This window comes from Nuphar pumila, chromosome 3 (genome assembly GCF_984573655.1).
Source record: "Nuphar pumila chromosome 3, dmNupPumi1.hap1.1, whole genome shotgun sequence".
NCBI classification, from domain to species: Eukaryota; Viridiplantae; Streptophyta; class Magnoliopsida; order Nymphaeales; family Nymphaeaceae; genus Nuphar; species Nuphar pumila.
Window position 1 is genome coordinate 14,456,299 of NC_143251.1, and position 144,179 is coordinate 14,600,477.

General features: G+C 37.5%; 3 protein-coding genes across 3 annotated transcripts; all 3 read right to left on the bottom strand.

The window, feature by feature from the left end:
* Window positions 1-23,471: 23,471 nt before the first annotated feature.
* Window positions 23,472-25,804, bottom strand: LOC149842072 (uncharacterized). The gene is made up of 2 exons (XM_089998867.1): window positions 24,885-25,804; window positions 23,472-24,469 (listed from the first exon to the last, which is right to left on the bottom strand). The coding sequence occupies exons 1-2, from the start codon at window positions 25,514-25,516 to the stop codon at window positions 23,749-23,751; spliced, it is 1,353 nt and encodes a 450-aa protein (XP_089854993.1). The 5' UTR covers window positions 25,517-25,804; the 3' UTR covers window positions 23,472-23,748.
* An 8,552-nt stretch (window positions 25,805-34,356) lies between these two features.
* On the bottom strand, window positions 34,357-98,265 carry LOC149842073 (aspartate--tRNA ligase, chloroplastic/mitochondrial-like). The gene is made up of 15 exons (XM_089998880.1): window positions 97,849-98,265; window positions 97,612-97,755; window positions 75,378-75,487; window positions 73,040-73,151; window positions 72,779-72,850; window positions 70,365-70,456; window positions 69,979-70,099; window positions 69,727-69,849; window positions 68,383-68,578; window positions 68,069-68,256; window positions 61,486-61,557; window positions 39,819-39,917; window positions 39,615-39,695; window positions 38,419-38,476; window positions 34,357-34,858 (listed from the first exon to the last, which is right to left on the bottom strand). Exons 1-15 carry the CDS (start codon window positions 98,233-98,235, stop codon window positions 34,686-34,688), a joined length of 2,028 nt encoding a protein of 675 aa, XP_089855006.1. The 5' UTR covers window positions 98,236-98,265; the 3' UTR covers window positions 34,357-34,685.
* A 24,059-nt stretch (window positions 98,266-122,324) lies between these two features.
* LOC149842074 (uncharacterized) lies at window positions 122,325-124,388 on the bottom strand. The gene is made up of 2 exons (XM_090001273.1): window positions 123,668-124,388; window positions 122,325-123,041 (listed from the first exon to the last, which is right to left on the bottom strand). The coding sequence occupies exons 1-2, from the start codon at window positions 124,363-124,365 to the stop codon at window positions 122,573-122,575; spliced, it is 1,167 nt and encodes a 388-aa protein (XP_089857399.1). The 5' UTR covers window positions 124,366-124,388; the 3' UTR covers window positions 122,325-122,572.
* Between the last annotated feature and the right edge of the window lie 19,791 nt (window positions 124,389-144,179).

Genomic DNA, 144,179 nt, shown 5'->3' on the forward strand with positions numbered 1-144,179 from the left:
TGTAGAATTAGAGTTTTGATTTATTTTTTAATTCATGAATTAGTATAATTTATTAGTAATTGTTTTATTTTTTATTTTTTACTTTGCATTTGTGCCCTCCATAGGTAACTCAAAAGTGCAAGCTAATTTTCAGTAGTTTCTTTCATCAATTACCAAGGAACCATGCATAATAATAAATAGAGAGCCGCCCAATACATACGTGTTTAAGTTAGGCTTTTGTGGTGGACTTCACACAAGATTGCGAGGCTAAGGATCCTAAAACCGCATACTTGGGATCCTTGGTTTTTTGGGTTTAACAAGCAGTGTTGGATTGTAAATAGTTGTAAAGGTTTACCATCCTCTTATGTTCGATGATTTGAGATTTCTAATGTTCAAAACGTCCACAAACTCCTCTTTAGTAGGGGTATCAACGGGTCTGGTTTTGTTTGGACCCAAGTGGAACCAGATTTGGACCTGGTTTTCGGGTATGGTATTGGGTTCAGACCTGGGTTTAATTGGGTCTATTATAAGAAAATTCATACCCGAACCCAATAAAAACTACATGAACCAGACCCGGTAAAACCATTTTTTTTTCATTTTTATATTGAAAATTTGTGGGTCTTAATCAAAACTTGGGTTGGGTTCGGGTTTGGCATAAAATTTCACAAACTATACCTGGGTCCATGTATTAATCAGATCTTCGTGTTCAAACCTGGGTCTTATTATTGATCACCATACCCAGACTCTATAGAGTTTGGTTGAGGTCAAGTCCGGGTAAACCCAACTCCTTAACACCCTTACTGTTTAGATTGCTCTTTTTTTTCTTCTTCTTGATCAAAGAACATGTTGAGTTGGAGAGCAGATCAGGTCATACTGTATACAACCTAGTGTTTGGTTATATTCAATCCCCACCGCACATCTCACTCAATAGAGATGTGCGCAGTGAAAAATTTAGTCTAACAGTTAGATAGGAATTCTAGCCCATTATCTACAGTCAAGCTTATGTTACCGTGAAAACTCTTTGAATTACATTTTCTTTTATGAGTGATAAGATTTCTTTTTTCAGTTTTTATGCCGTATTGGCCTAGTGGGATGAGTCCTAGGCCGCTAGGCAAGTGTTTTAGGTTCGAATCTCATGGGCATCACCCTTTGAGCAAGTCGAAGTGTGGCGACTCCCTGAGAGTCAAGGGATAAGCCCGTAGAGTTTTACGCTGTCAGGATAGCGACGGTAAGTGCGGCAGGCTAAGCTAGCGCGGCTAGATCTGTGATATTGGGGGTGGTTTCTCCTGTGTAAATATCAGGAAAATGGATAAGAGGTACATCGTGTGTTGGATCTTGGTTTAAGGTTCAGTTTGGATCTAGGCAACATGGATCCAAGTGTGGCCAAAAAGGGATTTAATTGGTGGAAACTGCATGAACGTTATCGAGCTCCTACTAATTCCATATGAACTGTTACAACTCACTGAATGCCACATGAGCTGTTTTAATTGGTTAATCAGTTTTCTGACAGTTTCATAAGCGAATGGGCTTAAAAATTGTACTTTATCCCTGTCATCCAAAGGTGGTAAAGTGCAGGTCAGGAAATCAACAAATAGAGGAAAATCTCTATGATTGAAATGTTGGAACTATGGTTCTTAAATTCCTGTATCGATGAGGTTACTGAATTGAACGGTTAAAAGGAGGACTCAAACCTCCATACGTAGATATCTACATGAATAAACATACTTTATCTATTTAAGTTATTCTAACTCATCTCTAAGTGGGAGATCCTTCACAATCCTCCAAAAAAGCTCATAGATTGTTATTTTTAAAATCTGCCATGATCATGGTCTTATACAGGCAATGATTGGATTAATTTCAGATAATTAAAGAGAAAAAAAAAATGAAAAGAGAAAGAATACAATGCAAGATATACGTGGTTCGGATTTGATAATCATACATCCACGGCTAAGAGAAACACACTTTCTTAATTGTTATAGAGAAAAACATACAAATAAATGTACATGAAAAGCAGTGACGCAAAACCAAAAATGTGAAATCAAATATGGGATAGCTTTCCCTTGATTTTAGGGATATGATATTGTGAATACTGAAAAATTCGATCTTCCATCTCTTTTGGATTCTCATGCTGAGCTATATGATAAGGTCAATCAGTTTTCAATGGATCCGACCTTATCACAATCTTGGAGTTACCAATCTTTGCCATAACTGTCTCCTTCATTTTTACGTGACTTTTCTTGATCTCCTTTCATTTTGTGTTCTTTGGTCACAAATATAGTTTTATCCCTTGTATTATCTCTATCTAACGTTTTGTTAGATACGTTATTATCCAAAATGCTTTCAGTCTCCCTCATACTAAGCCGACTGTATATGCTAAGTTTGCCCCTCAAAACTTCAATTTGAGATTTTTCCTATGCCTTAGTAAAAATGTCTCCAAGTTGTCTGTCCGATTTCACAAACTTTATGATGATAGAGCTACTATCTCTCTTATATAGTGGAAGTCTATCTGAATGTGCTTTGATCGATTATGAAAAACATGTTTGATTGACATGTGAAGAGCACTGATGTTGTCACAATAAAGAGCAAACAACTTCATAACAGGAATTTCAATGTCACGCAATAATGAGAGCAACCAAGTGAGTTCAACATCTGTTGATGTCATAGCTCCATATTCAGCTTCACAACTGGACCTAGTGACAATATTCTATTTCTTTGTACTCCATCATATGCAACTGCTCTCGAGAAAAGTGCAAAATCTGATAGTAGATCTTCCAGTGATTAGACAACCAGCCCAATCCATGTTGCAGAACACATATAACTCAAGGGTGCTTTAAAAAAGAATTTTCATTTTGAAATCATTGGTTCTTTTGACATACCAAGGAATTCGCTTGACTTCTTGAAAATTTCGAATTTTTGTATGTGCATGAACTGACTAACATAGTTTACTCTAGAAGAGAGTTCCGGTCTTGTGATGGTGAGGTATTACAAAGAACCTACAATACTTTTATATAACGTAGGGTCTTCAAAGTCTTGATCAATCTCCCTATTTACCTGACACTTGAAAATCATGGGAGTGTTCATCAACTTGCATTCAAGCATTTTTGCCCATTCTATTTTTTTTAGCATATTTAATTTGACATAGAAACATTCTATCTTTGGTATAGACGACTTCAATGCCTAGGAAGTAATGAAGTTTCTTTAAGTCTTTGACGAAAAATTCTTTTTGCAATTCGCCAAAAAAATCATCTATAAGGGTATTGTTGTTTTCAGTCTAAATCATATTATCTACATAGACCAACAAAATCATGATATTTTATTTGAAATGAAAAGAAAACATGGAAGGGTCTGACACACAACTGGAAAAATCGTAGGAGAATAAGTAATTTCTCAATCATTCAAACTAGGCATGAGAAGCTTGAAGCAATCCATATAAAGCCTTCTTAAGTTCGCAAACATGCTTAGGATATTTTTCATCTTCAAAACTTGGGGGTTGTTTAATGTAAACAACTTCATTAAGGGACCCATGAAGAAAAGCATTCTTCACGTCTAACTGTTTGATAACCCAGTTCTTAATAGTGGCCACCGTGAGAACAACTCTAATACTAGCAGGGTTTATGATTGGAGAAAAGGTTTCTTGAAAATCAGTCCTTTAGATTTGATTGAAACTGTGCACAACTAAATGCACTTTAAGTCTATCTAATCTTCCATCAACTTTTAGTTTAATTTTGAAAACCCATTTTGAACCCACTATGTTTATGGACAGTTTTCATTGAACTAAGTCCCAAGTGTGGCTAGCAACTAAAGCTGCGATTTCTTCATCCATGTCAAGTTTTCATCCTGGATGAGTCAAGGTCTCTTTGATGGATTTCGGTTATCTTGGAATTGAATCATATGAAATGTGAAGATTAAGATATTTGGGATTTGGTTTGAAGATACCTGTCATACTTCTAATCACCATAGAGTAAGAGGTTTGTGTCTATTCTTGAGTAGCCTCATCATATTTCATTAGAAGAACCTGACGTTCTTCAAGATCCTCCTCACAAGGATGGTCAGACTCTATGTTAACACCCATTTCAACTTATATTGGCTGTTTAACAACATTCAGAATGGTTGTTCTCTGATTGAAACGTTCATTGGTATTGATCAGAGGTTGCTCGATGCTATTCTTCTGACTTCTTTGTTAGGATCTTGACTATTGCTAGTTTGATAATCATAAAAGACCTGCGCATTCTCAATAAGTTGTTAGTTATCATAATAAGTAACATTTCGATTGTCTGTGACACTGAAGTTTTCAGTACTTGCAAGGGATTTTAAATGACTGTCAGTCTCACAATTTTTAAAAAACCCTTCATGGTTCCAATCTTCACTAACCAAAAAATCTTCTAAAATATTTCCAGCTTTATATAATGAAAGCGGGTCTTGGTAAGACATATTATACTCATCAAAACCATGTCTTGATATGTATATACGCCCAGTAGTGGGGTGAAGGCACTTGTATCTCCTATATTAAACACTATATCCTAAAAAAAGCATAAAGGAGTGATTTAGGATCAAATTTACTTTTCTCATATTTTCTCAAATAGGGAAAGCATCCATGTCAAGTTTTCTCATATGAGTCATACTATGAAACTTTGGGAGAGGGTGATTGAGTCTAGGTTGAGGAAGGTTGTCATGATATCGGAGAATCAATTTGGTTTTATGCCTGGAAGATCAACTATGGAAGCTATACATCTTCTTAGACAACTTATTGAAAGATATAGAGAGAGGAACAAAGATTTGCATATGGTTTTTATTGATTTAGAGAAGGCATACGATAGAGTACCTAGGGACGTTCTCTGGTGGACAATGATGAAGAAAGGTGTTTCTCTCAAGTACATTAGTATAATTAAAGATATGTATGAAGGAGTAGTAACCAATGTCCGCACTTGTGGAGGGGTGACAACCAATTTTCCGATAACGGTTGGGTTACATCAAGGATCTGCTTTAAGCCCTTTCCTATTTGCGATAGTGATGGATGAGATTACGAGATCAATTCAAGAAAATGTACCGTGGTGTATGTTGTTTGCTGATGATATTGTTTTGATTGATGAGTCTAGAGCTGGGGTTAATGCTAAGTTAGAATTATGGAGACTGACATTGGAAGCTAGAGGTTTTAAGTTGAGTAAGAGTAAGACTGAATATATGGAATGTCGGTTTAGTAAGCAACGAAGTAGTGATGGGAGTGTAGTGAAGCTTGGTGAGCAAGATATACCGGTGAATGATTATTTCAAATATTTGGGATCCATCATTCAAAAGTATGGAGAAATTGATGGAGATGTAAATCATAGGATAAAGGTTGGGTGGATGAAATGGAAAAGTGCTACTGGAGTGTTGTGCGATCGTAGAATGCCATTGCGGTTGAAGGGAAAGTTTTATAGGACGACTATTAGACCCGCTTTACTATATGGTACGGAATGTTGGGCTGCCAAGAGACATCATATTCAAAAAATGAGTGTAGCTGAGATGCGGATGCTTAGATGGATGTGTGGAAATACAATAAAAGATAAGATTCGGAACGAAGAGATACGTAAGAAGGTAGGTGTTGCACCCATTGAAAATAAGATGCGAGAGAATCGTTTACGGTGGTTTGGACATATTCGGCGAAGGCCTAATGATGCTCCAGTTAGAAGGTTGGAGAAATGGGAAAATATATTAGTTAAAAGAGGTCGGGGTAGGCCTAGGAAGACTTGGATGGAGATGATAGGAAAGGATATGAATGCTTTGAACCTCACCGAGGACATGGCGTTGGATAGAAATGATTGGAGGAAAAGGATTCATGTGGAAGACCCAAAATGAATTTCTTTTTTGGTTCATATCGCTGACCCCAATTGTTTTGGGATGAAGGCGTAGTTGTTGTTGTTGTTGTTGTTGTTGTAGGGAAAGCATCAAGAACCAAAAACCCGTACGCTCAAATAATTCAGTTGTGTGCCAAACAGTCTGAAATATGGAGAATTTGTGTTTAAACCAAAAGAGGGGAGACGATTTATGAAAAAAATAGTAGTTAAGAACGCTTCCCAATACCTTTTTGGAACGACACTATGACAAATCATGGTAAGACCCATCTTAGTTATATTTCGATGTTTTCTTTCCACAACACTATTTTGTTGTGGTATCATGGGACACAATTAAAATTTGGTGTGAGTTCTATGAAAATGATTTTTAAAATAATATTTTTAATGAAAATCAAGTGAAAGTCAAACACCAAAAATATAAAAATCGGCTCAAACGAGTGGTGGAGTCCAGGTCGATCTCAGGGAACGAGAAATACTTTCTATTTATACACACAATCTAAACTATGCTTTATTATCTTGAAAAATAAAAGATTAATTAACTAAATAAACAAGAGACTGCTGCCCCTGCAAAGGGCTTAAACAAATAATTAAAGTGTTTTATTACAAACCAAATGGATAAATAAATGAAAGAAATAAAATTTTAATCTAAAAATAAAGGAAAAAGGTCTTCAGTGCTTGAGGCTTTTGTAGTCCCCTTGTGTCTCTTCTTTTGCAGTTGAACACCTATGCATTTTTAGTTTAAAGGACTCTTTGAGGGCCTTTTTGAGGGCTTAAAGGGCATTTTAAGGGAACCTTTTAAGGACCTTAAAGGGCTCTTCAGGGGTACAAAAAGGGTTCTATCTCACGTTTTAACGCTTCCCTGCAAAATAAAAATCATAAAACACCAAGCATAAAAAGAAATCTTTGAGAAAATCAAAGGTAAATATGAAAAAAAATCACAAAAACCATGAATTAAGTTAACATGAAACAGACTATTAACATGTAACTAATCATGAACTAACTTATAATAAACTAACACTAAATGACAAAATAGCAAAACAACCTAACTAACAAATCAAGAAACTAAAAGAAATTAGTTGATTATTCTATTTAAAAAATCAAGAAACGGCTAAACTAGATTAAAACGAAATCTATTTTTTTTTCAGATACAAGAAACTAATATAGACTAATCAAATATGTAGATGATGTGAAGATCAACTAAAACTACATGCAATGATATGCTTTATGCGATGTAAAACTAGATCTATGGTGAAACAGGGAAGAAAAAGAAAACTGTCGCGGATCGCCTCTGACATATTGGATTAGAAGAGAAGGTGGCTAATCCTAGCTGCAAGCAAGTACCTCCCCAACAAAAAGACTGTATTGCCGACGACGAGAAGGGCTAAAAGCAAGAAGAATAAAAGGAGGAAGAAGAAGAGAAAGAAGAAGAAGAAGAGGTAGAGAAATCGACAAGAAGAGAAAGGAAGGGAGTAAGAAGAAGAGAAGAGAAGGGGCAAGAGAGAGAAGGGCTTAAGGCTGCTGGAAAAAACATTTTCTCCAGCTGAAAGCATACTATTTATAATCCTTAATTGGGTTAGAATTCAAAATTTTAAAAAGAGTTTGATAATTTTTCTCAATTTTCAAAACAGGTGATCTCTTCTTAAAATGTGTTTTTCAAAGAAATATTTTTCTAAAACTAATTCAAAATAATTAAGTAAGTTCTAATCTAACTAAACTATAATTAAGAAAATTCTAAAACTAATAAAAATACCAAAAAATGCATGGCCAAACCAGAAAATGCTATTTTCCCCCAAAATTTAATCTCGAAGCGAATTCTCTAAAACAACGATAAAGATGGGGTTTTAATACGATTTTATCATGGATCATTCATAAATAAAGATGAATAAAATGCGAATATTATGCATGATCAAAGATATTTGGCGTCTTATGACAATATCATCAAGATATTTAATATATTTTTGACTTATGAACTCACCACCGCCATTTGATTGAAACACTTTAATCTTTTTATCAAACTGACGTTCAACATATTTATGAAAGTGAGCAAAGCTTTTAAAAAAATTGACTTTTGCTTCAAAGAGTATATCCACGTGAACCTTGTGATGTCATTGATAAAACCACATAATAGCGATAGTTATCGCGAGACAGGGTAGGAGCTGGTCCCTAAATATTGAAATGCACATTTTTCAAAAAGTTCTTGAGCTATATTATCATAATCTAAAAATGGTAGGTGACAAGCCTTGCGAGGCTAACAACTAGCACATATGGTGCTCTTATTTCTGGGAATAACATCAATAATTTTTTTTTATTTAAACATCTTACGGTACTCATTTATGGATGTCCAATCCGCTCATGCCATTTTTCTTCTGAAACCTTTTAGAATCGTGTAGAGAAGAACACTTCTGGACCTCCACCAAATGCATAAAGACCTCCCTTTTTATTCGTCTTGGCCACTATTCTTCTCCTTTTTCTATTCTTTATAATACATTCAGATGAAAAAAATTCAAAAATATATGACAAGTTTCTTGTTAGCTGGCTAATAGACATATGATTTTTTTTGAGAGAAGGAATATACAAAACATCTTGTAAAGGGATAGAAACTGAATTTGCCTTAATACTAGCACTTCTAGTGTGAGTAATAGGCATTTTTTTGCCATTCCCCACCATCACAAGGTCATTGCCAGTATAAGGTTTCATGTTATGCAATTTACATGGGTTCCCTGACATGTGTGCCACGGCTCTTGTATCGACAAACCATTCAACATCTTAACTCTCTGACATCATCATTGTGGCCAAAGCTTGAGGCACATTCTCAAGTTGAAAAGTGTGGTTGAAATGATTGAAACACTTCAATGCAGAGTGATTTTTCTTGTTGCAAATCTGACAAACAACACCCACTTCATTTTCTTTCTTTTTTCATTTTGCAGTTGAGATTCACCATTTTTTTTTAGTCATTATAACTTTTATTTTAAAAAAAATGTCCCTTTGAGTTAAACTTGTAATTATTATTTTCATTCCCTCTTCCTTTACTCGATGCATGTTGCCTGTAAAAAGTCATTTGTGGTTGGTTGGACTCATGCATCTTATTTATTTTTTCATGACTTTGTAAGAGAGGAATAATTTTCTTATACGAAGGAACATGAGGCTTCAACATGGTCATTACAAAGGACTCATATTCAAGACCAAATCCTTGTAACAACCAAAATACCTTATCGTCTTCAATAAGTTTGCTAATGGAGGCAAGATCATCGCAAATAAATTTAAATTTTTATATATAGGTGTCGATGAAATCTGTAGCTTTCTTGATAATAGTCATCATGTGCATAAGGTAAAATTCTCTTTCTTGAGACTCTTGAGTAAAGGTGTCTTCCAGAGTCATCCATATCTCCAATCCAACAACAATTAAGTCCGAGAACACTTTTGGACAAGGTTCCAGTGATCCAACCTTTCAAAAGATGATTTAATTTTTTTCTAGGTTGAGTACTTTGAATTGATAACCTCCTTCAATTCTGAATTAACATCAGTGTTAATATGAATCATGATTGGTGGCATATGTATCTCATCGTTAAGAAACCATTGCATATCTTGGCTTTCGATTAAAGCCATGATTTGGGTTCTCCACAAGAGAAAGTTGGAGTGAGACAACTTCAAGAAGACAAAATTTGACATATGTAGTGTCGTGGGATATGGATAGATCAAAGACTGAAATGCAGGTGAAGCCATGGAAATGTGATGAGAAAAATCACCTCGATAGCTTTGATACTGTAAAGAGAAAAGAAATGAAAAGAGAAAGAATAAGACGCAAGATATATGTGGTTTGGATTTGATAATCCTACGTCCATGGCTAAGAGAAATACACTTTCTTAATTATTAAAGGGGAAAACGTACAAATAAATACACATGGAAGGCATTAACACCATGCAAAAAATGTGAAATCAAATATGAGATAACTTTCCCTTGATTTTAGGGATATGATGTCATGAATCCTGAAAATTTCGATCTTCCTTCTCTTTTGGATTCTCACGCTGTGCAATATGATAAAGTCGATCAATTTCCAACTAATCCGACCTTATCACAATCTTGGAGTTATCGACCTTTGCCATAATTGTCTCCTTTATTTTACGTAACTTTTCTTGATCTCCTTCCATTTTGTGTTATTTGATCACAAATGTAGTTTTATCCCCTGAATTATTTTTAACATTTTGTTAGATACGTTCTTATCTAAAATGCTTTCAATAATGTCCCATTAAACCCAATAAATCCTTTCATAACCAATAGGTAGGTTTATGGGTGCCAACGGGTCCGGTTTGATTCGGACACAGGTGAGAACAGACTTGGGCTCAATTTTCAAGTAAGGTATTAGGTTCAGACTGAGGTCTAATCGAGCCCACCATAAGAGAAACCATACCTAGACCCGATAAGAACTACATGAACCAAACCCGAGCCATACCCGGTAAAATAATATTTTTATCATTTTTACATTGAAAAAATGTGGGTCTTAATCGAAACTCGGGTCGAGCCCGGGTCTGGTATAAAATTTTACAAAATATATCCGATCCATGTATTAATCGAACTTTCAAGTCCGGACCTGGATCTTCTTATTTATCACCATACCCGGACCCTATAGGTTTTGGTACGGGTCGGGTCTGAGTAAACCCAACCTGTTGACACCCCTAAGTAGGTTATACATGCAGCCATTAAACTAGGATTAATATTTACATTAACCTCACTTAATAGGTGTCATTACAATGCACGTACTTGTCATATAGCATGTGGGTCATGTCACCAGCGATACACATGCAGTCAAAATGGCGTGTCCCTGTGACATAAATTAATTGTAGGTAGATTTTCACCATACTAGGGCAAATATTTCTCACGGTTACAGGTTGTGAGGTTTCAACTGATGGTCTATGGACCACATTATCATACTTTAGATTTGGTAAGGAAAACATCGCGCACTAAACTATATATAAAGTAATTAAATAAGGCTCAAGTCACTAATGGTATGGACCAAAACCAACCTTCATATAAGTATCAAAAAACGCCCAAGAATCTTTTTTGTGGTGAATTCGTATAGCTTTTAGAGTCAACCTATTCGGAACATTTATTAAAACGATGTTAATTTTACTAATTCAAAACAACTTTCTACATAAATTTTTGATTTGGTTAACTTCTTGATCTTACTTGGGTTGGTAAAAATTGGATCGATCTAGCCTGATTATGATAACAATGGCATATGCAATCTTCTAGGGCGTGTTTGGATAGCACCAAAAATGTGGTCGAAGGCTAGGTTTCGGTGTTTTTTGCAGTAAAGTACCCTCATTTTGTCAAGGGGTCATGATAGAGACATGAACAATCGAGAGAGAGAGAGAGAGAGAGAGAGAGAGAGAGAGAGAGAGAGAGAGAGAGAGAGAGAGAGAGAGGAGTTTGTAATAAAAAATACTCTTTCAATAACAAAAAGTTATTATATATGTAACAAAGATAGTGCGAGGTAGAGGGTTGAAACTCATTCAATGAACATGGTATTAATGGTAATTCTTTTTATAGCTCATGTTTCTTATGTATCCGTTCTTACAATTTCATATAATTTTTTTTAAGGTAATCGCTTTTATAAATTATTTATTTATTTTTATATATCTATTGTTTATTCATTGTTGCTTTAAATGCTATTATATTCTTAGGTTTAGACAAATATTCAAATGATTATCTTTTATAAAATGTGAAAATTTGATTTGCTGCATTATATTTCGAACTGCTAATTAAGGAAAAACCAAAGTAGGTGAATGCTGAAAGGAGAGAACTGGGGTGGTTCATGGAGTTTAGGAGCAACTCCAAGGAGGTGCAGCTGGATGTCTGGTTAATTATGTTTACTGGATCTCCTAGGCCCATAGTGGGATGAGACCTAGGTCGCTGGGCAGGCTGTCTAGGTTCAAATCCCATGAGCGTCACCCCTTGTGCGATTCCACGAGGATAAGGAGTAAGCCCATAAAGTTTCTTCATGCATGTAAATACACAAAAGAAAGAAGTGGATACTACCTTTTGGAAGTGAGACAAATCAAGTCATTTCTCAATTGCTTCTTTTGACTGTGCACTGGGACCCTTTTCCTAAGCATGCCACATGGAGCTTTAGTCCTTCTCCCAGGTAGGGATGCAAATGGAGTGGATCTAGAATAGCTAAATATGTGAGGAGTCGGACTCAGATCGGATCTGAAACAGCAAAAAATTAGATCCGACCCATTTGCATGCTTTGCATGGCTTCTGTCAATCACCAAATATAAATGCACAACACAATTTGAAAAAAACAGAGTTCAACTGGTGAGCATTCGCTACACGTGTAGCTGTAGAAGAATGTAGAAGAACTAACAATGGATTTGAGATGTCGAATAGTGATGGGCCAAGCCGTCACCAATAAGATGTATTTGTGTCGGCTGATGCCGTCAGTAATACTCTTGTAGAGATCACATATGTATACTTGTAGTGACGGTCACGTAAGGAACTAGTGACTGCATAAGCCGTAATTATAAGTAATAGTGACGGAACTTATAGTGTCGGGTCACTAAGCCATCGCTGTTAGTTATAGTGATGACTCCAACCTTTTAAGTGACAGCATGGAGCCGTCCCTAAAGATTTATATATTGGTGTAGTGGTTGGGCTTTTCAAAGGTTGTTCAAACAGGCCTAACCGGACCTCTCATTGTCTATGCTGACATCCTCCTACATTAGATCGTCATTGTTGGGAACAATGCAGTTGCAGTATTAAAAAATAAAAAATGGCAGCAGTTATGGAGATGGTGCATGGCTACCTAGCTAGAAAGGATAAGAGATTGTTCAATGGAAAAACATCCACATTATCTTGTACACGTCTCTGCTTAGCATGTTTAGGTATAGAAAGATTTGGTGATTAATACTTTTGGTGATTTTTTGTTAACTTTTTTTTCCCTTTTCTGATTTTTAATATATATATTTTTATTACAGGAAAATACAGAGAAAGAAAACCATTAAGGCTAGTCCTTCTTGGAGAGGTTACATCTCTAGTGTGTGCATGCTTGCGTATAATATAATAAAAAATACGTTTGGTTTTTAAAAAAAAATCCCAAGCAAAGAAGCAAAAGATAAAAGGCTAAAGCATCATGCTGTTCTAAAATGATAATCATCAAATTAAAGGAAAACTCAGTAATATGGTCATTTCATATTCTATTTTACTTCTATTTTATATAATATGAAAACCTTTATACATTTTATGTCATTATAGAAATTGTCTAAGTTGACTGGACATTATGAGTTCAAAGCCCACGAGGGTGTATCCTTTGTCACAAGGTCAAAGTTTGGTGTTCTCCTTGACAAGAAAGAGGGAATTGGGATTTTACACATAGGCTTTGTTTTTTTTATGACTAAGGAACCCTCACCCAAAACACGGTCACTAATGGGCCCGCCTCCCTGCAACCACCCAGCCTTACATGCCCCAACCCTGTAAAAGCAACAGCAGCCCCATGTGACAGCGGGGTTTGATCCTGGGCCTTCAGCTTGACACAGGACCCGCTTACCACATGGGATACCACCTCGTTGGTACACAAAGGCTTTGTTTGGGAGCCTTGAATCAGAGGTTGTGTTGTGGTTTCCCCATGCTCTCATACTCTCTTCGTGTTTGAGAGCAGTGCTGTTGCTGAAACAACGCATTGGGAATGGTTTTTGCAGCCCCAACACCACATTTCAACGTCATTCACGAGAGGATATTTTTCGCAACTTCATCTTTGAACATCACATTCACAACAAGACAATATTTTGGCAACATATTGAAACCGTGGTTCCATCACAATGCAAGGCGCCCAAACATGGCACAATAAACTCAATGAGTGAAGACGGCTTTCTTCTAGTGATCAAAAAATTAAAAGGTTAACATCTAGTGTTGCCTATTGTCATATTGTTTTTAAACATCAACAAATTTTTATGATTTATTGGAAAGCTTTAATATCCCAAGCAATCATCTTACATATATATTCTGATATTGGGGTTCATGCACTCACACACACACACATTTCTTTTACAAAACTTTTCCTGCTTGAGATCTCATTATAGCAAGTTGTTATGATCAAATCTGAGCCCGAAGATATATATATATATATATATATATATATATATATATATATATATATATAAACTAAAATATGTAAACTAGTCAAATATGTAAACTTGCATGAACAAAGATTTTCATAGGTTTCTTTATTTTTTTTCTAAAATTTCACCATATAGATGTGATCTAGATGCATGGTTTTATAGAAACAGACTCTTAGATAATCTGAATTTCTTGATCTTTTAAAAATATTTTGAAGCTTGAAAATCAACAACTCAGAATTTTCGTAAATATAACATCATAAAAAATCACAACTCTTGATCCGATTATGATGATCCAATAGTTGATTCCAAGCAAATGAATCACGCTGAATTCCTCTGCAGGGTTATATTTGCAAAAAACTATCAAAATCTTGGTTCATACCAGTTTACATATTTCTCTCTCTCTCTCTCTCTCTATATATATATATATATATATATAGAGAGAGAGAGAGAGAGAGAGAGAGAAAGGTGGGAGGAAGGGTCAGAACATTCCGGTTAGGGTGGGCACTAGGGGTGTCAGTGGGTCGGGTTTAGTTCAGACCCAAGTAGAACCAAATCCAGACCTAATATGAGATGTTGGTACTAGGTCCAAATCTGGGTCCACTCAAACCCACCATAAGAGAAACCATACCCGGATCCTGTAAGGATTACATGAACCAGACCCGAACCATACTTGATAAATTTATATTTTTTATCCTTTTTACATTGAAAAATTGAGGATCTTAATCAGAACTTGGTTTGGGCCCGGGTTGGATATAAAAGTTCATAAACCATACCCGGCTCCATATATTAATCGGACCCTTTGGGTATGACCCAAATTCTATTTAAACCTTCTTATTTATCACCAAACCCTGACCCTGTAGAGTTTTGTATGGGACGGGTCTGGGTCAAACCCGACCCATTGACACCCCTAATGGGCACTACCCACCCTGACCCCTCATATCGGGGATTTTCAGGTCAGGGTGGGCAGCACTTGCCCACCCTGGCAAGTATGTAGCTCCGCCATTATCTACATGGTCTGTTTAGAGATTATCAGTATTTGGATTGTTAGGATTTGACGTGTATGCATGAGTTTATTAATTTAAAAATTAAAAGCTATAAAAAACACTAAAATTTTATGATTAGCAAAACCATGTTTTTGGTCAAGAAACGCAATCCATGGGTCCTATCAAATTGACCATATTGAATCTATGGAGTCAGATTTTTTTTTTTATAGGCAAGCTGGTGTTAGGCAGACCCATAGTGACAAATATCAGATCCATTGAGTCAGATTTTTTATTTATTTTATAGGCAAGCTGGTCCTATCAAATTGGCACTCTTGCATGGAAAACTACCTGAAAATCAAATGGACCCCTGACCTAGGTTCTGCCATTTCCTGCTGGGGTAAACTTTTAACCACAGGAAGATACCTGTAAACAAATGAATGCTGTAATGTACATCAATTATTCACCTGTCAAATACATAATTGACACAGCAGGCAGGCAAGATTTCAACGGGCATACGTCGAAGTGATGGTTGAAGTCCCTATGTTCATTTGTCACGGTATGGTAGTGATCCTGTTTGACAAGGAAATGTCACGAATCATATCTAGATGTAGGTCCAGTTTTGCGATCTTGTTCTTGATCCGGTAGCCTGGCCCAACTGTACAGGCCCCATTTTTTTCTGTGCCGGACAAGCTCACATGCAGCACACAAGTTGTGGACAGGGAGGGAAGTCCTGAACAAGTTACCCCAAAGCCATGCCCTGCTCAGTAATCGCTCAGGATTTCCTTCTTTTTGTTTTCTTCTTATTCTCTTGCAAAATAAATGGTTCAGCTTTGTTGACCCAACTTTATTTTTGAAACAAGCTGACCGTCATAATTGAGTCAAGCTGGTTCCATCCACTTCTATCTGTATGGGTACAATTGAGCTGGTTGCAGCACCAAGGGCCCTAATACTAGGCTGGACCAGCCAGTTTGGACATTGGTCTAGATTTTTTTTTTCTTCTTTTCCTTCTCTCCTCAATGAAGACACAATGTTTTTTGTTTTTTCTTTTGAAAGGCAAGCTGGGGTCAGGCGGACCCCTACCAGAACAACAGCCGCCGCATGTGGTAGAGGGATTCGATCCTCGGCCTTCAGCATGACACAGGACCCCGCTTATCACATGTGGTAGACATGAGATTTTTGCACCAATGAGCACACCATTTAGGCCGAGTGTCCCGAGCAGTCATGCTGACATGGGCACTCACACACACATAATTATTTTAATATTTGTAAATACTATTTTATTATTTTTTAATTTATTTCAATAAAACACTATTTTTAATGTTAAAAATTAAAACAATAGTTTTTATTGATTAAAAAAGTTAATTTTTTTTAAAAATCCGTGTCCTCGTATCCCATGTTGAAAAAAAAAATCGAACTTTAGAGTGGAATCAAAATCCCTTGTCTTAGAGAACATGAATCATAGTGCATAGGACTAAGGCAATTTTTCTTAGTTACACACCATTCAGCTTGCTTTTTCCTATCATAATGTAATTTTGTTTTGAATAAAGAAGCACACTCCTGTTAGTATATGTAACGTCCCACAAATTTTAACCTTAATTATAGTTCAAATATTGAAATTTTGAGATTAGTTTTTTATTATAAGTAAATTAGATCTTATAATGCGATAACGATTTTTAAAAATGATTAAGACTTTGGGCGCAGTTACACTAAAGATGACAATCAAATCAAAATATACGAGATATACACATTTCAAACCACGTACAATATAAGACTGAAATATGAAGAGTTTTAATTTAATTTCAAATCAGAGTATGAAAACAATACTTCAGTCTCTACATGATCAAGTACTTAAAACAAAAAGATCATGATTATCAAGATCGAAATGTAAGAGTGGACCCTCGATGATGCAGCTCGACCAGCCTTTTGCTCCAACTACTCATCATATTTTACCTGCATTACCTGTCTCCCATAAAACAGGGTCAGACTCGCTAAAGTCTGATAAAGCAACACAAACTCGAACTTAAAGAAAACATATCAAGCATTTAAATGTAAAGATATATTATTCATCTATCGTCAAGTGATAGACAAGGGAACACGTCCTATGAGTCATTCATTTCAAGCATTCAAACATAAAATATTTAAAAACATTTCATCACTTAATATTCTATTCAACCTTAACTCACGTAATAAAGCATAATCTATATGCATTCAAGTCATACAAGTCATCACATAATATATATATATATATATATATATATATATATATATATATATATATATATATATATATATATGCATCTAAGACATTCAGATCATTGCATCATTTTCATGTGCATTCATAAGTCTTATAAACGACAAGTCAAATCACATTTGACCATTCTAACGTGAAACACATGCACATACTTTATAAGTAATTTAGTTAGATATTTATGATACACATCAATCTTAATACATAGCTATATTATATTTACTCAGACAATCATAATGCAATGAAACTATGTAGGTGTGTTGTATCATTCACCTAATAAGTCAAAACTAGTCATTTGTAGGCGTGATGTATCATTCACCTATACGCTAATATAAGTGTCACAATCATAACCTCATATCAAGATCTAAAATCAATATGGATCTGATTATCATCTCTGAGTTCAATATATAATCATGCTATAATAGAAAAGCCAAATCTATAGATTCATAACTGGCTATCTCAATCAACTCAAAAGATCATCATAATTCATCATAACATTTCATTTATTCATAATAAAGATTTATAAAATCCACGCCGGATCACCTGGTCTGAGAAATGTACAACCTCAAAAGGAGTTACCGCCCTAGACGGAGGGCTACTCGCTCTTGGACAATGCACTCCTTCACAAAGACTTACTGCTCTAGCCGGATTACCTGATCTGGCCATGCATACCCTCACAGAGAATCCTTTGAGAACAATTTCTCAACGGGTACCATATCGAGTGAAAATTATTATGATACATGCATCAATACAATTGACCACTCTCAAGGTCAATAGCCATCAATACGGACATAAGCATATATACAATCAAAGCGTCACATCATACATCACTTCATATGACATTAAAATTATAAAATCACATATTTAACCAATAAGGCTTCATGAATCAAAGTTCGCTATTGAACTTAAACATTTATCGCATGCATTCATAATTTCATTTCAAGTGGCATTTAAATCACATCATACATAAACATATTATCGTACGCATCATATCATTGCCACAACGAACATTGCACTTCATAAATTGAACCTCAAAGCATGCGTAAACAAAACATGAGTTCTATGCATGCATACGTGAACATGCATATTTCATAATACGAAGCAACTAAACCTCAACATACATAACTCCTACGTAGTTCGAGATTTGCACACACGATAAAAGTTATATGCATTTTTCACCACATGAATCGATATAGCACCTTAGATATAATTATGTAAGGGTTGGTCAAAATCTCATTGACCATCCTACCGTACATTATACGTATATATTTCTCAAGCAAACAAGACATACAAGTTCAAAACAATTTATAACATGCGCATACATTCTTCTATACAAGAATAAATGAGTCTATCATATGGCAATACAATATATATAACATCCACAATATACATCAAAAACGACTTATACATATCCATAGTAGTTATATGTGCACCATGTATCAAATTCATACAAACACACAAAGCAACATTATATGCGCAAACCAAAGTATGATGACACAAATTGTGTACATATTATTCATTCATAAGTACACAGACATTCAAACTCACACACTGGTGTACCTATAACAAACACACTCCATATTATGCTAACTATAATCATGATAAGCATGATCTCCGAATTATAATCACAAGAGTCCTAGATATCCACAACTAAGTGAAGTGTGTGAGCATAACTTGTATTTGTAATTCATTTAGATATTCAGTGCAACATCATGCTTACACAATTAGTGCCTAAACATGCTCTCTATAAGTTCAGTTAAGGTATCTAATTACCTTAATAATATAAAGAACAATGAATCGAAACTCAAAAGATCAAGGAGTTTCGAAGTCCGCAAAGACCACTACCCAAGCAATACAACGAACCCTTCGTGTGCGATCGCAAATGCCAAAAACTAAAAAAATGCCAATTATAAAAAGATTAACCAAAAATAGCAAATTATCGTATAAATCATTACCAAGAGCCAAATAACATACAAATACACTCCAATAATTTACAAACTCTTTCAAAAATATATTTAAATATAATATATAATATATATTATATAATATATAATATATATATATATATAATGATTTATAGCCTAAAATAATTTTCTAAATGCAAATTATACCCTGATTGACTTGAATGAACAAATGAATATGTAATAAATAAATAAATGAAATTCAAAAGCTAGAAACACATTTTTAATTTGAAGATAAAAAAAATAAGTTCAATATTTATTAATAATCCTTAAACTTTAGGGATTTTACTCCAACTAATGCCACCACACCAAGCACACAATCACCCCTTGCTATATATAATCAAGCCACATGTATGACTGAATCTCAACCCTGTCATTGGACGGCACTAAATTCACGTGATACTGCTGCAATCTCAAAATTGAGAAAGTGGAAAGTATTAAAAAGAATGCAAGCTCTCTAATCTAAACCAGATCTTGCTAACTAGTTTAATGAGGAAACACATGAGGCGTCAGCAAAACCTTGCTGTAATGACAGCAAAATATTTCTCAAAAGCCAGGTTTAGAGAAAACCGCACGCTGGCATAATCTTCAAGTTTCAGAAAGTACAGCCTTGCAAGAAAACCCTCTCTATGGTGCTAACTGATATAGGTCTTGACTGAAATAGCTATATAAAGCAGACATATTTTCAACGAGAACAGTAAGAGGTACAATTGGGCACCTCTGAACATGAACATATAATATGGAGTTCTGGGTACGGCAGCTTAGACAGTAGAAAATAAGGCATGTTACACCCATATGGTTATTGCCATCCCATGCATGATTGGTTTAAACTTTAAAGTTTCAAACCGTCTTTTCAGGGGAGGAATGATCAAATAAATGCAGAAAGAACAAAGGGGAAGTCCCACTTGGTTTTCTTGGGGAGTATAAATTAGTTAGCACCACAAGCAATGATATTTGAATCCCTGCAAGTTGGGCATATTTTATGGCTGTTTTCTTTTGTGTAAAGATAAACATGTATTGGCAACTTGAACCTTGATATATTCAAGGAGAATGGAGGGGTAGAGAGACCCACTGTGCTTAAAAATTGGCAGAACATCAAAAGTTGCACATAAATTGGGGTTCAAGTATGTCTACTTGACAAGTAGGCACTCCCACTCTCTTCTGTTTTATTCTTTCTTTTCTTTTTCATTTTTTCAAATTAAATTTGTTCCTTACTCTTAAGTGAAATAAAAAAAAGAACAGGAAACAGTACCACATTCACAAACATCACCAAAAAGACTTAAAAAAGAAGAAGAAGAATGATTTAATGTGCAGGTCCCTCATTTAGCTGGAATAATGCCCAATCATTTTGATCATCGGTTTGAAAACTGGCTGTTGAAACGTGTACTGTGGTACAAAGTTTAAAACAAACACAACTAACAGTCCAATTCTAGAGAGAGATTGAATCCGGGTTGATAAAGGGTTGAGCCTAATTAAGTTAGACCCATGTAGATTCTGATCTGGATCATAGTAGGATGATGGATTTAATTACCTACTCCACTCATCCACTATGTCATCCCTATCTTCATAACCCATCTTTGGATCTCACCGATGCAAGTTGTTTTGATCAAATCTGACCTCATAGATGTGATCTACATGGTTCATTTAGTGAATATCAATATTTGAACCCCACATATGAGTAAGATTTTATGACTATTCAGAAACCAATGATTATAAACATTCCAAAAAATAATAATTTAAAAAATCAGATTTTTTGTCTAAAAAATGCAATCCATTGGTTGATTCCTATCGATATGATCGAATATCTGGTCCAAATCCAACATGTCATTTCCAGATCTGGATCCTTTAAAATAGGCTTGTGCGTTCAGAGGTGTTAAATCAGGCTACTTTTTAACCGGATTTGGATTGGTACTTTTAAGAAAGATCTAATCCAAACTCGGGTCAAAATCCGACCCCATTTTATTTTCATGTAAATAGATTGTTTTATTATATTTTTCCTGGATGCAGTATTACCACATGTATTTAGGGTTCAGATTCCTTACCTCATAGAATCTGATTAAGATCCAGATTTGGATTCCGATCTACGAGTTGCATTCTGGATATAGACTCAGATATGGCAAGGTTGAGCCCAAACCCGATCCCGTTATACCAGTACTGCAGTCTGCATTGAAGGTCCACCTGGGCCACCTCCATTTTTTGAAGGGTGTGTCCTTCATGCAAAAAGCAATTCCCTTCCCACCCACTGAAACAAACTGGACCTTAGGCATGGATCCCTCCCTCTAGGCTAGGGTGAAAGGTTTTGTTCACTCAAAACAGACCGGATACATCATACAATTTAAATTATGGTTGGTCTGGACCTGGATCCAACTTTTCAGCAGTAGATTTACGAAGATATAGATCCAATATACATCTCATGAAGTGGACTTGCATCTGGATCCAAATTTTGATATGGTAATATCAGCTCTTCTTCTTCTTCTTTTTCCCCCGTTACTGTTCGAAACAGGGGTTTACGTGCAAGGAGTGGAATTGGATCAGATGCGAACACGAGAAGTAAATAACATTGATTGAAATTCATACCAGGTCTGATCAAACAAATCTAAATCCAGTCCCATTTCTCATAGCCTTGCAGAAAAAACAAAGCATCGCCAGCAAACATGAGAGAGGTCACAGAATCCCGACATTGGCATTCCATCACCACAAGGAAAAGGTAAGGAGAAAGAGGGTCTCCTTGCTGGAGTGCACGAGAGCTGGAAAAAATCTCTCTCGGGAACCATTAAGGACCCAAAAATTTGCAGTGGAAACACACACCATGAGGCAGCGGAGAGGGATTTAGGAATGAGAACAATATGGGTGGCAATAAGTTTACTAAGAATACGTCCTTTCACCAAGAAATTTTGGATGGCTTTTGGCAAATTCCTCTCTCACAGTATCCCAAAACGAATGGTAGAAGCAAGTAGGGAGGCAGAACAAACTCGCTAGTCCCTGGTTGCTTGATTGAGAGAGAAATTCTCAGATATTTCAGGATTAGCGCCAAGGCCGCAAGAAAGCTGACGAACCGAAGTTGTGTTCACCGTGTGAGCTGACCTCTTTGGGCAACTGACTAGGAATAGAAAGGTGAATATAAAAGGTTGATGGTCTAATTTGGAACGTCTCTTCTGAGAAGGACGTTGCAACTCCTTGCTGAATCGTGATTTCATGCTTCATCTATAGCTCACATGGTCGATTGCCATCATCTTCAAAGTCTGGTGGGCAATCGACCATGTGATCAGGCAAGCAAATCCAAATGGGGGCACGATTTTGAGGTTCAAGTTTCAGAGGCATGCCCGACATCCAGCGATTAGCCGTGAGACTGCACAACACACCTCAAAGCAGAACCGTCTTTAAATCATTCTCATTAGCAACTCCATTTCCAAGTTCTGCAAAATGCAAGTCTGACAACAATGCTTCTACCAACTCAAACATGGCATGCTCCCAATCTCATTCAAGCGGAGTTTGGATCCATTGGACACCTGACCAAACCAACATCGATGGGGAGTTTCAAAAATGGGGGGCAGTTGCAGGCCCAAAGACTGAACCATCTTAAGGAAGACACCAATGCAACTAGCCAACTGGTGAGTTTTAATAGAAATGGGGACAGTTGCAGGCCCAAAGACCGAAGCATCTTAAGGAAGACATCAATGCAAGTAGCCAACTAACACACCACCACAAAAGGTACGATTTCCAAATCGAAGAAAAAAACGAGACAGCAAAAAATGGAAAGTAACGAATTGGTTAAACCACTTGTGCAGCACTAGAGCGAAAGAAAAAAATAAAAAGAGGTCTCGTGAAGAGCGAGAGGTGTCTGTTCACGTTTACGCGCGGATAATGCGCCCTGGTGCCTACAAGGGGGGAGCGTTGGTGCACGTTCTTTCTCTCCCCCACAGACCACGGAAACCCAACTCCGTTTAAGACCCCATTTATGAGTGTTGGTTCAATAGTTCATGCTTATGCTTATGGTGGTACTAGTTACTACTACTTTTCGTCCCTCATAGAGTAGGAAGCACGAATCCCACTCCCACATGGAGTCGGGCGTAGGCTGCCTGCTGCTCACTACCATCGCTGCAACTAATAGTACAATAGACATGAAGTACTCCACTGAACCCAAACGCACTTTACCAACATGCATCATCCTTGTTCATCTTTCACAGAGCACTGCTTTTAATGTACATGCCCCGTTCTACACAACACCAACTTCACACGCTTTGCCATCGAAAGCTAAAACCAATTCCATTCCCGCCTGTGCAATACAGAAATAATAGCAGAAATACATAAAACTAATAAACTACAAACAGTAAGGAAGAAGAAGAGAAGCTCACTGCTCAACAAACACATCTTTAAGAACGAATGAAAGAAAATTCTGTTCTCTTATTACACGATAAGAAAAAGAAAACAAGAACAAAAAAAGACGGTCGTGAATGAAATATACAGAAAAAAGGAACAAATAAAGCCGCTAATAGCTATCCTCGGTCATAATGTACAGTTTTACAACCCAAGTCTCTCATTCTGATTGCCAGTAAGAAAAATCACTCTCAATCAAAAATGAAAAATAATAATACCAAGAAAAACCCAGTTAAGAGAAAAGAAAAAATCTCTCTAGGAAGAAGAATTGTCGTGGAAAACACAGAGTTCCTTCCTGAGCTTTTGAGAGAAAAGCCGGCAGGCGTCCATGCTGAGGTCGACGGCCGCGGAGAGCGCGACGAAGACCGCGGCATCCTCCATGCAGGCGACGTGCTGGACGCCGATCTGGACGATGGGCTTGCTGCACTTGCCTTCGCCCTCGACGCTCGAGCCCATCACGAACCCGCGGAAGGCGCAGAAGGGCCAGAGAGCGTTGCCGAAGTCACCGCTGCTGCGCGGGCTGCAGGCCGGGGAGCACGAGCTGGCCGGGGTCGAGCGCCCGTTGCCGCTCATGTCGATGGCGAACCTCCCGCCCCTCGACATGCTCAGCGTCGACTCCGTCAGCAGGATGCCGCTCCCCATCCCGCCACCCACCGCGTCGGTGATGAGCTCGAACCGGTAGCCCAGAGAATCGCTGCTCCCGCGCTCCCGCCACGCCTCCAGTCGGCCCCAAGGCTTCCAGGTTCCCTCCGCAGGACGGAGGATCAACCAGGCACCAGGATTCGACCTGCTCACTCGGTCGGAGCCGGGGGAGGCCACGAACGGCGTCACCATCGACGCTGCCGCAACCGGCGAGCCGGAGAGGTCGTGGATCGTGATCGACCACCCCTTTCTCTCCTTGGAGGGGCGTCCCTTCTCGCTCCTCATCGATCCCAGCCAGCTTCTAGATGAACTGCAAGGATCCGACTGCAAGGATCTGGAAAATCCAACATTGAAAAAAAATGCGGTTTAGTTTCTGCCACAGAACAAACGAAGAGAGATGACACAGAAAATGGAGAACTAAACCCAAGTTTAGAGAACGCTGAAAACCTAAAAAAAATCCCGAAGTTGAAAAGCCAAAAGAACACAAGTAATTAATTGAACAAGGAAGAAACGAACACCAGATCTGAAATTATTTCAAAATGAATAAAGGACGGTTTACATTTCCACAAATTTAAAACTTGGCTTTGTTTCACTTCAGAAGAAAAAAGAGGAAAACCATTCAAAATCTTCGGTTGATTCTCTAATAATATTCACTAAAACGTGGAGAAATTTACGCGACCATAAGAAATTCGTGATAAAAGCAGCGAAATAATTTGCCATTTCCAAACAGAAAAAGGAGAAAGACCAACCTGGATCTGATATTCCGTTCTCCACCGGGCTTGCAGTTGAACTTGCAGGTAAAAACGGGCTGCCTAATGTTTCCCTGAATCTGTAGCACCTGAGGGCTGCATTCCGGCTCCCCGTCGAACTGGAATACGAATCTCGGGTCAGGCTCCGCCCTCACGCTCAGGTGCAGCTGCGCGGAGGGCTTCGTCGAGCACCCCGCGGCGCCCTTGCCGACGCCGACCCACCCGTTCTGGAAGACGCAAGGCCTCGACTCCGCGCCCTCGAGGTCAAGAGGCACCGAGACCCTCCCGAGCAGCTTCCCGGAGCTCACCCCGCAGGTCGTGCCCCTCAGCCCGGTGTAGATCGCGAGCGTCAGCCTCGTCTTCCCGGCGAAAAGCAACGACTTCCCCGCGAGCCTCTGGAGGTCGTCCCGGCCGAGGTGGAAGCTCGCCGCCAGTCCCTGACCCTCCGGGACCGGCGTTTCGGACGGGACGAGCGGAACCATCACCGTCTGCACGGGGAAGTTCTTGAGCCGGATCTCGCAAAAACACGGCGAGCTCGACGGGTGCACACCGGACCGCGCCGGCTTCGACGCTGCCGCGATCTTCAGCGCCAGGTTCCCCACCAGCACCCTTACGAAAGGGCACGGATCCATCACCCCTCCTCTTCTTCCAGGTCCGTCCTTTCCTCTTCCTCCCCCCTTTTTCGAGTCTAAAAAGGGCAAGAAATATAGTCGTTCCTTATGGTGTGTGTGCGTAGGTGGTGGTGGTGGTGGTGGTGGTGGTTGTAAACGGAACTGACTATGGTTGGCGTCTGGGTATTAAAAAGAAAAAGAAATAGACCCCCTTACAGCCTGGAATGGGATCGCCAGGCAAGGAATCCCATCGTTGAGCGTGCGGGAGATGAGCTGTTCGCACGTACGGCCACTCCACACTCTCTTTCCCACTTTGTTACTCTTTTTATCTTTTTATATTCACGTCTATCCATCCAACTCCCAGTAAATAAACTAGATAGGGGAAAAATAAATAATAATAATAATAATAATAATAATAATAATAATAATAATAATAATAATAATAATGATAAGGGGGCTTTGGGTCGCTACTCTCACTCCACAAAAGCTTTCGAAATTTAATTTTTTTCTATTTTTGTTTTGTTGATCAATGTAGATATCATCTATTAGCATTATTTATTAAGAAACAAGTTTCGGATCATGCGATTATAACATAAAAAATGCATGTTTTTTAAACTTCAAAAATCAAAGGCTTGCAATTTATCAAAATTTTATAATTTAAAAAATCTTATTTTTATGTCAAAACATGATTTAAAGCACGATTCTTATCAAAATAAAATATGTTCAGCAGATACCACCTACAACCATGATTTCTTGTAGTAGGAGTAGTTTTATATATACAGGTAAATATTGATTACTAAAAACAGGTTCAAAACTAATAAAACTGAAAATTATAGGTATCGACTCAATCTAATAGGTTTGTTTGCTTGGGATTAATCCTTGAATATTGCTTTTTTGATATAGAAATATGATCTTTTTTGAATTATAAAATTTTAAGATATTGTGGGCCATTGGTTTTTTTTATTCTTTTAAAAACCTAATTACTTATCATAATTTCGTATTAAACAAACCATGTAGATCACCCGTAACATATGATCTATAAATAAATTAAAAATAAATAAATTTCATTATCCCTACCTTCATTAATGACCAATAGAGAAGGCAACACACGAATATCCCAGCTGTACGGGTAGGTGGATCGAACGGGTGCTGCCATCAATCTGGGCCTCTCTCTCTCTCTTCACACATGCAATCTGCTTGGCTGTTGACAGGCTGTCAGGGAGACCAGCTGTCGCTGACGTTGACACGGCAGGGATGATAACTTGACAGGCTAGCTGGGCTTGGCCTGATGTGATTGTAAGTTGACGTGGACTTTTTAATTTTTTTGTTTTTTTAAATACTTTTATAATTTATTATTATTATTGGGTGGGGTGACTGGTGAGAGCCCCGGTCTGACACGAGTGCGTGCGTGTCAGTAAATCCACGTAAAGCGATGGATGGAATCTTCTCTGGATTCGACGGTGGAGATTGAAGGAGCCATTTTGGCAACAGCGTTGGGGGCCCTCGGATTGTAGGGTGTGGTGGATAACGGAAAACGGTAAAACTTTTGATGAAGGTAATAAATGTAAGTGGTAGTTGGTAACTTTGTACCGGTAAAAAAAAAAAAAAAGCGAGCTTGTTCGCTCGTTATGCTTTTGAGTGGCGTTTATTTTTTTAACCGTACTCTTTGACTCTTTAACGGAATTTTAACTAATCCATCATTACTTCATGGGTAAAAAAATTGAGAAAATAGCGGAATAAGAACTCGTCAACTGATTAACCCCTTATTCTTTTTTATAAGTTTTCATAAATTGGTTCTGCAATTTTTATTTCATGCATTTTTATTGAAAATTCTTGTGAAAAATAAGGAAATTATAAGTATACCCAAGTGGAAAAGGAAAGACAAATAATAATATTTAATTTCAAGTTTTATTATCTCAAGAAATTACTAATAAAATTGACATCCCTTGCTAAAATCATGATACGTTCAACCATAACAACACTGCTGAAATATATGGTGATTTTTATTGTCCGTTTATTGTCCCTTTATAGTCAACCAAAATATTGCATTTTTAGTTGCTAATTTGTTGCTAGTACGGTGCCAATGGATTGGGTTTGGTTTAGACTCAGGTGAAACCAGACTTGGACCAGATTTTCGGGTATGGTATCGGGTCTAATCTGGTCTATTATAAGAGAAACCATACCCGCAGGGGCGTAGCTAGGGGGGGGCAGGACTGGGCTGTAGCCCAGTCCTACCTCCCGAAACAGTTTAATTTTTTTTTTTTTTAAAGCCCAGCCCTAATTCCATATGAAATAGATTTTTATCCATTTTTGTAGCCCATCCCACTCCTAGCCCAGCCCTGACTGCAGCAAATAGTTTGATTTGTCCATATGAAATAGAATTTTATTAATAATTGTAGCCATTTTTTATTTTATCTAAAAAAAAAATTTTTTGGGGGCGCTGCCCCCGAACCCCCGACTATCGCACAAATAAATTTTTTTTCTACACCCCTGTTTGCCCCCCCCCCCTCACATGAATCCTAGCTACGCCCCTGCATACCCGGACTCGATGAGAACTAGATGAACCAGATCGGGATCATACCCTGTAAAATAATATATATTTTTTATCATTTTTACATTGAAAATTTGCAGGTCTTAATTGGAACTCATTTCGGTCTCGGGTCTGGTATAAAATTTCACAAACTATACCCGAACCCAATAAGAACTACATGAACCAGACCCGGATCATACCCTATAAAATATGATTTTTTATCATGTTTATATTGAAAAATTACAGGTTTTTTACATTGAAAAATTGCAGGTCTTAATCGAAACTCAAGTTGGCCCCGGGTCTAGTATAAAATTTCACAAACTATATTTTGCTCCATGTATTAATTGGACTTTCGGGCCTGGACTCGGGTCTTAATCAAGTCTTCTTATTTATCACCATACCCGGACCCTATAGGGTTTGGTCTAAGTCGGGTTTGGGTAAACCGGACCTATTGACACCCTTACTTTCCACGCAGAGCCAGCGTAGCTAGGTCTCTGATCTTGGGGATAGTTTTTTTAGTGTAAGTAAAAAAAAAAACATCACTACTTTCAATAAAAGGATTAGGTTTTGTTTGAAAACTAGTCGCTTGGAAGGAAGTTTATGCGTTTGATTTAAACATGGTCAAACTACCTCAGTGGCAGATGTTTGGGAACTGCCCGGAGGGATGGGAGCTTACACATTTCGAAAAGGAAGTGAGGCAATCTCCTTTTTGCATTTGCACCAAATTCTAGATTTGGTAATTATCACCTGGGATTTGGCAACTACCACTTTTTTCAAATGCATAATCTCCCTCCTGTTACCAGTTTTCAAACAGGGCCTTGAGGTAATTACTTGTTGAGTGAGAATTATTTTCCTGTTTTTTCTAATTTGGTGGATTGATGTTTACAACTTTATTAATAACTTATGACGAGTTGGGCATTTATCATTTTTCTCAACTTGTCTTAGGTGACTACGATTTCCTGAAAATATAGGTCCCACGTGATGGTTGACGAATATCCAATTTACATCTGACTTGTTTCCCCTCAATTATTTGCATGTTATAGGTCATTGTTTGTTTGTTACGAACATGGAAATGATATATTTTGTATTTTACCTTATATCATAAAAGGACACACAACCTATGTTTTTACTTTGGGCTTTTTTGTTTTTCTTGAAAAATAACTTCCATGTAGGTTTTATATGCAAATAAATTAAAAAACAAAAATTTTAATTTTAAAAGTGCATTTTCAGCATCAATAGAACATCCAATTCTAAATTTTTGCGAATCCAACTTAGCGGTATGTTTGCCGGAGGTTGCAGCGGGGTGGGCCCAAGGCGAAAGTGAATATCCAATTTACATCATCATAAGTTGGTTTGGGGGCGTTTCACCCCCTAGGTGAATTTTTTTGAAAGGTAGTTTTGTAATTTTATCTTAGACTCCTTGTTGTATCCAACAATACTAAGTAGATTTCATGCATGTAAAAGCATCCTTGGGGCTAAATTTCAAGGCCCAAATTTGAGACTTCTATGCAACAATCACAATCAATAAAAAAGAAAACTCAGTACAGTCGTCCATGTAGGCAATTCTTGTCGAATTACATAAAAATCTTGTTTTCGTGTGTGAATGTTTTTCTTCTTTTGTTTTATTCGTGCTTGTTTCTTCGATCTATCGGTAGGTCGAAGGGTCGTTCCTTAACAACCTATTTAGAAAGTTTAAGAAAAATGGAAAAGGCTTGTGCTTTTGCATCTCAAGCCTCCTGGGTTTTTTAAAATACTTCCAGTCACTACTGCTTTGATCTACTTGTGTTGATTTTTTTGTGATGCTTCTCAAATATACTTTTTTTGGGAAAAAGGTAATTGGGTCATTTTATGTGAGTTGTCTCAAGGACTACCCATGTTAACTTTGTAGGGGTAATAGCGGTTCTGTTTTTGTCCATTACCAAAAAGAACAGGACTGTTTTGAGATTGGCAGAAAGGTGGTCTCATTCAGTAAAAGATGGACTTTTCCCTACATAGGAATACGACGAGTAAGCCTACACATTCAAAATTTGAAGTTGTGTGCTCATTTCAGTTCAAGAGTATGTCACGTTATGCTTTCAAGTTCTACAGAAAAAGCAATGTGGTGCATCATCCATGACTTCAAGTTAGGGCTACAAACTGTCTCACCTTACCTTTTACAGGACCAAATCACCAAAAAAAGAAAAGAAAAAAGGGGGTGGTCCATGCGTTTGAATGGCGGACTTGCGTGGGCAGGATGCACTGTCCTGCCCTGTCCATGTGCCCAGAAAAAAAAGCTTTTCTTTTTTTGTTTTGTCCGAGAGTGTCCTTCCATCAATATTGCATCCTTATGTTTCGCGTTTGTTGGTGAGGTTCACAAATTGCCCCTACTGGATAAGGGGAGCTCCCCTGGGTGTATTAGTTCTTTGAGAGAAAGGTATAATTAATAACAAATATATGCTAATTCATTTACTTCGTAGTAGTTACACAGCCAAGGACAGTAAGTTCCTTGTTACCATGGTACTAGACCAGAGTGGTTAGTTTGACCACATGACATACAACAACAACAACTACGCCTTCATCCCAAAACAATTGGGGTCGGCGATATGAACCAACAAAGAAAATCATTCTGGGCCTTCCACATGAATCATTTTCCTCCATTCATTTCTATCCAATGTCACGTCCTCGGTGAGGTTCAAAGCATTTATATCCTTTCCTATCACCTCCATCCATGTCTTCCTAGGCCTACCCCGACCTCTTTTAACTTAATATATTTTTCCATTGGAGCATCATTAGGCTTTCGTCGAATATGTCCAAACCACCGTAAACGATTCTCTCTCATCTTATTTTCAATGAGTGCAACGCCTACGTTCTTTATTTTGATGGGTGACCACATGACATAATGTAAAAAAAAAAACAAATAAAAATAATACTGCAACAGTCCTAATCTAGCACAAATAGCATTTCTATTTAATAAGCTAAAGAAAAAATAAGATTGGATAAAAAAGTGTTGACATCAGACAAGCTAAAATGAAAAGAAAAAGTAAGAAATAGACCTTGGATTACCCCGTAGCATTTTTCTAGTGGGAAATTATGTAGTAGTAAGATAAGGGTCGGTAGGGATCCTATGCTTTAACTTTAGCAGAGTCAAATGGTTATCTTCATCAAATTGTATAAAAGAAAATCATTGTCATATATATATATATATATATTCAAACTAAAAAGATAGATATCTAGCTGCACGTGTGTAGGTCACTAAAGATATGTCAAGCATCTTGTACACAAGCCAAGTTGTTAGGTGTTCATAAAAACAAGAGAGGATGCCGTTCATCTTAAAAATGGACACCCATCAAAACAAAGAACAAGCTGAGCCGTTTGTTTTAAACCATTCTGAAGCGTCCATCGGAAATACAAATGGCATCGGAAAAAAGAGTGGCTCCCATCTGGGCATCCCATTCATACAGGTTTTGGATATCAGATCAACGCTATGAGGGAATACCGTAAGACCACACTCTGACCTGATCCCATATCTAAAAACAAGCCCATGTGAAGGGATGGTAGGGGTAGGGTCGATGACAAGCATCTAGGTCACTCATTTGGACTGGTTTTATTCATGTGACATCATGATTTTAGATGCACCTACCTTGCCTCTACTTGCAGCCTTGCTTTGCCCAACCAAAATGAATGTCCTTTCATACTAAGCATGCGTTTGTCCATATTTGTGTTATGATCATTCTGGTCATGGCGATCCCTATAGGAAGATGATTGGACATGGGTAGCATCTTTGAGGGCTTTTCCCTACCTGTTTTGTTTTTATCTCTCCATGTGATTGCACAATGGCATATCATTTCCTGGGTCCATGAGTTTTGGACTCATTCTATGCTCATTTTACCATTTGCTTGCCTTTTTCTATTTGATGTCCAACCAATACCACAGGGCAATTCTGCTCATAGTAATGGCTGGTATGTGTGTGTTGGTTCACATGTGTTTGGTTATGCATGGTATGTATAAATATAGAGTGTTTGATCTCTACTTTGGATCAGTGGCTTCATAGCAGATGGTCTTGGAGGCACCGTAATTTGATATGGATGATAATAGCAAAATTCTCCAGTTATAGAGGCACATGGGGCTTGAGATTGGGAATGAGATGGTCCAGAAAACCAACTGATGGTTCATTTTATCCAATTTTAGAGCCATGAAGACAGAAACTGTGGATGGGTGGTCCAAAACTTGCAGTATTTATTGTGGTAGGCCCAAAATCCTCAAAAGTGTTGGCATCGCCCCTAGCACTGTCACTGCCACTCTTACTCAATTGCAAACACTGTGTTTCAGATTGTACACTTACAGGTCTACACTAGGATGAGATTGTACACTTTGGCTCCTCCTACTGGTATATCAAGCCATGATCATGCACATTACTCTGAGTTTGTCCAGAATTAGTTGGGACCAAATTAAGGCCACAAACCCTACCAATAACGTTTACGTGATAGAAATTTCTTGGAACCTTTTAAAACTGTTCCTATCGTTTGCTCATATTGTATACATTTTACTAAGAAAAATCTTGCATCTCTCATCAACTATCTACAGGTAGCCTAGAAAACATTTTGTGGTTTTAGGAAAACAGCCTCTCAACGAATAACAATGTGTTTTTTTTTTCCTCAAAATAATGCATGGATTTTTTTATCAAGCAATAGCTCACCATGATTATGTGGGAAATTAATCCTCCTTGATGAGCATGAGATTCCACTATTTTTATGGATAATGTTGCTAAGCGGCTCCAGTTGTTGTCAATGTTCAACTAGCCTTTGCAGGGCTACCTTGCAAGTTGCCAAAAAATTCCAAATATTCTTACAGTAAGAGAATCACAATCAATAAATTCAGATTTGGGGTACATTTTGATATCACACATTTCCAGACCTTTTTCTTTTGAAGGGCCCACACATTTCTAGACTTGCTAACACTAGTAATGGGAAAACTTCAGAGTACCTGTAATTCTTTTGTGGCGTGAAAGGTTTACGTTTCTAGTGTACATTGATGACAGGAAAATAGCCCATATGTCTCAATGATACAACAATATGGATTCTCAAATCATTCTAGGGAGATTGAAATCAAAATTCTCGGCATATTAGTCTATCCCAACAAAAATCTGTGGCTGCTGTTAGAACCACGGGAAGTTGGAAACCGCCTTCAAATAACGCAGCCCGTTTTCATTGATTAAGGGAAACACTCAGTCAGTAGATCATCAAGAAACCATCAGTGAATCAGCAGTTTCGTTCGTTATCAGCATCTGTCTTGATGCCTATCCAGAAAAAAAAGATATGCGTCGAACATAGTGATCAAACCTCCATTTAAAACACATCTTTTTCAATAGAACTTTGAAAACAGGAAAAAGTCATCCTTTTCAAAAAATCGGCAAAAAAACTCCTTTCCTTGCGGGAAATGTATATGTATATGGACAGAAAATTTCTCGTGCAAAGAACTCTTCCCAAAAAATTCAAATCATAGATCCAATTTTAATGGACTTTAGTTTCAGATCACATTAATTCTTGAATTTGAACCCTGTAGTTCCTATACACAAGTATTTTCAAGGAAAAATTTCATGGTCTTTTTGTAACACGTTTTATAGAATTAAAACTGAACTAATCCCAGCTATTTTGTTTTTTTATATATTTTTTGTCACCTATTTTCCATGCCATTTTATTCATCCATCTTTCGAATGCAAAACCTTTTATATCAGCATTTGGTGAATTTTTGCCGTTCCATGTACTAATGATTATTTTGGGGGTTTATCTCTTGAGAATTTTATTCTTTGGATTGACTTCCTTTAGGAAGATCTCTATAATTTATCATTTTGATTAAAGAATGGGTAGGGGGTCTGCCTAACCCTAGCTTGCCTATCACAAAAGAGAAAACTATGGCCTTGAGCTGCCAGCAGTTAATCAAGCCTGGGCACCCAACCAGAGGCTAAATGTGGGAAACCATCTTCCAACCACCCAATGAAGGCAACACTCTTGGCAACTCAACCTTGTCTAGGTCTGAAATCATCGAGCTTGAGCATACAAGCAAGCCAACCACTGACTACCAACTAAGGCCTTACGGTTCTAAGTTCGAGTTCCCAACAGAATATGAACATGGTTCAACTTAAGGCTTTAATCAATCGACACAGTAGCATTTTGTAGACCAACATTTGTCTTACTAATGCCGAGTGTTTTCTGCCGTTAACTGTAGCAAGTCGGCAAACCAAATCCATCACCATAACTATCCACCCACTATATACAAATTTTAACAAGATACAAGAAACAAATAAAACAAATAAGCTCAATTATTGCATCTTCATACACAATCAGAGTCATAAAAGTGAAAGCACCTTCCGTTGGAACCATTATCAGATTCAACTGGTGCTGAATCAGTTTATAAAATTAGAACCAATAAACAATATCAAATAATTTCTTGCGTCATTACAAAATTTTCTAATCCATTCAGCATATACTACTACAAGCAACTATAACAAATTTTGGTGTGGAATTACACTTACTGGTGTGACAAAAGCACAGCAATTCAAACAATATGCCCAGATTCAGCATCGCACTGGGAGGGCATTAATTTCTAAAATGAATGTGAGGGATGGACTGATCCAGGGCAAGCATCTGCCAGAGTGACAATATGGCCTCTCTTTGTCCTTCACTAGGATGAGATAGAAAGAGAAAGGTCCCTCAGTTGTTGGGGATCAACGCTTGATGGTGACCTTGTCAAGGAACATTGACCAGTTGTAGTCTTTGGGAAAGCAATGACCTCTCTTATAGAACTAGCCCCAGCCAACAACATGACCAGGCGGTCCAATCCGTATGCAATTCCCCCTACACAAACAATATACATAGCTTAGTGAATGTCTTGATCATGATAGAACTTAGACCACTGGACAAAAAAACTAAATTTCATATGCTTAACTACACAGCCAGCCACGTTAAATATCTGGTTGCGTATCTAGAAATGGACAGAAGAAAATGAATGGCAAGATTTAAACATCATGAGCCAAGTCAGAAGCCAATTGAGCAGTGACTTGGTACCATACTGTGAAGATTGAGTCACATGCTAAATAGACTGTAACTTGGAAACCTTTGGGTTGAGCGGGAGTGAAACAAGATAAAATATAAGGTCCATGATAGGAAAAATAAAAATGAAGAAACCGAATTCTATTTATCATCATAAACAACCAGAGCAGAAAAAGAACTGGGTAATAAAAGAACACGGGCTTTCTCAAGCACTCATCGGAATGAAATTTATCAGGATAGAAGAATCACATTATTAATACTTTACAAATATTGCTAACATGCAAGTTGGTTGGAACATAAGCAAGCGGCTTTTAACTAACCATCAGACCCTTGCTGCACATAATACTGCAGCTAAACAATTAAAATAATGAAGACCAGATTTTTTATACTCTACCAAATTAAAAACATGCCATCATTAAAAGAGTAGCTCATCAAAGAAACAAGCATCCAACTGAACCACAGTCGACAGCGAAATGAATCATTCCCTCACTGAATTGAAGCATAAAAACCGAGTTGGAAACAGGGAAAATAGTGAAATCTGAAGAACCTAAGGATGGTTTACTCATCAAGAATAGCAGCTTCAGGTGCGTTTTTTTTAACCTCTTCCCATTTTCTTCTCTACACCGGGCAGCTAATTTAATATAAGTCTGATTCTAAAACCATATTACCAGTAGTAGATCTGACTTTAAGGAGACCTTTAACGTGTCCACAGGATTGCTAACAGGACCTTCCAAAGATAGCAAGAGCACCTCTTAAAATATGCATGCTGTATGAATTTTCAACATTTCATATGCACATCTGTAACATATAATAGATTTGTAAAGAGAAAAATGCCTTAATTTTCTCATAAAACCTACAAATTTCCCTTATCAAGTTAAAGTGTTGGCTTTGGTGATTCACGTTTCATCAAAGCCCCCTTCAAATAAACAACCAGGATCCAACTGCAGGAAGTTCATCTTTGTCAAATGAAAAATTTAAGAAAATGGGTTAATGTGAACCTTTCGGAGATTAACATAGAGAACAAATAAATAGGTTACCCTCTAGAAGGGGCAGGAAAAACACCTACAATGCAGCAAAAAATAGGTTAGTCAATATAATGTATTAAGTTTCCATAACAGTATCTTACATTGAAAACAACAAGACATAGGTCTCACATGCTTCGCTAGTTTGTTTGTACTCATGTAATCTCATGAACCCTGTTGACCGGTTTTAATGATGAAACCTGATAAAATAAATGTTTCCCTAAAGCAACAAATTAGTGTGTGTATGTGTGTGGGTAATGAACTTTGAAGGGGATGTGACGCATTCCGTGCTTCTCAATGCCTTAAGCAATTGATGCTTTCGTCATAAATGCCATTGACTATTTCACTGTCACCTGGGTATGGGTGCGGGTAAAGATACGGATAGAGAGGGTACGACGCAGCAATTCCAAAAAATGTGGGTATGCGGACACGGCTATATATATTAAATATCACATAAATACAAAATAAATTCAAAATAAACTGAATATAATCTAAATATATATGTTATATCTAAAATATATATTATATAGTGAAAAAATAAAGTTATAAACTGAAAATATAATTATAAATAATAAATTAAATACAAACTTGTATGTAAGGAGGATAAAATGCTGTGTCCGTGTGTGTGTCAACACAGGTACGGATGGAAAAATAGTGTCTGGGTAGCATAGCTATTTCAACAAAAATAAATTCATTTATATATCCTTTTCAACTTCCTTAAAATCCCATGCCATTATCACAGTACATGCTAAAATAAATCAGCATTACCAACAGTTTGGACCTTGGACAGCTTTTCAGTTCAACACAAAATTTCTCTATGACAGCAAAAATCATGACCTGAGCTTAAATGGATTTGAAATTAACATATTCTTCAACTGATGGATCAATTCCAGGATACAATTCTTTAGATACTCGATTTGACCTGAGCCCAACCAGCATCATGCACATACAATCTTACTACCAGGAGTCTATCCTCCGTAATCCATAGCAAATATCACAGTTCAAAACTCAATTAGCACACTAAAGCCTATTACGGATTCTTTGTCATATCAGACAGCTGTCAACCTTCTTTAGGATTATATAAAGTTCATATGTGCTAACATAATAAACACTAAATAGTCCATTATTTAACAAAAGCAGAAACAAATCACATAATTGGATAAATGGCACTAGAATGCACGTCTCAGTGAAACATGTAACCAAGAACTTGTCCCTCTGGATTGTGTGTGCAAGTGTGAGAAGCGTTAGCATAAGTAGCTTTTAGCAGCTTTGGATTAAAATTAAATTAACAGAAAACTTGATTACTATTGTAAAGTTCAGTGCAATACGCCATTTTTTCTGATCTCTAAAAACTCATCCGAACATGAAAAATACCTATTTAATACACGTTTTCACTAAAAAACTACAAAGAGTAACTTTGGCACTTTTTTTCACGAATCCAACAAGCAGATGTGTTTGGCATGGTTCATTTAGTAGGAAACAACACCTGGATTGTATTTTTCTGACAAAAAAAAGTTTCTTTGAGGCTTGAATATTTATGAAATTTTCAAATCTATAAAAACCCACTGACATCGTAATCAGACAATCCAAGAGCCAATTCCTATCAAGTCAAGCATGTAGAACATATTCGTGTGGTCGGATTAAAAAAAAGACCTCCAAAAACCCGGTTCATACAGGAGTTCATAAGACTTCATTAGGGAAGATTGCATTATATATATATATATATATATATATATATGCGCAGAACTATCGAGTATAAATCACCGTGTTTTAACACTCTTAAAATTCATTTTGTAGATCAGACCTTATGGATGTGATCCACAAGGTTTGTTCAGTAGAAAATCAGTTTTGAATTATGTGCTTGTAACATGTAAGCAGATCTTTTAAAGACTTAAAAAATCAATGGCTCACAATGCACTAAAATATCATGATTCGAAAAATCACATGTTTAGATTGAAGTAACACCATCCAAGGTTTGATCCTCTTAGCAAACAAACCATGCTGAACACATCTATGTGGTCAGATTGAGTCGATAAAGCTTGAACCTGTGATTTCTAGCTCAATAGCACAAATATATATATATATATATATATATATATATATATATATATATATATATATATATATATATATATATATATATATAGAGAGAGAGAGAGAGAGAGAGAGAGAGAGAGGGCGGGGGAGGTCGTTTGACATTCTTTTTGCAAAATTATGTTTTCCTTGAGATGCAGAATTAAGTTGAAAAGGCTGAGGAAATTAAGATACATGCACATCCTTTTTCATAGCAAATTAGCTTGAAGTCAAATCAAATAAAAAGGGGCTTAGGAAGAAAAAACACACCATGTGGAGGAGCACCCATATCAAGTGCCTCCAGAAGATAACCAAATTTTTCTTCAGCCTGCAAAACAAAGCAATGCCCTTAAAAGATCAAAACAAGAAGTTATGTAGCATTCCATTTCCATCACTTTTGTCAAAATGTGGACAAAGAAACAAAATACAACAATAGCTACTCTCTTAAACTACTGTTTCCGGAAAAGAATAGCCATCAGTAATCTTTTCAACTAGGAAATAGATATTAATCACCGGAAGATTAAAATAAATCAGAACAAGATACCAGTCCCAAGCACAAATACATTTACTAGATATGTTACTCCTTGATGAAGGAAAACCCATAGCATCTGCTTAAATTGACTGCCCATTTTGGCTTGCAGGCATGACTCGTTTGTAATCTCTCCTTGTGGCACAAGAACAGAACACCTCCTTAAGCAACCATCCATATTAAAAGATGAATGATTTTGTGCAAAGGAAAGATCAACTAACAAGCCACTTGGTAAGATATGTGCATCGTTGTGATGGATATCAGATTAGAGCTGCACATCACAGACACAGGTTGAAAGTTGCAGGTTGCAAGAAGCCAATGGGAGAGATGGTGTAGGGAATATGTTCTTACTATAAAGAACCAAGTATGTGCGTGCATGCTGGGATCCATGATCTGTAGAGACCCCAGTACAATAATGTGACGTGGTTCACGGGTCAGACTAAAATAGTCAAAATGAACCAGACCAGCTTTAATACAACTTGAATGTTCTGGTGCAACAAGGAAAGCTGTGATTTTCAAGTTTAACCCTTCGAAAAGGACGGAATGATCATCTTAGTTGACAGTTCATACTGACATCTACGAACACTTCCCAACAAATAGGATTAAAAAAAAGGAACAAAAGGCAAGATGAAAAAGATAAACCGATATCTAATTCTATTATTACATATCCAATATAATGTTTCAGAAATAAACCTTAAAAGTATAAAAGATGCCCAAGATAAAAGGATTCTTGCAATATAACAAGACCAAAGGAATTGATGATAAAATATTCTAGAGATGAAATCATAACATCTATTTTGAAACCATTTCTTTTAGCAAAACACTTTTTAAATGTGAGGTGTATCCTACTTTAGTCACAATTTCTTTACTTATCGATCACCAGTTCAGATAACTGAGACCTTGAACCTATTGAAAAAGCAGAAAACAAGGGATGTACCTGTTTGGGAGTGATACCAATGATTTGCAAAACTTTTTCTTGAATCTCCCGCTTGTAAATTCTTAGACTTCCTCCACCAATCTAGTTTCCAATCGGACATCATAGCAGAAGATCATCATAAAAATTTGTAATCAAACTGATTATAACTGATAGTAGAACAGAGAAGGGCAAAACATCAAAAAGATAATTAAAACATAGGCATACCTCAACTCCATTGTACACCATGTCATATGCCAGAGCTTTGGCTGCAGGAAGGTTGTCCATATCCTTTGGGTTTGGAGCAGTAAAAGGGTGGTGGAGTGCCTGCAAAGTATTGTTAAGATATGTACATATATATAATATTATATATATATATTATACTAAAGTCAACTATTAGTTGACTTGAGGGGCTAGATAACCCCTATTCCCTTCTTTAATCTCTCTCTTCTCCCTCTTGTTCTCAATATAAAAGGTGGGTGTGTGCCTTTGTAAGTGTGAGAATGATGCATAGTTTTAGTATTGTGTGTGATTTGAGTGTATTATAGTGCGGATTCTTTGTAATTTTTTTTCTTTTGTATTATTTGAATTTCATCATTAATGAAATTGTTTATTTTCAAGTCTTGTGTTCTATGGGCATTTCTATTGTGAATGTGTGTTTAACAACATTGTATTCTTGGTTCATAGGACGTATTTTGGAGTGCATTGGGATCCAGTGCATTTCATGTCATGGTATCAGAGCGAGGCATCGGGGTCTTGAAAAAGATTCGTATTAATGAATGAAATGGATTCAAGGATTACATATTCCGGTATGTATCTTTGGCTTTTTGTTTTTCATATGTACAGTAAGTTTTAAAAATAATTATGTTAAAAATAAATATTTTTTGAAGTCTGTAGAAATTGTTGTGTTTTGATATATATATATATATATATATATATATATATATATATATATATATATATATATATATATATTGGAGAAAACGTGGTAGTTGCGCAACCCTTAGCTGCGGAACTACTAGCGCAAACAGCTGGGCCGTCCATCGCGGACTTGATGCCGTTTTTCAGCATTTTTTGCTTTAGCGGCAGTTTTCGCTGAGACCTTAAGCGATGGTAAAAAATCTGTCATTAAAGACCCTAATTTCCGCTGGAGCCTTTAATGACAGACTCCTGAATGCCACCAATTGTAAAAAAGTGGAAAAACGGATGTTTTGCACGTTTTCTGCTTTTTTTTGTGGTCTGTCATCATGCTTGTGATGGACAGCCAAATGAGTTTCACTCATGGCTGTGCACCTAAGGGTTGAGCAGCTACACATCACTCGTATTGGATTATGGATATGTATAGTGAAAATATATATTTTGCAAAGATATATATGTTTTTGCACACTCACTTCATTTCAATAAAAATATATTTTTATATTGTGCCTTATTGTGTGATTTGTGTTCTTTTAGAACACCTCTTCTTAGTCCCTTTTGTGGGTATTGTGAGTGTGTTCCTTAGAGAACACCTTTATAGTTATTCACTCAAGTTGAATATGTGGCTTCTTAAAATATTATGTGTTTTGCAAAGTAATAAAAATTCACATTTCTTAACGTATGTATGGACTATCTTTGGAATATTATGATGTGATCAAGCATGAACTTTTATCGTGATTGATTTCTAATGAGGCGTTTTTTAATATGTTATTTTATATATATTTGAGCAATATTTGCTCTATTAAGTAAGATTATTTTCAAATGACACGCGTTGCATTAAATTTTCGTTTTGGCATATGCCTTAAGAAGTCCTTATTGAATGGCATAAGCATGACTTGTTATTGTATAATAAATGTGTTTTATCTTTTGTGATGTATAATAAATGTGTTTTATCTTTTGTGATTTCTTTCTTACGTATTGATATTCTACATCATGCTTATTGAAGAATATTACATTGTGAGAAAAAATCTCTTGTTTGATATGATCATATATGTGTGGATCTTTATGGCTCCTTAGAGAGTATTTTATAAAAACATCTATATTGTTTTTATGAAGATTGTATGTAACCCTTAGTTGTTGTTTTTTTTGTATCTCGCCCACTAGTGGCTTTGTATCTGTGTGGTTGTACACTAATGCACTTAAGTTTTTTATAACCCTTTGGGAATCTTCATATGATTGTCTTCAATTGCCTTGTAGTAGACTTATGATTTAGCTCTAACCTCTTATCATATGTGTTCTTATCTCTTTAACGAGACTTATTGACCTTTTGTAGAATTTTATATAATGCATCATTTGTTTGGTCTTATCGAGGTGAGTTGTATGCACCTCGATGTTGTGGAGCGAAGGTTAGCCGTTGAGGTGAGTTATGTGTGCATCTCACGTTATCTTATCAATCTAGATTCTCAAGGGTTATGAATGATGTGTTGTCATTTGCCTTGGGTATGATTGATGGTTGATTGGTCTCTGAACTCATTGTTGTTGGAAATTCGAGTTAGTCATATCAGATTTGATTTCGTATGTATCTGGTTCAGCTTCCACAGGAAACAAGGAGAGAGAGAGAGAGAGATGCACAATGACTGGGGCGGCACTCAATAGCTCGACCTCCAAAACCCTAAACTTTATAAAGTAAAACAGATATACAATAATATTACAAGAATGCCATTAATGAGGTTATATTGAGCATGTGTTTCATTTAACATGCGTATGGATCTGGATCCAGATCCATACGCAAACTGTATTTTAACACCCTCCCTCAAGTTGTACGTGATTTTGGAGCATGTACAACTTGCTCTTCAATAGCCAAAATTGACGTCCTGTTAATCCCTTGGTAAACAGGTCTGCCACTTGATCTTCTGTTCGAACATGACGTAGTTCTATCTCCTTCATCTCGACTTTCTGTCGTATAAAATGTTGATCAATCTCAATGTGCTTCGTTCTGCTATGCTGGATAGGATTACATGCAATGTTTATTGCGCTTTGATTGTCACATAAAAGAAATGATCGAATAATTGTCTCCCCAAGATCACTCAATAAGTGTCTAATCCATGTGGCTTCTGCCGTGCCTGCAGCCATCGATCTGTATTCAGCCTGTGTACTCTATCGTGACACTGACTTTTGTTTTCTGCTGCCCCAGGATACTAAATTGTGCCCAATATATACACAATATCTAGAGACAGATCGTCTCTCATCTGGATCCCCTGCCCAATCTGCGTCTGTATAAGTGATGAGTTCATGTCCACTATGCAGATTATCGTTCTTGCGATAGACAAGTCCGTCTCCTATAGTTCCTTTTAAATAGCGTAGAATGCGCTTCACAGCTTCCATATGACCCTCTGTTGGAGCATGCATAAACTGGGATACCTGGTTGACAGCATAAACTATATCAGGTCCGGTAAAGGTCAAGTACTGTAACATCCCCACGAGACTTCTATACGTTGTAGGGTTGACACAAAGATGACCATCTTCAGAGCTCAACCTTTGATGTAATACACTAGGAGTGCTGACTGGTTTGCAATTCGTCATCCCGGCTCTTTCCAGAAGGTCATGTTGCATGAGTGTCAATGTGTCTTGTTGTCTGTCAACTTCCACACCAAGAAAGTACCGCAACTCCCCTAAATCTTTCATCTTGAAAACTTTCATTAAAAACTGTTTCACGTCTTGCACATGATTATCTGAGCTCCCAGTGATCACAATGTCATCAACATATATAAGAAGAAGTATAACAATGTCTGCCTTTTGGTAAATAAAGAGTGAGTGATCCAGAGAGCATCTTCTAAAACCATAACTCTGAATTTGCATAGAGAAACTTTCAAACCAAGAACGGGACGCCTGTTTCAACCCATACAGAGATTTCCTTAGTTTGCACACCCAGGCAGTAGGATCCTTCTCGGCATAACCAGGTGGTTGCTCCATATACACTTCTTCCTTTAAAGTTTCATGTAAAAATGCATTTTTAACATCCATCTGGCTAAGGCTCCAACCTCGATCGACTGCTAGGGATATGATGATACAAATAGTACCCATTTTGACTACCGGACTAAAAGTTTCATCATAGTCTTCACCATATTGTTGTGTGAATCCTCGAGCAACAAGTCGTGCCTTATATCTGTCAATACTTCCTTCAGGCTTATACTTTATTTTATAAACCCATTTTGAGCCAACTACATTCTTTCCTTCTGGCCGAGGGACTATTTACCAAGTCTGGCATTCATGAAGAGCTTCCATTTCTTCATTCATAGCTTCAGTCCAATGATGGGATTAAAGAGCTTGATTAAAACAAGTGGGTTAATCCTGTTTTGTGAGCTGAGACATAAACAACTGGAAATCAAGGGAGAAGGTCTCATAACTCACCCATCGTTGAATAGGATGCTTAATGCGTGACGGCCTTTGAGCCGAATCATTGGTGATGCTTTCCACATTCCTCGGCTATGTATTTTTGTCCCGTCTAGTGTATATCTGTTCAGAGAAGCGTTCTACTGGGGGTGGCTCAACTGGAGATAATTCAACATGCATCTGTGAGTCATTCAACTCCCTACTCAAGCCGAAGGAAGGACAATTTGTTTGACATGTTTCTCCTGTATTAGCAAAAAGATATGTGCTCATCCATGGATCATATACTTCTAATTCTCGAGGTGGCAACGCTGCAGAGTCATTGACCTGAAAATTTCGTTCGTCAAAAACAACATTTCTGGAGGTCCTAATACGTTTTGTAGTAGGGTCATAGCATCGATAACCTTTGTATTCATCTGCATACCCAACAAATCTGCACTTGACAGCCTTGTCCTGAAACTTATTTCGCAAAGATGAATCAATATGTACATAACATACACAACCAAAAACACGCAGCTCATCGTAAGAGGGATGTTGCCCAAATAAAGTATAATAGGAAGATTTTCGATCCAAAAGTGTCATAGGAAGACGATTTATGATATGAAAAGATGTGTGAAAAACTTCTGTCCAGAGACTAATGGGCACATTGCTATCATGTAACATGCTCATCGCGCTCTCGACAATATGCATGTGTTTCCTCTCCGCAACCCCATTTTGTTGAGGAGTATGAGGGCAAGAAACCTATCGACTTATTCCTTTATCCCGAAGAAAGGCAATAAACTTGTTCGATGAATACTCTCCTCCACCATCACATTGTAAATGCACAATATCACAAGCAAACTTTGTTTTGACCATCGAATGAAATTCCCGAAATATTTGAAAAACTTCATGCTTGTGTTTTAAGAAATATATCCAAGTATAACGGGAATAGGAATCAATAAAGACAACATAGTAACGACTGCCAGAAAGAGAAGGAATAGGTGCGGGTCCCCAAACATCGGAACAAATAATCTCAAATGGCTTTGAAGCTCTTTTATTTATAATATGAAAATGAAGAACATGGCTTTTATAGAGTTCGCATGAAGAACATTTATTATTATTATCAAAAAATGAACATAAACTAGACTCTGGAAGGAGACCATCAGATACAAGATTTTCAACGAAACCCCGACTACAATGTCCCAAACGACTATGCCAAATATCTGGCTTATTACAATGAGATGAATTAAAAACTTTCAATGAAGGAAAAAACAAAGACTCTGAAGGCGAAGACACTGAAGAATGCTTGGACGACTTCAACTGGAGGACTGGAACTGAGGGCAAAGACACTGAAGGAATATCCTTGAAGACGTACATGTTTCCTTGTCGCTCCCCCTTAGCGAACGTCTCCTTCGTTCGTAGATCCTTAACATAAATAGAAGAGGGAGTAAATTCGACGAAAGAATTCATATTGTCAACAAGTTTAGCTACAGAAACAATGTTTTTTTAATATTAGGAGCAAGAAAGACATTGGACAAGTGAAGTGAGGACTTTGACATAGGGATATGTGCATTGCCAGTATGACTAATGGAGTGATAAGTTCCATCTCCCGTAACTATACTACCTTTTTCAAAATAAGGCAATAAGCGAGATAACTTACCTGCATTACCCGTAACATGTGTGGCGGCACCTGAATCAACATATCATCCGCCTTGTTCATTTTGCTTGATCGTCATCTGTGACAATGCTGATAACAAAAGTTGTTGCACATCTGTGGATGACACTTTTGTGTCCACAACAGTAGCTGATTTATTCTCAATTTTGTTTATTTTTCCTCTATTCTGTAGATTGAACCAACAATCAGCTTTCACATGTCCTCTTTTGTTACATAAGAAACAATTGGGCACTCTCCTCTGATTCCCTGTATTAAAAACCCCTGAAATATTAGGTGTAGGCAAGATACCACGTCCTCCCTGCCCAAAACGTTTGCGGCCTCTGCCTCCTTGATGCCCTTCATTCCCTCGTTCAAAACCTACAGAAGTGTCCATGGCCAAAACTGAATGAGGACGAGTTGATTCATTTCCTTCTGCCCTTTGTTTCATAATCATCTCATGCTGGAGAAGTTTCGCTTGGAGGTCATCAAAAGTGGGCAAGTGAGGGAGGCATGATAAAGCTGTGGTAAACATGTCAAAATCAGGACCCAATCCATTGAGAAGTTGTTGAACTTTATCTTTATCTGCAATAGCACTTCCAACAACAGCCAATTGATCAGTAATACTCTTCAAGCGGCCTATGTATTCCATGACTGTCATAGAGCCTTTCTTCAAACTTTGAAATTCATTTTTTAAATACATAACTCAGGCTTCTGATATCTGAGAGTATGTCTGAGACAGCTTACTCCACAGATCCGCCGCAGTGCAATCATCTGAAAAAGTAACCAACACTTCTTGAGAGAGTGTTGACGTAATATAAGCAACCAAAGACTGATCTCGCTTCCTCCAAGTTGTATACTCTGGATTCTTAATAGAAATGGTAATTGTGTCACCCTTCTCATCCTTGGTTTCATGCAAAATAAGCCGTGGTGGTATAGGAACTAAACCATCCAAATGTTCATCGAGATCCTGACTCCGTATAAAAGGAAGGATTTGCCTCTTCCAGGTCAAAAAATTAGAATGAGTAAGTTTTTCTGTAACGAGCTGACTCAAGAAATTTGCAGAGGGACCGGATGACGAAGAGTAATCCATATAAGTGGAACAATGAATAAGCAAACAAGATGAATGAAAAGAAATAAACAGATTTGAGATCACTTAATCAATCAGTAAAACTTTAATAAGGCATATACCTGTACTACCAAAAGCGTTGCACAAAGAACACTAAAACATCAAATAAAGGAAAGGAAAAACTTGTGGAATCAAAAAGCTGGTTTGAAATAGAAAGGGGACTGCAGTCGGTTTGTTTGCAATTCAAGGATGCAGTCGTTGATGTTGAGGAAAAGATGGAACCAACACAGACGATGGAATTAAGAAGATAAACAGATACCAATGAACGAGAATAATAAAAAAAATGAGTAACAGAAGATAGACAGATGATAAAAAATATGTCTGCAATTCAAGGATGCAGCCGTTGAAGTTGAGGAAAAGATGGAACCAACACAGACGATGGAATGAAGAAGATAAACAAATACCAATGAACGAGAATAACAAAAAAAAATAAGTAACAGAAGATGGACAGATGATGGGGTTGCTAATTGCTTCAATCAGGAAAAGAACGAGTAGTAGAGAAGATTAGGAGAGGAGAATAAAAGAGGGGAAGGATGAATCCAAAACCTTTTTCTTCAGATCTCGCTGAACACACCTTTGATACGATTCTGCGACCATTAGCTTTGATACTATATCAGATTTGATTTCGTATGTATCTGGTTCAGCTTCCATAGGAAACAAGGAGAGAGAGAGAGATGCACAATGGCTGGGGCGGCACTCAATAGCTCTACCTCCAAAACCCTAATCTTTATAAAGTAAAACAGATATACAATAATATTACAAGAATGCCATTAATGAGGTTATATTGAGCATGTGTTTCATTTAACATGCGTATGGATCTAGATCTAAATCCATACGCAAACTTTATTTTAACAAGTCATTGGGGTGAGTTGTGTGTGCACCTTATGTCATCTTATCAGTATAGGCAGGTGATTGACTTCGGTTTCTATGAGTGTTTTAACACTGATTTGTTTATATGGTCATTGGATGCTTGATATCTTGTGATATTAGTTATGTTTTTGAAACCATGAAGTTTCGAAAGATTGTTAAAATCATTATTGATGGCGTTTGTTTGTTTGTCATTACAAGTTCTTTTACCACTTGTGTTCTCTCGTATCTAAGTGTCATTATATATAGATAAAAGATGTTTATTTACACTTTTTGTGTGTGTGCTTCGCCCATAAGTGGCATTGAGATAATAATTTTGTTCTAGTAGCTGATACACTCATTTTAAATGTCATTATATATAGATAAGAGATGTTTATTCACTTTTGTGTGTGTCTAACCTAAAAGTGGCATTGAGATAATACTTTTGTTTTAGTAGCTGATACACTCATTTTAAGTGTCATTATATGTATATAAGATATGTTTATTCACACTTTTTTGTGTGTGTTTGGCCCATAAGTGACATTGAGATAATACATTTGTTCTAGTAACTGATACACTTGTCTTGAGTATCATTATATGTAGACCAAAGATGTTTATTCACACTTTTGTGTATTTGTTTAGCTCATAAGTGGTATTGAGATTATACTCTTGTTCTAATCATTGATACACTTGGTTTTTAAGGATTGGAGGTCTAATAAGGTGATTGCCTGTGGTGGTCAAACTAGTATTAAGATTTGCAAAATTCATTCATTGTGTATAAGATTTTTAAAATCTCTTTGTAATTTTTCTGAACTCATCTGCTCTTGTATGAGAAATGGTTATTAAAATAGTTTGAAATAGTTTCATGCATTTTGCATTGTATATGCTTTAGTTGCATGATTTATTCCATAATTGGTTGTCTTTGCATTAATGCTTTTTTAAGCATATGTTAATGAAATATTTCTCATTTTTGCTTGTGACTCTTTGAGAGTTGTTGATATGCATCTCAATTAGGGAGATTCTTTGATCTAAGCATTTCTTGACATTTGTGGGATTTTAAATTTCTTCATATTTCTTAAAAAAAATCATTATTATCTATTAATATTTGTCCATAAGTAATTTTTCATTGGTTCTAAATCGTGCATGGTTCATTCATATATGCATTAGCTATGTTTTTAAATATTGCTACTAATTGATCCATACTTATTTACATCTTCCGCTGTGTAAAAATGATTTGTTATTTATACTCATTTGTGAGTTATTTCTTCATAGTATTGATAATGTTGAAAATCCATGTATGCTATGTATTAATGTGCCTTTTGTGATAGATATATGTCTGCATGTTTTTCATGAATGATTAAAATGATAAATAACTCAAGTTTTAAATTAATGATTTTTCAAAATTAATTTGCTTTAAATGATTTTGAAAAATGTTAAATTGACTTATTAAATATTTTGTATATATTGTAGGCTTGAGTGCTTGACCATCCTCTCACCATAAATATATATATATATAGTTATAGTTATTTCTTGTTAGATTGCTCTTGTTTTTCTCTCTTTACATGTTCTCAAATTATTAGAAGCATTGATAATTCTAAAGACATTTCGAACATATCTAAGAAGATCTAGAAGCCTCTTCAAGGATTTGTATCATCAAGAATAAATATATCTTGTGTAATGAGACTTCTTTTGTAATTGCAAACTTACGGTGAGTCACCGTAAGTTTGAGGGGGGTGTTAATATATGTACATGTATATATAATATTTTATATGTATATACGCATACAAAAGAAATGGTCACTTATACAAGATATACTTATTCTTAATGATAGTCCAATGGCTAGATTGATTCTCCTTTTCCCATCTTTAATCTCTCTCTTCTCCTATTAGGATTATGTGTGATTTGAGTGTATCGTAGTGAAGATTCTTTGTAATTTTTATTTTTTGTATTATTAGAATTTCATCTTTCATGAAATTGTTTATTTTTAAGTTATGTATTCTATGGACATTTCCATTGTGAACGTGTGTTTAACTACATTGTATTCTTGGTCCATGAGATGCATTCTGGTGTGCATTGAGATCTGCACCATTTCGTGACAAATACTAGACAACTCAAGGTGGTCGTAGTTCTTCGCTAATGTGAATTGAACATGATGAAGTTTCACTTATAAGACAAGTAGTGATCCCAAACTTTCATACACATCAATTTTTTTTGTATATGAAACCACTGTCATGGCAATCTGCAAACTGTTTATTGCTAAACAAGGTAGCACAAGATAATTTAATTCCTTCAACAGTAAAAAACTTTGAACTGCCGAAACTAATGAAAAGAACCACTGCTTTTTCCCTTATCTTTCTGCTATTTGAACAATTTCCTAGTTTAAAACATTATCAACCTTCAAACAGTGCCTTCCAAGTTTCAAGTCAATGGGGATGTATAACAAAATAATCCAAGTAGCTTAGTAAAAAGAAAATTTATGGTTTCTTAAATCCAAGCAGCTTAGTTAAAAATAGATTTATTTTGAGAAAGAAGCACCTTAATGTTGCTATAGGGGTGGAACAAGCCAAGCTACTTTTTGCAAGCAGCACAGGCTCAGTTCATGCAAGGGTTTGTTCAAAATCGATTAATGAGTGACGATGCAAAAATCTCATGCTCATTTAGGAAATCAGTGGAGCATTTACACGCACCGACTCAGATCTTATTGGCTTTGTTAGGCTCATTCGAAAAAAGCATGTAATGATCCAAACTCAAGCATAATCTCTAGCGCATTTGACGAATGAGGCAAGCTTGAACATACAAGAACTCACATGTCAGATTGACTAGGCAGTAGGCACATTATAAGAAAAATATGTATAAATGTGTTTTATGCCAGCTTTTTGGAGGCCACAAGCTTGACGCTTGTTTTTCCTTCCCTTCACCTTAAATAATACTGGCTTTTAGAAATGGAAAATCAACCTATCTCTTGTTGGCTCAAAAGTAGCTGAGAAGACCTAGAGATTACCTCAAGATCAACCAAGCTAAAGTTAGTGTTTTCTGTCTAAGCTTGGCTCCATTTCAACCCTGACACAAAAGTACAAGGTGTAGCAAGATGATATTCAATGGCCAATCTCGGGCTCTCATAGGTATGCTCATTTACCCTACTTGGCAATGCCACTCAGTTATTAAAATTCCAGCTACGTTCTCTCAAAACTTTCAAATAACATAGTAGAGATATCAAGAGCGTCCAGTAACAGCTGTTTATTTCTTATTTTAGTAAAGTTCAAGTTCATCATTCTGCCGCAGTGGAAGGCTATTCTCTACCACAAAATGATACAGATCCTAATGCACTCCGGAATACGTCTCATGGACCAAGAATACACATGAGACCAAGAATACAATGTAGTTAAACACACATTCACAATAGAAATGCTCATAAAACACAAGATTTAAAAATTAACAATTTCATTAAGGATGAAATTCAAATAATACAAAAAAACTAAAAATTACAAAGAATCTTTACTACAATACACTCAAATCACACACATAATCCTAAAACTACCCATCACTCTCTCAAGTCTCACTTATGCACACACCCACTTATTTAAAGAGGTTAGAGGAGAGAAAGAAGAAGAAGAAGGAACCCCTTCTAGCCGTTGGAGGGACTCCAACAGTTAGAAATCTAGTCGCCATTGGACTAGCTTCCAACGGCTAGAAATAGTCAACCTAGGTTGACTAAGATATATATATATATAATATAAATATTAATATTACATATAAATATATTGATATAATATATATCTCCATATATAATATATTAATATATATATATATATACATGTATATATAAAAGAATACATTTATCTTAACACCCCTACAAAAGAAGAAACACATTACATAAAAAATCTTCATAGACCTCATCAAATTCTGCCATTTGGTGTTTCTTTAAAGGGTGTGTAATCATATGCTCCATTACACCGAAGATCTTCAATATCATCAATTCTTGATATGCTTGAAATGTCTTTTAAACATCAATACCGTCAATATTTAGAGAACTTGTAAAGAGAGCAAAACAATAGCAATCTAACAAGAAATAAATATACTTATAGATTAATTTCAAACATGATAGTCATTGATCACTTTAATCATTCACGAAAATTATGTACACATATATCTATCACAAAAAGGCATATTAATGCATAACGAGCATGAATTTTCAACATTATCAATATCATGAAGAAATAACTCACAAAGATAAATAAATAGCAAATCAATTTTACCCAGCGAAAGATGAGAAATGATTTCAATTACTCGATAAAAGATTTAAGAAAATTCAAATACACAGATCAATTTCATCTTAGAAGCAATGTTAGCCATACAACTAAAATGGTCACTTATGGACAAATTTTAAGAGATAATAATGAAAAATCTTTCAAGAATACATGCTTAGAAAACTAACTAATGAAACCAACAATATCTCAAAGAAATGCCACAAAGGCTACAATAAAATATCAATACGATGGTGGTCACTTATGGACCAATTAAAAACACAAGCAACTTACAACGTAACAATAATATATCCTTCGTTAATAAATGCTTAGAAAGCATTAATTAAACTTATGCAAAACATGCAAGATAATCAATCATGGAACAAATCATGCAACTAAAGCATATTAAATGCAAAAATGCATGAAAATATTTCAATAATCATTTCTCAAAAAAGAGCAAATGAGTTTAAAAAAATTACGAAGAGATTTAAAAATCTTACAATGAATGTTATTAGCAACATCTTAACACTAGTTTGACCACTACAAGCAATCACCTCACTAAACCTCCAATCCTCAAAAATCAAGTGTATCAGCGACTAGAACAAGAGCATAATCTCAATGTCACTTATGGGCTAAACAAACACACAAAAGTGTGAATAAACATCTCTGATCTACATATAATGACACTTAAAACAAGTGTATCAACTAGAACAACAATATAATTACAATGCCACTAATGGGCTAAAAACACACACAAAAGTGTGAATAAATATCTCTTGTCTACATATAATGACACCGAAAATGAGTGTATCAACTACTAGAACAAAAGTATTATCTCAATGCCACTTATGAGCCAACCACATAAAAAAAGTGTGAATAAACATCTCTTGTCCACATATAATGATTTATCAACTACTAGAACAAGAGTATTATCTCAATGTCACTTATAGGCTAAATACACACAAAAAATTGTGAATAAACATCTCTTATCTAAATATAGTGACATTCAAAATGAGTGTATCAACTACTAGAACAAGAGTATTATCAAAATTCCACTTATGGACGAAGTACACACAAAAAGTGTGAATAAACATCTCGGCTAGATATAATGACACTTAGAAACGACGCATAACAGGAGAGAACACAAAAGGTAAAAGAGCTTGTAATGAGATACAAACTAAGATCATCAATAATGATTTTAACATTCTTTTGAAACTACATGGTTTCAAAAACATAACTACCATCACAAGATATCAAGCATCCAATGACCATATAATCAAATGAGTGTTAAAACATACTCATAGAAACCGAGGTCAATCACCTACCTATACTGACAAGATGACATGAGGTGCACACACAACTCCCCCAACGACTAACTCGAATTTTCAACAACAATGAGTTCAAAGGCCAATCAACCATCAATCAAACCCAAGGCAAATGACAACACGTTACTCATAACCCCTGAGAATCTAGACCGATAAGATGACATAAGGTGCATACATAACTCACTTTAATGGCTAACCTTGACTCCACAACATCGAGATGCACAAGAAACAAATGAGTGATACAACACACTCATAGAACCAGAGGTCAATCAACCATCAGTCAAAGACAAATCATTTGGCAATCTATACTGACAAGAAGATAGAGGTGCACACATAACTCACCTCAACAATTAACTCTGGTCCCACAACATAGGAGTGTGTGCAACTCACCTCGATAAGGCCGAACAAATGATGCATTATATAAAATTCAATGTTCAAATGTCATAAAAAAGCAATATATACTCTCATACATCAATTTCCAAATCGATGAATTCATATCAAATATCCGATTTGAGAAAAACAAGTTTCAAATCAAATCCAATAAAGTTAGGTAAAAACCTTAGCATAAAATTAGTGCAATCTGTTAAATTATGTAATCAAACTTGTAATTTCGTATATATATTTTATATATATAAGGTAATACATATACATATATATAATATATGTATATGTATTTACCAATTATATATATAAAATATATATAGTCATAATAAGGGTAGTTTAGGAATTTTACACATATTCTTTTTTCAAGAATATGTTTTTTTTGTATTTTCTTTTTTCTTTTTCTTTTTGTATTTTTGTTTTTTTGCATTTAATGCATTGTACATGCATTGGGAGGGGCCCAACCCACTAGTCGTTGGACCCCTCTAACGGTCACAAATGTGACCGTTGGAGGGGCTCCAACGACTATGTGGAGCCCCTCCCAAGGCCTCCTCCAAGCCCTATTTACATGGGCAGCTCCTCTTGTATTTTCTTAAGGGATTTGGGATTATAGCCCAACCTCTTTAGTGTTTATGAAACTTATAGGTGCAAGTGCACATTTGTGATTCGGTGTGTTGTGTTTGTTGTGCACAAGTGTTCTTGGGTGTGTATGTTCACACATTTATTCTTAAGGTTGTTGTGTTATCGACTAAAGTATCTTGTTGAAGATACTTTTACATGGTATCAGAGCCTCGTTGAAGAAGAATAAATTGCGACTCGCCTTCTTTTGCATTCCTCGGGAAGCGTGCCTTCAAGTTTTTTGAAATCAAAGAGGATCATCTTCTTCGAGCAATATTTTAGGAGCTCCTTTTGTCAAGAAAGACGCAAAAAGTAATTAAGGTACATACTATCTCTTGCATTCTTTCCTCTCTAATGGGCGAAAAAGACTCCCATTTCTCTCTTGGGTTTAAGCTTAATGACTCAAACTATCATGTTTGGGCCGGTAATATGGAAGCCCATATTAAAGGAAAGGGGCTTTGGGGTTACGTTTATGGATCCATACCGGAACCGGAACCCAAAATTACCATTGTTGAAGGAGGTGATATTAAGATTCTTGAAGGGGATGAAAGACAAAAGGCCCTTAAAGAGTATTCTAAGAAACATGATGATTGGGAAATGAAGAACTTCAAGATATTATCTTGGATTTTCTCATCCGTTGAGACCAAGATAAATGCCAACATCATCAAATTTAAAAGGGCTTCCGAAGCTTGGGTATATCTTGAGAAAATGTACACCTCAAGAGATCTATCCCACAAGTACTTTCTTCAAAAGAGGGCTTTGACTCTCCAACAAAATGACATGACCATTCGGGAGTACTTTGCCGAATTATCCTCTATTTGGGACGAACTCGCAATTCTTGAACCTAAATGGAGTGGTGAGGCTATCGAATTAAGGCACAAACAACTTGAAGAAGACCGGTTCTTCAATTTTTTAAATGGCCTTAGACCCGAATTTGAACAAGTTCGGTCCTCTCTTCTCTCCGCCTTCACATCCCCCTCACTCGAAGATGTTATCACCAAGCTAAGTGGTGAAGAAACCCGTATGGGGATTGGCAAAAATAACCCTAGCATTCTTGTTACTTCTTCTACTCAAGAAGATGGTGAAATGGCTAATGCCGTGTCAAGACCGGGAAATAACATGAGGACCTATAGACCTCCTCATTTCAAGAATCAAGGTCAAGGAGGAAATGATCGGTATGGCAAAAGAGACTATAGCAAAGTAACTTGCTATCATTGTAAAGAACCCGGACATATCAAACCCTTGTGTCCTAAATGGAAGAAATTGATTGCAACGGCTATGGCATCTCAAGTTGAAGAACGACCCCCTTTATCAAGTGAGTCTCTTTCTCTTCAACAAATCGTGGAAGCCCTACAACCTCTTCTCAAGGGAGGTACTTCCGAAGCCGCTATGTCATCCTCTTCCCCCGGTAAGACATCTTGGCTTTTAGATTCCGGGACATCCTTTCACATGACCCCTAGTTATTGCACTCTTTCAAATTTTTCTAAAAGTGCTTTTCCATCCTTTGTATCAACCGCGGACGGTACATCTCTTGAGATTAAAGGAATAGGTAATTTTGAAAAACAAGACTTCTTTGTTCCAAAAATTCGTTTTATCCCAAACCTTAACCTAAATCTTCTTTCCGTTTCCCAACTCTCGGACCATGGTTGCGATATAAAATTTTCTTCTAATAAATGTTGGATACAGGATCGCCAGTCCGGGAGATTGATTGGGGAAGGCTCTAGAAGATGAGACCTCTACTACGTAGATTTTCTTCAAGTTCCCAAGAGTCAATTTTGCAACGTCGTCCAAAACAAAGACATTCATGTATGGCATAAGAGATTGGGTCATCCCAATATTGTTAAAATCTCGTACTTGCCTTTTGTTAAACATCTTTGTAAAAGTGACTTTTTGTGTAATGAATGCATTCTTGGGAAAATGAAATGTTTGCCCTTTCCTCAAAGATCCATGTTTACGACAAAACCATTTGAAATTGTCCATTCCGATGTATGGGGACCGGCTCCGGTAATGTCTAAAGGAGGTTTTTCATATTATGTAATCTTTGTGGATGACTATACTAGGTTTTGTTGGATCTATTTCCTTAAACATAAACATGAAGTTTTTTCAACCTTTAAAAATTTTCACATGATGATTTCAAATCAATTCAATGGATCTTTAAAAATTTTTAGGTCTGACTCTGGAGGAGAATACCTCTCAAATGAATTTAAGGGTTATCTTAAAAATTTTGGAATTCTTCACCAAAAATCATGTCCAAAAACCCCTCAACAAAATGGGTTAGCCGAACGAAAACACAGGCACATCATTGAAACAACTAGGACTTTGCTCATTTCTCAAAACATTCCAAAAAATCTTTGGGCTGAGGCAGCTCTTACCTCTGTCTATCTCATAAACCGACTTCCATCGAAAAATTTAAACAAAATTTCTCCCTTTGAAAAACTGTATGATAAGGAACCTGATTATAGCAGGTTAAGGGTCTTTGGGTGTAAGTGTTTTGTTCTTACTGATAAGAATGACAAACTTTCTCCAAAGGCCATTCCTTGTGCCTTTCTTGGCTATTCTGAAACCCAAAAGGGGTTTCGTTGTTATGATATCAAAAGTGATAAGTTGTATGTTTTCAGGAACGTGAGTTTTTTGGAAAATGTTAGTGGATTTGAAAGTTGTGACCCCCATAATGAAAATATGGATTACTCCTTTTTATTTGATTTACTGAATAAGGATGATGATACTAGTGATAATGAGTCAGATCAAGGTAACCCAAATGAACTGGAAACCGAGGAAAACATCTCCTTGTCTCCTTCGTCACATCAACCTATTGAATTACCTAGAGACCCTATCACCTACTCTCATAGAGATCAAAACAACTTTAGGAGTGCTCTTGACAGATATAATGATGCCAGTTCCAGTGCCTCTCAGAATGAAGTGATCCCTCGTAGAACTGAGAGAAGTAGAAGGCCTCCTTCTAGGTTCATTTCCTATGACTCTTTCTCACCAAGATATAGAGCCTGCCTTAGTGTCATCCACTCTTATATAGAACCTAGAAATTTTGAAGAAGCACGTAAATGCCCTGAATGGATTAATGCCATGGACAATGAACTTGAGGCTCTGAGAAGAGCCAAAACCTGGGAATTCCAAAATCTTCCTAAAGGCAAGAAAACAATAGGGTGCAGATGGGTTTTCAAAGTAAAAACTAAAAGTGATGGATCCCTTGAAAGGTATAAAGCTCGCTTGGTTGCAAAAGGATATAGTCAAGAATATGGTATTGACTATGAAGAAACTTTTGCTCCTGTAGCTCGTATGGTCACTGTTCGATGTCTTATAACTGTTGCCTCTATCAACAAATGGAACATCTATCAAATGGATGTGAAAAATGCCTTTTTAAATGGCGATTTAAGCGAAGAAGTCTACATGGATGCTCCTCCTGGAATGGAGACTCCTAAGGGAAAGGTGCTTCGTCTTCAGAAAGCACTCTATGGCCTAAAACAAGCTCCCAAGGCTTGGTATGATAGATTTAACTCTGTTATGATTGAGAATGGTTTTTCCTCTTGTTTTACTGACACTGCTCTATTTGTTAGAAAATCCAATGCAGGGATTGTTATTTTACTTCTGTATGTTGATGACATGCTCATCACTGGGAGTGATTCTAACGGGGTTAAAAGTATAAAATCTATCTTAAAAGATAAATTTGAAATGTCTGACTTGGGTTTTTTAACTTATTTTTTGGGAATTGAAGTGGCATACTCTCTTCGAGGATATTTCTTATCTCAAACTAAGCTTGCTTCTGAGATCATTGACAGGTCAGGTATTACAGATGAGAAGCTGTGTGAAACTCCTGCGGTAGTAGGAGCAAAGATGAAAATTGATGATGGAGTTCCCCTATTGGATCCTACACCTTACAGACAGCTTGTAGGGTCCCTGATGTATCTGAGTATTACCAGACCAGATATATCCCACGCAGTCCATACTGCAAGTCAATTTCAGCATGCGCCTACATCCGTTCACATGAGTGCCATCTTACGGGTCGTAAGATACATAAAGGGTACTCTAAATAAGGGAGTTTTTCTGTCCTCTTCCTCTGATTTAAAATTGATTGCTTATACTGACTCAGATTGGGGAGGTGACCCAAATAACTGTCACTCCACCACTGGTTTTTGTGTGTTCTTAGGAGACTCACTAATTTCGTGGAGATGCAAGAAGCAACAAAAGGTGTCGCTCTCCTCAACTGAAGCTGAATATCGTGCCATGGCCACTACTACCATGGAGATTGTTTGGATTCACCAACTGCTAGAAGACATGGGGATCAAAATTGAAGGACCCACCAAGCTATGTTGCGACAACAAAAGTGCAATCTACATTGCAAAGAACCACACCTTTCATAAGCGGACAAAACACATCGAAATGGACTGTCACTATGTTCGTGAAGCATATCTCCGAGGAGTTATCGACCTTCCTTATGTCACGTCCGAATATCAGTTGGCCGATTTCTTTACTAAAGCCCTGTGCGCTCCGCGGTTCAACTTCCTTCTTGGCAAACTATCGGTCATCTTGCCCTAAGTTTGAGGGGGGGTGTTAAATTATGTAATCAAACTTGTAATTTCGTATATATATTTTATATATATAAGGTAATACATATACATATATATAATATATGTATATGTATTTACCAATTATATATATAAAATATATATAGTCATAGTAAGGGTATTTTAGGAATTTTACACATATTCTTTTTTCAAGAATATGTTTTTTTTGTATTTTCTTTTTTCTTTTTCTTTTTGTATTTTTGTTTTTTTGCATTTAATGCATTGTACATGCATTGGGAGGGGCCCAACCCACTAGTCGTTGGACCCCTCCAACGGTCACAAATGTGACCGTTGGAGGGGCTCCAACGACTATGTGGAGCCCCTCCCAAGGCCTCCTCCAAGCCCTATTTATATGGGCAGCTCCTCTTGTATTTTCTTAAGGGATTTGGGATTATAGCCCAACCTCTTTAGTGTTTATGAAACTTATGGGTGCAAGTGCACATTTGTGATTCGGTGTGTTGTGTTTGTTGTGCACAAGTGTTCTTGGGTGTGTATGTTCACACATTTATTCTTAAGGTTGTTGTGTTATCGACTAAAGTATCTTGTTGAAGATACTTTTACCATATGCACAACATAATGTCAATTGATGCAATAATATGCAATACATGATGTTTGAGAATCCTTCAAAAGATCATAAATCCACAAACGAGGAGAAACAAGTGCACTAAGCACATCACATACATACAAAAACTAAACTAAGGGCTACATACAATCTTCATAAAAACAATATAGATGTTTTTGATAAAATACTCCCAAAGAGCCATAAAGATCCACACATATATTATCACATAAAACAAGAGATTTTTTTTCTCATATAGCATTCTTCAATAAGCATGATATAAAATATCAATGCACTCCAAAATGAGTTAATACGAATCTTTTCGAAGACCCCGATGCCTTGCTCTGATACCATGTCACAAAATGACACATATCCCAATGCACTCTAAAATGTGTCTCATAGACTAAGAATACAATGTAGTTAAACACACATTCACAATAAAAGTGCCTATAGAAAACAAGACTTAAAAATACACAATTTCATTAAGGATGAAATTCAAATAATACAAAAGAAATAAAAATTACAAAGAATCTCCACTATACTACACTCAAATCACACAAATAATCCTAAAACTACCCATCACTCTCTCAAGTCTCACTTATGCACACACCCACCTATTTATAGAGGGAAGAGGAGAGAAAAGGGAGAAGGAAGGATCCCCTTCTAGCTGTTGGAGGGAGTCCAACGGCTAAAAATCTAGCCGCTAGCTGTTGGACTAGCCTCCAATGGCTAGAAATAGTCAACCTAGGTTGACTAAGATATAATATATATATATATATATGGATATATAAAAGAATACATCCATCTTAACAATTCTCATCATCCAACTCTTTGTTTTCTTTGTGAGCACAAGCATGCATGCAGAATCAGATTTGTCCATCTGTGATTGCATCAACCAAAGGTAGAAACCCATTTTTATCAAACATATTGCAGACACAACTTGGTTGTAACTCATGTTTGCATCCCATACATTACGAAAAAAAAAATGAGGGCCTGCCTTGCTTCTCCTTCTAGTCAGGACCTAATGAATGAGGAAACAGCTGAATGGTTGGAACTGAAGAAGTGTATCCATGGTGTTTTCCATAACAAAGAGGAAGATAGCATGTTTTTTTTTAAAAGAAAAAGGAAGAGGAAGATAGAATATCTCTTCCCTCTCAGAAAAAAAAACATGCTATCATCCTCTCTTTTTTTTTTGAGAGGGAAGAGGAAGATAACATGTTGTGGACTTATATGGAAATAAGTATTTTTCCAACAGACTCCAATCATGTACTTTAGCTGGATCATTCAATGCAACCTTTTCCAAATAGTGAAATTTGGCACGCATGTCTGAATCCTAGGGAAGCATTTTGGTATGGATTAGGTCGATGAATGCATTCCTACAGCTCAACTTTTTATAGAGGGGTTTCAATCTTCTGGCCTGATGTTAAGGCTGAGATTTCTCTTAATTTGGCTTTGTCCTCACTTTGACACCAAGTCTGGCCTAGAGAGCTTCTTCAGAGATTTCATGTGTCTTAATTTTTAAACATGTGGGTTAGAAGTAAAGGGGAAAGATGGTGGTGGAATATATATATATATATATATATATATATATATATATATATATATATATATATATATATATATATATATATATATATATTAATTGGATTCCAAGTGATGCCCTTGGCTTACATGGGAGCATTCAAAATGTTGAGAGAAGAGTTAAGATGATCTTAAAATTTTGATTAAACCAAATGCTACAAACCAATGGCCTATTTTTTAGCAAGACTAGGTTAGTTATAGGAATGGTTGATTTTGTGCTAATACTGTTTGTCTTGCATCATACATGGTTCAGTTTTCTACCAGGGTTGACCTCTTACAAGTTACAATCCATATTCCCTGTCATGAGTATTTGATGATATTTTCTTCACTCTCAAAAAGAAAATTCTTCTAAAATGTATCATCCAGAAAACACAGTTATTAATATGTTCAAAAATTCTAGAGATAGAATAATCAGAAGAGCCATGGGTACAAGACCAGGTATTTTGTGCACATAAGCAGGCAAACTGAAAATGAAATTGTTTGTATGTGGCTCATTGGCCGGTAAGTAGGAGCATTTCTTTATCGAAGAAAAACACAAACATGACTAAGTTACAACCTATATCATCATCTATTATCCCACACAATAAGCAATGTAATATCTTTCTAATCTACCAGCAAAGAGAGTAACTAACAAGTATAAACATTTGTGGCATAAAATGACCAGAAAAAATCTGAGCATAAAATAAATGTAACCCACCTCAAATCTTTGCTCACAACTGTTCCACTCAAACATTGGAAAGTCCGTCACCCACAGAATGGAATGCACTGACTGATAACAGAAAAGAATGATTATGCCTAAACATATGCTATAGTATAAGAGTATAAACAGAATTCAAATTCCGATTGTTCAAAACAAACCTAAATATCTGTATATTTCTGGTTTTTGAGCATTAAGAACCCACAATTTCTATTGTGATAGCACAAAACCCAAACCACATATCCTAAAATCTGAACTGCAAAAAAATTAATGGATATTCACATTATTTCACAAATTTAATCTTCCAAATTCAACATGGATCCATAAATTGGCTTACTCCAGCGTTTCTAATATTGCATTTTTCAACAGCATATTAGATAGCATAATTATATGATTGTATCCTGTTAAGTTGTGAGCCAGTTTTGAAGAACACAAAAAATAAAAGTTTAGTCAGTAAAGCAAAAGCCATTTAAATAAAGAATGCAAGGGAGAAAAGAAACACCTATGCAGCATACTGCTCACAGGTGAAAATGTTACAAAGAACCACAAACTATTGTTCTGAAAGGGCGAAGCAAAATACATGTTCATGAACATCAGGTTCTCATGACTTCCCTTAACTATTTCCTTTTAATTTTCGGAATGGAGCGTTCATATGTCAGCTTTTCTGTTTAGCTAGAGCACATTAAAAATGCCATCCATAAAAACCAGCATAGTTGTCATATTGCAAGGTACAACTGATATCACGTAGTTTGGCGCAAAAAGCGTGCCTCGCCTCGAGGCGAGGGCCTTTTTGCCTTGAGGCGCACTCAAAAAGCACAAAACCATAAAAGTGTACACCTCATGCGCCTTGAGGTGTACGGCTTGAGGCGAGGCGCACATTAAAAAATCAGATGGCCTAGACCCGAGTTCGATCCGGACCCGGGCCCACATTCTCGAAGGATCGAGAACCTGTGTCTTTAAAAAAGACACAGGCGCCTCGGGCGAGGGGCAAAAGCCCTCGCCCCTTCTCTCTCCACTTTGTCCCCTCTCATCCCCCGCGACCGCTGTCGCCGGTCATCACCTCTTCCACCTTCTTCTTTCCTCTGCTGAGAAGGCGTCGACGACCCGCCGGCCACCACCGTCTTCTTTTCTCTGTTGCGAGGGCGCCAACAACTCACCGCCACTGCCGTCCGTTCCGACGACCTCGACCGACATCCCCGATGCCGCCTTTCCTCTGAGTTTTCCAGTGACAGGTAAACCCTCTTCTTTGCTTCTTCTTCTCTCTGAGGGGTCAACCGACAGGGGGGCAGAGCCCCCTGTCGTCGCCTCTCGTCGGCAGGGGTTCCCCCCCCCCCACCTCTGCTTTTCTCTCTTGGTCGACCGACAGGGGGGCGGAGCCCCTGTCGTCGCCATTCGTGGGCAGGGGGTTCCCCCCCTCTGCTTTTCTCTCTTGGTCGATCGGGGGGCAGAGCCCCTGTCGTCGCCTTTCGTGGGCAAGGGGTTCCCCCCCTCTGCTTTTCTCTCTTGGTCGATCGACAGGGGGGCGAAGCCCCCTGTCTCTTTCTTTTTCGGTAGGAGGCTCCGCCCCCTGTCGTCGCCTCTCGTCGACAGGGGGTTACCCCCTGCCTTTCTTTTGGGGTCGACCGACAGGGGGGCGGTGCCCCCTGTCGTCACCTTTTGTGGGCAGGGGGTTCCCCCCCTCTGCTTTTCTCTCTTGGTCGATCGACAGGGGGGCGAAGCCCCCTGTCTCCTTCTTTTTCGGTAGGGGGGCGCTGCCCCCTGTCGCTCACCTTGTCGTCAGGCAGGGGGCTCTGCACCCCCTGCCCTTCTTGCTTTGCTGGCAGGGGGCTCCAACCCCCTGCCAATTTTCCTTGTCGACAGGGGGGTTGGAGCTGGTTCTGCTTTAGTTCTGTTGATTGTGCTTTGTGCGTTGACGATTTTTGTAATTTACTTGATTATGGTGCTGGTTCATTAACCGTTTTGTTCTGTTTCTCCTTTTTTATCTTTTTCGTATGTAATATCTTTCTCTACTTTACGTTGCTTTGTTCTGTGAAAAAATTCATGCAAATGTTTGAATCAATTAGGATTGTAATACATTTCTGCGGATTGCTGAACTTGTATCTTTACTTTTAGCTGCTAATTTGTGTTTGCATCACTACTAATAGTTCTCTACATCAGGTGTCTTATTGTTTTGCTTGCATTTGCCATCATTTTCTTGTTACATTTTCTTGTTAAGTTTATTTTCAATCTCAGAAATTTTATTTTCTGTATTTAGATTAGAATTTAGTTGTTAATTTATTAATTATCGTTTTTAGATACATTAATACTAGTGAGACTAGTTAAAAAAACTGCAGTACATTAATACTTATGTTGAAGTTTTAGTGTAATACAGTATGTTGATAATCTGACTAAACATGATAAGTTTTGAATGTGGTATGTATTTTCAACTAAAAGAACTAAAGAGATCACAATCATGGGTTTGGTTTACAAAACCTGCAACGGACCAAGCCTGGTTAAGATGGACAAATTACTTAAAGGACCTTTTAACTCACATTATATTTTGATAGATTTGCAACTTCCTAACTACTATGCCTTCAGTTAGCATCTTGTATATTAGTCTGTTACATTACAGAAGAGTTATGTATGCCGTCATTGTTTTGTTTCTATTACATTGGCACACATGAGCAGTGTAGCTCTTGTTGCTCAATTATGTTTTTTTCTAGGATTCCTATATAGCTTATACACCAGGATTGTAATGGAGCAACCATAATTAAATAAAATGATTGTGTCAAATCATGGACAGGCTTATTTGGTCTTTTTAGTTGTGGTTCCCTTTTGCATTTGTTTTCATGTAATGTGGTCAGCAGAATGCATGTTGTTAATATATATTTTGTTATATGTATTTTTGCAGTTGAACAATGGCAAAAGATGTAGGATGGGATCATGGAGTTAAAGTTCTAAATCCTACTAAAGATCTCAAACTCGTAGAACATGTAATTTGCAATTACTATCATAAAGAGACTACAAGAGGCATCTATAGGCTAAAACATCACTTAGCTGGTACAAAACATGGTGTAAGCATGTGCGAAGCGGTTCCACCTGATATGAAAAGATTTTTTCAGAATCATCTAAAGGATCAGAAGCAAAAGAAAGAAAAGTTAGAACAAAAGTTGGATATCGGGAGAAGTGTTTATTTTGGATCATCAATAGGCAATAATGTGAATAAAGAAACTAGTGGATCATGTAGTGATGCAAAAACAAGTACATGTAAGCATGTGCGAAGCGGTTCCACTTGATGTGAAAAGATTTTTTCAGAATCATCTAAAGGATCAGAAGCAAAAGAAAGAAGAGTTAGAACAAAACAAGTTGGATATCGGGAGAAGTATTTATTTTAGATCATCAATAGACAATAATGTGAATAAAGAAACTAGTGGATCATGTAGTGATGCAAAAACAAGTACAGGTGGTCCTATGGACCTTTTTGTGAACAAAGAAGCATGACAAACCACAATAAACACTGCTTTCAAAAGGGATGAAAGAAAAAATGTATGTCGTGCCATTGGTAGATTTTTTATGTCAATGCCTTATCATTTAATCTTTGCAACAGTCTATATTTTGGTGCAATGGTAGAAGCTATTGCAAATTATGGGCGAGGGTTCAAACCGCATTCTTATCACGAGATCAGAACGTGGATTTTGAAGGACGAGGTAGATTGTACTCATGAAATTTTAAAAGAGTTCAAAAAAGAATGGCCAAAGGTTGGTTGCAGCATTATGGCAGATGGTTGGACAGATGGAAAAAGAAGAAACTTAATTTTCTTGTGAACAACTCATCTGGGATAGTATTTTTTAAGTCTGTTGATATCAGCGACATGGAAAAAACTGGTGCAAATATGTGTAAGTTGTTTGAAGAAGTTGTTAAAGAAGTTAGTGAAAGTAATGTGGTGCAATTCATTGCAGATAATGCACCAAATTATGTGGCAGCTGAGAATATATTAACAGCAGGAAAAACATGTTTTTGGACACCATGTGCAGCGCACTGCTTGGATCTTATGTTAGAAAATATTGTACAGATATCAATTTTTAAAGATACAGTGGGAAAGGCAAAAAAAATTACAAGATACATTTATAGTCATGCATGGGTATTAAATTTAATGAGAAAATTCACAAAGAAGAAAGAACTTATGCGTTCATCCATCACTCGTTTTGCCACAACATATCTTATACTTTATAGTATTGGATGTTATAAGAAAGAGTTAAAGTCGATGTTCTTATCTTCAAATTTTAGATCATCTAATTACTATAAGAAATCTGATGCTAAGAACATTTCTTATATTGTTCTTAATGATCATAAGTTTTGGGCTACCATATCATATGCAATTGAAGCTACACTACCTCTCGTGAAAGTGTTGCGACTCGTTGATACAGACGAACCTGCTATGAGATTTTTGTATGAGGCAATGGATAGAGCAAAGGAGGAAATTGCTTTAAACCTTAACAATGTCGAAAGAAAATATAAACCTATTTGGGATATCATTGATAGACGATGGGACTTGCAACTTCATAAGTCTTTGCATGCAGCTGCCTATTATTTAAATCCACATTTTCATTATGTTGACAACTTCAACCCTGATGGAGAAGTTATGAGTGGCTTTTATGATTGTGTTGAAAAATTAGTTTTTGATGCAAATATTCGATTGAAAATTACAACACAAATTGATGCATTTAAAAAGGCAAATGGGTTGTTTGGCAGAGACATAGTTGTTACAACAAGAAAATTAAAAAGTCCTGGTAAGTTTGCAATTATGTTGTTATCTGAATGCAAACTGATTGGTGGAGTTCATTTGGGCACGAAAATCCTGAGTTGATGAATTTTGTAATTCGAATTCTAAGTTTGACATGCAGTGCATCGGGCTATGAGAAAAATTGAAGTACTTTCTTATTGGTTTGTGACTTTGTGTTTTATTTTTGAAATACATTTTTATAAGTTTAATTATCTTATATTTGATTATCAATGATTTGAAATTATAGGTGCATACAAAACAAATGAATAGACTTGAACAAGAGAAGATGAATGCATTGGTTTTTGTAATGTACAATATGAAATTAAGAGAGAGAAATACGAAGAGGAGGGCTACCAAAGACCCTATATGTCTAGATCATATAAACTCAGACGATGAGTGGATTGTGGAGAATGAAGATCCAGTGTTGCCAAGTGATCCCAATTGGTTGGAGGATTCATGGTTGGATCTGAACTTCAACATAAATGTCATTGAGCATGTGTCTATTGAAAAAGTCACTTCACCTCATGTTTCACAAAGTGGTTATAGGCAAGACATGTCTTTAAGAGATCGAAGTAAAGTTATATTCCTTTTACCTAGCTATGAATATAAATGTATTTTTTTAATTATATAACATAAATATTTAATACATGATTTTTTATTGAAGGAAAAAGAAAAACAAAAGAAGTAATTGAGGACGTGGATGAAGAAAGTGTAGATGATGAAGAGTCAGAGAATGAAGATGAAGAAGAATCTATTTATATGGATTCTTCAGATGATGATATTGAAGACTTAAATATTGATGATGACGAGACACAACAAGAGCCTAGGCCCTAATTCATATCATAGAGCTATTGGCCATTTATATGTTTTTGGGGTCTTTCAGTTGTAATTGTGAATGTTAACACTCATTTTGAAGAGTCCTGGACAAATACATTAACATTTGGTTGTTAATGTTAATATACATTTTCTAATTATGACATGATGTTGTTAGTGCTAATATGCATTTTGTTGTTAATGTTAGTTTTTTATTGAATGAATGCTCATATTTTATTTCTTAGATACTTACATAGATCAAGTTGTTGCATTAATGTTACTTTTACATGTTAATCTCATATTTTTTCAGTATTTATTTGAGATTTTTTATTTCGTGTTGGTTGGTGCTTCATCAATAAAGCATTTCTTATTTATTTATAATTTTAGATAATTTTTATAGTTTTTTTTAAGTTAAAAAAAAATAGTTGAGGCTTACGCTTTGCGCCTCGAGGCTTACGCCTCGCCTCAACACTTTTCACAACACTAAGTGGAACTATTTGATAGAATATAGTGGCTTTAAGAATAACTTTATAATTTAAATAGTTTCAAGTTAGATAATGAAAAAATGATTAGGAGCATAGAACTATTTTCAAGATGCAAGGGGTACCTATCTCATTCTACTGTTTTCAAAGGGTACAAGTGGCTTTCCTTTATTTTCTAAGAATGGTCTTTCATGAATCAGAGTTGCACTTTTTCAAAATGCAAGTGAAACCAAACATGCCAACCATATCAAAACAAAGTGTTTCCTTACTGCAGAAAAAAACCAAGACAGTGACGACAAAGAATACTCTCGACTTATCCAGAGTAAACAGAACCGAAGGCATCTGCTTGTAAAAGCTTTGAGGTAAGTCAAGAATTGAAATAAATGAACTCACACGAAGAATTGATATCAAGACATAAGGAGTTTCCTATCCTTTCCAAAACTTTCAGCGGCACAAATTAATGCAAGCATGCACATCGTACAAGAACTAATACAAAGGGGGAAGGAACATAGCCCTAATAACTTACATGGTCCACCATCCCTAATTGATGGGCAGTAAATACCCGAAGTCGATCAAGAGTTTTATTGACAGATGCATGATCGCCGAGTGCAAACAAAATAAGATCTCCAGGTGTTGCTGAGCACAATTTTATCAACTTCTCCTTATTTATAGATTCTAGACTTGAAACCAGAGCTGGAATCCCTTCAAGATTTCCTGGTTCAATTAGCAAATACAGATTCTAACATAAGTTAATGCACATTTTCTGGAAATTCAAAAGTAGAAAAGAAAAAGAGAAAGAGAAAAGAAACCATGGGATGAGGAAGAGCACTCTTCCCTTACCATCATCCAATATCTTGAGAAAAGGCAAGCCTTTGGACCCAGATTTAATTGCTTCGCTATAAACATCACCTCTTTTAAGGCTTGTATTTGAATATTTATTTGCACCTGAAGGAACACATAGTGCTTTGATGACACCACCATTAGCCAAAGTATCTGAAAAGACTTTGAAAGATGAGCCCTCAAAAACTTCAGAGACCTGCATATTGGAAGAGAAAAAGTTAATATTGCTTTTATATACTGGTAAAAAATTTAAAGAAAATGAATATTTACCATGACATCTGGAAATAAATGACAATAGTTTTTAATTGTCCAAAAATTTCAGGAACATCTATACTGAATATGAGTGTTTGTCTTACAGATGACCAAGGGAGCTGTTGCTTTTTATTTCATAATATTACAAGTATTATATTCATGATGAATGAATCAACTCTCTCTCTCTCTCTCTCTCTCTCTCTCTCTCTCTCTCTCTATATATATATATATATATATATATATATACATATATATGAAACAGACCATGGCAGGGTATCAAAGCAGCCACATTAGCAATTATCCTGCAGTTACACAATACACACTGTTAATTGTTGGAACACTGGATAGAACATGCAAACAAATGGTCAATCAATGCTTGAGCAACAATGAGGTGAAAACTACGGATGGTGGAGGGTCATTGTCCATTGCCAGGTGAACATAGATTCAAGGAACAATTAGGAAGGGCTTGCTCAGGAGGGCGGTTAATAATTGTCCTCCTGTACATCAAGGAAGTCAAGTGCTACTGGTTTTACAGCTCATCGTGCTTGTCTAGGAGGGACAGTCTCCAGAAGGTCCCTTATCGTTATGCAGAGGATGCTAGTCCATTCGGCAAATATCACATATTGAGATTCTTGGATTTCATTACTGGACTAAACTTCCATATTAATCAGAGAAATGCACTGGAACGTCCAAGAATGGGTAAATGGCCAAGAAAGGACCTAGTGAAATACGGCATTACCTCCGCAGGTGTGGAACTTATTGCTAGTTCATGTTTCTTCTTCACATGATTTGTGTGAGGGTAGTTCCTTACTGCTCACATTTAACCTAGCAGTAGTCTAAATTTTAACTAGCCATCTCGAACTCATTGTGCAAGAACTAAACTTGTTTTACTATTGCATTGCAGTAATCAGACAGAATACAGCTTAAGTTTGATTTGGAACATGCATTAGACACTGTAAGTTTCAAAGACAAAATATTCCAAAAACATAACATACAATAACTGAACAATCTTGAATGCAATAGTATATTGCAAAACCTATTGAGGTGTGAGCCCTTATAGGTAATATGAGTCATTTTGCAAGGATAACTTACATCTTTAAGCTCCATAGGAAATCGAAGGTCTGGTCGGTCTGAGCCATATCGGCTCATGGCTTCTGCATAGGTAATCCTAGGAAACGGATTTGGAAGTTCAATCCCTTTTATTACTGAAAATACCTGAAATCACCATATTTGCAATTTCATCATCACAAGAAAGAAAACGTGAGGTGCATCAGCTGAGCTGTTCTCTAGGATACATCAAATCTCCAAAAAAAAATAAGTGAAACATAATTAAGTATAACAAACATGTCTCATTAAATCTTCATTAAGTCTGAGCATTTCTTCCAAAGGACAGAAAGCTAATTCCATATCCAGTTGTGTGAACTCAGGCTGTCTGTCTGCTCTCAGGTCCTCATCACGGAAACACCTTAAAATAAAAAATGGTCTAAGTATCCAATAGATCGTGGCAAATTAACAAGATACCAGTTGACAATAAATGTTAGAGACCCATATAAATATTTCCATAATGGTTTAATGTTTTAAATTTATAATAACTAAACCAGGCTGGCACAAACAGTTAATTCCCATCAAAAGATGCAAGAATGTCTAATTTAGAAAAAGAGAACAATATTGAGCCACAAGATTGGAGAAAGTATTATATAGTAAAAACAACCACCAAAAGAAACACTGACCTTGCGATTTGATAGTACTTGTCAAACCCAGCTACCATCAGCATTTGCTTGAACAACTGTGGACTTTGAGGTAAAGCATAAAAAGTTCCTGGCTTCAACAACCGTAATCACATATGATCAGAGATTTGATAAACCCATAAATGTTGCCAAAAGAAAAAAAGAAAAAAAAACACTTCCTCATCGGGGAAAGGAGGGATGAGAAAAGCACACAAGCTATGTCACATAGGTGCGGGTGCGGCGCTTTAAAAAAACTTGGGTGCGGGGAGGATATATATATATATATATATATATATATATATATATATATATATATATATATATATATATATATATATATAATTTTAACAGATTTAAGTTAACAATATGTGTATGTGTGTGCATTTATGTATTTATATATATAATATAGATAAAAATGGACTTGATTAGGGTTAACTGAATCTATTTTTGGATAGAAATGGACCTCAGTGTGGTGGACTTCACCTAACACAAAGGAAGCTGTGTTCAAGTGTCACACCCGCCTGGGTGCGGGTGCAACGCGGGTGTGGTGCCCTGTTAGAAGAGTCCGTGTGACATAGCACATAAGCATTTGATGTCATTCCACTGACATTCTGCAAAAAAATCTTAGGCACAGACAAAATTTAAAAAAAAAAGTTGTAGTTACACAATAATAGACCAGCTATGACATAACAACTAAGTCGCACGGACTCGGCTAAAAGGTCGACGCACCCGCGTCGCCCGTACCCGACACGGGTGGGGACACGGGTGCGGCTTCGGACACGGGGTGAACACGGTCAACGCACCGGGCCGAGTCCGTCCACATTTTGGACTCGGTCAACTTTGACCGAGTTTACTTTTGTCCATTTATTTTGGTAAGTTTGTGTTGTTACTTCAATAGAATTACTTTTTTATTTTTGCTTTAAAATTTACAATCTTATATATATATATATATAGCCGTGTCCCCGTGTCCAAAATTTTTTAAATTGCTCCGCACCCGTACCCGTACCCGTACCCACACCCATGTGACATAGCATAACAGTCAAGCCACCAATGGATAGCCAGGTATACAAAGATGCCATTGACAGCAATAATAAACAAAACAACTACCCAAGAAAAGCTCGACAACACGATATTTATCATTCCCATCAGCATAGCATTGAGTGGATTGATTTAAAGATGTGCATGGTAATCACCAAACCATTTTCTGTATTTTATGGCAAGGTGAATAAAGGATGCGGATGAATATAGGAAATCTTGAGTCCACCAAAATGACGAAAAAAACTTTGAACAAAAGATCTTGCAGTATATGATGCATATAGTTTCTAAAAGACCCTGCTAATGTACCAGTAGTTTGCTCATCAGAATTCTTGAAAAGAAGCACAAGCACGAACCAGAGAAGAATATCATTGAAGCTAAAACCAGAAATGGCACTCTGTCAACAACCAATATGGTAGAACAAATCAATAACTAATAACCCAATAAAAGTCGTCTTTGTAACTCATTGCTAAAAAACTCATTGTCATAGTGCCTAAAACTGCTGCCACCATGATTCCCACTTTTTCTTTCTTTTTTTTGTATGATATAGCATATAAAAAACACCTTTTGCTTTCAATGCTGTGATTATAAGAAAAACAGCTTGCAGCCTACTTGCACTTCAATCCTACAAAGATTTCTACACTCCAAGTGAGTTCTGAATTTTTTTTCAAATTATAAAGAGTTCAAAGGGAAAAGGACCCAACATAATGTGTAGAATTGTACATCTAATTCAGTAAAAGTTCTATCTTGTATATGACTAACAAAGATCTGCTGCTATGTATACAAACATAAAATATGCACATGAAGAGAATCTCTTCCACTTAAAAACGAAGATCCAAATACCAATTAACAAGGTCCAACCTATGGTGTGACAGAATGTACGAGAACAGAAGTAATCATCATACCTATCAGGCTATCATATATTTAACCATTCATCCATTATATAAATTTACTAAATCAAGAAGAACCACAATTATCTGCCTTAAATGGCTCGCACAGAATGCACATGCAACAATTAACCAACAGATACCTCACTGGTTTTCAGCCCTACCTAAACCTCCTCTAACTATTCATTTACTAATCAGTTGGGAGGGGGTGACATGGACCTTTGAAAGGCACATCATTCATGTTTCTTTGGAGGTTAGCAAACATTGCATTGGCAAAGATCTGTATGTTTTGGTATCTTGAAAAGAATTTCTATCATTGCAGTTTCACGAGCAGTGTACAGACCTAACAAAAAGATAGTCTCACTCAGATCGGGTAAATAATAACATAACAACACTAAAAAGGCTTAGTAGCATCCATGGATGGGAAGAACAGCTAACTTTTATGTACAGTCAAGTAAAGTGAACAATACACGCAGGCGAAAGCGATAACAATACCTGAACTCGTGCTGGTACAAGGTAATCCCTAGCACCTTCAGGTGTAGATCGGCACAATATTGGGGTCTCTACCTACCATATAGATGGTGAATATGAGGAAGAAGAAAATGCTGCAGATATTAGACTGGAATTGCTAAATAATAATCACCTAAATGTTGAACAAAAGAAGCAGAAGACCAAGCTTGAATGATGCAAAACTTGGATCCTTCTGTTTGATGCTTAGTAACAGATTTGCTGCTCAAATTTCCAACAGATGTCTACCTTCACAAAATTATGTACATCCTCCAGGTATCGACTGATGACCTTGACCACATTGTGACGCAGTATGAGGTTCGAGTACATCTGTTGTCGACGTAGATCAAGACAACGGTATCTAGCATTTTCATTATTACAAAATGCATAATTAATTAGTAAAAATACCATTGCTTTGATTGAAGCAATATTGCAACTTTCCAAAAGAATGGTAAAAACCATGATGAAAATGGAAATTGATGGAGTCCGAGCACTTTAACATAGTTGAAACGTATATGCTATTGCATATGCCCCACACTACATACTTCAAGAATAATAGATGATACAATTGAACTAATATGGATGAAATTTAATATATTATACTAGAGCTTACCCACATATTTTGTAAAAATAAATAATTCCATCCATCTTCAAAAACAGAGACCAATTATAGTCATATAGTATGATGTTTATGATCCATTTAATATTTAAATATGCCCCAGATCAAGAAATTTAAAGTCCATGATAGCTTTGTGTAGCATTAACATAAAACAAAGCACATCATTTCCAGCAATTTCTCGGGAGTTTTTTTCAAACAGTTGTTTTACTCTGAAAAATCTCGGGAAAATATTGGAAGTTTTCAAATTTTTAAATATAATGAATAATTAAAAATAAATGAAATAATAGGTTTTATAGTATTTTTCTTGCAAAAATATAAAGAAACAATTAAAAAAGATTTTAAAATATAAAAGAAAAAAAGATATTTAAAACATATAAAAAAGATGTTTTTGAAAATCATTGTGATATTTTGAGAATCTCGGAAAAAATATTGGCTGACCTTGAAATACGGATATTATTGTGATACTTTCAAAATATTGGTGATATCAATTACTATGGTTAGAACCAAATAGACAATACCATCCATCAGAAGAACCCAATCTAATCTTAGTGAGAAACAATACCAGGACATGAGAATGGAATTACAAACATCATGCTAAAAAGACAAGTGCAAACCAATAGTCTCCTAAACATTTATGTCACATGGACACATTTTTTAAATATTAAAAATTACAGACTATCTTACCTGAACGCTTCTGGAGGGCCAACATGTCGGTGTCTAACACTTGGATACTTGGGACAATGACACCAACCTATGTAGTCAAAAGCGCTAGGTGGTGCCTAGTCGGTAGACCCCTAAAAAGACTAGTCGAGAACTAGGTGGGACTAGGAGGACTAGTCGGTACCCCAATTAGAATATAAAAAAGTATAAAAAAATATACAAAAAAATATGTTTAATTCTTTTACTAATAAGATGTTTTCATCACACAAGTACAAAATTACACCAGCTTTCACAAAATATAATAATATACATAACCAGAATATACATATATATAATTGTACACACAGGCACACACACATATATATAGTCAATAGAATATGAGAACTAAAGTGTGAACCGCGATTTCCATGGATTTTTTGTTATTTTTTCTTGAATCTAACCATACAGATGTGACTAAGTAACAGGGATTCGGCCAACCAGGTGCCCGTAATGAGATATGCGGAAATACAAGGAGTGCTATAAGCACTTACAATGTCCACTAATGGACACACAAAAGAGATAATATCCAAGTCCACAAGGGACAACACAACACAAAATATAAATGCCTCTTTATTGAAAGAGAGGGAGCTCTCAAGAGTGAAAATATACAATAGGAAGTCAGATTTACTGCTCTTTTCCCGTAACAGTAACATAAAGGGAACCTTTTTTCAACTACCCGACAAAAGTTTGAGTCTAATTCATATGCACACCAAACTTTCAGGAGTTTTCTATTTCCCACCAAAGTATTTGCTTTCAATTTCCCAACTAAGTATTTGTTTTGGTTAAGCAAATGATACCTGAGCCCTCCCTCCCTCTCCTCTCTCTGCCTTGTCAATTTGAATCATGAGTTAGTACTAAACCAGGGTTAAACTAACGGGAGTCTATGAACAGGAATGCTTGTTTAACAGTGTCAAAACTTTGGTGTGAAACTGAAACCATCAAAAAGTTTGGCGTTCATTTTTGCATATGAATTTAGACCCAAAGTTTGGGGGGGATTTTGAAAATTTCCCTAACATAAATAATTGCCATCTTATCCTTTTCTCTTGATTGTAAAGAAAACTATGCCATTAAGATTTTATTATCTACTTTCCCTCAGAAAAAAAAAAGATGGGATCTATGTCATCAAATATTTTCAACATGTGGAGAGTATGCTTAAAACTTTGTCACACAAATAAAACTAAATCATAAAGAAAATAAACATGTTTTCAAGAAAGCATGCATGCCATGCAGAATATGAAAAATTAGAAGTTTGAGGTATATACCCTTTACCTTAGGCGAATCTCTTCTGTTACAAACTCCTTTGCATCATCAGCAGTAGTGACCAGAAAAGGTAAAGCAGATTTCACAGAATTCAGTATTTGGACATGTTCTGCAGTAACCTAACAGGGTGATGGAAAACTCAGCAGCAGAATGCTACAATATTTATTAAACAAAATGAAAGATTCAGAATAAATGACATACTGAAAAATATTAATTAAGCACTTAAAACTTCAATAGAACAACATTGAATGGATAAAAATGCACACACTCAAACATAAGATGTCCAGAAAAGGCCATAATATCCAAATACACTTACAATTCCAATTGCCTTATAAAATACAAGAACCATGTAGTTGAAAGCATCGAGGCCCTCATTTGCTTGACACTAAACCCAAACTAGCATCTTTTACCTAGCTTTAGGAACCTAGAACATGTCTATAGACTAGTTACCTGCATCTCAGTTTTGAACTGCCTCATTTTTCAGATTTTATTTCTTTAACCTAGTATTGCCCTATATATATAAAATATTCTACACAGTCAAAAAGGCTAGTTGGTACCTAGGCGGGACTAGTTGGCCTAGTTGAAAGCTAAAAAAAAATTAAGAAAATGCAGAATTTACAATAATATATATTTGTATAAGACTTAATAGAATCTACACACACACACACATACACATATATATATATATATGAAAAAACAGAATATAAATTTATATATCTGAAGAAAAGTAGATATACATATAAAAAGATATAGTTTCTATATATATATACATAGATGTGGTAAAAAAAAGTTTGGGCCTAGGTGAGGACTGGTCGGACTAATTGGGACCTTTTAAGTCCAAGACGCATAACTGCCCTGGACTAGGTGCTGACCCCATGCATAGGGTGAGTAGGCGCCTAGACGGTGCCTAGCTGCCGGTTTTGACTACATAGCCTATATCAATACAATAGAGTTGAAATCACAAAGGTTTAAGTAACAGAGACACATTGCCAGACCCACCGTACCTGTGTCGACATGGAGGCGGTTACCAGGCGCAGTGCGGGTATGATGCAGACCCGACCATTTTCATGTTAAAACCTTGGTTTGACCAAGGTCAAAGGGCCGGGGCCATTTTGGTACCGCCCCACCCGATATACCCCCTCCCTCCCTACCTCTCTCTTTTCTCTCCTGATTTGAAGCCCTAGACCCTCTCTCTCCCTGATCTCGCTCTTGATTCGCTAAGGGATGGTGCCATTTTGGTACCGCCCCACCCGATATCCCCTTCCCTTTCTCTCTTTTCTCTCCTGATTTGAAGCCCTAAACCCTCTCTCTCCCTGAGCTCGCTCTTGATTCGCCTCTTTGTCTCTCCCTTTGCTCTCAACTTCTCCCTCTCTTGCTCTTTCTCTAAATTCACCTCTCGCTCATCTCTCGCTCTTTCTCTAAATTCACCTCTCGCTCATCTCTCTCCCTTTCTCGATTTCCCTCTTTGTCTCCCTCTCTTTCGTTTCCCCCATTTCTCTCTCTCTCTCTCTCTCTCTCTCTCTCTCTCTCTCTCTCTCTCTCTCTCTCTCTCTCTCTCTCTCTCTCGACGACTGAAGGAGCTCACCTCATGGCACTGCAGTAACCTCCGATGGTCAGCGAAGAGGTAGGGGCATCTCTCGGCAATTGATATAGGGTGTTTTCAGTTTTTTTTAGGGTGTTTTTCAGTTTATAATTTACATATATTTAGTTTATATTTTCATTTTGTATTCAATTTATATTTTCAGTTTATATTCATTATTGCATATATATTTGGATATTTTCAGACTGAATATAGATTAATTAGACATTTTCAGCACCATTAAGAATAGTAAACTATTAGATATATTATTAGAAATTCAGACTGAATATAGATTATCTATTTTTAGGTATATATTTAGATTATTTCAGTTTACATAGGTTAGTTCTTGATTTTGTCATGTATGGTTTGATGATTTATTCTTATGTGGCATTTTTTATTTGAATTGTTTGATTGTGTAATAGGATGGCTGATAAAGGAAATGAAGCTATAAGTGCTACTAGCAGCAGTGCGACAACAAGCTCAACATGTGCTTCTAGTTCGGTACTTGATGATCAGTCACTATGGGCCCACGTAACAAAGTTGGGAAAATGTCCTTGAGGGGGATAGAATGTGCAATTTCCGTGTAATTTTTGTAATATGGAGTTTAATGGATCATGCACAAGAGTAAAACTCCATCTCTTGAAGATAAAAAAAACAAGGTATTAGGTTGTGCTCTCATATTGATGATGTTACTCTTAAGCTGTTGAGGAAGGAACAAGAAAACACTGACAAAAGAAAATCTATGATGGCATCGAGTTGTATTAACATACCACTGTTTAGCCATAAGAGTGGAGAGGCGACTGATCTCATTATGAAGGGAAGGAAATTAGATGCTAACCAGAAAATAATTGAAGGCAGGTTTAATGCACATGGAAGAGAAGAAATGGATAGGAAAGTGGGTAGATTCTTTTTTTCAAGTTCCATACCATTCAACATAACTAGAAATCCTTATTGGAAGGAACTAGTTAAATCCTTGGCAAATTCTAACTTTGAGTGGGTATATGCCGCCCAGTTCTGAGAAGTTAAGGACAATGATCTTGGTAGAGGAGAGAGCAAATGCACATAAATTATTGAAATATAAAAAGTTTTCTTGGCCTGAAAGTGGTGTTTTCATAATGTCTGATGAGTTGACGGATATACAGAGGTGCCCTTTGATAAATTTCATTGCAACTTCAATAAATGGGACAATGTTTTTTAAAACAATAGACACATCTGGGGAGTATAAGGATACAGAGTATATAAAAGGACTTGTTTTGGAATGCATCAACGAATTTGGAGAAGACAAAGTTGTGCAAATCATTACTGACAATGCACCAGTATGTAGAGCAGTTGGTATGGTTGTAGAGGTTGAACATCCTCACATATTTTGGACTCATTCTGTGGCACATAATTTAAATTTGGCTCTTAAGAGTATATGCAATCCAACAAGCAAGAACAAAGAACCTATTGCTTACGAGTCGTGTTCATGGATTGAGAAACTAGAGGATTAAAAACATTAAAAAATTTATTGTAAACCACCAAATGTCACTTATTATTTATAATAAATATTTTGATCTGCAGTTGTTGAAGGTTGTCAAGACTCGTTTTGCATGTGTCATTATATTTAAAATAATTAAAAAAATGAAGAATGCACTATTTCAAATGGTCATTGATGATGATTGGGTTTTCTATCGTTCTAATGATGTTGCAAAATCCCAAACTGTCAAGAGATGCATTGTTGATGATATGTGGTGGGACAATGTCACTTATTTTCTTGAGTTCACAGAGCCCATTTGGGAGATGTTGAGGGTTGTTGATCAAAATGTTGCTATGCAGCATAGGGTCTATGGGATGTGAGATACCATGATTGATAAAGTGCAAGCTGCAATTTTTAAGCATGAAAAAAAAATTCTACCCTTGATGACTCGGCTTTTTATGATGTGCACAAAATATTGACAGCACAATGGGGCAAGAGTAACACCCCTCTAGAGTGCATGGTTCATTCACTGAATCTAAAGTAATCTGGAAAAAAGTGGCCAAGTGAAGGTTTTGGTCGAGTGCCACCAAATAAGGATTCAGAGTTAGCAAGAAATAGGGTTTTTTGTTTTAATAGAATTTTTCGGGATACAGAACAAAATATAAAAGTGTACAGTGAGTTTTCAAAGTTTTCTATGGGACTATTTGACTGTTTGGAGGGGTTGATGGATAAAGGTGATGATTATTCTCTTAAGTGGTGGGTCACATATGGATATGACTACCCTTTACTTCAACATCTTAAGTTTAAGCTACTAGCACAACCTGCTACATCTTCCTGTTGTAAAAGAAATTTCAGTGCATATGTACAAATTCAAAACATTAAAAGAAATAAGCTTACTAGCAAGCAAGCAAAATATTTGGTGTTCTTGCATTTTAACCTTCGATTGCTTTCACGAAGCAAAGAAGAATATAGGTATCCAAATTATAAATTTTTGTGTTTACTTCTTTCTAGTTTGTATATTAAGTTTTATATGTTTATTACATATTTAATACATAATGATTTAATTTGTTTGCAAGGGAGCACCAAGTTTTAAGATGTTAATGCTAAAAAAATTGATTTAAAAGGAGATCATGACTTGAAAAGTCAGAACATTGAATTAGATAACCCTGTTCTTCCATCATCCATTGATATGGGTGACAAAGAAACAGCCGAGCCATGACTTTTTTTTATGGCCTTTTCTGAAATTTTTGACTTTTTTCTTTTTTGTAAGCTTGTTATTTGTTTACTTGATAGTTGATATTATGTTTATGAATGTTTTTCTATATTTTTGTTTGCGAAGTGCTAATTGTTAGGTATTACTGTCTATTATCTATTTATCTAAAATTGTTATTAGCTTATTATAACTTGTTTCTTAAATTGTTAATTTGTTAGTTGTATCTTGTTATTGAATTTTGATTCTTTGAATAAAAGTTGTTAGCATGTTACTAGTTTAGTTGGTCACCAAATGTTAATTGTCACATTTAAATTAATTTATGTTGTTGTCTTGTTGGAATAATGGATTTTGATTCTTTGAAATTACTTTGTGTGTGTGTGTCTATATATATATATATCAGTGTGTCCCCATACCAACATTTTTTGGATTTGACGTGTCGTACCCTTCATACATGTACCCATACCCATGTGACATAGGGAAGGGTGCATCCTTATCAAGAAACATCCTCCCACAATTTTCCAACCGCCATATAACCAAATTGATAATTGCAAATGGAAGACAAAAGGGTTGTCAGAGACAAGTTTTAGTTTTTTCAGTGATATTTTCTCAAAGCCCAACAAATCCAAACCTAGAAAATTTATAAAGCAACAGCAACAATGCAAGGAGATATACAAATATATATGAACCATATTTAAAATAAAAATGCAAAAAACAAGTGTGAAAAGATTATCAAAATGTCACAATGTTACCAAACTGCTTTTCAAAATTGTGATATTTGAAATAAATGTATCATATTTACTTTTAATATCATTTATTGATCCATCATGATAATGGTACGGCCTGTGTGTGTGCACGCGCATGCACACACACATACACATCTCCCCACCCCCCCCCCACCCCCAACACACACAAACACGCAGATGGGAACATATTGGCTACACTCGACCGCACCAAACTATCTAGTAGAAACCATTCATTTTTTCACATTTCCCTATTTTTACATATCAAGCCCCATGGATATGATTTACATGGTTTATTTAGTCAAAAGCATGTTTTAGATTGTCAGGTGTTGCATAAGCATGTTTCTTAAGAGCTTCGAAAAGTTAACAGCTCACATTGCAACTATGTCACATAGGTGCAGGTGTGGGTGCGGCACTTTAAAAAAACTTTGGTGCGGGGGTGCTAGAGGGTATATATATAACTTTTACATAAAAAAAGCTCTCAATAAAAAAATATGTTTTTCACCATAAACAATAAAAAATGTAGAAGTATTGCTCTCAATAAAAATTTTAATCGGGTATTGCTTAATCAGATTTGGATTTATATACATTTAATACAAAAGTTCATTCCAATGCAATTTTCATTTTTTTTATCAATACATTTAATACAAAAGTTTGACCTACTCGGTTCTCCCCATTTAATACAAAAGTACATTTAATACAGAATCTGACCTACTCAAACTTTCAAAGCTTTGTATATGGGACAAAACTTTAAATAATTAAAAAAAAAATAGTGTAATTATTTTGGACAAAAATAACCCTATGTGTGGGTTGACCGCACCTAGGATCACATTGACCGCACCGAGTGCGGCACCCGCACTCGCATCGCGTCGATACGGGTGTGGTGGCCTCTATGCCGAGTCCCTGTGACAGCATTGCACCAAAAGTAAAGTCGGTCGACTCAAAAATGCAACTCTTAATAAAGGAACAGTGCCAAGCGCACCTGTGGAGTCAAATTAATCATAGAAAGCTTGCACCAAAGAGTTTCTTACAGTACAGTTCAGTGTAGGCAATATTTTCCTCACACATACATACATCACACACATACATACATATATATAGGGATACATTTGCTACCCTTGTGTGTAAGGAATTCATATGGGGAGGACATTTTGACCAAATATGGCCACATGGATGTGTTCAACATGGCCAAAATGGTAGGAATCAACCCTTAGAACGTAGTTTTTTGACATAAAAATATGTTTTTTTTTTAGGTTTGAAAATTAACATCACTCCAATTAGGAACATCAAATAATGAAACCAAGTTGAAATTGAAATGTAATGTAATTGATGACAAATTTTAAAAGAAAAATAACTCAAGTGAATATGAAATAAATAAATAAGATTATACAAGAAAATAGATAAAGTTAATGACACAATGTTGACTGTGCCTGAAAATGGTTTGACTATGTTGATGAAGTGTCATATCATGTCCGTGAAGTGTTTGGGTGTCGTGTCGTGTCATGTCGGTGCAGGATATGCATGTTAAGTGAAGTGTCCATGTGACATAGCCACAACGAAAGCAAACATTATATATATGTCACACTAGAAGCAAACATTGGTTCATATTCATAGGGTATGACTAAGTTTTTATGTTGGATGTCACTGGCTTACCGCAACCCTCTTCCTTTATCCGGGCTTGGGACCGGCAGTGTATAACTAAACAGTTATACACTGGAGGTTAGTCACTTGTAACATAGGGTCTTTAACTGGTAAGTTGGTAGAGTTAGTAGATGTTATATGTAGGAGAAAGATTGATATTTTATGTCTACAAGAGACCAAATGGGTAGGTGAGAAAGCAAAAGTGATAGAACCTTGGGGATATAAGATTTGGTATACAGGAATAAATAGGAATAGGAATGGAGTAGGGATTGTTATGAGTCGTGAGTTTAAAGATAATATAGTTGAGATCCGTAGGAAGGGTGATAGGATTTTACTTATTAAATTAGTATTAGGTACGGATATTATTAATATTATTAGTGTTTATGCACCTCAAGTAGGTTTAGATGATTCCATTAAGCGTCAATTTTGGAAAGATTTAGATGGAGTAGTACAAGAGATATCTTACAGAGAAAAGCTTTTCATCGACGGTGACCTTAATAGAGATGTAGGCATTAGTAGGGATGAATTTGAGAGTATCCATGGAGGCTATGGTATAGGAGAAAGAAACGAAAGTGGAGAAAGGATTTTAGATTTTGGTTTGTCCTATGATATGATCTTAGCAAACACTTGGTTTAGGAAGAGGGAGTCTCACCTAGTAACATTTAAAAGTGGGGTTAATACGACTCAGATAGATTTTTTCCTACTTAGAAAGAGAGATGGGGGTTGTTGCATCGATTGTAAGGTTATACCGGAAGAAAGTGTAGCTACACAACATAGAGTCTTAACTTTAGATCTTAGAATTAGACAACGCCGCAAAAGGGATAGACATAGGATAGATCCTAGAATTAAGTGGTGGGCACTGAGAGGAGCTAAACAAGGAATGTTTGTAGAGCAGGTAGTTAAGAAAGTTGATTGGTGTCTCGAGGAGGATTCAGAATCAGTGTGGAATAAGATAGCGGGTGGCATGAGAAAGGTGGCTAAGAAGGTATTGGGTGAGTCTAAAGGGGGTGCACCGCTAGGTAAGGATACATCATAGTGGAACGAGGATGTCAAATTAGCTATTAAGGTTAAAAAAGAGTGTTATAGAAATCTAAGTAAGAGTCGTGATAATGAGAATTTTGAGAAGTATATGATAGTAAAGAAGGAAGCTAAAAAAGTAGTTCGAAACGCGAGGGATAAGGTATATAAGGAGGTTTATGAGAAGTTGGATACCAAAGAGGGCAAGAAGAATATTTATAGGCTTGCAAAGATGAGAGATAGGAAATCGAGGGATCTGGGTATGGTTAGATGTATCAAAGACGAAACGCAAAGGGTTTTACTCAAAGATGAGGAGATTAAGGAGAGATGGAAAGATTATTTTGATAAGCTATTTAATGGAAGTCATGCTCAGGATCTTGGAGACTTCTTCATTCCTTTTCATGAGATGAATTGTGACTTCATGCGCAAGATTCAAAAGAAAGAAATTACAGAGGCTTTGAAGAAAATGAAATCAAGAAGGGCAGTTAGCCCAGATAGTATACCTATCGAGGCTTGGAAATGCTTAGGAGAGAAAGGTTTAGAATGGTTGACAAATCTTTTTAACAAGATTTGGCGGACAAATAAGATGCCTAATGAGTGGAGGAAGAGTACTTTGGTGCCTCTATACAAGAATAAGGGTGATATACAAGATTACACAAACTATCGTGGTATAAAACTCATGAGTCATACTATGAAACTTTGGGAGAGGGTGATTGAGTCTAGGTTGAGGAAGGATGTCATGATATCGAAGAATCAATTTGGTTCTATGCCTGGAAGATCAATTATGGAAACTATACATCTTCTTAGACAACTTATTGAGAGAAATAGAGAGAGGAACAAAGATTTGCATATGGTTTTTATTGATTTGGAGAAGGCATACGATAGAGTACCTAGGGACGTTCTCTGGTGGACAATGACAAAGAAAGGTGTTTCTCTCAAGTACATTAGTATAATTAAAGATATGTACGAAGGAGTAGTAACCAATGTCCGCACTTGTGGAGGGGTGACAACCAATTTTCCTATAATGGTTGGGTTACATCAAGGATCTGCTTTAAGCCCTTTCCTATTTGCTATAGTGATGGATAAACTTACGAGATCAATTCAAGAAAATGTGTCGTGGTGTATGTTGTTTGCTGATGATATTGTTTTGATTGATGAGTCTAGAGTTGGGGTTAATGCTAAGTTAGAATTATGGAGACAGACATTGGAAGCAAGAGGTTTTAAGTTGAGTAAGAGTAAGACAGAATACATGGAATGTCGGTTTAGTAAGAAACGAAGTAGTGATGGGAGTGTAGTGAATCTTGGTGAGCAAGAAATACCGGTGGATGATTGTTTCAAATATTTGGGATCTATCATTCAAAAGTATGGAGAAATTGATGGAGATGTAAATCATAGGATAAAGGTTGGGTGGATGAAATGAAAAAGTGCAACTGGAGTGTTGTGCGATCGTAGAATGCCATTGCGGTTGAAGGGAAAGTTTTATAGGATGACTATTAGGCCCGCTTTACTATATGGTACGAAATATTGGGTTGCCAAGAGACATCATATTCAAAAAATGAGTGTATTTGAGATATGTATGCTTAGATGGATGTGTGGAAATACAATAAAAGATAAGATTCGGAACGAGGAGATACGTAAGAAAGTAGGCATTGCACCCATTGAAAATAAGATGAGAGAGAATCATTTACGGTGGTTTGGACATATTCGGCGAAGGCCTAATGATGCTCCAGTTAGAAGGATGGAGAAATAGGAAAATATATTAGTTAAAAGAGGTCGAGATAGGCCTAGGAAGACTTGGATGGAGATGATAGGAAAGGATATGAATGCTTTGAACCTCACCGAGGACATGGCATTGGATAAAAATGATTAGATGAGAAGGATTCATGTGGAAGACCCAGAATGATTTTCTTTTTTGGTTCATATCGCTGACCCCAATTGTTTTGAGATGAAGGCGTAGTTGTTGTTGTTGTACACTAGAAGCAAACATTATATATGTACATATATATATCATACTCACCGATATCAGTGATATTTTGAAAATATTGCAAGAAATTCTTATATTTTAAGGTAGCAATAATATCAAAAAATCCCACAATATTCTCAAAATATCACTAAAATTAAGATATTGCAATATTATCATGATATTTTTTTAAAAAAATTAACAATCTTATTTTTATATATTTTAAGTTCAGTTTTTTTATTTTTGTTTCTTTTGTATTTTAAAAACTTTCAAAGATCGTTTATTTGTATTTTTGTAAGAAAAATAATAGAAAATCTATTGTTTCTTACTATTATTTATATTATTTCCAATTTTTTAAGCTTCCAAGATTTTTCACCTTTTGAAAATATCTCTAAGAAAAACCCTCATTATGAAATTACCTTGAACGATATAGGATATATATACATATATATGAGATAATATCTGCTACCCTCATGGGCAAGGAACCCCCAAGTAAAAAACTATAATATTTTTAATTGTTTAATGTTTTGGGAACATCTGACTCTCCAAATGTAATCTGCAGCTTTGGGTTAGTAGAAAGTGGTGTGTGGATCATGCTATTTCAACGTGTATGTAAGATTTGGCAGGGGTTGAAAAATCAACAGCCTATAATATACCAAATTTTTAACCCACATAAAATCACATTTTTACGTCAAGTCAAATATGATCCAGGAGTCAATTCCTACTTTTTTGACCATGACAAACACATCCATGGCGTTAGATTTGGACAAAACACATGCACATTAAGAGTCCAAACCATGGTTGCCATTCTAGGAAGCGATACGGGAAGCGGAAGCGGGAAGCGTGGCACTTTCAAAATTTTAGGAAGTGGGAAGTGTAGGACGATTTAAAAGCGAATCAAGAATCGTCTCGAAAGCAACCTAGGAAGCAAATCGAAAGTGACCTATGAAGTGAACCGAAAGCGAGGGGGAAGAAAAAAAAAGTAAAATAAAATAAAAATACAAAAAAATGAAAAAGGGAGGGGGCGTGGGGAAAGCGAGGGGGAAGCGTGCTTCCCATAAATGGAAAGCACGCTTCCCAAAAAAATCAGCACTTCCCAGCACATTTGAAAAGCGCGACGTTTATTGATGAAGCAACAACCAACAAGAAATAAAAAATCTCAAATAAATAATGAAAAATATGAGATTAACATGTAAAAGTAATATTAATGCAACAACTTGATCTATGTAAGTATCTAAGAAATAAAATATGAGCATTCATTCAATAAAAAATTAAAATTAACAACGAAATGCATACCTACAGCAATACCAAGATTTATCTAAATTAACAACTCAAAACAAAATGAAAAAAACAAGTTATGGAATCAACTACAGCAATACCAAGATTTTGCATAGAGAAAACAATCTTTTACAGATTATGTGGGAAGGGAAGTTTCTTGTTAGCTTTTATTTGTGTTTCTCGTCAAACAAGACAAAAGGTAAATTAAATGAACAATTTAACAGAGGCTTTCTTTATTCTTTTACCCCAGTTGATCAGGTCAAGGGACCTTGGATGTCGTCCATCATCCGCAGTCAAAACCTATTCGTACAAAAATTATCCATGCCATCACTTTCAAAATGAAGAGCATCAATGGCTGAAATGTGTCCAAAACAAGATATTTTTTATGGGTTTTGAGTGAAGCAAGTTCTAGTAATCGAGACAGAGAAAACACAGAAAATGGGTGTGCTTTGCGTGACTCGGACGCTTTATAAAGTACTTAGAATCAGGCCCGATCACTAGATTTGCATCGATTTTTTAGTGTCGTTCATTTTGATGATGAACGACATTCAAGGTACCTTAGACAGTTGACCAGATCTGCTCTCGATCTACATGATGATAGAGCCCAACGTTAGCAGTCAGTCAGTTTTTCTTTCCTTTTGAGAAGAACCATAGTGGCTTTTGTCCCTCTTCATCATTCAAGTGGTTATGCGTCGTCTCCTGATGAATGTCATCTGCACATATGGATGGGTGAGTCAGGTATTGCTCTCATCCCATCTTTTTCCTTTCAAATTCCTCTGGTTTCAAAGGTTAGAAGGACAATCTATACTGATTTGGTGCCAAAGAAAAGGAGATGAACGTGCTCTGCTTCTTGCTTCTAACCAGCTACCTCTACAAATTTCAGCATAAGCAACAATAGCTCCTCTTTGTTCCCTATCGTGACTGGTATTTTTGCCATCCATTGAGTTGCTACAAGCATTAAGGACAGAGGTTCTAACTTTCTGCATCGTCCTCTTCAACACGAGGAGAAATGAAGAGATCAGGGTCGGATATTGGTCGCAATCATCCTACCCAAACAAGGAAAGGTCTGAACGGAAGTCCAGAAGGAGGCATCTCTGTTATTCAAGAAACAGAACCATCACCATCTGGAGATGAAGATGGATTCGAGTTTGATGTATTTTTAAGCCCTAATGTTTGGTCGAATGAGGGTTTTGACCCTCATTTGACCAACTAAATCGAGGCGTGTACGCCTCATTCTGAGGCGCACCTCGCCTCGAGGCGTGCGCCTCAAGGCCTATATGAGGCGCACGTCTCGAGGGTTTTACGCTTCACACATGCGCCTCAAGGCATAACGCCTCGCCTTAAGGCGAGACATGCTTTCCGTGCCTTTGAGGCGTGTTTTTAATAACACTGGTGTAGCTAGAACACTTGGGTTGTTCTTGCTTATACTCATACGAGTCTCTTCCCCACTTAGTTTAGTAATTACATCTTTAAGAGAGGGGGAAGTGAAGGCGGATAAAAGAGAAGACCGAATTTGTTTGAATTCAGGCCTAAGCCCATTCAAAAAATTAAAAAATTTATCTTCTTCCAATTGTTTATGACGAAGCTCTATGGCTTCTCCACTCCACTTAGGTTCGAGCATAGCAAGCTCATCTTAAATAGAAGAGAGTTCGGCAAAATAGTACCTTATAGTCATCTCTCTTAAAATATGTAACATAATATATAATATAATAATAATATGATATATTATTATTATATTATATATATATTTTTATTTTCTTTTTATTTTTTATTTTTTATGTAATAAACATTATCTAGTTCACATAGAACTAGATAATGTAATTTGGTCAAGTTCCGGTTGGAACTTGACCAAATAATCTAGCCGTTGGAACTAGTCCAACGACTAGAAAGGGAGAGCTCCTTATGAGCACTCCCTCTTGCTCTTGTATAAATAGGGGTGCAGCCCCTCTTGTTTAGACAATTCTTGTAATGCTTTTCAAGCATCCTTTTACATAAATAAAATTTATTTATTTATGTGTGTGTTCTTCCTATTTTACCCTTTTTAAGGGCTTTGCTTAAAGTGTCTTTTAGACACTTCTTTTGAGTGTTTCAAGGGCGATCGTGGACGACCTCCATTTCATTACATGGTATTAGAGCTACGTGGATACTAGATCTTGGAGAAAATCTGCCTTGGTTTCCGTGCCCTTTGCAAAAGCATTTCGCCACTTGAAGAGAAGTGTTTTATCACTTCATTGGAAGAGCTTCTACATCTTGTATCTCTTTCTTTTTTCATTCTTTTATTGTTCATCTCTTCTATCCCTATTCTTTCTCTCCCCTTGTAATCGATGGATGGCAATGATAAAGTCACAATCATTCCCATGAAATCAAGTGATACGAATTATGTAACATGGGCGTCAATCATGAAGCACCATATATGGGGAAAGGGTCTTTGGGAGATTGTGGATGGTTCCGATTCGAAACCTAAACTATCTCTTACCAAAAAAGAGAGAGATAAAGAGGATTCTCTATTAGAAGAGGAGAAAATCAAGGCCCTAGCCTCTTATGAGAAAAAATAGAAAGAATGGAGAATGGCACATGCAAAAATAATATCATGGCTTATCAATAGCGTTGACATTAAAAAATGCTCAAGTCTTGCCAAGTTTGATCATGCTGATAAGGCATGGGAATACCTTAAAAATATGTATTCCCTTAAAGATATTGCACATGTGTGCAACCTCCAAGAAAATGTTCGAATAATGACCCAAGGAGATAAAACGATTCGTGAATACTACAATGGGTTGTCGGAACTTCGGGAAGAACTTTCTCTCTTAGAACCAAAGTGGAATTGTGCCGAAGACATCGAGCTTCGCCAAAAGCAACTAGATGTCGTACATTGTACACTTTTACCAGTTTATAACTGGATTAATGTCGGAATTTGAAACCACCAAATCGGTCCTTCTTCACTGAGAAAAAATTTCTTCCATTGTTGAAACTATTGAAGAACTAACAATGGAGGAAAATCGTTTCCGGAAAGGCTCCTCTAGAGCTGATGATGATTTTGTCCTAGCTGTGTCTAGGCCTGAGAATCATACTCGAACCTACAGGCCAACTCATTTTGGGAGACAAAATGACGAGTTTGATAAAAGAAAAGTGATTTGTCATCACTGTCATGAACCGGGGTACTATAGGCCTCAATGTCCAAAATTAAAGAAAAGAGATGAAAAGAATGTTGCATCAGTTGAAGAATCAAAAGACCAAGATACACCTATTTCTATGGCTCAACTTATGGAGATTCTTCAACCTCTTCTTCAAAAGGCCTCTTCTTCCGTCGAAGCCTCAACTGGAGCGGCAGTTGCATCTGTTTCCGGTCCAGGTAACTTTCCTTGGCTTTTAGATTCTGGTGCCTCATTTCATATGACCCCACATTTTAAATGCTTATCCGAATGTTTTAAAAATAACTCAAGTATTTCAAAAGTCTTTACAGCATATGGAACATCTTTTGAAATAAAGGGAGTTGGGTGTTTTGAAAAAACCAAAACTTTTTGTGTCCCAGAAGTTAGATATATCCCAAAACTCAATTTGAATCTCTTATATGCTTCTCAAATTTCTGATTATGGATGTAATATATCCTTCTCTTCTGATGGCTGCTGGATACAGGATCGCCAGTCAGGGAAGCTGATTGAGGAAGGCCATAGAGAATGAGGACTATATTACATGGACTTTTTGGAACTACCCGAGAATGCTTTTTGCTTAAATGTTCAGAAATTGGAAACAAACTTATGGCACAGAAGACTTGGCCATCCTCATATGTCTAAAATCCAATATTTTCTAAGTTTGGGAAAGTTTTGTAAATCTGAAAATATTGCTTGTAAAGACTGTATTCTTGAAAAAATGAAAAGATTACCTTTCTCAAGTAGAACTTTTGTCTCTTCAAAACCTCTTTGAGTTAATACATTCGGATGTTTGGGGAACCGCACCAATAATTTCTAAAGGTGGTTTCGCATATTATATCATTTTTGTAGATGATTTTACTAGACATACTTAGATTTATTTTCTTAAACATAAATCTGAAGTTTTTACTCACTTTCAAATATTTCATAAAATGATCACAAACAAATTTCAAAGTAATGTCTCCATTTTTCGCACTAATTCAGGGGAAGAATTTATGTCTGAGGAGTTTAAAAAATATCTTAATTCATATGGCATTATTCATCAGCGATCTTGCCCAAATATCCCGCAACAGAATGGTCTTGCAAAACGCAAACATCGTCAGATTATGGAGACCACTCGGACATTGCTAATAGCAAGACAAGTGCCAAAAGGTTTTTGGGCTGAAGCAGCTTTAACTGCTACTTATCTCATAAATCGAATGTCATCTTCTTCTTTAGAAAACATAACTCCAATTGAAAAACTTTATACCTTAGCTTCAGACAAATCCAGACTAAGAGTATTTGGTTGCAAATGTTTTGTATTTACAGACAAAAACGATAAATTCTCTCATCGTGCTATTCCATGTGCCTTTTTAGGATATGCTGAAAACCAAAAAGGGTATAGATGTTACGATGTTCAAAATAATAAGTTATATGTGTCAAGGAATGTGACCTTCCTTGAAAAAGAAATTTTGTTTGAAAGTGAAAAATCCACGAATACTACTGAATATTCCTTTCTAATTGACTTAACTTCCAAATCCAATGAAGAGGATTTTGAATGTAATATTGATATTGATCAAAGCCCTACTAGCTATGAACATGATATTGAAGATCAAACTAGTAGGGATGTTAGTCTTCAGTATTCAAGACGAAGAATTGGAGAGCAACGCCCCCCATGTGCGTTAGAAAGATTCTCTGAAGCCCCTCGTAGAACTTCTAGAATCTCTAGACCCCCTGAGAAGTTTGTCTTATGAATCATTTTCACTCGCATATAGGGCAGCTCTTGCTTTAATTCAATTCTATGTTGAACCTTCCTCATGTCTTGAAGCCAAAAATCATGCAGAATGGATTGAGGCTATGAAATTAGAGCTAGATGCTTTAGAAAAAGCCAATACTTAGTCCATCCAAGAATTACATCTTGGAAAAAAACCTATAGGTTGTCGATGGGTCTATAAGGTCAAAACCAAAAGTGATGGGACCCTTGAAAGATATAAGGCACGACTTATAGCCAAACGCTATGCTCAAGAGTATGGCATTGATTACGAAGAAACCTTTGCTCCTGTGGCCCGAATGACTACAATTCGAACTTTAATTGCCTTAGCCGCTATTAAGAAATGACCTATATTTCAAATGGACGTCAAAAATGCCTTCTTAAATAGGAGTCTTATTGAAGAGGTGTACATGGAAGCTCCTCCTGGTATTAGTCTTCCTAAGGGTAAAATTCTTCGTCTTGAGAAAGCGCTTTATGGTCTTAAACAAACACCAAAAGCCTGGTATGACAAGTTTAGCCATGTTATGTCTGATATTGGTTTTCGTTCTTGTTTGACTGACACTGTCTTGTTTATTAAGCAATCTGATGCAGGTATCATCATTCTTCTTCTTTATGTGGACGATATGATCATCACTGGAGGTGACAAACAGGGAGTTGCTAATATCGAAACTCTGCTTAAAACTCATTTTGAGATGTCTGACCTAGGACTATTACGATATTTCTTAGGAATAGAAGTTGCTTATTCCCCTAGAGGGTATTTGATATCTCAATCTAAATTTGCTTCTGACATTGTTTGCAGGTCTGGCATCTCAGATGAAAAGAAAGTAGATACTCCAGAAGTAGTTAATGTTAAGATGAAAATTGATGATGGAGAACGACTTGAAGATCCTACTCCATTTAGACAACTTGTTGGAGCCCTTTCCTACCTTTCTATCACTCGGTCAGACATTGTGCATGCGGTCTACACGGCTAGTCAATTTCAACATGCTCTCACCTTTGTTCACATGGGAGCAGTTTTACGCATTATTAGATATTTAAAGAGTTCTCTTTCACTAGGACTCTTCCTGTCGGCATCATCATCTTTAGATTTAATTGCTTATACTGATGCTGATTGGGGAGGTGATCCTAATAATAGGCACTCAACCACTGGTTTTTGTGTGTTTTTAGGTAAATCTTTCATATCGTGGAGGTGCAAAAAGCAGCAGAAGGTTTCTCTTTCCTCCACTAAAGCCGAATATAGAGCCATGGCAACTACAACAATGAAGGTTGTTTGGCTCCGAAGATTGTTAGCTGACATGGGAGTTGAAGCAACACAGGCCTCGCGCATGTACTGTGACAATAAGAGTGCAATCTACATCACAAGCAATCGGACCTTTCATGAACGCACCAAACAGGGCCTTACCACCTAGACCCATAAGCCTAGGTGATGGCCTTGCGCCTAGCCCGCCTAGGCATCACTTTTGACAACTAAGCATATAACTCTTCCCATGTGTGATTGTGGAGCCTCAAAGGCCCTGTCAGATTTATATCAACAAGAGAAGCTTAGCGAATTTCTAATGGAAGTCAATGAGTCCTACATAGCGGTGCGAAGCCAAAACTTGATTACGGATCCCCTCCCTAGTGTCAACAAAGTATATAGTCTCTTGCTCCAAGAAGAATGGCAGTGAGAGCTTCACATAATGCCAAGTTTGGAAAATGATGATGTTGCTATAGTTGCCATAGTTGAGAGTGAGATAAATCGGTTTCAAAGGGAATTGTTAAATAAAGGAAAGGGATATCGTGAGTGATTGAAGTGTGACCACTGTGAAAAAGATGGGTAACACTAAGGAACATTGTTATCATCTACATGGATTCCCCACAAAGGAGTGCAGCTGACGCTCAAACTCAAAATGTCGCTGCCCAAGTCCAGGCTGAAACCAATGTGATCAGCAATCCTACACTAGCGACCAGCAGTAGTGTTGCATCTCAGCTTACCAAGGAACAACTAATGCAGTTTCTTTCTCTCATTCTGGCAGGTAACCATCCAATGGTTAACATGGCAGGTAATCCCTTAGCCAACTTGGTTCATTTCTTTTCTAACGTATGGATCCTTGATTCGAGAGCAAGCAATCACATATTTTGCTCTCTTCCAGCATTATCATCTGTTCAACCTTATTCTACTAAGCATGTTAAATTTCCTGATGGTACTCGCCCACATAGGAGAAGATTTTGCAACTCCCAATATCAAGCATGATCATGTGTTTTATGTGCCCACATTTAAATTCAATCTGATTTTTGTTAATAAACTCTTGACATCTTTGGATTGTAATGTCATATACCTATATATTTTTCCTACTTATTGTGAAATTCAGGATCATCAATCAAAGAGGATGATTGGAGTGGGTAGTGTGTGTGTGAGCTTGTATTTCCTCAAAACGAATTCTAATAAAGTTGCAGGCATCTCCATTGATCGTGATTTTGTGTTTAACGTGTGGCATTGGTGCCTCGATCATCCATCCTCCCAACGTCTCACACTTTTATCTCAAAATAATGATTTTATTTCATTAAGAGTTGTTATTGTGATTTGTGTCCTCTAGCAAAACAAACTCGGTTGCCACTTTCTAATAGTGAGTCTCGGTCTTCATGTCTTTTTGTGCTCATCCATGTTAATATTTGGGGTGGGTATCCTACTCCATCTATCACGGGAGCTCATTACTTTCTTACCATTATAGATTATTTTTCCCATACCACTTAGGGTTTTTTATGAGATTTGAGTCGCAAAAGAAAAAGATATTACATAAATTTATTACCATGATCAAAACACAATTTAACTCCCAAGTCAAAAACATTAGATCAGATAATGGATATGAATTTCTCTCTCATGATATGCATAAATTTCTTCGTGAGAATGGCATATTGCATCAACATAATTGTGTTTCAACACTCCAACAAAATGGAGTTGTCGAACGCAAATATAAGCATTTGCCTGAAGTAGCAAGAGCTTTGAGATTTAAAGCTCATTTGCCTGTTAAATTCTAGGGGTAATGCATTCGCACTACTGCATACTTGGTCAATAGGTTGCTTACCTTTGGGTTAAGTGAAAATTTTGATGAAACCCCTCATAAAATGTTATATCACTCCAAACCAAAATATAAGCACTTAAGGGTTTTGGGGTGTTTATGTTTCGCTTGCAAGTGCGTCTTTGTTGGTTACCCATATGGTCAAAAAGAGTTACAAGGTTTTTGATCTTGAAACTCAAAACATCTTTGTCAGTCGGAACATTATCTTTTATGAGCAAATATTTCCTTTCCAGACCTGCCTAAAACGAAGACCAGGAGAGCCTATTTTACTTGTCATTCATGAGGATATAGATCCAAAACTCATTTTACCTGATCCAGATCAACCATCTAAACTTGAACCCATCATTGAGTCCATTCCAAAAACCGGTCTAGAACCAATTACCGAATCCATTTCCATAACTAAGACTAGTAATGAGTCAACCCAACTTAGGAGTGTAATGAAATCAGAGCAAGCATAATGGAATGCCTCTTATGGGCATACAAGAACACAACCAAACACACGAGACCACTTAATAGTCAATCACACATGCACAACACCCACACAAGGGTCAAGAGAGCACATAAAAAATATAGACAATATACTGCAAAATGCTTGAGAAAGCATTAAAGATTACAAGGGGAGAACCCCTATTTATAACCTCAAGAGAGGGGAAGAGGGGCAGCCTAACTAGCTGTGCCCAACTAGCTATTGGGGTGGCTCCCAACGGTCACCAGCTCCAACAGCTAGTTGGAGCTGTCCCATCGGCTCATGCTCCAATAAAGAGCAGAAAAACAAAAATAAAAAAGAGAAAACCAAGTCAGCCCCTAATGAGCTGACCACAATTACAATGCAAAGAGACTGAAGTAGCCCTGATGGGTATTTCGGTTTACATACATTAGGATATTACAAAAGATGACTATATATATATATATATATATAGTACATATGAATACATATGTATTAGATACACATTCTTAACAAGGAGATCCACTCGAACCAAATCCAAACCTGCTTACTTGGAAGATTATCAAAGCTTGTATGTCGCACTCTACACACATAGATCGAACTCAAAGGCGAAGATTACATTGTTTCCACTTTCACATTATCTATCATTTTCTCAGTTCTCTAATGAACATCTAGCCTTCCTTGTCTCTATATCCTCTCATAATGAATCAAAGGATTATAAAACTGCCATGAAAGATGAGATGTGGCATGAGGCCATGGGAGCTGATATCAAAGAGGTGGAGAGCAATAATTCTTAGGCACCTACTAAATTGCCTCCTAGAAAGAAAGCCATTGGGTCAAAATGGGTATTCTAAAAAAATATAGATTTGATGGATCCATCGAGAGGAACAAAGTGTGTCTGTTAGCTAGGGGATACACACAGCAAGAAGGCCTTGATTACCATGATACATTCACGCTCGTGGCTAAATTGGTTATTAAGATGCTTACTTTCCATAGTTGTCATCTGTAATTTCTCATTGTATCAATTAGACATAAATAATGTGTTTCTCCATGGAGATTTAGAGGAAGATATTATATACATATATATATATATATATATTATATATATATATGAGAAAATGCCATTGAGATATGCCAATTAGGGGGAGCCACTTGCCTGCCGCTTAAACAAATCCCTTTACGGACTAAAGCAGACATCACGACAATGGTTTGCAAAGCTTTTGGATGCTCTTAAATAAGCAAGACTCAAACAGTCAAGGGCAGATTATTCTTTGTTTTCCTTGATCTCTGGTGAAAAAAGAGGACTTTTGTTCTGGTCTATGTGGACAATGTTAGTGTGACCGGAAATGATGAGCGTATCATTATCAAGTTAAAGGAATTTATCAACAAGCTTTTCCATATCAAAGATTTGGGAAAGTTAAAATACTTTCACAAAATCAAAGTGGGCAGGTCCAAACAAGGAATTTTCCTAAACCAAAGGAAATATACTCTGCATCTACTCAAGGAGGTTGGGTATCTTGGATTCAAACCTATGGATATCCCAATGGAACAACATCTCAAATTAGACCATACTGGATCAACTCAAGGAGGTTGGGTATCTTGGATTCAAACCTACGGATATCCCAATGGAACAACATCTCAAATTAGACCATACAGGGGAAGTTCTCAAAGGCCCAGCTTCTTATAGAAGTCTGGTTGGGCGACTCATATACTTGACCATCATGCGGCCAGATATAACATATCCGGCCCATATTCTGAGCCAATTCATGCATGAATTGCGTGAGCCACATTGGGATGTTGGAATGAAATTGCTTAAATATTTGAAAGGCACTCCAGGATGGAGAATTTTATCATGTTCAAACAGTACCATGTAGCTTTCATGCTATGCAGACTCAGATTGGGTGAGTTGTCCATTTACCTGGTGCACCTTCCTTGGGGACAGCCCTATTTCTTGAAAGACCAAGAAATGGCCAAATGTATCAAGGTGATCTGCGGAAGCGGAATATCTTTCTATGGCATTAGCAACCAGTGAAATTACCTGGTTAAAATTCCTTATTAAATAACTTGGTTTTACTCACCCCTCTCCCGTCATATTGTACTGTGAAAATCAGTTAGCACTATACATAGCTACGAATCCTGTCTTCCATGAGCTCACCAAACACATCGAGCTAGATTGCCACTTTATTCAAGAAAAAATTGAGCAACAAATGATCTGCGCCAAATATATATCAAACAAGCATCAACATGCAGGTATATTCACAAAGGCCCTTGGACGTGATCAATTATCATATCTTGTTGGCAAGTTGGGCTTGATAAACCCCCCAAGCTCCAACTTGAGGGGGAAGTATTTGAAATATAACAGTAAATTGTAGAACTTTACAGTACAGCAGCCATAAATATGGAATTTGCTAACGTAAATTCTATCCACAAGATAGTTGCTGAATTTAGAAGATAAGAGGCAGAATTCTTGGCACCACTTCAGCTGATGAAATCGGTGGAGATTTCATATGATTTGGGTTTTGAATTGTTGTTGTAACTCGTTCTAGATAGGACGTCATCTTCTCCCTTCTTTATGGAAAGTTATTCTTCTTTTTCTTTATATATATATATATATATATATATATATATATATATATATATATATATATTTCTTCATGTAAATTATGTAAGTATCCACATTTACACAGAAATACAAGAAAGTTTGCATTCTTCACAGTTTATGAAAAAAAAAACTGCCTAGGGTATTTTTTACACAAACCAGGTTTTGACATCCAAAGTTCCAAACAGAGTCAAATACTCAGTTTTGTTGTTGTAACTGGTTTTCACCCAAAACCAGGTTAAATGTCACACAAACGAGGCCTAAATCGGTTTTCCTCTCCAAGTAACTAACCAAGCAAGAAATATACGAAGAACCCACCGATCACAAAAAAAACCGTGTAATTTGTTAAGTGCTCACCTCTACAAGCCCAGTTTTCATCTTCCGATTAATCGCCTCACCAGGCCGAGCCCTAACCACACCCTCAACGGCTACCACGTACTCCAATCTCAATTTGTTCGCAACCGAATGTGCTTCCGGGAACTGGTCCGGGAGCGTAGCGACCTTCCAAAATCAACGACAACCAATCATAACACAATCCACATCGAGTAGGAAGCCAATCGATGAAAGAAAAGACGACCGGAGAGACAACCTCACCTGAACGATTCCAGAGTGATCCCTTAGGTTAAGAAACGTAACGGACCCATGAATTCGGTGAAGCGCGACCCATCCGCAGAGCCGAAACCTCTTCCCGACGTCGTCGACGGTCAAGTCGCCGCAGAGAGCAGTTCTGGAGACCCATTCGAGGCCGTTCTGGTTGGATATCGGCCGGGTTTTGGGTTCGGAAACCAGAGCTTCCGGAGGAGACGAAGAAGAGCAAGCGGAAGCAGCGGAGAATGGCCGCCTGGACGAAACGAGATATAGTAGTGGGAGGCGCGGGCGATGGCCGATCGAGTTGCAGAGGCGAGTTGAAGGAACGAAGACGATCGGAAGAGAACGGATGATGGATGCCACTGCTTGCACGCGAATCGACAATGGCGACATTTTGGGGAAGATAGAGAGAGGAATCACTGGCTTCTTGGGGAAACTAAGGCGGTTTGTGGTGTTATATTATCCTCTTTGCACTCGTGCGAAGTTCAGCAGGCACGTGCCATGCTCAATGGATCGGATCCGACTCGGTTCGGTTTCGGGTGCAAGTTGGGTCCAAAAAGGATCCCATTCTCTCACGGAGGATCTGTGCTGATCTTGGCTGTCCAACTGATGCATCTGGACGGTTAGAGTTAGTCCGCATCCAGGTGAGAATCTGGGCTAAGGGATCCATTCTCGGTTGGGTCCTAGCCAGACTTTGTCATCAAGAAGTAAGTATAGATATAGATGTCTAAACTCATTAAAACTCAAGTCAAACTGTCCGGTTGGAGTCTAAATTTTAGACTTGAATAAGAAATATATAACATATCTGACTAGTTTATACTCATACAGGTTTACAAGATTAGCCATACCCATATCCGAAAATAAAACCCAAATGAAATTTAGTTGGGTCAGGACCCATTTCTAGACCGATTTCAGAAATACCAGATCTGGTATAATCCATTACCATTAGTTTGCATATGAAAACGGCAAAAACATTGGAATAGATTAGAACCAGTTTCAACCCAAATCTTACTTTGTGCTAATTCCTGGATCCAGATATGAATTCAACATCATTCAACCATGAATGAATTTGAAAATGTGGATGAGATCCAGGTTAGAACACTGATCCATTCCGTCGGTTAAATTCACATGATCAGTTGGTTGGTCCTTTATACCATATTCCTTTTTTTTGGGGGGAGGGGGGCGCTAGGACAAGGGGATCAGGTCAAAGGCAGTCACAGGTGCCTTGTGCGATAGACGGCAACCCAAACACCATGGTTGGATAGTTTACCTCTCATATGGGTCCCACTGAAATTTTCAGTGTCATTCATCTTGTATATGAAAGCTGAAAAGTTTTGTGAAATTTCATACCGGGCCGGAACCGACCCGAGTTCGAACAAAGATCTGCTATTTTTCAATATAAAAAGGATAAAAGGTTTTAGTTTGCTGGGTATGGTTTCTCTTATGGTGGGTCTGATTGGGTCAAGATCTGGACCCGGTACCAGCATCTCAAATCAGGTATGGGTCTGGTTCTACCTGGGTCCAAATCAAACCCGACCCATTGACACCCCTGGATAAAATGCTTGACCTCCCCATCTGCACTTTATTGTTGAGCCAGTATGATGTTGGGCTTTTTCAGAAGCAAAGCAGAACCTAATCAAGTTTTAGAAAAATCTTATTACTGATTGTCTTTGAACCCATTCCCAATAGACCTTTTGGAGGAATATGTACCACGTTGACCATGGACTGGGTCAGTGTCTGCAGTGTAAAATTCCACAAGTACTCTCTTGCTCATGAAGTAGTTTCCCATTTGCTTAGGCCTTAATGCAAAGGATGCACATGCCGAATATCGATCTCTTAACCTCCTTCAACTTGAAAGCCTTAAAGTCTTAAACAGACCCGCCTAGCCAGGTGTGCAGAGCCCTTGTGGGCCACCTTTATAAGATCTTCACACTATGCCCAATGTTGAAGTTAGTTTTAGTTTTATACATGTGATCAACAATAAAACAAAGAAATGCAAGAGCTAAATGATGACACACAATATTGGTCAGCCATAAATTTTGAGTTTGTATATGACATCCCTAAAAAAATAAGCTAAAATTATACTTTGTGCTCCTCTCTGCCATTGTAAAATATATATTTTAACCTTTTGGCATAATGCATGAGACAAATGTACGCATGCCAATTAACTGGTTGTTTTTTTTTATTTGAGAGAGAGAGGAAAACATTTCATTACTGTCATAAAATCACGCATCATATATGTCATGCATCTCATTGAGTGGATGAGAGATCCAAAACAGATGAATTGTACAGTTCAATAATGAAATTAGGAAGGTTTTCTCATTATCATTATTTTACCGTTTTCATAATGTATGATTCACCAAAGATTCCACTCAATTCAGACGTTTTTTTGAGAAACCAATTCACCTACTGAACTTATTTTAACAACATTGATTGGAATAGATATCCCTTCCCTTTTCTTTTTTTTAGATTGGCAAGCTGGGGTTAGGCTGACCCGACCAGTACAGAATCACAAGAAAAAGAACAATGCTAATGGAGATCTGGAAACCAATCACGTGGTTTATCCTTATAGAGTCAATTTCCTTGGAGAACTTTCAGTTTTGCCAAACATCTGGGAATATAATTATGCTCTTTGGCAACTAATCTGCATATGAAGCGAACAAAGCTATGAGCCAAACTGAATATCTCATGCATATTTTGAGTGCATCCACCACGCCCCCTCGAGCATTTTGTTGGTTGCTCTTACATTATCCCTCCTTGAAGATTCAAGGATCACCTTACTTTTGGAACTAGGCTCAAAATGTGCTTCCACACTTCCCATTCTATCACGTCCTTGCTAATGTCTGCAAAGAACCCCCCATGAACAGATTGTTCCCCACAATATCTTCGATGGTGAAGCCAACTCTCCAACAAGAAGCGAACATACTATAGATATTTAGAGTGCAAGGCCTATCCACTGACCAGCATGAAGCCATTGCCAAAAAATTTAAGACTTTGATCTCTACCAACACGAAGAACCTGATTTCTGACTTCATTTTAAAACAGAGCAACATATGACTGCCTCTAAATGGAAAATATTTTGAAAGACTCATTCACATCTCACCTCCCATATCTTCCTAACTACAGCCTGATATGCCATCTCCCAAATCTTCCTAACTACAGTCTGAAACGCCATCAACCAAGCTTTGTGCACCACCTTGTCTTTAAACCCATGTTTTTTTCACAGTTAAGGAGGAATTGGGTCTGAACCCGACTCATTCAATGGACATCCCAACCAATGCCAACAATAAGATAGAAGAGGGAGTCAAGCATGACAGGACTCCTAAGACTGAGAGTAGTCTGAGATCAGATGAGGCAAAGAGAGTTTCAGAAGGTGAAGACAAAATTCAGTATCTATACATTCCCACTTAACAAACTCAGGATTTTTATAAGCCTCTTTCTCATGCTCATTTAGAAATTTTAGGTTGACATAGTTTTGTTTTGTCTATGTACCTCATCCTGTCGTAGCTTTTCAAAAGTGAGATAAATTGAGATTCTCATAATAAAAAATTGTTTGTGGATGGCTTTACCAAGAGAAAGTGTTGTAAGCTCATGAGTACAGGAAGTAAGGAAAAAAGAGTTGTTCACACCTGATGGGTATGTTGTTTTCTATAGCCATGGATTCCATGACACAAGTTAATGTCTTTGCACAAGGAATTAATGCAAATCGTGTGAAGCAGGATAGAGGACACGCATAGATCGTGAGATCAAAGCATCTCTGATACCATGTTAAATTGATTTCACACACTCGTACAAAGAAACACCAGAATTTAACATGATTTGACCAATGTAGTCTACGTCTACAAATACTCTATCTCTCTACACACGTTTTGAGAGAATCTCTTAAATATAAAAAAACTTAGAAGTTACATGTGAGAAAGAAGGATTAGAGTCCTTAATGAACTCTATCCTTCCACCGTCTTTATCACAATCCAGCCATCCATTGTGTATGGGAGTTTCTACCAAGATGGGGTCATCACCTTCTGAAACTCTCTTTGCCTCATCTAATCTCAGACTTCTCCTAGTCGCAGGAGTCCTGACATGCTCGACTCCTTCCTCTATCTCATCGTTGGCATTGACTGGGAGGTCCATTGAATGAGTCGAGTCCAAACCTAGTTTGTAACACCCCGATCTGAGACCTCAGGAATCCGAGTTCGGTTGGTATTACTTCTCAGAGGGAAGAGTGCAAAGCTTACACAGTGAAAACGTGGCAAAAAAAAACTTTTCATTTTATTGCATAATAAAACTTTTTTCTTACATTGATCATCATTCATAACAGAAGAAAAGCGATTACATTATTTTCAATGACAAGAAAAGTAAAAATATACCACTGCTCTGCCGAAGACTGAAAAAGTAAAAATATACCGGTAATAGTCATCTATGGGCGTAGCAACCCTGTAGAACACCCCAATTTTACATGTTGGCCAAACAATGAACCATACACTCCCAGTGGTCCCCAGACCACCAGGCACTGCAGTGAACCACCACGGGAACCCCACCGGTAGCTAGCCGGGAGGTCAAGCTCTCAATCTCGGCATGGTTCATGCTACATCTTAAACATGATGGTTATCAACCATCCATGATCCTCTAGAGTCTCAAACCAGTGTGAGTGAAATCCTAAGTCATAACTAAGTTCACACATTGAACAATATTCTCAAATTCAAAGTTCACTCGTTCTCTCACGAGTGGAGTCATGACTAATCACGACAATCTCATTCTTAATCTCATATTAACGTTAGGACTCACACCGCTCTCACTTAGCACGCAATGATGTAGTGTCTCTACATCATTAAATCACCGGCGGCCCACTCTTCATGGTGGCTGCACTCTGGCCGCGAACCAGGTAGCCCTTGCCACAGGTCGCCACTTCTGGGATTTAAGGGGTACTGCATGTTGATCTCAAAGTATCTATTCACACGTGAATACATTAAATGAGACTCTAAACTAAACATGGTCTCATCACAATGCATGATATTTGGCAATCATATAAACATGCAATCACAATTCAAATTTCTTTTCATCATGCATGACATATCAAAACCAACTTGCATATCACATCAACATATATATAACTCAACTCTAAATGTCAAGCATGAAATTTATTCATGTCATGGTCTCTCAGAACTATCATGTTAATCAATAACAACATATAATCACAACCAACGTAAAAATGTTTATTTATATCTAAGATTACTTATAATATCCCTTACCTCAAGTGTTGACTCTGTGCTCTCTCCCAAATCGAGCCTCAAGAAGCTCTAACACTAAGATCTGGTCATTAAGGTAATATACTTTAATCAGTTCACAAACTTCTTACTAAAATTACCAAAATACCCCTCCCGAATCTTATTAAAGAAACCATGGTTTCTGTATTCCTATTTTGACTAAAGTTCATAGACCAATGGATTCATCTCTTTAATACGAATCCAACGCACCAAACCTCACTCGATTCCGAGTTCGGAGTGAGAAGATATGCCCATTTTACTGAAATGGATCTCAAGTATCCAAATGGATCTCTTGGTACATTTCGGATTTCGGGTCATCCGAGACTATCTTATGATCCAACTCTTATCTGGATCCAAACCCTATCTGTTTGGATTCAGATCCATATCATAACTGAATCCAAAACTGCTTGACTGGATCCAGAAAGTCTCACCGGGTCTGAACTGGATCCGTTCTTTTTTGACTGGATCCGGAATAGCCTGACTGGATCCAGGACAGATAGGTTGGATCTGGGCCTGCTGGACTGGATCCTGGACAGTCTGATTGGATCCAGATCTGCCTGACTAGATCCAGGATCATCAGACTGGGTCCAGATCTGAGACTGATCCAGTCAGATCTGGACCTGGTTGATCTGGATCTGAGACAGGTCCAGATTGAACTGGGTCCGAACTGAAAAACCCAGATCCAGATCCGAAAGGTTTGGTTTGGACCTTGGTTCAACCGGGTCGGTTCAGACCCGATTCGGTCTGAATCCGAAATAACCGAACCTGGTTTGGCCTTAACCGATTCGGCTTGAACCGGTTCATCCTGAACCGGTTCGGCCTGAACCGGTTCAACTAGAACCGGTTCGACCCGAACCGGTTCAACTAGAACCGGTTCGACCCGAACCGGTTCACCCAATTCACTTAACCCGGTTCGGTCTCGGTGCGACCCGGACCGACCCGGTTCGGTCTGGGTCGCACCCAGGCCGAACCAAACCTTTTTTTTTTTAAATACTTAGTCTGGGCGCGACCCAGACCGGAGGGCTCGGTCTAGCTCGCACCCAGACCGACCCGGTTCGGTCCGACCCGGACCGAACCGGTCCCCCCAAATAAAAAGGGCGGAAGGGGCACAACCCCTTCCGATCACTGGTGCAGCTGCCGACCCTCTCTCTCCACCCCCCTGTCTGGGCCGGCCTCCGGGGCCGGCCAATGGCGTCGGCCGGTCGCCGGGGCCGGCCGTCGGAGTCGGTCGCCATAGGGCCGGCCGACCCCTCCCTCTTTCTCTGTCTGTGTTTTTTTTTTTAAAACTGTAACTCGCCGGCAGCCAAGGCTGCCGGCCCTCTGAGTTCCCAACAGGAAGAAAAATGAAGAAGAAGAAGTTGAAGAAGGGGAGGAAGGCACTCACCTTGCCGCCGTTGCCGCAGTCGCCACCGCCGGTAAGCCTTCTCTCTCTCTCCCTCTCTCTCCTTCTCACTGTGCAGAATGAGAAAAAGGGGAGCCTGCGAGAGGGTTTTTATAACCCTCACACAGGGTGGGGGCTGAGGATAACCTCGCCCCCCCCCCCCCTTTCCGCGGATTATGGGGGGTGAGGTTTATCCTCACCCCCACTCGTTACGCGGTTTCCCCCTTTGGGGGAAAAACCACAGTTTTTTTTTTTCGATGATTATCCCCTCCGGCGACTTTGCCGGAGGGGTTTTTACATAGTTCCTCCTTAACACCCACCAACAAAGAGAATTCTCAAGATTTCCTTGTGAAAATTTTCACCACCCAAAATAAGCAAAAAAAAATTGCTTCCAAACCCTGATAGCTACGTGCAAGTCATGAAAATATGATCAGTCATTTCAATATCCTCCATAGATAACACAAACTCCTTTTAAGTTGAAGCCCACACCTTTGCAGCCAGTCTTAGTCATGGGGGATCTAATCCTCATCGCCCTAAGCTTCTCTTTGTTTCTTTGCTCTACTAATAAAATTAAGTTTCATTTTGTCTCAAACAAAAAAATTTTGACAATACACACGCTTGGAAATACGACAAATCAATCATTCTTGCAACTATCACGTTTCTCTTAGATTTGAGCGAAGCCTTAGGCACCGAGAATCACAAAATCTTACAATAAGCCCTAAGGGAGTGCACAGTTTAAACTCGAACTCAACACTTAAACCATATCCCATGCTCCATCTCCCTTAGGGATGGTAGTGGACCGAGAGAAACGGGGCTCCACCCCATTTGGACCGGGGATTGAGGACATAAAACAGGAATGGAAGCAAGGATGGAGGTTAAAATCAAAACCCATGCAGGGATGGACTTACGCTTGCTCTCGCCCCACCCTGATCCCCACCTTGCCCCGCCCTGCCCTATTCTGTCCCCCATCCTTCTTTAGGGATGGCAATGGACCGAGGGAAAACGTGGCCCCGCCCCACCTCACCCCATTTGGATTGGAGATGGACATGAAACAGGGATGGAAATTAAAATCAAAACCCGTGCGGGGATGGAGGGTAGGATTTTGAGACAGGGCGTGAATGGAGACCTTGTCCCCCGCCCCGATCCACTACCAACCCTAATCTTGCTCCTGTTTCAAGGATGCTCATGCTGTAAGAACCCCTTACCATCTCCCAAAAAAGCTCCTACTACCCCAATAAAACCATATCAAACCCGACTTAGCATACTTCATGGGGACCAACTCTACCCAAGGGTTAGAATGTTTTGAAGCTATCATCCACGCCAACTTAGAAAGAATGAACAGGTTCATCTTGCGTACGTGCCTCACTCCCAAACCTCCCTCATTTAGTGGCTTACACACATCCTCCCAAGCCATTAAATGATGCTTATTTGATAGGTTTGGGCTGCTCCTAATAAAATTCTGAATAAGGAGATCAAGTTTAAGCTTCACTTTTGGAGGTAATCTTAAGTGCATCATTCAAAAAACAGGACAAGAGCTAAGAACATATTTCACCATTGCAAGACGCCCTGCCAAAGATAACAACTTTCCACTCAGATTTTCCAAGCTATGAATCATTTTAGAAACAAGTGGTGCACAAAGGTCACGAGTAAGCTTACCCATGAATATTGACTCCCAAATAGTGGAAAGGAAGACAATCAATTTTTCATCCAAATCGTTATGGAAAGGCTTACCATAAGACTCTAGAAGGCAGAGATTTGTAAAGAAATTGTTCCTGCTTCCATCCAATATTTCCATTGGAGCCATAGTTTCTACATATGATGTCTTGTTTTTTCTCAGACTCCAGTGAAATGGTGGGAAAATTCAGAATCATTGTCATGCATTTTGAAATGGTTTCATGCCTCTTGATTAGTAAGGAAAAATCCCCCTTCCCCCCGGTTTCCCAAAACACATCACAAGGCTCACCATCAACTAAAACAACAAAAGACTTAGTGGTGACTCACATTATAGTCGGTCGATTCAAGATATAGTGAACCCAAAGAAGACCAAGGAGCTACACAGAGAATCTCAATCAATTATGTCATATGCCTTAACCAGGTCAGATTTAAACAATATAGTGCATTGAGTGCTTGCCTCAAGGGAGTAGACCATCTCATGAACGATCACGATGCTTTCCTGAATAGATCGAGCCTTAAAAAATGCTCTTTGATTCTGTGAAATAATTCTCTGCAGGATCTTCATTCTATTCACCATCATTTTACATTTAATTTTATAATTCACATTACAAAGACTAATTGGATGAGAGTCCTTAAGCTTCTTAGCCCAAGCAATCTTGGGAATCAAAGAGATATGAGTAGCATTAATTTGATGAAGAATTTGACTAGTTGAGAAGAAATTCTTTACTACTCGACACATGTTTGCACTTATCCACTGTCAATAATTTTGAAAGAAGAACACAAAAATCGTGAGGCCCTAGGGCACCATCTCTCTTCATTTGGAAAACTAAAAGCCGAGTTTTATAATCTGAAATTGGGGAATCAAGAGCAACATTCTCAACCTGTGAGACTGTGGGACCTTCAATACCTTTGAAATCATCTATGATGACTTGAGTTTTAGAGAATAGGTCCATAAAAAACAACTTTTCATTGCAGCTGCCATGCCCATCTTTACTTGTGACAAGGGAACCATCCTCCATTTCGAAACACCTGATATGAGTCCTTTGAATATTATGTCACCTTCGCTTGAAAAAATGTCGTATTAGGACCCCCTTCACAGAACCAATGCACCCTAGACTTTTTGACTTCAAAAAAGTGCCTCCATTTGAAGTCACTGATGAAATTCGCCTTTCAAATTAATTAGATTGGTACATGCAACAACATCACCTTCATCGTTGCGGATTTGGGCAGCCATAGAGCACGTTTTGGAAGAGATTAAAACTCTTATAAGAAAAGAAAGTTTTGCATATGAGAGTTTTTTGATATGTGAAGTTTTTCAAAAGAAAGTTTTTGGCTTGTTTGTCTAACATGAGAAAAATAGAGTGAAAAAATAAGAGAGAGGAGGAGGAGAGTGGTGGTCATGGTGAGATGATGGATGGTGGTGGTGATCGTGAGATGTGGTGAGATGGGTGGCAGAGAGTGTAAAAATAAATTTTCTCTTGGTAAGAAATATTCCTCCTCATTATAGAGGAATGTTTTCTATCAAACAATGTACCTTTTAGAAAAAGTTTAAAAGAAAATGATGTCAGAAAACTGATCTAAAGATCTGTATTCATGCCCAAATCACATTAACCACTTGGATACTCTAATCACCTTGCCTCATCTCATCCTAACAATTTCTATATGTAGGTGAGACAAGGCAAGGTAGGAAATAAACAAATGTGGAAACAAGTAATACATGAATACACATCTTTTCTAATACTCCACCTAAGTTGGGGCTTGGGGATTTAACACACCCAACTTGTTCTTCAGATGGTGAAATGGATCTCATGCCAATGATTTGGTAAAAATATTAGCCAATTGCAAATGAGAAGGAATGAACCGAATGCATAACTCTCCACCTTGAATTTTATCACAAAAAATGTAGCAATCAATATCGATCTGTTTCATTTGTTCATGAAACACCAGATTAGCTGCAATGTGGAGAGAGGCTTGATTGTCGCAAAACAACGTCATTGGTTTAAGATGAGGGACCCCAAGTAAAATGAAGTAACCCGATGTAGATCGTCAGGTCATCGAGCATGAGGCCTAATCGGAATCAAAATAACCAAAGGTGGAGCTGTGAAGAGGATGAGAGAAGAATGCATTGCTCTGGTGTGCCTTTGAGATACCACAAAACTCGAAGTGCGGCTCTCTCGGTTGATGCATGAACTAACTCAATAGATGGACTGGATATACGATATTCGGTCGGGTGATGGTGTGGTAAATGAGTTTGCCAACAAGTCACTTGTATAAAGTAGCATCATTGAGCACTTCTCTATCATCATTAGTCAGTTTGAGATATGGATTTTGTTGGTGTATCTAGTAGTTTAGCTCTAAGATAACCACTATAAACAAGAATATATAGAAGATAATTATGTTGAGATAAAAATATACCTTGTTTGAAGTGAGCCATCTTAAGATTGAGGGAATACTTGACACGACCAAGATCTTTAATGTGGAACAAGTTATTCAAGGTGACCTTGAGAATCACAATATACTCAATATCGTCTCCTGCAATGATATCGAATACATACACAAGGATGAAGACTCAACCAGTGGGTGTAGACTTGAAGAATAGGGAATAATCTGCATTTGATTGATTGAATCTGATGCTTATGTGGGATGATGAGAATTTTACAAACCAATTTCCAAAGGATTGTTTGAGTTCATAAATGAACTTATTTAGATGACAAACTTTCTGCCTAACTATGATATCCTGGTGGCAAGCTCATATATACTTCCTCATCTAAGTTTCCGTGCAAGAATGCATTGTTAACAATAAATTGATGGAGGTTCCATTTTAAGATGACAGCAAGAACAAAAAGACATCGAACAATTACCAATTTTGCTATCGGTGCAAAAGTCTCATTGTAGCCAAGGCCTTCGACTTGTGTGTAGCCCTTGGCTATTAATTAACCAGGAATTAAACTGCTCCATAGATGCATCTAACCAATGTTTGACTTTATATACCCACTTGCATCTGATGAGTCTTTTACTTGGAGGTAAGGGGACAAGAGTCTGTCGTTGGCCTCTAATGCTTGAATATCCATTGTTATCACTTCTTTCCATTTTGAATCTTAAACAACTTGGGCAAAATGTTTGGGTTCAATCGCGTGGGTCATGGCTGCTAGGAAGACCTTGTGAGGTTCAAAATTTTTATCATAAGCCAGAAAGTGAGTGAGAGGATACTGGTCGTACTTGTGGCCATGTCCTTCTCAAGCGATGAAGCTTGGACGACAGTATAACTTCTATAATCTTTGAGATACCCAGGCTGGGATCTGACCCTATTGGATTTTCTCAAGATTGGAGGAGAGGTGGCATTTGCATCGAGACCCGGATCCATGCTTGAATTCAAAGTCGGTTCAACAGTTAGATCAAGCGGTGGAATCTGGATGTGGCTCATGGGCTTGGTGGGGGATGTGATCTACGGTTTCATAAAAAAAAGTCATTTTTGTGTGACACATTTATAATTGGTAGGTATAATACTACACCATTATCTTATCCATATGCACTTTGTATGTTACGAAACAGAAAAATATTTTCATGAAAAACAATCATACTAGTGAAAATAATATGATTATCAAGGTCATAGACTCAATAAGCATTTTGACCATACGGGTACCCAACAAATATGCATTTTTTTTGCACGAGAATCAAACTTATGTGAATGATGAATGTTATGTGCATAGCACAAACATTCAAACACACGCAAGTGATGATAATTTGAATTTTTACCAAACAAGACTTCATAGGGGGTTTTGCCTAAAAGAGGTTTGGTAGGAACACGGTTAAGCAAGTATGCGGTTGCAAGGTTGCACTCTCCCCAGAATTGGATGGGAAGATTTTCTTGAAACCGTAGGGCTCGCACAATATTTAGGATATCACGATGCATGCATTTTATGACTCTATTTTGTTGTAGAGTATATACGTAGCTATGTTGATGCAATACCCCTTGGTCACGAAGGAAGGACTGCATCTCATTAAAAAAAAACTCGTGTCCATTATAACTATGAAGATGTTGAAAATTTATGTACTAAATTCAGTTTTGACCATGAAAAAAAAAATCATGTATAATTTCATGGTTTCAAATTTATATCTCATCAAATATATCCAAGTACATTTAGAAAAATCATCGATGATAATAAGAAAATAGTGTGCACCTGAAGTAGATGGGGTTTGATATCCCCCCAACAAATTACAATGCACCAATTGAAAAGGAGAAGTAGTGGAGATGAAATTAATAAGAAAAGGAAAACACATCTGCTTAGCAAAATAACAAATCTCACAGTGGTTATTAAAAGCGCAAGCATCAATCTTATTGGAAGAAACAAGAGTTTGAAGAAGATTATTAGAAATATGACTAAGTCTAAAATGCCAAACATGAGCTGGTGTGGTGATAGCCAAGGCGATCTCACTGATCATCTCAAGAAAATAGAGTCCATTATGCCACCTACCCACTCTAATCATCCGTTTCGAGGCACAATCCTGCAATAAACAAGTATCATTGTCAAAACAGGCTATGCAATTCAAGTCTCGATTGAGTTTGCTAATGGCAATTAGATTAAATTTGAATTTAGAAATATGCATGACATTCAAAAGATTAATTTTTGGAGTCAATATGACATTCCTGATGTGAGAAACATGGGAGGTGATTCTATTGGGAAGGCTAACATGAGAGCAAATCACAGTTTTTGGCGATATGAAATTGGAAAGGAAGCTAGCAATATGAGATTGAAAAGGAAGCTAGTCATATGATTGGTTGCCCCAGTGTCAAGAATCCAACATTAAGGGAAAAAAACGACAATAACAAAGTTTTAGGCATTACCTGCCAAGTTTACTTGTGGTCACGCCCGATTACCTTGGTTAACAAATATGAAGAATCGTTCAACCTGTTCTTTGGTGAATGGTTGATTGGGCATTGAATTTGGATTTAAAGGTGAAGCCACAGGGGCAGGCTGTTTGGGCATCCCTTCTCCCATTTTATTGAGTTCATGTTCCTCTCATCCATGCTATTTGGGAAGTTGTGCAAGTAGAAGCACTTGGCTTTAACATGACCAAGTTTGCCGCAATGGTCATAACGTGGCCTAGTTCGGGTTTGATGTGTCCGGTTTTGGACTTTGGATGTTGCAGCTAGAGGTGTCTCAATGGTGGTGTTGAGAATGACACACATATTGTGTTGTCCTTCCTCTTGAATGATTAGGGAGCAGGCTTTAGACATTGTGGGAGGGGGCTGCATGAGAAGGATTTGACTATGATCGGTACCATATCTATCACTCAGGCCCATTACAAACTAAATAAGCTTATCCAACTGTTGTTGATCATGCATAGACTTCATGGCGTTGCACGTGTACATGGGAAGGGGAACATACAAATTGATCTCATCCTATAGTCCCTTTATCTTTGTGAAATAATCAAGATTGCATCTACTTTGTGTTGATAATTTGATATTAGATATGATAGATCCTAGGGGCATCAGATTTAGAGAAATCCTCCTCGAAGTCTTTCCAAACCTCGGCTGCAATTTGAGCGTAAATAATATTCTTTGACAAGTCTTTGTGGATCACATTAAGGATCCAAGAGAGGACTATATCATTACACCTCTCCCATGCAGCTACCATGTTGTGTGGATTTGTAGGCTTGACAATGGTGCTATTGACAAAGCCCATATTGTTCTTGGCACTGAGTGTCATAGATATTGCTCTCTTCCATATCGAATAGTTATCCTCGATGAGAACTTGGGAGACAAGTAGAACACTTAGATTATTAGAATGATAGAGGTAAAATGGATTCGAATCATCATTCTTGTGCGGTTGGTTGTTGTCAAAATTGGTGTGTCCACGAAGATCAGGTCTCAGAGGCCTTGTTTGATACCATAAAAGAAAAAGGTGAGCCAGAAAACTGATCTAAAGATCTGTATTCAATGCATTTTTATATTGTTGTTACATACATATTTGTATAGTACATACAACTTTACAAAAACATGAGACACGGAGCCCAAATCACAGTAGCCACTTGGATACCCTAACCACCTTCACTTATCTCATCCTAACAATTTCTTAATGTAAGTGAGATAAGGTAAAAGTAGGAAATAAATAGATATGGTAACAAGTAATACACGAATACATGTCTTTTCTAATAAACTCTCTCAGCCAAAAAGTCTGTCATTTAGAAGGGTAAAAAAATCTGTACTAATTTTCCCATTTTGCATCACTTTTCCTCCATCTTTCTAGCTTTCAAATGTGCCCATAATGTCATTTTGAAGCCTACTTTTATATTGCTCAATATCACCCACCTTTTGAGCATTCCAAATTCTCAATTCTCTTGATCTCGTCCACCTTGCACACTACAACAAACATAAGAACACCTTGAACTGGAGTGTTCCAGGCTTCATCGATGATGCCGTCACAATCAAGGAGCAAGGTCCACATCTTGAAGAACTTGAACAAAATCTTCGCCTTCCTAACCAACATGACCTAATACCACCTTAGTTACAAAATCCAAGCAAGAATGCAAGAGGTCTATGATCCATCGTGTGCTGTAAGAGCTCTATCAATTCTGCTGTCCCAATGGAGGGAACCCACTTGAGAATTTCTTAATATAAATTTTAGGGTGGTCATTCAGGAGCTCTATATGACCACATGCTGAACTAAAATTATTGAAATCCTGGATAGCTACTAAATCATGGGCATCCCGCTTTCGTTCGAACAACATTTCAATCACCAACCAACAATCAAGGAAACAAACCAACTCGATTAGCAATCAAATAGTAAAAAAAGTACGCTTTCAAATGTAGTAGTTATTTGCATAAACAGTAGAGACAATAAGAACCTGACTTTTTATTGTAATTTTAACCGTAGCACATTGACCAAGACTAGGGATGGTAGTGGAACGGGACGGGGGACAAGGTCTCCACCCCTGCCCCGTTTCAAAATCTGAACCTTCATCCCCGCCTCCATCCCCGCACGGGGATGAATTTTAACCTCCACCCCCGTCTCCGTTTCATGTTCTCCATCCCCGGTCCAAATGGGGGTGAGGCGAGGCCCCGTTTCCCTTCGGTCTATAGTCATTCCTTAAAGGATTGGGGACGGGACGGGGCTGGGCTGGGCGGGGAAAGGCAGGGATTGAGATGGGGATGGGGCGGAGGAAAGCGTAAGTCCATCCCTGCACGGGGATAGATTTTAACCTTCATCCCCGCCTCCCTCCCCATTTCATGCCCTTCATCCCCGATCCAAATGGGGCGAGGCGGGGCGGGGCCCGTGGTTCACTACCATCCCTAACCAAGACCATATCCTTGATTTTTCAATATCTGCAAAACCAGACAGCTTCAGTAAAGGAAAGAAGGAAAGGTGGTAGAGGTAGCTGATTTAAGTTGACATCAAAGATATCCCAAATGGGGTTTAGTTGCACCATAGAGGTGGTATCCCATGTGGTAAGTAGGGTCCTGTGCCAAGCTAAAGGCCCAGGTTCGAATCCCTCTGACACATGGGGCTTAAGAGATATCTGATAGGGTCTGTCTAGCCCCAGCTTGCCTATAAAAAAAATGGGGCTTAGTTGCTCCCAATGTTGTCAAAATCGGTTCTCTAGGTGAATCGGTAAAAAAAACAATCAAATCAAATCAAATCAATCGGAATCAATCAACTTTTCACCAATCAAATAATAAGTCATTAAAAAATATATTAAAAATATATTAAAAATATTGATTTTTTTAACCTCAAACAATAAAAAAAGAATTGAATTGGCTCCTTTTGAATCGTCTTTGGGACGATTAGATCTGAATCGGCCTATTCAGTCTCATTTTAACAACATTGGTTTTTTTATTATAGATTTTAACAACATTGGTTTCCTCCCAAGTTACACAAATTATCACCCACCTTAAGTAAGTTGTTAACTTGTTACTTGTTCCTTTGATTTCATCCAATTAGGTTTGTCTCGGCGCGTCACTTTCTCCTCCCTCCGAGAGGGTGTTGCGTGTGCACCCCTGCATGTTCAGCGGTTCCCACTGAGCCGTGGCGCTTAGTGGGGTGTACGGGGGGGGGGGGGGGGGTACATTGTCGTACATCAGCCTGCAAGATGTACGGCTCCCCCTACACCCCACTGAGCACCACGCGGTGCTCAGTGGGGACCCAGGAAGACACACTGTAGCTACAGTGCGTGTTCCTAGGGGAACATATAACCTGCCCACCCTCCCTACCCCATTAAAAAAATAAAAAAATTTGTTTATATCTATTGGAGGGTGCTTTTTTTTTATTCCTTCTCATAATAATCTTAAAAGTTTAGCTCGGTGATTATGTAATTCTAAATATATGTGACATGACACCACATGCACTCCTTTGGTGAAATAGTGTCTCTATGATCATATTCAAATGGATTTAAGGCTATCTAACAGGATCAAGGCCACTTATCAACAAATTAGGCCTTTCAGTTGGATTCACAATATTGATGCTAACCTGCATCTCAACCCAATCTATCCTATGCCATGCATCAATCATGGACTATCCAACATCGATGGCATTATCACCCAAAGGTAGGAGTAAGGGTTTTACTGGGTTTCATAAACTGGATATGTACCAAAGAACCAATACACTACAAATTCTCTTACTCAATTGGATGGACATATGGTTTGGTACATACCCAAAAAACTGGACTAGCACAAAAATGAAGTTGATTCATTGGTATGTTACTTAAAGACAACATTACACTATAAGAAAAATGTGGATTAGTGACAGGCGCTATCCGTCGCTAAACAGTTTAGCGACGGATTAGAGATGGATAGTGTCTGTCGCATATTTCTCATTGCTAATTAGCGACAGAATTGATTTGTCGCTACTTTTATCGCTAATTTGCGACGGACATGGTTCGTCGCTAATTCATCGTTAAATAAGCATGGATTCAGTTTTGCGACGGATTATATTCTGTCGCTAAAATAGCGATGACATTAGCGACATAATATAATCTATTGCAAAACATAAAAAATTCATCACTGAATATTAGCAACAGATATTATCTATCGCTAATCTGTCACAAAAATTTTAAAAAAAAAAACAAAGTCCTAAGGCATGCGCCTCATATGCCTTAAAGTGCACGCCTCGAGGCAAGACGTGCCTCAAGCCGAGGCGTACACGCCTTGAATTTTTTAGTCAAATGAGTGTCAAAGTTTTCATTTGACTAAAAATTAGGTTTTTTTTTTATGCAGTTTTAACTAAGAGCCCCTGGACCCCCCTTACTGCAAGGGCAAAAACTTTGAATCAGGCTCCACAACTCATCAGTTGGACCTATGTTAAAATGAGTGGGTCCTCATGAGGGATTCCAGCTCGGCTCGGATCCTAAGTTGCAACAAGTATGAGACCTCTATTTGTCTCAAATCTGAGAAGAGATCCAAGCTACAACATTAAAAGAGAAAATGCATAATAAAAGATTTTTGTCACTTTTTTTCTTTTATTTTCTTAATGATTCTTTTCTCATAGTGTTTTCTTGGGGTAATCAAATGTAGACAAGGTTCATAGATATCAAAATTAGTAGAGATGGTTCATCATTGTATACAATATATTTGTTAAGAGCCTGGCAAATGAGATCTTTCATAACACTTGAAAAATCAACAATGAAAGAAGAGAGAGAGAGAAACAAAACCTCTCTACAAGACATGTTGTTAACAAACAAGATACATACATCGAATTAATACCAATATAAACCTGATGAATATGATGCTCAAATATCCAAATAGAAATAATAAGTGAAACATTGCGGGGGTGGGAGGAGCATACCTGAATAAGTAGAAGTTGAACAACGGTCCGACACTTGACATCGCTAATGGCAAGATACAAGCTTTGCTCACTTTATTTCTCCATTTCATATTATATTTCTAACAAATACTTCTACACACTTACGAGAATATGTTTGATTTGGTGCCATCAAATATCAATAATTTGAAAAAACTGACAATATCTTAGAAGGTGACTAAGGCAAGCCATCATTTTCATAGTCTATTGTTAATGCAACTTTCAAATTCACTTATTTCCCAACAGTAAAGGTAACTACCATCCAGAAGATGCCTAGAATGGTCGACTGATTTGCAACTTGTAGGAACTTTGTCAAACAAAAATGTCAAATTTTGAAACCCAAAAAAGATCAAGATTTAATTTGCAACATCATTCTTATAATTGGTTAGCTCTGATTGTTGAAGGACCTTGCCACAAGTGGGTCCAAGACTGCCTATGCCAATGAAGCAGCCGCGTCAATAGAGTTGCAATCCCTTTAATTGAGGATCCTCAGGGTTCAAAACTCTTAAAAGAAAGGCTAGAAAATTCACCAATATGTGCACATCCAAATAAGTGTATATGTAAAAAAAAATTCTCCACAAAATTGATCAACTTTTTCTCCTATTTAGGTTGTCATATCACCAAGACATTAAATTATTCAAAACATTCTTCATTGTTTTATCTACCAGTAAACAAATACATGACTAATGATGACAGTTACATAGATACAACAATAGCAAGCAAATGGGTAAGACACAACAAATAATCCAACAGAACAGTACAACAGAAATGCAACTATTTTTAAAGTAAAGATCACAACCTTCTCATAAAGCTTGAAACCATTGTCAACAAGTTTTCTGGCTACAAAGTTTATCAGTGCAGGAGGTACAAATTCTATCTTCATATCCAAGTTTGCGATCGTTCTGCAACATAAGGAAGGAGTTCTTTTAACAAAGATACAAAGAGACAAGAATAAGATGTACACAAACCACAACTTAATTGGCAGAATGAACTTGTTTGTTCAGTTTTCCAGTACATGTTCAAATTTTAAAGCACACAAGAAACATCATCCATGACTTAGAAGCAACATAAATGGTATTCATATATCAGCTTCCTTATGTTGTGGGACTCAAAGCCTGTCTTGTGTTCGCATTCATATATAAATCACATGCAAAGCTAAGTAAGGTGTACCTGAAGCAATATAAAAAGTGAATAGAGCAGTCAAGGAACTAGAAGTCAAAGCTTTCAAAATTCAAACTACACATTCTTTAAGCCTTTTTAGTCATTATTTCAACCATTCATTCAGAGGTATGACACTCATGTTGAGTGTTTTTTCTATTCTTTTCAGGAAGTGCTAATACCAATTGCACATGCAGATAAGTGTAGAGTACAAGTACACATTTTCTCAACATGTGTAGGGCTTCACTATGACCACGAGCTCCAATTGAAAGCTTTATCCACCATCAGCAAACTCTCTGCTTATTTCTTCCCTGTCAGGCAGGCTTGTAGGATAACTAATTTGCAGTGGAGAGAGGGATATCCTTGATAGTCACTATAAATAATAACAGGATTACAGTCTGCTATATGCTCTAGGAAACAGTATTGCTCAATTGCAACCTGTCACTTCTTGGCTTTCAGGATAGCAGTTCCAGTATGAATAAATGAACAATACAGTGCATGGATTCAGAGACATATACATGGATGTGCTGTGCATTATCATTTTTTAAGAGTATAATTTAATAATTAATGTTGTATCTGTGACTACGTTACTTGTGTGTACTGTGTAGCTTTGTTTTATTATGACAAATCAGCCACAGTGCATAATATCTTAATCTTTTAGGCTAGTAATATTCAGATTAGTTGGACATTGGAAAGCAGTTGGCAATAAAAGAAGTATTCTTTCACATTTAGCACATTGTCTTCAGATCCAACAAGATTATGGAAAATAAACAAGTACTATTTCCATTTTTTGCAATTCTCCTCTGTCTAGTACAAGCAAAATATATTGAACTCGGCAAAAATATAAGGTTTGCCCATGATTCCAGCCCAGTTCTTGAGCTACATAATGGTTCCAGAACAACTTTTACTAGCATCTATGTGTCCGGATCAGCTGAATCGGTCTATCTGGATTCAATCAATAATCACAAATAAGAATTTTGCATATATGCATGTGTGTGTGTTCAGGATTTCCATCAATCATTACGCTTATCATGATTTACATGCCAGAATCACACACACAGAGAGACATAACAGCAAAATCACATAGTAAAAAATAAGAAAATTTGAGCTAATAGTTAACTAATTATGAATCAACATTTTGAAAAAGAAGCTACAAGAAGTCCAGAACACACCTTCCAATCATTTCGTGACATTGATTGATCCTTGAATGCCTCAGTTTCATTTCCTGGAACACTTCTCAGCATTTCAAGAAAATTCCACACCTTGGTGTGTTTTTCTATAACATTTTCTAGATCACCTGCACAAAGTGAAAATCATGAAAAAAGATCCACTCTTGAAAATAAACTAAAAAAAATTAAATTTGTAATTTTCACATATGCACCATGATCAATGTGATGGAAACTTGAGGAAATATATGTCTTTTAATGGTAGTAATTTTCTTTAATTTATAAAGTAATTTTCAACAGAAAATAGATTACTTTTTATTAAATGCACGGTAGCACAGAAATAGGGAAATTGAATTTATGATGCTAGGGGGAGAAAATACATGTAATTCACAAAGTGGTAAAATAAGATGAGTATACAAGTGCATGTTTAGTAGGACCATAAACAAATGAGAAGTTGTTTTTGTGCATAAGTGGTGGCAAAAATAGAGAAACCACGATGGCTTATGTGGGTTAGATGCAAATGTTAGAGAGTTGAATTGAGCAAGTACAATAGAGGATGCATGGTAATAAACCAGTATAAGGGAAAACTAATAAGTGTTGTATGAGATGGTTTGAGGCACGTTTCAGAGGTCTAGAACAGTACAGTAAGAGAAGACAATGACATAGGTTGAAGCGCCGATGAAAAAGGGAGATGGCATTACAACTTCAGAGGTGATAGTGTTTCTACAACTTGTTTTTCATAATTGGAAGAACCCTCAACATCTGATGCCTAAAAGATGATTTGTTTTTATCCATTGCCTAAAAGTTGACGAAAACATTCAAAGAGAAAGGCAAAGAAAAGGTCAAGTCCGTTATGGAGTAAATTTTGATTTCCTTCCATATGTTGAGAAGGATCATAAATTTATCACAAGGTAAGACATGTGAATTCCAGAAAGATTAATTCTTAGACTATTGTAAGTCGCATTAATGTTTACACTGAGGCTTGTAATAATAAGACAAGTTACGGTGAACTCAAATATTTCACCCATTCTCTCTCATGAAATGGCATCTCAAGAAGTTTCATAATGATCATGGCCAAAAAAAGGAAAAAAAAATAAGAATTTGTATCTCCATCTACCTCTGAAGAAACTCAGGCTCGCGAAGAAGGCTGGAGCCGATGTAGATGGGGTAGCTTCGGTTCCCCAGATCGACATCCACGATCATCTCAAGCTTGGGTCTCGAAACCGGCTTCGCGGGCTCCATCGTCGGGGCAGAGTTCGTGAAAACCCTTGCTTCTTCACCGGAATTCCGCCGGATTCTGAGCGAAGGAAGATCGGAGGGCTTGGAAGAAGTGAACCGATGGACGAAGGAAGGCGATCGAAGAGAGGGACGACGACAAAGATGAGAGAGAGTGTTCGGTTTGGAGGAAGAAACGAAGCTAGGGTTCACAATCGTCGTAGGGGAGGAGGCGACTACAGAGCTCTTGCCACCGCCGGCGGAGTCGACCTTTCCTGGGGTGAGTGTCCATCCGGGCCACCCCTTCCTCTGAGAGGTGAACATCCTCCCGAGGCTGCCCTCTTCCCCCGTCGGCCGATTTGGGAGTAACCGACGGAGGGAGAATTTCACGCCCTAGGTGGGCCATTTTTAAATCGAAAAGTAGCAACAAAAATTTTCTATCGCAAAATACGTCGCTAATTAATAACGAAAAAAGTTCATCATCAAATCCATCGCTAAGTACAATGAGTTTTGCGATAGAATTTTTTTGTCGCCAATTTCGTCGTTACTTAGCAATGAATTTTCTGTCACAAAATATGTTGTTAATTTCAATTTTAAGAACGACTAGTTTTCTCTAGCTAATTCATCACTAATTTACAACAAAAATAATTCATCACAAATTTCGGTTGCTAATTAACGTTTTTCTTATAGTGTTAGTACCATAATCCACACTAAGTCATGGATGTGGGATGTGTCTATTAATTGATCTTATAGATGTGTTCAACATGGTTCATTTAGAAGGATGTGTAGCTCATCATGGACTCAAATTCTAAGTTATTGATTGAGAAATTGCAATGTATCATGGGTAATTGATTTTGGATCTCTTCAAAACTTGATGTAGGGTCAATCCAAAATGTCTTAATAAGCAAACTATGCAAATCATGTATGTAGGGTTTGATCTACAAAACAGGCTAAAAGAAAAAAAAACTCCGTGGATTGCATTACGGTATTAGTAAGTCCAAACAACCTAACCAACTATTGGCTATATATACAATTATATTTGTGTGTGCGCTTATTTGATGTAGTTCACATCCATGGGACTTAGTCCAAAGAAAACCAATAAAATCTTGATAACAAGTTTCTACCTAGGATGTCAACTCATCCGATTTTATCCCATATTTTACCGAATCCAACTCCATTTACATGGATTTGGTAAGCCAATATCCGATTATAATAAGATTCAGATATGGTTTTGAATTGTGCTACCGAATCCAATAGATATCTGGATTTCACAGATATACATAACTGGTTACAGGTAAAAATGTGGATGAGTTTTTGTCCGTCTAAATTTGAATTCAAATCTGACTCTGATTAGCCAATATTTTGGTTGGATAAAATATTTTCATGAATTGAGATCCGAAGGGTTGCATCCCAATCTGAATCACAAACATTTAAATCCGTAGTTTCTACTAGAGTCTATGGAATAGTTTTTTTCACATACACGTGTATACATACAAAAAGAATTTTATTTTAATGTCACAAGGACACAAGGCAAAGGGGACACGGAATATGCTATTATTATCATTTTTTCTATAAAGTTGGAGTATCCCTGTGATAGATTTTAACGCATGTCCTCCATTAAAAACCGGATCTATGAAACATTAAATGTCAAAGACTTGCGCTTTGATTAACACTGCTGGAGGGCAGATCATTATCACTTTCCGTCCATTGCGTCATCCCACCAGGACCCCACGGTCTTTATGTAATTTGTGGACGGTGAGGATGCCAAATCGCTTTCCTTAACCGACGAGGTGGTGTATCTCATGTGGTAAGCGGAGTCCTGAAGGGTTCAGGTTCGAATTCCTCTGTCAAAAAAAAAAAAAAAAGCTGTTTCGGTAACCAACGGGGGAGCTCGTGTGGTTAGTAGGTGCTGTCAGTGGGCTTTGGTGAGAAGTTGCAGATTCAAACCCCAGTGGTACGTTGAATAATAACTGGTGAGAGTCTGCCTAAACCCCAGCTGTAAACTTTTTTGGCACACATCAAAATCTGAGCTGAACTAGGTCACACTCAAGTCATCCTGTTGGATTCAGTTCTCAGAATTGATTTCTAGCGAGTGGATTACTCTGAGCATGACGCTAAGAGCATGGTTGGATGTGATGTTGGGACCCACGGTTTGAAAAAATAGGGAATAAATACAGGCCGACTGTGAGTGGTCTGCAATTGAATAATGGTCATACGGTGATTGATTTGGCATGTTGGACTGAACTATTGCATATTACAGAAAATAATCTGAATTAATCTCTCCCACACAATTTTCATAAAAATTATACGTTTGAGCAAGAATTCTTCAGGACTTAACCGTTCAAGAAACAAAAAAATCTACAATGCCGTGTTTGCACGTTTCGTAGGAAACGTACTTTTCAGCGTGAAGGGGACGCAGTCCTGTTTTCATACGAAGCCATGAGCCTCACTAAGCTAATTCCCGAGGAGGTATTTTGTTTCAGTTTCAGGCTTTCAGCCCCCCCGGGAAAGAGGCCCATTTTTCTACGGAAATGGACTTCTTTTTCACGTTAGGAGGTGAAACACTGCACGCCCTGCAGTGTTCTCAGCCGTACATCCAATACGCGGTGAATGCCATTCAGGGGAGGGGGGGGGGGGCTCGGCTTGTTTCGTAGGAGCAGTTAGTGCACTGTTGGGACGTCGCAAGTTCAAAACCCAGTGGTATGAGTTGTATAGCTAGTGGGGGGGGCTGGCTCATAAAAAAAAGTTGCTCAAATTCCCAGTCACTCTTTGTTTCTTTTAAAGTCACAAATGATCTCCCGCTTTCCAAACACAACAAAACCTAAACAACTTTTTTAAATTAATTATCAAGAAGAAAAACTCCCACCAAAACCCACGAGCCTCGCTTCCTGTTAAAAAGTTAAAACAAAAAGAATAACATAAGCATCCTTAAAACATGGAGGATTTTCCCCCACATATTATGACGAAACTACCCTTCATCAATGGACTTCTTTTTCCAAAGGATTTCGAGAATTTTTTTTTCCTATACTTCCAGAGGAAGAGAAAAAAAAAACAATAAAAAAAATTTTCCTCTTCTCATTGATCACCATTCTCCACCGGTACGATCTCCAACCGGCGCTCTTCTTCAAAGAGCCCGAGCGACTCCACGACGTCTTGCTCGCTCCACCCCGCCCTGAACAGCGCCGTCGACAGCAGCCGGACGTGCGACGCCACGCTCTCCCTGTCCGGCGAGACCCATGCCGCTCCCTCCTCGGTGTTCGTGCCGCCGACCATCATCTCCCTGATGTCGTCCTCCTTCCACCCGCCCCTCCTCAGCCTCCCCTCCATCTCCACCAGGTACGCCTCCACCCACCGCTCCCCCCTCTCCTCATCCCCCTTGACCACCGCCGCCGCGTCTCCGGAGACCATCGTCCCCTCCACGAGGTCGGACCAGAACTCGATCCGCCGAGCGGCCTTCGCCACCCAGGCTGGCGCCTGCATCCTGAACCGGTCCAGCGCGTTGCTCGGCAGCGAGTGCTTCCGGGCGCCGTTGAAGTACTTATACCTGCGTTACGTGGGCAGTTTCGTCATTCACAAAATGTTCGAAGGAGCCATCTTTTCTCAGAAACGTCGCGTCGGCGTTACTTCGAAAGTGAAAACTGAAAAGAGCCGTTTGTTCTTTTCCTTGGGGAGAGCAAACAATGCCTTTTTGGGCTCTTCTGCCGTGGTGGAGTCCATCTCGTCCCAAACAGAATCCGGGAAAAGCTCAACCAATGAAACTTTTATAGTTTCATGATTTTATCCACTCAAATGCCTATTATACCCCTACAGATTTCATTTCAGATATGACGTATAAATCCCGTCCCCTTCCGCCGAGTCAGATAACGAATCGGAGTCCATACGAACCGCAAACTCGTCGACTAAGCCGAGCCACGGTTCGATTTGATTTTGATTGTTTAATCTTTGCCGGGGTTTTCAATCTTCACTCCAGATCCATTGGGTAACCGAAACCGATTTCCACGTCCGAAATTCGAACCGAATCAATGATTCGCTTCCGAACCGGTTCAGTTGCCTCGTTTTCTTTTCTACGGCGTAGTTTCGGACGTTAGGATTTCTTTAAAAATGTAGGGAGAAAACAGGGTTACGACGGGAATCAGCAGAAAAATCAGGTGTGCGCACATATGTACATACCTGGAGACCATCCAGGAGTTTGCTTTTCTCGGTGAGTTCCCGGCACTCCGGACGACCGGCTCCGGAAACTCCGGCGACGTCCGATCGTCACTCACGGAGCGCCTCAGCGGGACGGACCCGTCGGCCTGCCGGAAGCCCAAGGGCACGAAGGCCTCGCGCTGGAAGAAGTCGGCGACGTCGAAGCCCGAGTAGTGGAAATGGGCGTCGTGGATGAAGAAAACGGGGTTACCGGCGATGACGGGCCGGGAGGGTATGTAGCAGTGGCTGTAGATCGGAACGAGTACGGGCGCCTCCCTCAGGCGCTCCTTGGCCCGGTCCGTGGCCTCGTCGGGGTCGTCGGGCCTCTGGCTCCAGGAGTCGTGCCAGAACCAGCCCTTGGCGACGCCGTAGACGATTCCGGCCATCGGGAGGTCGAACATCATCCGCAGCTGCCGGAACGTCGAGGATCGCCAATCGGGGAAACCGACGCCGAGGGGTAGGCCCTCGCTCAGGATAGCCCGGAGGTCCGGCGGGAAGACGAAGTTGAAGCTTTGCTCGATCCTCGAGAACTCCTCGTCGGAGAGGCCCTGCGCCACCGGGATCTGGCAGTTCCTCAGGTGGCTGATCACATTCTTCGTGTAGGCCGCGAACGAGAAGCAGACCTTCGGGTACGGCTGGGCAGCCGCTGGCCTCTCCTCTGCCTTCACCTCCAACGGCATATGAGGAAACTCCCTCCGATATGATATCCAGAAAAGAAAACGCCGGAGAAAAGGGTGCAGAGATCGGAATTCGTGCTATCGGTCTCCTCTGAACTAGTGGGGAGGAAGAATCTCTCTCTCTCTCTCTCTGTGAATTGGTAGACTTCGAAGAGAAGAAGAGGAGGAACAATGGAATAGAGGAACTATAGAGCGAGTTGACGCAGAGGAGAGGAAGTCGAGAGAGAGAAAGAGAGGAGGAGGAGGAGGAGGAGGAAAGGGATTATGAGGAGAGGGTGGAGCCCAGACGTCACCTGAGTCCGAACCTTGCGGGAACCCAGCGGCCCGGAGAGTCCGGATCGATTAGTGCTCAACCTGCGGGTTTTCTTCTCAACGACATTTCGTTTTTTCAATTTTGTGAAAATTTTGTTTAGAATCCAACCTTTTACCCTTAATTCCGAAAAAGAGACCTTTTGATTTCAGGATTTCCTGATATAGACCTCTCCTTTTCTGAAAATCGTCGAGACCCACTCTTAGGTCTTACTCTTACGGTGTTACCATTGACCATATAGGTTACAAAGAATGCAAACGGTTCGGATTTCGGGTCAAAAAATACATAGGAGAGCCAGTTCGAATCAGATTCAGGACGGCCAAAACTTGCAAAATTTCCTTCCTGAATCTGACCCATTTGCAACCCATTAACTCAGGTAAATTGAGTCAAGCGACAATGATGCCCTCTCAAATGACTAAAAAACTCTGCCTTATCTTTTTATGACAAATGTATATTTTTCAACTCCAAAGTACTATATGGAAATCTCAAAAGAACCACGTTTTTCAACATGTCTGATGTTAATCCAAGGCCTGTATTTGACAGTTTTCAGAAAAGCGTTTCAAGTCTCAGAAAATTCAGAAAATTAACTTTTTTTTGAAATTAACGGTAAAAGTTGGTCCTAATTGAAATTTCCCGTTATCCTTCCCTTTGGGGCTGCGGGGGCCTAGCGTATTTTCTTTTTGTTCGTTTGTTACCCATGGGGACGAGGGTATCCCGGAATTTGGAATTTGAAGGATGTGGTATTTTGTCTTTATGTTTCAACTTTCAAACTTCAAAGAGGCGTGGGGCTTCGGGGGCAGACGGCAGCATGTACGGCTGGGCATTGTCCTCATTTTTTGTTTTCCTATTTTGCCCTTTATTCCTTTTTTTACCTGTTTTTAGGGAACATCAATATCATATGACGCCCTTGTGTTTATCGCTGCTATCTGAAATATCCATCAACTCATATGAAATAGCAAAGATGCCCTTCTCCCCACATTCCATAGGAAATAGAAGATGCCCTGGAAAATCTGTTTCCGGATTTTCTGTTGGTTGGATCCATTGTTCTGGATCCGCCTCATCCAAGCCATGCTCCGTTTTAGTTTTGAGATAGTGGAGCTGATAGGGATGGCAGTGGACTGGGAGAAAACGTGGCGGCGTCCTGCCTCGCTTGTTTGGACCGGGGATGGAGGACATGAAACAAGAATGGAGGTTAAAATCAAAACCCGGGATGGAGGTGGGGATGAACTTACGCTTTTTCCTGCCCCGCCCCATCCCCATCTCCAATCTCCCCCGATGCTTCTTTAGGGATGACAGTGGACCTAGAGGAAACGGGGCCCCATCCCACCTCACCCCGTTTGGACCAGGGATGGAGGACATGAAACGGGGATGGAGATTAAAATCAAGACCCGTGCGGAGATGGAGGTGGGGATGAACTTACGCTTTTTTCTGCCCCGCCCCATCCCCATCTCCAATCTCCCCCGATGCTTCTTTAGGGATGACAGTGGACCGAGAGGAAACGGGGCCCCATCCCACCTCACCCCGTTTGGACCAGGGATGGAGGACATGAAACGGGGATGGAGATTAAAATCAAGACCCGTGCGGGGATGGAGGTGGGGATGAACTTACGCTTTTTTCTGCCCCGCCCCATCCCCATCTCCAATCTCCCCCCGATGCTTCTTTAGGGATGATAGTGGACCGAGAGGAAACGGGGCCCCATCCCACCTCACCCCGTTTGGACCAGGGATGGAGGACATGAAACGGGGATGGAGATTAAAATCAATACCCGTGTGGGGATGGAGGTGGGGATGAACTTACGCTTTTTTCTGCCCCGCCCCATCCCCATCTCCAATCTCCCCCTATGCTTCTTTAGGGATGACAGTGGACCGAGAGGAAACGGGGCCCCATCCCACCTCACCCCGTTTGGACCAGGGATGGAGGACATGAAACGGGGATGGAGATTAAAATCAAGACCCGTGCGGAGATGGAGGACAGGATTTTGAGACGGAACGGGGGTGAAGACTTTGTCGCCCGCCCCCGCCCGGGTCCACTGCCATCCCTAAGAGCCAATGGCATTCTAGTGTCCCGCAGGGCTTTGAAATCTGACCTCTACTTGGGCGTTCTTTCAGGGAGTCAGCCAGAGTGTTTTTTGAAAGGTAAGCTGAGGTTAGGCAAGACACCCACCAGTAATTATTCGACGTACCATTGGGTCTTGAATCTGCAACATCCCACCACAAAGGAGATCTGCACTGGCCCAATTGGTGAGTCTGAGTTTGCTACAAAGTTTTGCTGATAGTAGTTGAGTTTGTTGTCATACTGTATGTTTTTCATTTTATAAATACTGCACCGTAAGCTGTCACAATGATTCCCGGACTTGAGGATGTGGGATTCAAATTCGACTCAAAAGTTCAATTTTTTTTTTTCAAAAGTGGGATAAGAGAAGACATTTTTTTTTTTCAATTTTCAATCAATAAAACTATTTTTGAATATTTTAACATTAAAAATAACTTGTTCATTGAAATAAAATTAAAACATAATAAAGTATTATTAAAAATATTAAAATAACGCCATACGGTGTCTGAGTCGGTGTATCTGCTTATGTCACCAGGGATACAACCAAAATGGTGTGTCCCTGTGACATAAACCACAAGTTTGGGTCTACACCTACCCCGCTTAGGCGTCATCTTTTTAAACTTGCACTTGGTCAAAGTTGTAACTTGGTCATAGCCCTAGAACATCTCAATATATATAGTGGGGATGGGAGTAGGTGCCTAGTACAAGTGAGAGGGTTTTTAGCAAATCTGACCCTACAAATGTGTTTAACATGGTCAATTTTGTTAGGCAATGATACTTAGATTGCGCATTTTCGATAAAAAAAATATAATTCTTTAAGCTTTGAATATTTATAAAAAAAAAATTAACATTGATTTTCAAACCTTATAAAAACCTACCCACTTATTGCAAGGCACATATGAGAGTAGGCAGCTTCTCTGAGACGCCAATATATACTAATATCCTTAAGTATTGACTGAATTAGCATATCTAAAATCAAAATCAATGTTGACGGAGACTTCACCAATCTTGCTGCGGATGGCGGTGGCACATCATGGCGGCAATATGTTTTCTGCTTGAAAATGATAATAACTTCACCTTGTGCTTGGAAAATAAGTGAATTCAATCCAATTATTGTGGTTCTTCCGGTGGTGCAATGTGAACTTACCAAAGGCAACACATGGTTAATGAGAGCTAATTAGACTTAGGGAACCTCTGGAAGAGAAAAAAAATAGCTCTCACACGAGAAGAAAGTTTTGCCAATAAGAATTTTTTATATGAGAAGTTTTTGAAATGAAAGTTTTTCGCTTGTTTGTGTAGTATGAGAAAAACAGAATGAAAAAATGTGGAAAAAATGAGTGAGAGGAGGGTGATGAGGGGTGGAAAGTGTAAAAATAAACTTTCTCTTGGTAAAGAACATTCTTCCACCTCCCATGAGGAATGTTTCCTATAAAAAAGTGTACTTTTCAGAAAAGCTCTCTCAGAGAAAGTCTCTCTAGTTTGAAAGGGTCGAAAAATCCATACGGATTTTCCATTTTGCATCACTTTTTCTTACATCTTTCTCACTTCCAAATGTGCCTTTAAGGTCTATATAGGGTGATGTTTTATTACAAACGTTTCAGGCTCCTCTGGATCTATATGGCGCAAGTTGTTTTGTTCTTTATTTTTTGTTCCAATTGATCCCCATAGATGGTTTCAGCATGTTTAAAACCAGATAAAGTATTGCGTGTAGACCTTAAATTATGGTAGCCTTATAAAAACCTGCCTATGTATCATAGTCAGAAGATATAAGAGTCGGTTCCCACTAAGAAAAACATGCACATCTGTAAGGTAAGTTTCATGAGAAACAACAAAAAATTGAAGAAAATTAAAAGAAATAGGCATTTGTACCTACAACCAACTGACTTTACATAACAGTTTTTGATGACATCCAGAACTTTTTCTGATCTTTTTGAGCAAAATCTAAAACGATAATTTTCTTGGTGATTTTTTTTTGGGAAAAAGTCTATTATCATTTCCGGATGGATAAGCTCATTGGGTAGTTGGTATTCTCGAAGCATATCTTTTGCTTCGAAATCCAAATCCCATAATTTTTGTTTCTTTCAAAAGTTAATATCACCCTCTTTGAGATTTAGTTTGTGTTTAGTTTGCCTCTTCTTTCTTGAGTACCGAATTTTGGGTTTTGCATTAGGTGTATGAATAAATATTAGGTTCACGCTCATCATTTGATTAGAGACACTTGTTGAAAACGTAATTCATGTCATTTAGAAATTAAAAAAATATCACCTTCAACAAATTAGGAATACTAGTCATCACCAAAGCACTTGCTAGAGATCAAAGTCCCCCTTAGTTTTCTCAACAAAATTCAGACATGTTCAAAATGAACATGAATTATTAAAGGTTTAAGCGCTATAGGTAAATAAACATCAAATCATGCCACACTTTTACATTCTAGATGTCGACAATATGTGTGCTTAGATATTGTTTTCTTTTACAGTAGTCTTGTCTCCTACCCCACAATTATGTAGCCTAGTATTTCGCTATTTTCATATTGTTATTTTTTAATACTAATTATCATCATTGTACTTGTTAATAAATCTCATATTTTGTCACTTATACATTCATGCTTGTTCTTGTTGAAGACAGCACTACGTATGCATTTACATTGTTTTTTCTCAAAAGAGTAGTTTTGTCAGATTCATGAGCTAGAATTTTTTATTAAAATACCATGGTCCTCCAAAAAAAAAACTAAGATAGGCTATGATTGGGCAAGTCTCTTTTGTGCTAGAATATTATCACCTTGGTCTTTTTCATAAATATTTAACCAGGATTTGAAAAAAAAAAAACTAATGCATAAAAAGGATCAACCTGCAAGGCTGGCCAAAAGAGAGGGAGAAACAAAAGCCAATGGAAAGGTAGCCTTGTCATCTTTTTTTTCAAAGTGTTTTTTCCCTTTGAGTAGATCATCATTGTTTAAAACCAAGAAAATGAGGCTAAACATGATTCCATATACATTCTTTATCCTCTATAAGCTTCACTTGAGAGCAAAAACTCATTGATACTTGTGATGAAGTTGCTTAAAATGGAGCTCAAAAAAGACAAATAGCTTGACTACACAGTGGTGGATTAAAAAGACAAAAGTACCCTAACAACAGAATGTGATATCATTGTATACATAATGTCGACTTCAACAATATCAAGTGTGAAAGTATGAGTGACAAGATCATCAACAAGTACTTTGGCTAGTATTAGAAAATAACCTGCCAAAAGGGTGTAATATCATTTTCTAGTAAGGTAAAATGATAAAAATAACCTTGTAACAAACAACAATATTGAGATAAACAATGGTGTAAGGGCACAATATTATCATCAACACATAAGTGTAGATCATTTGGAAACCCACCTAGGTATAGGGGTGTCAACGGATCGGGTCTGGCTTAGGTTCAACCCAGTGAAATCTGTCCCATCCCCAAGATTCAATTTTGAAGGAGAAACCTGCCCAGACTGGAGTGCTTTGGAAAAATTGCCCAACCTGAAGTCGTTTTCAAGCTAAGACTGAGATTGGGATTGCATGGTTTTATGTTTCTGCCCTCATGTAATTCTATTTAAAGGCATATAGAGCGTAGTTAGTTTTAATGATATTTATTGAGAGTTTTCCTTTGAATTTCATTCAAGGTTTTGTGTTTGTGTTTTGTGTTTGTGTTTTGAGGGAAGGCACTTCTTCCTCATGTGTGCATCCTTCACATTCATTCGCTGGCCAATTGGGGATGCGTTACCTCCTTCTAACTGCAGCCCCATCCTCCAATAAGGATGAAAATGGACCAGGGTAGGTGTGGAGGACAATCTCTCCACACCCACCCCATATTAAAATTTTGCCCTCCATTTTTGTGGCAGGTTTTGATTTTCACCTTCATTCACCGTTTCATGTCCATCTCTGCCCAAATAAGGCAGGTTTGGACGAGTCTCTAATTTCCTTGATACAAAATTTAAATGGTCTTTCTTTAGAGCTATTAGAGGAAGGAGAGGAAGAAAATAGAAGAGAAAGGTGGCCATTTTAGGGTTAAAAATAAGAACTTAGGGTTAGAAAATATATATATATATATATATATATATATATATATATATATATATATATATATATATATAAGATTTAAATATCATTTTATAATATAATAAGAGCATAAAAGTAATTTCATTAGTGGGGACCACGGATGGAGCAAGTGTAAGTCCATTCCCCCCCTTCCATCCCCACATGGGTTTTGATTTTCACGTCCAACCCTAATTCATTCCGCATTTCATGCCCTCCATCCCTGCCCCCAAACGGGATGGGTTCGGACGGATCCCTGTTTTTCCCCAATCCACTGTCATCCCTAATATGCATATGACGGCCTTGTGTTTATCACTGCTATCAGAAATATTCATCAATCTCTTTGAAATAGCAAAGATGCCCTTCTCCCCCCACATTCCATCGAAAATAGAAGATGCCCTTTAAAATCTGTTTCTGGATTTTTTATTGGTTAGATCCATGGATCCGGATCCTCCTCATCCCAGCCATGTTTCGTTTTAGTTTCGAGATTGTGGAATGGATGACGTTCTAGTGCCACGTTTGGCTTTGAAATCTGATCCCTACTTTGGGCGCTCGTTCAGGGAGTCTGCCAGAGTTTTTTTTTCTTCTTTTGATAAGCAAGCTGGGGTTAGGCAGAAGTCCAATGTTATCAGCCGATACCCACCGTATCGGCAGAATTTCGATACCTTGCATTCCTGAATTGGCTATTTTTTAATAAATATAAAAAATACCAAAATTTATTTTTAAATATTATTTTAAAATTTGTTAACACATGTCACGTTATGATTGACACATAATAATTTTTTATTATTATTTTTGAGTCGATACAAAACTATTCATCTGAGTATTGGTATCGGCCGATACAGCTGAATCAACTGCCCAACGATTCAGGTGTATATCTGCACATTGTGAGACCGTGGGAATATATTGTATACTAATAATCTTGCTTTGGATTTTCTAGCGGATAAGGTGGCAGTCAATTTTGATGTGTTTTGTGTGTTAATCATAAACCGGATTGGCTGCTATGTGTATAGCTTGTCTGCTTGTCACAAAACAGTATCATGGGGGTGTGGATGTTGAATTCCGAGATCTGACAATAAGTTTTTGATCCAAGTGAGTTCGCAACTAGCCAAATCCATCGAGCGATACTCTGCTTCTGTGGAAGAGCGATATACAGTAGATTGCTTCTTTAATTTTCAAGATATGCGGTCATGATGCAGTAGCCCGAAGTGGATCTTTGGGTCATAGGACATGAGACCCAATCTGAATCACAATAGTTGCCGACATCTAATGGGCTGGATCAGTTCAAAAGTACCTTTGAGATAACAGAGTATCCTGAGTGTTGTTTCCATATGTGGAGTAAGTGGTTGACTCAAGAATTGGCTCAAGATATGGACAGCGAATATGACATCGAGCCTCATGATAGTTAAATAAACAAGCCGCCCAATCAAACACTGGTACTTTGTTGGATCTTCTAAAGTAGCACCATCCTCGTTGTTAAGTTTCAACTTTTGTTCTATAGGAAAGCAACATGGTTTGGCTCCTAGATAATTAATGTCTTCTAAAATATCCAAAGCATATTTTTTTTGAGAGAGAAAGATGTCATGTTTAGATATGGCCACTTCCATGCCCTGAAAGTATTTGAGGTGGCCAAGGTCTTTGAGGCAAAACTGATTGTTAATTTGAGTTTTGAGCTTTTCGATGTGAGTTCGATTAGCTCTAGTGATGATAATGTCATCAACATACACCAATATAAACATTTAACTATGTTTCTCGATTATGAAAAAAAATGAATAATCTGCTTTTGATTAGGTAAAACCAACATGCATTAAATATGTGAAGAGTTTGGCAAACCAATTTCTGGAGGATTGCTTAAGTTCATAGAGAGAATTATATATTGAGGCGGCAAACACTTTGCATTCCCTTACTAGAAAACCCTAGAAGCAATTGCATGTAGACTTCTTCACCTAAGTCTTCATAGAAAAACACATTGTTGACATCAATTTGGTAGAGATGCCAATTATATATGACAGCAATAGCAAGAAGACAATGAACTATAATGAGTTTAGCTACGGATGCATATGTCTCGTTATAGTTGAGGCCTTCAATTTGAGTGTAGCTCTTTGCGACCAATCACGCTTTGTACCGTTTGATTGGGCCATCAGATCTATATTTAATTTTATAAATCCATTTATATCCAACTAGCTGTTTTCCTTCTAGTAAATCCATCATTGATCAAGTGTGGTTCACTTCGAATGCTCAGATTTCTGCGGCCATGGCATCACACCCATGGTGTTTCATGTCTTGGAGAAAGGTCCTTGGTTTGAAGTTTTGAGTGATAGCGGTTAGGAAAACTCGATGATGGTGAAAGAATTTATCGTATACAAGGTGACAACTAAGAGGGTGATGAGTGTTGGGAACCACGTCACACTAATTATCCGATTGAAGGATAGGGGCTGCAGAGTAGCACTTGTAATCATTGATATACAATGTTGGTTGACAAACCCTATCTGATTTTTTGATGTGTTGGGATTCTTAGATAGGTGACTCGGTATTGACAAGGATTGGATCCACAATGCCCTGAATGGGAGAATCGATTTGCAAAGTGGATGTTTGGATTTGGAGAACATTGGGATAAGTGGATGCATGTCCATGGCCATGATTTTGAAGGTCAATTTATTGAGGCTCAAATATAGGCATGGGTAATGTACTACCATCATCGTTGTTAGAAGCTCTATGATATAAAAAAGTAAATTCAGTTTCATAAAATTTAACGTCTCTGCTAACAAAAATTTTATTTGTTTTAAGATCATAGACTTGATAATCAACTTGACCATAGGGATATCCTACAAAAATGCATTGTCTAGCATGATTGTCAAACTTGTGGGTGTGACGGATATTAAAAGCATAGAAAAGACACCCAAAGACCTTAAGGTGATTGTATTTGAGTATTTTGTTATGGAGTGCCTCATATGACTTCTTTCCCATCAAGGGTTTTGAAAGAAGACGATTTATAATATAAGTCATGGTGAGAATACATTCTCCCCAAAAGTTGATAGGTAAGTTAGCCTAGAACCGTAGAGCACGTGTAATATTTAATAAGTCCCCATGTTTGTCTTCAACAACCCCATTTTGTTGTAGGGTAGCGACGCAACTATGTTGGTGATTTGTCCCTTTTCCTCTAAGATACATTTTTATATCATTAAAAAAAAAATCAATATCGTTATTAGATCTATCTTTTCAAAACATTAGTATTAAATTGGGTTTGAATAAACACGACAAAATTTTTGATGATATCATAAGTCTCGAACTTATATCACATCCGGTACACCCATGTGCATCGACTCAAATCATCAACTATGGTCAAGAAGTATTGCGCTCTTAACATTGATGGGGTTTGATATGCACCCCATATGTTACAATGAATTAATTCAAACAGCTTGAAAGAAGATATGAAACTAATGGAAAAACAATAGTCGAGTTTGCTTGACCATATGACAAATAGAGCAATGGTTATAATATACACTCATTCACTTTATTGGAATTAACAAGAATCTGTAGTCTGAAATTTGATAAATGTCAAAGTCTAAATGCCAAAGTAATGAAACAGATAAAAGCATTTAAAACACATTTGCCATCGATCTTAAGGATGTAAAGGTTATCCTATAGCTATCCACTCCAATCTTTATTTTTAGTGCAATTTCTGAAAAACACAATAATCTCTTTTAAATATAACTTCACAATTTAAATTGTGAATCAATTTACTAACGAAAATAAGATTGAATTGAAATTGAGAAACATATAAAACGTTAGACAAGGTGATGTTTGGAGATAGAGTGGCGCTGCCAACGTGTGAGACGTGAGTATGCGAACCATTGGGAAGGCCGATGGGTGGGGGGGCATGAAGTGGTTATAAGAGATGTAATATTGAGCAAAGAGTTTGTCATATAGTCTGTAGCTCAAGAGTCAATAATCCAAAATTGAGACATTGATAAACAAGCAAATAGGTTGGAAAGATTACCTGCAAGGTTGGCTATATGAGATGGAGTTTAGTTACCTAAGTTGTTTCTATAACCATGATTTTGTTGTATTTCTCTTATGTGAGTTGAGGGACAGTAGGATCAGAGCCGGACCTGTAAAGAGGCCAATGAGGCTTGGGCCTCAGGGCCCCTGGGCCCAAAAAAATTTTAGGGGCCCATTTTTAAGGCCCGAGCTCCCCCCATTTGTTTAGAAAAGGAACAATCAATTCTTTTAGGAATCAATTCTTTTTCCAATTTACTAGTCCCTATAATGGACCCGAGCTAAAATGTCCAGATATTAAAAGAACCTACTTTTTTTGGCGATAGTGTACGACACACTGTGTTGTATGGAATGTATAGATGCAATGCAATGATCTATATGTTACGGTATCATAAGATATGATCATAAATCTTGTCATTTTTATGACAATTTTTACCACATTGCTTCAAAGTAATTTGTTCTTCATTTTCTTTTTCACCTACAATCTCTAGCATCACGTCTCCTTGATATTTTATTGGACCAAATTTTCATCTTTCTTCTCTTGATGGTTTCTGGCTCCTGTATGTTGGGCATATTGTTTCTCAAATTAGACCTTCCTTACATGCTGTGTTTCTTTTCTAATGTTCTCTTGTTTTAGAACTTCCTTTGTCCTTTGAGGAGTTTGCACCACTGACCACTCTCATTTCTCCATTTATTTTTTCCCTACCCTCACCATCTTTCTTGATTTCTCGTGTTCTTTTAGTCAATTTTCCACCATTAGGTTCTATTGGTATGTGCCCATTTGCGTGCTTACATGGCTTTTTACTTGCTACTGATCTTTTTTTTTATTCTTTTTTTCTTGAAAAAGGCAATTCTTCTGGTTAATTTCGCCACCACCATGCACTTTTTTCTTCCTGTCTTACAATTCTTATAAATTTAAGGGAAATTGTCAATAAAAATTTACCATTTTACTCTTTGGAATGTGTTGTGTATGATCATGGTGCTACCGTGTTGCCATAAGGGTGGTTCCCATCTGTGGTGGAATTGAAAAGAGTCTCCATTTGATCTTCTGAGAAACCAAATGGGTTGGTGCTGAAACCAAATATTAGTTTGTTTTTTCCATATTCAGAGGATTTGTGCATGAAATCTCCCTCTTTGACCATTGTGGGGAGTTTCGCATTCGCTCCCGGAGTTTCCCATTTTCCAGTGTCATGGATGAAGCTAAGAAACTAGCAAGTTACATGAGGTTTGAACCTAAATTTCGAGAAAAATACATAACCCGAAGAAAGAAACAGTTTGATGAAAGTGGCAGTGACGATGTAATACTATCAAGTGAAGAATCTTTTAGAGTAGAATATTTTCTGTTTATAATTAATCAAGCTCGATCTTTCCTTCAACTCCGGTTTGAACAATTTAAACAATATGAAGAGACTTGGATTTTTGTTAAACTTAGAGAAGTTGAAGACTGAAGCCGATCTCTTAAATAGCTTAAAGAAGTATTGTGAGAAGCTTGATAAATTTTTAAGTCATGATGGACGTTCAAATATTGATGGTTATGATTTATCTACAGAGTTGATGACCCTGATGTGTTATTTAACCACTGAAAGAACGACAATTGATATACTACGTTATTTGGCGAAACTGAATGGTTTATTCTCAAATGCTTATATTGCTTATAAGATTTTGCTAACAATACTAGTTACCGTTGCATCATCGAAAAGAAGTTTCTCAAAATTGAAGTTAATCAAGAATTATATTGGATCAATTATGTCTCAGGACAGATTGAATGAATTGGCTATGTTGTCAATTGAGAAAGAAATGGTTGAACAACTTGATTATACTGATTTGATAAATATTTTTGCATCTAAAACAGCTAAACGAGTAGTGTTTAAGTAGTTTATATAAATATTTTAGACATTGTTATTTGATATAATATAAATATTTAGAATATCATAGTTGTTTAGTAAAAATATAAATCTTATCATTATTTGAACTCAGGTTGTGTCTTATTCTCTTGACTTTCTTGTTTCACTGTAATTTCTAATTTCTAATTTCTAATTTCTAATTTTTTGTTAGCAGTTAATTTTTGTTAATTAATTACTATTAATTATTGTTAGTTAATTTCTGTTAATTGATGTTATTGCTAGTTAAATATAAAATTAATATAAATATTTGTATTAGTTAATCTCTGTTAATTAATGTTGAACAACTTTATTAAACTGATTTGATAACTATTTTTGCCTCTAAAACAATCAAACGAGTATTGTTTAGGTAGTTTATATAAATATTTTATACATTTTTATTTAATATAATATAAATATTTGGAATATTATATTTGTTTAATGTGAATGCAAATTTTATTGTTATTTTGATTCTTTAAAAAAAATTTGGAGGCGCTGCCCGCGAACTCCTACTATTAATAGGGGGCCCATTTTTTCCCTCCGCCTCAGGCCCCATAAAACACAGGTACGGCTCTGAGTAGGATTTAGAGTTGGCTTTTCTGGTTTGGTTGTGGCAAGGTTTGCATTAGCCAGGCCATGGAAATAAACATTGGGGGAACTCCTTGGTCGGTTAGGAAAACCATGAAAGTAATAGCTTTGGCTTTCACATGTCCTAATTAATCTGCCACGGTGATCACATTTGTTGCCGTTCTTCTTGAACGATCAACACATACACCTTGGAAATGTTTGATAGAGGAGTCATAAGAAGCAGTTAGCTTTGGATGGCATTGTAGTTGTCGTTGGTCGAAACTTAGTTTGTTTTTGCTACTTAGGACTAGCACATCGCTCCACACTACATGGAGTAATTGTTTTCGGTGAGCGATTGGAACACGAGAGAAGGTCCAGGATTGTCCAAATGGTGGAAGTTTAGTCATGGGATCGTTGATTAAAGGATTGCCGCTGCTGCTGTTGTCAGAAGCCATGGATGGAGAAGAGGCGCACAACAACGTATGTTTGATGGATGAAAGCAGCAGGCTCAGAGGCTGGGCTACGGGCTTCAGATCAGGAGACCTGGTTCTGCAGAGACGCAACTACCTGAATGAGATCTTTCTGCAATATCAAAGTTCCTGCTCTGAGCTCTGGTCAGGGAACCTGTTTGTTCTGCAAGAGCCTGGGAACAACAGCAAGGCCAGGGTGGTTCTTCAGAGGCCAGGGAGCTGCAGGTGGAGAAGTGAGCAGGACGAAAGAACCAATCAGGTTGGGAAGCAGATCAGAGTTCTCGCTCTAATACCATGTAAGTGAATAGACGAGATGAAGGAGAAGATGTTTTTCTTCAATTAATTTCGAAACAAAAGAAATGTGCAAGACTTTGACAAGACTCAGTTTCACGATAACACGTTATCGTGGGAACTCCCTGATTCTAGCTAAACAGAATCTAAAAAATGCAAGACGTTTTGGGAAGATGGCTATGAGCTTTTCCGATTACAAAAAATATCAAATGAGAAGCAAAACTGGTAAAAGGAACATGGTAATACACGGTAACAGTAATGCGCAACAGTAAATTCCAATATGCTGCATATCGATACTTTGATCCAACCATGAGGTGGTGGTGTCCATCGGCCAGCATTATTCCAATTAAAAAGGGGAATCGAATACTCTCTCACTACACTTATTGTTTCCAAAAGCATGTCGTGTGTTTTACGCGACTCTTGGAAAGTGATTTGACATCTCAGTTCCCATATATCTGAAAATAAATTATCCAGGCTCTATAGATAATATTATTTCCAAAAATATCTGAAGAGTACGGATAAACTCCCCTGAAACATAATGGTTATTTATATGAAAAAGAAGACGTACCTGTTCCCAAATCATTGAAGGTAATCTGCATGAAATAAAGAGGTCTCTTGCTTCTTCTTAAGAGTTTAATACAACGTTTTGCCGATGGTAGCTGAGTTCGCCGTCATACTGCATGTTTTTCATATTATAAAATGCGGCACCACAAGCTATGTCACAACGATTCGCAGACTTAGGATGCAGAACTCAGATTCTACTCAAAAGTTAGAAAAAAATTCGGAAAGTGGAAGACAGATTTTTTTTAATTGATATAAACTATTTTTGAATATTTTAACATTTAAAATAGCTTGTTTATTAAAATAAAAGTAAAATATAATAAAATATTCATGTCATAGTGTCTGCTCATGTCACCAGGGACAGACAACCAAAATGGTGTGGCCCTGTGCCATATACCACAAGACTGGGTCTATGCCTACCCGTGTAGGCATCATCTTTTTAAACTTGCACTTGGTCAAATTAAGTTGTAACTTGGACATAGCCTTAGATCATCTCAATATATATAGTGGGGACAGGAGTAGGTGATTATATGAAGGATTTAGGGTCGTGGTGTTTGCAGTGAAGACAATCTCTAGATGATAGAGAAGGGAATAGAGAATAGATTAATGGCATGCTTTAGGAAGATTTTTCGATGAAATTATCGAGCTCTCTCTCTCTCTCTATGCCTACAGAGGTGGCAGGGGCTGATATATTTGTCTTTCAGGGTAGCTGTTACCCGGCCATAACCATCTCATAGGATTTTCAAACATGTTGAAAATCCAATGTGATGTGGGGCCCATTACAACAAAGCTGTGGATTAGCGACAACCTCATTCCGTCGCTAATCTGTCGCTAACCGGCTTAGTGATGGATTAACGATAAATTAGCGGCAAATAGCTTAAGTCACAAATTTTTCGACGCTAACTGACGACGGAATAAATCCATCGCCAGTTCCGTCGCTAATTGCGCCGGAATAACGAACGACGGATTCTGTTGCAAATCCGCCGATACTAAACGGCGACCTCGGCTTGGCGACAGATTTACAACTGTCGCTACATTATATGTATAGCGATGGATATATCCGTCGCAAACAAGAAAAAAAATAAAAAAATTTATTTGAAAATTAAATATATAATTTATATTTCCTGTAGAATTTATATTTCCTGTAAATAAAAAATAAAGTACACATAAAATTTCATATAAAAGAAAACTGAAACAATTAATCGTTCCACTTTAAAATTAACAAGTTTAATTATTTACAATTCAACAATTACATTTAAAAAAAAAAAGAACAAATTCAACACATTAATCTAATCATCGCCAAGATTTTGTGCGTCTTCTTATTCATTGCCTTGATCTGTCCCTTCAGCTCCGCTACGCTGATTATCGCTAGCAACCTACACAAGAAAAGAACAGTCAGTATTGATAAACAAAATATATTGAAATGAATTATACACTATATGTGATTCTATCATGTGCTCATATGTTTTTAAGGCAGTAAAAAAACTCTATATGTGATTCTATCATGCTCATATGTGCTCTAAGGCAGGAAAAAAACTCTATATGTGATTCTATCATGAATGATATGTGTTCTAAGGCAGTAAAAAACTCTATATGTGATTATATCATACTCATATGTGTTCTAAGGCAGTCAGAAAAACTCCATATGTGATTCTATCATGCGCATATGTGCTCTAAGGCAGGCAAAAAGCTATATATGTGATTCGATCATGCTCATATGTGTTCTAAGGCAGTCAAAAAACTGAATATGTGATTATAGCATGCTCATATGTGTTTTAAGGCAGTCAGGAAAACTCTATATGTGATTCTATCATGCTCATATGTGCTCTAAGGCAAAGCAAAAAACTTTATATGTGATTCTATCATGAATGATATGTATTCTAAGGCAGTAAAAAAACTCTATATGTGATTCTAGCATGCTCATATGTGTTTTAAGGCAGTAAAAAAACTGAATATGTGATTATAGCATGCTCATATGTGTTTTAAGGCAGTCAAAAAACTGAATATGTGATTATAGCATGCTCATATGTGTTTTAAGGTAGTCAAAAAAACTTTATATGTGATTCTATCATGCTCATATGTGCTCTAAGGCAGGCAAAAAACTTTATATGTGATTATAGCATGCTCATATGTGCTCTAATGCAGGCAAAAAACTCCATATGTGATTCTACTATGCTCATATGTGCTCTAAGGCAAGCAAAAAGCTATATATGTGATCCGATCATGCTCATATGTGTTCTAAGGCATTCAAAAAACTGAATATGTGATTATAGCATGCTCATATGTGTTCTAAGACAGTCAGAAAAACTCTATATGTGATTCTATCATGCTCATATGTGCTCTAAGGCAGGCAAAAAGTTGTATATGTGATTCTAGTATGCTCATATGTGTTCTACGATAGTCAAAAAACTGAATATGTGATTATAGCATGCTCATATGTGTTCTAAGGCAGTAAAAAAACTGAATATGTTAAGGCAATCAAAGTTACATGAAATCTAACGACATGCAATATATTGCATGAAACTTTCATACCTAAGAGGGACCTGTAATCAAAGTTCCCCTGTTCAGCAAAAAACTGTTGAACTCAGCTCGGAGAACGTCAGTGACGGTTTCATGGAAGTAGTCACGCATTGTGTCCTTAACGATCTGGCGTACATCATCACCGAAAAGAATAAGATGTTGCTTGGAGCTTATGTCGACGGAAGAAGTCTGTGAGCCATAATTGGAAGAAGCAATAACATGTGAAGTGTTCATATTACTCTCAAACCCAAACACACGACCCTTTTTGGGTTCACCTGCTGCAGTCACCCATGCTGCAGGATCAAATGATGGATGCTGAGTAGCGTCATCGCCATATCGCTCTAACATATGTTGCTTATATGCCTCCTACAAAATAATGTTTAAAGTATGCATTAATAATTAATGATAACATTATGATAACTTGCATATTGCAATGATTATTAATAGAATAAATACATACCGTTGTCGTTCTCGTCTTCTCTGATACGAAGTCTCCTGTGGTCTTCCATTTATGTGTTTCAACAAACACATCCTTATATGGTATAATGTCTCCTTTTTCTGCTTCCTGTGAAGTTAAATGATAAAAGATTTAGTTAACAAGTTTGCAACAATACTTATAAAATCAATATTATATATTGATGAGTTACCATTTTCTTCAAGTGGATCCCAAATGTCTTAGATCCACCTATGTGTAGATGGACTTTGGGCATTTTTGTTCAATTTTGTGCAGTCTTTGCAGCGCGATTTCGAAATGCATCCCCCGCCCACTTGTCGCACATTTCATCCCAATAATCTCTCTTGATAGTAATAGGGCCATGGCCTTTCCACTGTAGTGGATCATCTATTCCGCTAGATGCTTTTTTTGTTGCAGTCTTCATATTATGCAGCATGTCTGCAAATCGATTGGCAACCACCCTCTGCCACACCTTCCTTGTATCATGTTCCTCCATCGTATTGCAATGCATTCAAATCATTTGTATCAAGTATTACAATATATTCAAATAATTCATATCAAGTATTGCAATACAACTCATTCATTCGCATCAAATATTACAATACATAAAAATAATTCAAATTATTCACATCAAGTATCGCAATGCATTCAAATCATTCGTATCAAGTATTATAATACATTCTAATAATTCAAATCATTCATATCAAGTATTGCAATACAACTCATTCATTTACATCAAGTATTACAATATATTCAAATAATTCAAATCATTCACATCAAGTATTGCAATGCATTCAAATAAAGATTTGTATTACAAGATTTTGCTCACTAGCTTGAGAATTCTTCCTCGTCACTTGTTTGACTTTCACATTCTTCTTCTTCATTGTTTACCCATCCACTTGGTATATCATTTGGATCACATTCTTCTATGAATATTTCATCGGCCAATTGAGATATGACATGCATATCATGCACAAGCTTGGTGGAAGGTTGTATGGAGTTACAAATACTGGCCAACATGAGTATGGAGTTGATCTACCCCCAAATTGATTAAATCCATCTGTACATAGACCAAGTCTAACATTTCGCACTTTTATTGCGAAGTTCTGATGAGTACGATCAAAGTGCTTCCAAGCTTCAGCGTCAACAAGATGCATGATCTTGTTTTCATCGTGTCGAACTTTATTTATATGTCATCTCATGTGTTTAGCTGTCCTTGAAGACATATACAATCGTTGCAATCTAGGAGTGATAGGAAAGTAGCGGAGCGACTTATATGAAACTTCTTTTTATCTCGTGCTACCATTGCCTCTTGTCTTTGGCTTGAACTGAGGATGCTCACATGACGAGCATGATATGTTGTTTTCCTGATCCTTGAAATACAACATGCAGTGATTTGGACAAGCATCAATCTTTTTATAACTCATACCTAGAGCGTTGACCATAACTTTCGCACGATAGAAATTTTGTGGCAATTTCTCATCTTTGAGCAACATACTCTTTACAATCATGCACAAACGGTCAAAACATGATTGACTCAAATTATACTCGGACTTCAAATTCATTAGTTGAAGAACTGCAGACAAGATAGTGTGACTCTCGCAACCGTTCCAAAGTGGCTCATCAGCATCTCTAAGTAAATCATAAAATCTACTAGCTGCATCGTTTGATGATTCTTCATCTACGGTAGTTCTTACATCACTAGGACTCATAGCAGAACCCAGTTATGTTCCTACGACATCAAATATCAAATCCATATATGGATTATAGTGCACCACATTCACCCGTTCATCAAAATTGTTTCTAAATTCTTCTCCATGAAACGTCCAATTCTGATAATCACTCACAAAACCCTTCCTGTATAGGTGATGTCTAACGCCATGAGGTTCTACAAATCGATTATTCTTACAAATCTTGCAGGGACACCTAATCCGACTTATAGGATCCACTGTACTAACACTTGTCGTTGCAAATTGAATAAAACTTTCAACATCATCCATATATTCATGCGATAACTCATTGTCCATTATCTTTCGGTACATCCATTCACGGTTTGCAGTCATTTTTGTATGCTGTTACGAATAATAACCTAACCAGTTAAAAAAGAATCATCAGAATGCTATGATGAAGAAAATATCAAATTTATCATAAATATATGATGTCATACAATAACAAGAATTATGATGCATGCATTGATAACTTAATATTTTCATGTGCAAACTATTAATGACATGATACATTCATTTGAAGTATGCTTTCATTATACAATTTCACATGAAATCCATAATCAAATTGAAGGTAACTACATGCAAGCATGAATACAATTACATCAAACATTGCAATACATTAAAATCATTCATATCAAACAAATGTCAAACATGTACCTGCAACAAACACACTTCAATATTCCACTAACTACTACCATGCCTAGCATGAAATCTGTACTCCAAAAATAAGAACACTTCTATTCTCATACATTAAAATCATGCTCAGCATGATCTCCAAACTCCAACAAAGCATCCCTAGATATCAACAACTAAGTGAGTGTGTGCACAATAACGTGTTACATCTAATAAATTAAATAACATGTGATGTGTTTGCATCACTTACTCACCACGGGTATTTACCTGATTTGCATTGTTTTTGT

What these genes read in the sequence shown, in the direction of transcription:
- LOC149842072 (XM_089998867.1), bottom strand. Translation starts at nt 25,516, where the DNA reads ATGGATCCGTGCCCTTTCGTAAGGGTGCTGGTGGGGAACCTGGCGCTG. An exon ending in GAACGGAATATCAGATCCAG is followed by an intron (nt 24,470 to 24,884) that starts GTTGGTCTTTCT and finishes TGGATTTTCCAG; the next exon opens with ATCCTTGCAGTCGGATCCTT.
- LOC149842073 (XM_089998880.1), bottom strand. Translation starts at nt 98,235, where the DNA reads ATGTCGCCATTGTCGATTCGCGTGCAAGCAGTGGCATCCATCATCCGT. An exon ending in TGGTGTACAATGGAGTTGAG is followed by an intron (nt 39,696 to 39,818) that starts GTATGCCTATGT and finishes ATTGGAAACTAG; the next exon opens with ATTGGTGGAGGAAGTCTAAG. An exon ending in TATGGGTGCTCCTCCACATG is followed by an intron (nt 34,859 to 38,418) that starts GTGTGTTTTTTC and finishes TTGTTTGTGTAG; the next exon opens with GGGGAATTGCATACGGATTG.
- LOC149842074 (XM_090001273.1), bottom strand. Translation starts at nt 124,365, where the DNA reads ATGCCGTTGGAGGTGAAGGCAGAGGAGAGGCCAGCGGCTGCCCAGCCG. An exon ending in AACTCCTGGATGGTCTCCAG is followed by an intron (nt 123,042 to 123,667) that starts GTATGTACATAT and finishes CACGTAACGCAG; the next exon opens with GTATAAGTACTTCAACGGCG.